This window comes from Diadema setosum, chromosome 4 (genome assembly GCF_964275005.1).
Source record: "Diadema setosum chromosome 4, eeDiaSeto1, whole genome shotgun sequence".
Lineage (NCBI taxonomy): Eukaryota > Metazoa > Echinodermata > Echinoidea > Diadematoida > Diadematidae > Diadema > Diadema setosum.
The window spans coordinates 34,988,175-35,110,070 of NC_092688.1; the positions used below are offsets into that span (position 1 = coordinate 34,988,175).

The 121,896-nt window shown below is 38.1% G+C and overlaps 5 protein-coding genes across 5 annotated transcripts in view; 2 read left to right on the plus strand and 3 right to left on the minus strand.

Moving 5' to 3' along the window:
* Positions 1–13,368, plus strand: part of LOC140227182 (developmentally-regulated GTP-binding protein 1) — a 14,225-nt gene extending 857 nt beyond the window's left edge. The window contains exons 2-11 of the mRNA XM_072307611.1: positions 204–327; positions 812–856; positions 2,167–2,297; positions 3,212–3,281; positions 4,197–4,296; positions 4,926–5,078; positions 5,591–5,693; positions 7,693–7,805; positions 9,081–9,203; positions 13,269–13,368. Coding sequence (XP_072163712.1) covers positions 204–327; positions 812–856; positions 2,167–2,297; positions 3,212–3,281; positions 4,197–4,296; positions 4,926–5,078; positions 5,591–5,693; positions 7,693–7,805; positions 9,081–9,203; positions 13,269–13,368 — 1,062 coding nt within the window. The remainder of the gene's footprint in view (positions 1–203; positions 328–811; positions 857–2,166; positions 2,298–3,211; positions 3,282–4,196; positions 4,297–4,925; positions 5,079–5,590; positions 5,694–7,692; positions 7,806–9,080; positions 9,204–13,268) is intronic.
* Positions 13,369–33,227: 19,859 nt separating this feature from the next.
* On the minus strand, positions 33,228–40,247 carry LOC140227815 (C-type lectin domain family 10 member A-like). Its single transcript, XM_072308210.1, has 4 exons — positions 40,220–40,247; positions 38,424–38,603; positions 34,206–34,412; positions 33,228–33,451 (listed from the first exon to the last, which is right to left on the minus strand). Exons 1-4 carry the CDS (start codon positions 40,245–40,247, stop codon positions 33,228–33,230), a joined length of 639 nt encoding a protein of 212 aa, XP_072164311.1.
* Positions 40,248–55,589: 15,342 nt separating this feature from the next.
* On the minus strand, positions 55,590–58,253 carry LOC140227816 (uncharacterized). The gene has a single exon (XM_072308211.1). The coding sequence runs from the start codon at positions 58,251–58,253 to the stop codon at positions 55,590–55,592; it is 2,664 nt and encodes an 887-aa protein (XP_072164312.1).
* Positions 58,254–62,715: 4,462 nt separating this feature from the next.
* On the minus strand, positions 62,716–104,060 carry LOC140228025 (AP-1 complex subunit beta-1-like). The gene is made up of 18 exons (XM_072308423.1): positions 103,931–104,060; positions 96,818–96,976; positions 95,360–95,495; positions 94,440–94,685; positions 93,518–93,642; positions 92,970–93,105; positions 92,199–92,353; positions 90,975–91,191; positions 89,866–90,044; positions 88,333–88,534; positions 86,980–87,236; positions 85,009–85,231; positions 83,124–83,249; positions 82,543–82,688; positions 67,293–67,507; positions 66,432–66,518; positions 65,784–65,938; positions 62,716–64,944 (listed from the first exon to the last, which is right to left on the minus strand). Exons 2-18 carry the CDS (start codon positions 96,958–96,960, stop codon positions 64,870–64,872), a joined length of 2,823 nt encoding a protein of 940 aa, XP_072164524.1. The 5' UTR covers positions 96,961–96,976; positions 103,931–104,060; the 3' UTR covers positions 62,716–64,869.
* Positions 104,061–107,471: 3,411 nt separating this feature from the next.
* Positions 107,472–112,283, plus strand: LOC140227184 (uncharacterized). The gene is made up of 3 exons (XM_072307613.1): positions 107,472–107,830; positions 109,495–110,608; positions 112,078–112,283. The coding sequence occupies exons 1-3, from the start codon at positions 107,567–107,569 to the stop codon at positions 112,281–112,283; spliced, it is 1,584 nt and encodes a 527-aa protein (XP_072163714.1). The 5' UTR covers positions 107,472–107,566.
* The last annotated feature ends 9,613 nt before the right edge of the window (positions 112,284–121,896 follow it).

Sequence of the window (121,896 nt, forward strand, 5' to 3'; positions counted from 1 at the left end):
TTTTTTGGGGGGGGGGGGGCAAGTAAAATTCCTGTTCGGCCAAGTGTTTTGAAACAATTTGAAAATCTGCTTGCCCCACTGGGCAAGTGATAAAAAAGGTTATGTACAGTGTAGCACCCTGCTAACATGTCCTTATGTTCTCTCTTTTTTTTCCTCTCTCTCTTCCTCCCTTCCTCTTCTTTCTCTGTCTGTCATATTCATAGATGGCCAGGACACAGAAGAACAAGGCTACCAGCGGCCATCTTGGCATGCTGAAAGCCAAGCTGGCTAAACTGCGTCGGGAACTTATTTCTCCAAAAGGAGGTGGTGGTGGAGGTACTGGAGAAGGTATGTACATAGTAAATTGAGGACATATCTCAGATATTTCTTCTCTATTTTGTTCATGATTATACATGTTGTTGATATTGATGTTATTATTGCAATTATTTTTTGAAGGTGTTTTTGTTGTGATTGTCGTTATCATCATTATATACCACACCATTCTTACGCTCATGAATGTAAGCCACATGACAGTTTGTATTATCATGGGTAGCAGAACTAGTTATCAAAGAGAAAAGTACTGGCAGAAGCAATAACAATCATAACATAAATTTGTATGACTATCATTGTGAGCTATGTATGTATTATACCTTGACTGAGACTTTGTGACAGATTGAATGGACTTAATTTATTGAAACCTCTTGCAAACAAGGCTAGAAAATAGGGATCGGGGAGAGAGAAAAAAAATGAATTGTACCCTTCTTCAAATGATGAAAAAAAAAAAAAAACAACTAATTGACTGTCTTAATGCATTTGTCTCGTACCATCACAGGATTCGATGTCGCAAAGACAGGTGATGCTAGAATTGGCTTTGTTGGTGAGTTCATGGCTGCAAAATTTAGTAGGACTATCTAAAACGGTGTACATTTTTATGTGCTGGCTAGCTGGCATATCTAGACAGATTTATCTTAGACTTAACATACGGGTAGCACTTGATGTCTAATGACTGAGTGGTGTGAGCAAGCATCTGGAGTTTCGTTTTTGTAGTATGGGCTAATATTGTTACTTTCATTTATTCAGTTAACTTTAAAGGAAACCAAAACCCAAAGAGAAATGTGGATTGAGTGAAAGCAGCAACATTAGTAGAACAAATCAGTGAAAGTGAGGAATATCGGACAATCAATGCAGAAGTTATCAATTTGTAAAGTTTTGGTGTTGGAACGGCTGGATGAGGAGACTACTAGAGGTTATGTGTGGACAAACATATAAAGAAAATTTAAAGAAAATTCAACATGCTTTCACTTTTCTAGCATAATGAAAGAGCACTTGACTAACCGCTTTCAGAAAGCAGGGTGAATAACTACTACCCTTTAGCATATATATCTCAGTATCAAGTTGATGGAATGTGTGATTTTCATGAAAAATGAATTTTTGTGGAATTCCCTTTATGCTTCCACTCAATCCACATTTCTCTTTGGGCTTTGGTTTCCTTTAATACATCCAGGCTCAGAGTGAATGATATGGATCTGTAGAATGCAATACAGTTGAACCTCTCGTATCCGGACAAGTCGGGACCGGGGCTCATCCGGATAAGGGATTTGGCCGGATACGGGAGACTCAATGCTTTATACATGTACATATACATACACATGTACTGATGTAGCCCATTGTAGTACCACATGTAGTAATGTGTATACTGCAACCTTTTCGTTGTTACATTTGGGGATGTTTCGGGATGTTGAAATGTCTGAAGGTAGGCAATTTGGAAGGAAATTTGATGCAATGTATGTTTCATATTGAAAGTAATATGTAATTCATGTGTGTTTGGGTAGGAGTTCTCAAGGAGTTGGGAATCCCCCTTTCTTCCCGTAATTATTTTTAAAAAAAATCACGGCGAGATTGCGTCCGGATAATAGAGAGATCCGGATAAAGGGAGGCCGGATAATAGAGGTTCAACTGTATATGATTTTCCATTCATACATTTGTTGTTGTTTCAAGTACAAGTGTGAAGCAAGTGAATTCCTTCATCAATTTCAGTCTTGTCCCAAATCCAATCTTTAACACAGTCAGCCTGTGTGCAAACCATTTATAATAGTATATTTATTCAAATACCATTAACATAAGTACAGTTGTAATATTTATTCAAATACCATTAATATATAGTAATAGTAATATTTTCCTCTCTAGGTTTCCCATCAGTCGGCAAGTCCACTCTTCTCAGCAATCTGGCGGGTGTGTACTCCGAGGTGGCAGCGTACGAGTTCACGACGCTGACCACAGTACCTGGAGTGATTCGGTACAAGGGGGCAAAGATCCAGGTATGTCCGGGATGGCACCGGAAGATGTGTCTATCAGAGAGCCAGAACAAGCAGGCAATCACAACAGTATGTGTGATTTTAGCCTGCAGGGGAAATAAGATCTTGTTGATTGTATGCATGTGCTATCTTTTCTTGAAAGAGACTATACTTGGTGCACGATTGAACCATGGCAATGGGACCCTTGACACTATAATTACCAGTGGCAGGTTATTTTCATTTATTTTGGTTCTGAGTGGTTTAAATAATAAGATTTTAGAGATATCGAACTAGGGTCATTGTCATTCTCCAAAGTTGTTGTGTATTTGTTACATAATCATTTGATAACATTTTACCATTTGTTGAGCTTGTTTTAGTTATGTTTTGTAATATTAGCATCCATGAAGGGAGTTACTGAAATTTACTGACTCTTTCATTGAAGCACGAAGTATGTGACAGTTTTCAGAATATAGCAAAAGTTTGGATCAAAGTATTTCAGTGGTGACTTCATCAGTGGTATATTACATAACTTACTTCTATTGCAAATTTGCTACCAGTCAGCTAAAAGCAGCCACAACAAGACTTAATGTGTACTATATATCTTCAACAATGTTCACTTATCTGTAGCAGTTAATGCAATACACACAACTGTTCTTCCATATTTTGTTCCCTGTCTGTTCTATTGTTCCTTTTATTGTTAGAATATGCTCATGAATTGGTATGAACATATCTTTCTCTCTCTTTCTTGTTTCCTATTTTTTCTGTGAGTCAATAGCTCATCAGCATCTCATTATGCATCTTATTAACATATATGTCTTTCTATCTCTCTCTCATTTTAATCGACCCTTTATCTATCTATCTATCTATTTATCTATCTATCTGTCTATCTATCTATTTGTCTATCTATTTTCCTACTCTCTTATTTTCCTTGGTTACAGCTGCTCGATCTGCCGGGTATCATCGAGGGGGCCAAAGATGGCAAGGGAAGAGGAAGACAAGTCATAGCAGGTGAGTAGTGGAGAAGGACAGGTGGTGTCTTGGGATGAAGGTGTTCCATCCTTCACATATTGATATCAAGTGTCCATTTCATGAAGGCATCTGCCATGATTGAATGTTGTTTTTATTGCATTCACCATGGTGATGACTCAAATATTCACTTCTGATTGGTTGCTGCATGGTTGCTTTCACAGAAACTGCAAATGTTGCAACATTACGCATTAGTTGGTAGCTTTTTGAAATGGTGCCCTGATTCTGATCTTTGAAAAGATAAAAACAAGCAAAACAAAAACAAAACAAATGTGGAGGGACGTCCTGTGTAGTTCATGAGGTTAATGCTTCATCATGATTTACAAGTCAGAAGGAAAATCAAGAAACCATTGTTGCTAAACTTTGTACATCCTGTGTGTTAATCAAATGAAAGAAGGCATAAATTAAAGTGCAGTGAGAGATAAGGGGCAAGTGTTAAAAACCATCTTTGTACATCCTTTGTTATCATGTGAAAGAAGGCATCATTTATTTAAAAACAGTGATAGGTTAGGAACAATGATGTTGTACAGACAACGATGTTTTGAGAACAAAGGTGTGACATTCAATAAATGATAGTTATCCCCCTTGCATAAGATACTTATTGAGGCTGTAAATCACATAGAAATGTCAAATTGTATTTAAACATACTTGGAAAGTGTACGAGTGTTGATTTAGATGTTGTCCATTCATCTGTTATAGATATGGTGAAATTCAATAAACTAAATGCAGATACAAACAAAGATAATTTAATATCCATCTAACAAAGAGATTTCATGTAGTTTAGAATATGACATTGTCTATGCACAATAACGTTTTATTGACCTGCCATAGCCTTGTAAACTTATATGACAGTATAATCATATCTCTGTGTTTTTACTTCTGCGCTTTTTCACGCAGTTGCAAGAACGTGCAGCTTGATCCTGATAGTTCTCGACGTCCTCAAACCACTGAAGCATAAAAAGTTAATAGAGCATGAATTGGAAGGATTCGGCATTAGGTAAGTATCGCGTGGTTACAGAAATCTGAGTTGTATATATGCAGTATAAGGAAAACACCTGCCAAAACTCTGATGGCATGAGACTTCAATGTGTGTTTGTTTGTATCCTACATTTGTAATAACTCTTACTTCCTAGGTCATGACAGCATCTAGTGATAATTCATTGCATACAAGTGGGTCACTACCTTTGAATGTTAACCCTTGGACTTCAACAGATTTTGTTTAGTGTCTTGGTCATTAACTACCATTCCTTTTCACTTCTTGTCAATATTCTTTTAGACATTGATTGTAAAGTGTACTTTTTGTTGAATCTTTTCATAATTTCATGAGTGTTTAAATCATTGAACGAGAGCCACAGCCACGTAATATAGTGCACATATCATCGGTTGAGGATGATAAGAGCGTAAAGTTGCCACTAAATCCATAGTGCACAAGACACCTTGACGCCCTTGTCATTCTCACCCGACAATACCACAAGCTCTTTACATTAGTAATAGGATAGATGTAAAAGTGCTTACCTTCAAGATTTGGAAGTTCCACTCTGACTACTACCCTATGCAGTATGCTACAATATTTTTTTAACCATGCTGTGCCCTCCCACTCACCCCCCCCCCCCCCCTTCCTCCAAGGTTGAACAAGAAGCCCCCAAATATCGGCTACAAGAAGAAAGACAAGGGCGGCATCAATCTGACATCCACCTGCCCCCAGTCCTCCCTGGACCTGGACACAGTGAAGACCATCCTGTCTGAGTATAAGATCCACAATGCCGACATCACACTGAGGTAGGGGCATCCTTGATAGTGCAGCATGTCATTAGGAGAATTATCCCAGTCCCCATTTCGTAAAAGATGTCCGGATAGCAACTCTTGCTAGAAAATTGAGTAGACTTCTAATATACATGTAGTCTCCATAAATACTGATTGGTGATTGGTCATAATGCCATGATGCAACTGATGTAGCAAGGTTGAAATGATTTTATCATGAGCAGTGATGTGACATCAGATAATGTAGTTCCAGGATTTGACTAGTTGCTGATGAAGCTAGAATGAAATGATATGCCATTGTGTAGACCATATATCACAAATGCTGCCTTGTCTACTGTAGTGATGTAACATTTAACAGTCCCTTGGGAGTTATGTATCCCCCCCCCCCCAAAAAAAAAAAAAAAAAAGATTGAATAGAGTCTCTTGGGGAAAATATTACTTCTATGGGATTAAACGTCTTTATATTACATCTGTAATAATGCAATATCTGTATAACGTCGCACATTAATTTGTTGTTGCCATTGTGGCAGGAGTGACGCCTCGGCAGACGACCTCATCGATGTGATCGAGGGCAACCGCATTTACATCCCATGCATCTACGTCCTGAACAAGATCGACCAGATTTCCATCGAGGTACGTGAAGTTCTTCAAATTCAAGAAATTCTTCCATCGAGATATTTTTCTTTGCAATTGATTGACAATTGCCCTATTTCGGACATAAATATGTACGTATGCCCATGATTTCTTTTATCATGGCTACGACTAAAACACTGATCAATTCAGTGCTTATTTACGTCGATGTAGGGCAATTCGTCGTTCAGTTGCTACGTGAAATGCATTGCAATCATCTTTCCTGAGGCAGAAAGTCATTTACTCTTGGCTACTGCTTGATAAGGATGGGTCTCCTGGACCTCCGTATGTACACTTTGTCAGCATTCTGATAAAGTGGTCAATTGAAATGATCCCGTTTTCACACAGGATTTCATTATGTCACTCATCACTTTAGGAGAGATTATTCTCTAATGTAGCCAGATTGTAAAACACAATACAGGGAAACTCTGTCATATCAAGTTCTCAGTGACTGCCGATTTTACCTCATTATAATTGGTACCTCATTATAAACATTCACCATAAGCAGGCTTATTATAACATGGTTTTCCCATATGTAATATTTTTTTTTTCTGCAAGAAGCTTTAGATATGTTTATTTCAGAGCAGCCCAGGCTGCCTCTTGATCATTTCCTGATGGGCATGTGGCGTGGTAGAGTGGGAGGTAATGCCATAGATTTGATGGCATCATGATTCTGATGATTGAGGTTTCACAACTTAAAGGACAAGTTCACCTTCATTAACATAAGGATTGAGAGAATGCAGCAATATTAGTAGAACACATCAGTGAAAGTTTGAGGAAAATTGGACAATCGATGCAAAAGTTATGAATTTTTAAAACTTTTGTGTTGGAACCGGTGGATGAGGAGACTACTAAGGCTCGTGATGTCATATGAGTACAACAGTATAAAAAAAATGTAAACAAAATTCAACATATTTTCACTTTTTTCGCATAATAAAAGAGCACTTGACTTGCCTCTTTCTAAAGGCAATGGGAATAATATTACCCATAACATATGTCAGTAACAAGTCAAGGGAATGTGTACTTTTTTCAAAAGATGAAATTTTGTGAAATTCTCTATATTTTCCTTATATTGTTGTATGCATGTGACATCATACACTGCAGTAGTCTTCTCATCCAGCGGTGACTGCACAAAAAAAAAAAAAAATCATAACTTTTGAACGGATTGTCTGATTTTCCTCAAACTTTCAATGATGTGTTCTACTAATATTGCTACATTCTCTCAATCCTTATGTTAATGAAGGTGAACTTGTCCTTTAAGATACTTTGTGCAAGATAACATCTGAGAACTGAGTTTAACAGATTTGCAGTCACCATGAAATAATTGAACACTGGAGTGTTATGATGTATGTAGCTCCTCTACAGTGTGCCCCCCCCCCCCCAAAAAAAAAAAAAAAATGGAGTTTTGCATTGATAACTTCCAATATGACTAAACTGTCTGAATGCCATTACAGGGTCTAAAAATCTTACCTATATTTTACAGAAAACCCCATTCAATGTGGTTAAGTGGTCACAGAGAGATGTGAATCTTTGTGAAGGATGTTATGGATGTGATTCTTCCAAGTTTTGCACTTGGATGCTCTTGGAGCTGCATATCAATGTGTGAACACAATAGACAGAACTTGGAGGGAAGGGATTCCTGAGATGTTCTACAAAAATCCTCATTTCTCTTTGACCACTGAAGCAGATCTGACGGGGTTTTCTGCAAGACCTCGGTAACAAGTTATAGATTCATAACTTGAAATTGTATTTGGATTGATTCACTGTTTTTAAATTTATCATTGCAGAGGGACCTGCTGTAATCTCTTTTCTTTTTTTTCTTTTTTTTCTTTTTTTGCGGGGGGGACATATGGTTTTGCTGTCAATTTCTAGTGGCGAAATTATGAACCAATCATCTTTACAAAAATTCACTTGTCTACTGAATACTCTTACCTGTGGGGTAAAAAAATCAAAAGGTAAACTGACTGTCCTCTCTGTTCTTTCTGTATTCCACTCTGTACAGGAGCTTGACATCATCTACAAGATCCCCCACTGCGTGCCCATCTCGGCCCACCATAAGTGGAACTTTGACGACCTGCTGGAGAAGATCTGGGCCTACCTTGACCTCATCAGGATGTGAGTCGAGTTCTTTCCCCCACGATTTTATGTCATATGAATATCTGTGAATGATACTCTAAAAGTGGACATTTCTGCAGTGTTTAAATTTTCGCGCATTTTGCGCAACTAGAAACTAGCACAAAAATAAAAGCATGCGAATATTCTTGCTTGCCATATGTTCCCGTTCTTAGTATCTTGATTCTGCGGAATTAAAAACACGCAAAACTCTTCTGACTGGGTCAAGCACGTAAAATTAGTCGCGCGAAAATATCTATAGCTCGTACTTTTGCAGTAATCTCTATCTTACATGATTATTTATCATCTCATCTTTTATGCATAAAGTATAATGTAGATGGAGCCACTCGAGTTTATGATAGCTATAATGATAGTCCATGACAGGGCAGTGTGGTAATAGATTCAGGTTGGCAGGAATTTATGATCCCTATTATTTTACAGGCTTGTATATCTGCCCATGTGGTCTAATGCAGACCCAGGAATATGTTATTAATGTATGCATTCTGACAAGATCTTCCCAGCCACCCACAGATGTAAACAGGGCCTACAAATATTGCCACTTGATACCTCACTTATTGCCAATAAGATCTGATATGATAATGATCAATCTTCGCTGACAATAAGTTGATGAGACCTATGTGCCAACAGGTGAAGAAAGCACACCTGTTTACTATATACACCATATAAGGTATATTTTGTGATTTTTTCATTTGCACAAATTGGTGGAGTTGGATGCTCTTCGCAAATTGTAGAACTTGAGAAAATATTATTAAACACTAATCCCAATGTGACAGCAACGTGCTCTCATATATGTACATTTCTTTGAGCAGTGCTGTACTCCACAAGTGTGAATTTAACCACTCGCCAAATTATTGCCACTTCATGCAAAATTAAACTTGCTAAATCCATGCAGTATACAGTGTATGTCGATCTGGAAGCAGAGCACAGAAAATGTTAAAGGTATAGTTTACTTTTGGGAGCACTGATTTAAAAAATATAGGGAGATATCACAATTTTTTCTCAATAAACCGTAATTGTAGACAGTTTAGTCTAGATTTTTTTTTTTTTTTTTTATTATAACTACATTGTACTTGTTAACATTTTGTATATGTAACAATACTTAACAATAATTATAGGTACTGATTCAAATTTTTACACTGGTTGTTTCTATCCCTAACTCATATTTTACAATTATTTTGAAGCACTAAAGCTGAGTGTTTGTTTCATCTGCAAATAGTAAACAATACCTTTAATTGCTTTTACCCCATCCATGCCCAGATACACCAAACCCAAGGGACAGCTGCCGGACTACGAGGCCCCCATCGTGCTTAAGAGTGATGCCTGCTCAGTAGAGGACTTTTGTAACAACCTGCACAAAGCCATCCTGAAGGAACTCAAATAGTGAGTGTGACACAAGAGAGAGAGAGAGAGAGACATTGAGATGTGATTGGGGGACATAGTGATAGAAAGCTAGGTAGATAGATAGATAGATAGATAGATAGAAATATCGATACATTTATATATGGGTAGGGAATAAAGTACAAGGACAAGTGATAAATAGATAAATAGATAGAGATAGATAGATAGATAGATAGATAGATAGATAGATAGATAGATAAATAGATAGATAGATAAATAGATAGATAGATATATAGATAGATGTAGATAGATAGATATGCATTGATAAAGGTAGGGGACAAAATGAAGGGACAAAGACAGATAGATAAAAATATAGATATGTGTAGATATGAATAGGCACCAAAGTGGAGGGACGAAGTGATAGACAGATGAATAGAGGGATACAAATGAATGTCCAGGAAGCAGATCACTCGTCTTGACAGCATAGCTTTGCTGCAGTGTTTGGCATAGATAGATAGATAGATGAGTGTTTGGCGTAAGCCTTGAAATCTCAGCTCTCCTCTAGAAGATAATCATTCTGATATACGCCTGTACTTGAAGCAACTATCAGTTGAAGTCCCTTAAAGGGTGTGTACAGTTCTGGTCGAGGTGAGGATTTAGCTTTTAACGTTTTGCGAGATATTCAGAAACCACTCTATGAGATGTCAAAGAGCATGCAGTTCTAAGAGGTATCAAAAGTTTATTCGATGAAAATCGGTTTTGAAATGGCTGAGATATCCAAAAACAAGGTGAAACAAAGAGATCCTAATAAAGTTGTGGCATGTCGCCTTTTATTATTAGCACCTTTTTGGATATCTCGACCATTTGAAAACCAATTTTCATCAAACAAACCTTGAATCCTTCTTAAAACAACGTGCTCTTTCATATTTCATAAGAGGCTTTTCATTATCTCACTTAGGAATGTTCAAAACATGAATCCCCACCTCAACCAGTACTGTGCAGTCCCTTTAAAGACCTGGTTGCGTTGGGACTCCATAGAGTAGGAAGACTGACCAGGTTCAGATATATTTGATAATCCCTGTCATGAAATATGTACAGTTTTATCACCGAGTACACACACAGCTGAACAATCTCAAGTGAAGGTGACCCTTACCAAGGAGCGTATGCTTTGATGCACACATTCGCTGACCACCGCAATTTGTGGATTTCGAATGTACCGTGGTTAGCGGCAAATTAATTCGGTCAACCGTGAATCCCCACGCAATTAAGTCTTTGAAATGTATTCAGAATTTATTTATTCAAATACATTATATCACTTTAGTCATACAGTCAAACCTGTCTATAGCATGCACTCCAGGGAGGTGAAAACAGTGGCCATTGTAGACAGGTGGCCGCTATAGACGGGGTCATTAACATGGCCTTTCTCCTGGGGGAAATTGTGTTTAGTGATCGCATACGGCAGATGGCCGCTGTAGACGGTGGTCACTATAGACAGGTTTGGCTGTATCTCTTACAACTGTGAGGTGGAGGTAGGCTCAGTGTGTCCTTTAAAGAGGAAATCCAGTCCAAAAATAAGTTAGTCTACTAAAAGAGTAAAATCTTACGAGTTCAACTGTAAAAGTTTGACTGAAATCGAATGAAAAATGAGGAAGTTAAGACATTTTTAAGTTTTGCTAATTTCTGCAAAACAGTACAGTGTACAGTGGATATGAATATGCAAATGAATGAGCTGACCATGTCATAACCTCAAAATTTCCATTGATCATGTACAAAAAAATGATAAAAATTCAATGTTTCTGTCATGAAAGTCTGAAACATTACGTTATGCCGGGTTGAATAACTTCAGAATAGTGATCAGTTAGATATATCAGGATTTAAGCCTTGGGCATAATTGCATTTGAATGAAAAACTGGAAATTTCACAATTGTATGTACAAACTACAATGTATATGGCAAGTTGTTAGGGAATGACATACTCACTTGGCCATTTGCATATTCATATTGACCATTCAAGAACTGTTTCCTCACAAATTAGCAAAACTTCAAAATGTCATAACCTGCTTATTTTTCATCCGATTTCAATTTTACCGTTGAACTCATAATATTTTACTCTTTCCTATTAGACTAACTTATATTTGGACTGGATTTCCCCTTTAATAGATTTCTTGTCAGCTGACTGAACAGGAAATATTGTGGGTAGGGATCTAATCTTTGGTAGTTGTTCTTACCGATGTTGAAAGATATTTGCGGTTGCAATGATAGTACAATATCCGAGAGGAAAAAACAGGAAATCTTTATCAGATTGGCATACTATGAGACACTTCCCCACTGCACACTTCCATAAAAACTCTGGTTTCATGCCAAAAATACAGTCCATGTCAAAACATGCGGTCAAACCAAATCATGTTGATCTGGATGTGGTTATTGAAATGCAGTGTTCTCTTCTGTTTGTTTGTTTTTTTTTTTTCCTCTGGTATTCATAATCCAGCGAGATACTTATGTGTTCTTTTCTCTAGATTTGTGGTTATTATGCAACAATGTAACATTGGGTACATGATATGTAAGGAAATGGCTATGATTTATCATCAACTTGTTTCTCACCCAAGAAGAAGTATCAGAACTATGTTGTACTTTGCAGAAATTGTGCAGACTTTCTTGTAAGGGCTATATTACTATGGTTTCTAAGAGCCAGCAATATGTGTGGAAGCATGCGTGTATGCCATTTGTTAGTTTCTTACATACATGTAGTATCTGCTGTGAAATATGCTGCTTTATTATCATTGAAGAGAAGATGAATTCTTAAGTGTCAAAATCGTAGAATGACCTTTCACTGAAGGAAATGGCAATTGAATATATTACAGTGCAACTTATTCACCTGGAAGCAAAGTTTTGGTGTTTTTTATGTGTTTGCCATGTTTCTTTATAATTTCATTTGCTTTTTTTTTTTTGGTCTCTTTTTGTTGTCCCCGCCGAACGAGTTCGAGCAGGGGACTATGAAACGGGCTCCTTACGTGTGTGTGTCCGTGTGTCCGTCCGTCCGTCCGTGTGTCCGTCCGTGTGTCCGTGTGTGCGTCCGTGTGTGATCAAAATCTTCAATTTGCTACTTCTCTGTCATTTATGAGCCAATTTTGATTCTGTTTGCTTTATATGATAGCACTACATGGGAGCTTTGAAACTTGTACACAGAATTTCAGTCGTGACCTTTGACCTTGACCTTTGACCTATATTGTACATTTTGCTACAAAATGCTACTCCTTCGCCATTTCTAACCCGATTTCGATTCCGTTTGCTTTATGTGATGGCACTAGGTGAGGGCTTCAAAACTTCTACACAGAATTTTGACCTTTGACTTCTTTGACCTTTGACCTTGATTTTTTTACCTATATTGTACATTTTGCTACAAAATGCTACTCCTTCGCCATTTCTAACCCGATTTCGATTCCGTTTGCTTTATGTGATAGCACTAGGTGAGGGCTTCAAAACTTCTACACAGAATTTTGACCTTTGACTTCTTTGACCTTTGACCTTGATTTTTGACCTATATTGTACATGTTGCTACGAAATGCTACTCCTTCGCCATTTTTAACCCGATTTCGATTCCGTTTGCTTTATATGATGGCACTAGTTGAGGGCTTCAAAACTTCTACACAGAATTTTGACCTTTGACTTCTTTGACCTTTGACCTTGATTTTTGACCTATATTGTGCATTTTGCTACAGAATGCTACTCCTTCGCCATTTCTAACCCGATTTCGATTCCATTTGCTTTATGTGATAGCACTAGGTGAGGGCTTCAAAACTTCTACACAGAATTTTGACCTTTGTCTTCTTTGACCTTTGACCTTGATTTTTGACCTATTTTGTACGTTGGCTACAAAATGCTACTCCTTCGCCATTTCTAACCCAATTTCGATTCCGTTTGCTTTATGTGATAGCACTAGGTGAGGGCTTCAAAACTTCTACACAGAATTTTGACCTTTGACTTCTTTGACCTTTGACCTTGATTTTTTACCTATATTGCACATTTTGTTACAAAATGCTACTTCCGGCGGGGACATATGTTACGCACCGCGTAATTTCTACTTTTCCTTGTCTTATTTCTGTCACAGTGCTCTTGTTTGGGGGTCATCTGTGAAACACAATCCCCAGAAAGTTGGCCGAGAACATTTACTGAGGGACGAAGATGTGATCCAGATTGTAAAAAAGTAAGTGTAGCACATGTTGGAATTGTATATCATCTCTGGGGTGACAAGACCTTGTATCTCGATTCCTGAATCGGCATTTATCGAAAAACCTCCTAACTCAATTTTGAATATATAAACGAGACTGATTTGAGTTTTGATATGGAACAGTCATTAGTGTAATCCAAAGAGAATGTTACTACATTATTTGATGTCAACATTGGTGTTGTTTTGCCAAAAAATGTGAAAATGAACAAGTTTTTTTTTTTTGCTCCTCTGAAAATTCATAATTTTGAGATATGTGCTGTCACAGCAGGGACGATAAAGAGTCAGAATGCTGAGAAATTTGAAACTGTGGTTTTGAATTAAGCATGATACTGTGTCGGCTTGAAATGACCCATTATGTTCAAATGCCAAATCTTCTGCACTCTCAACTGCATGGATATGCATACTTTGTCAATAGTATGTGATCCTAACCCAGTTTTATTCTTTAAAAATGTGTGTATTCTCTGTAAATGTGTGTATACATATCTTTATTATTCCTTACAATTATTCTTATGTGCCTCAAATGTTTGTGATTTGTCAAGTTTTAGTACCAAGAAAAATTATAGTCAGACTCAGAAAATGTATGTCATTTTTAAAGACATTAGAGGGAGGAGGGGGGATCTTACCTAAAAGGAGTTTTTAACCATTATACAGGGAAGATTCTGTACAGTATTCCATCTTCTAAACAGACACTGGATTGTAGAATTTTGCTATTGCCAGTATCACATGATAACATTCTTCTGATATGATTTATGGCTTCTTTTGACTTAGAAATGATTTATTTGCTGAGTTGAGGGAAAATTATGAGGTGTAGGACAGCAGGACGGTATCAGCTGACACCTTGTGTGTGAAGGTGCATGAACTTTGTGATGGTATAATCAGGTGACATAATATGACTACTCCCAGCCAGTTGGTACTGTGTTTCCACATTGTACAATGTTTCAGTGTGTTTGCATTTTCTACAGGTGTTGGTTTAAAGGGGTGGTAAAGTTTTGGTTGAAACCTGGCTTAAGGTTTCTAACCGTTTTTTGTTTTTTAAAAATGAGAAATTGAGAAACCTCTTATGAAATATGAAAGGGCATACAATTCTAAGGATCTCAAAGCTTTTTGATGAAAATTGGTTTTGAAGTGGCTGAGATATCCAAAACAAGGTGATCCTAATGAAATGTGGGACCCACCTTGAAAAGGATTGCTTTCTTTCACTTTGTTTTTGGATATCTCAGCCATTTTAAAACCGATTTTCATCAAAAAGGCTTTGAATTCCTCTTAGAGTTGTTTGCTCTTCATATTTCATATGAGGCTTCTCATTATCTCAAAAAAAAAAAAATGTTTGAAACCTGAAGTCCTATCCCAATCAAATCTATATCGTCCCTTTAATGCTGTTGGATTTTTTTTTTTTTATTATTATTTGCTTTATGTTTCCATTAAACTTGGTCTTCTTCTGATCAATATGTAGTTGTTGTTTTTTTTTTTCTCTCTCTTTTTAACCATACAGGATATGAGCACAAGTCATGAGCACTTACAGACAAGCTTCCTCAAAGAAACAAGGAATCAACACGATCGTGCTGCCCTATCAGCATTGGGGTCAACATCCAGACAATAGCAGTTCATAATTAGAATTTTATTGATATTGGCTTGTGTGGGATGGAACATACATTGTACATAGTTATCCATCCAAAGTGTTTGAAATGATGACAAGGAATTTGAGAACTCTCCAAAATGTTATTTCATACGCTCAGGATGAAACGTTATGTAGACTCGCCAAGAACAAAAGTCATTATCCGTCGTATTTATATGGGTTAGTCAAAGTACTGGGAGTAACAGGCCATATGTGCTACTCAAATTTTCTGTAGCAGACATTTGTTGCAGCATCCAGTGTGCACACATTTGGCTACCTACACACAACTTGTAGTGTGCACAGCATCATTGTCTTTGTGCCTTCTGTGCGCAGCGCGTACCCAAATTGCCAGCCATAGTCGCATTTTCTGCTGCTTACACCGTTTGTCATTTTGTTTACACAAAAATGTTCACCCAGGGGAAATCATGCCCAGGAATATTCTACCTATGGGGAAACATTACAAAATGTATGCTAACATGTGATGACAAACTGAATGTTTATCATATCACTGTGTGATATTTGACTAACCAGTGTAGTACAATAAAATGGCTCTACTGTTTCCGCCCCACACAAGTATGGTGACATATTCTGTAGTAAGACTTTGTGTGCGAGAAATTCAAATCGATGGCATGATAAGAGTATGAACAATATCCGTGGTCCTGCCATGTCTTCTGCTGCCTGAAAAAAACTGTCGGTTATGATCGCTTTGTTTATTCTTGTTGACACGGGGAATTGTCTGATAGCAATTCTATTGTGAATAAAATTACCTTCTAATCCTTACAATGGGTAATGGGTAGAGTTTTACAAGGGATTCTCTGTACAAACTCATAGCCATGGCAGGTTAAAGGCCATCTTTACTTTCTTTCATTGCATGAATTTCTTGACGAGGGAGTTTTTCTTTTGTTTGTTTTCAGGGTGTCTTTGTCAAATCGAACGGTATTAAATCATTTACGTTGTTCAAATTATTAGCTAAATGTGGAGGTACATGTTGTGCTGGTTTGAAATCATTTAGCATTATATCCTGTACTTCTGCGTGGACAAAGGGATTAGGTGCAAAGGTACACACTAGGTGCTGTGAACACATCCAAAGAAAGTTCAAAGAAATTGTACAAATTCAAAGAAATTCATCTGAATAGAATCAGAAATGAATGCTTTCTTTGATACAGAAACCATCAGTCTGTCAGATGGATATCTGTGAATTACATGGCAAAATGGTGACTTTGGCACTTCTTTCACACTGAATTATAACATGAAGAAGTATGTTGTTCAATGCAGATTTCCATGTGAAAAATCCAAAGCCTTCTCTTACAGAGAATCAGATATGTTGTCATTGAAGTGTAAAGTCATTGCTTATAACTTCTCAGGCAGTAAAACATAGGGAAACCTTGTATATAGAAGACCTGATACTGTAACAGTAACCTCATTGTTTCAGATTTCTCACTATATGAGGGTATGAAAACAAAGAAGTGTCCACCTGCTCACATCCTGAAGGCAATGATGTCACTGCTGCACCTTTCCTGCAGTGCCTCTGTGAATGGTTTCCTTCCCCATGTGAGCAAACCTTGCATGTTTGTGAAGTGTGTACGTGGTTTGGTGTGGATTGAACAGAATGCAACAAAGGAGTAATGTATACATAGTACATTGTAAGAATGCTTGAACATCTGGAGAAATCAGTTTGTTGTGTTCAGTAGGCAATATAAGCCATCATAACCATCATAGACACATTTTTGTATCCAATGGATATTTGTGCTGATGAAAAACATTAAAAAAAGAAGAATTTGGAGGTAAATTCATATCTATCTGTCACTGCAGTTAGTTGATAAAATGTGGCGAAGAAAGTCGGTTCTATCTCTAGTGTGTCATCATTGTGGAGTTAGAGAGAATTTCTTTCCCCCCCCCCCCCCCCCCAATTTGGCATTATTTTTGCTCATGTGATTCAGAATAGGAAAGAAACTTATTATTTGTTGCCATGGAAATGAATATGTCGTAATCCCCTGATCAAATCTGGCAATCTGTCACATGAAGTTTCTGTATTCAAAAGATTTCAGTGTGTCAATATCCCAACTTCTCTGCCTCTAGAAAGAAAGAAAACAAAACACATGTATTATGACAGTCTCTTTGAGATCAGATGTAAAACAAAATAAACACACTTAGTAAAAATTTTCTGAAACTTCTTTTTCTGATTTTTTTTTTTCCACAGAAATAAGTTAAAGGAGACCTCCGGATGATTTTCAGATTTTTACATTTGAACAAGTATAAATTAGTTATACTAAGGACAGAGTTTCAGAATTTGTGATAATTGGGAAGAAGAATAAGGATATTTTCAAAATTTAGCTCAAATTGCAATGAACAAGGATGATGACATAGCAGAGTCACCATAAGAATGCATGAGTTGGGGCTCAAGGAAGCAGAACAAAAGAAGAAGGCATGCATAGATTATACACAGGTGAACTCGCAAGCAAGCAGTATTGTAATGGAATTACACTGCTACATTTCTGAAATATGTGAACCTCCTATGTCATCATCCTTGTTCAGTGTGATTTGTTAAAGGTTTTTGAAAGTATTGTTTCTCTGCTCAAGAACCACAATAAATTCCACAAATCTATACATGGAGTTGTCGATTTATGTACTACATAATGTGAAATTATGAAAATCGTCTGGAATGTCCCTTTAAGTAAAGTCAGAGTATTGTGTTGCTTTGAAGAATTCAAGTGACAGTAAACATCACATGCTTGGTGGGAGGGGGGGGGGGACTCTTTGCTTTCAAGGGTTTTGCCCAGAGATTCTTCAGCTTGACAGAGGAAATTGAAACCCCACACCACAACGATCGACTACCCTGAACATTCCCATCCCTCCCCACCTCCCCCCCCCCCCCCACGCACACACATTTACAAAATGTTCTTTCAATTGGCACATGCATGTTGATGTGTTGAAAGTACATGTCAATGTGGTATATTCGATTGATCCTCAGAAATTTTCTTTCTCTTGCGTTATCTTATTTTTCATTTAGTAGTAAGAATGAGGGTAGAAAGTCAGATGTATTTTTCAGCACTACTTCATCTGTATGCCAAGCATAAGAAGAACAGTGTACACACCCTCATCATGAATTGCCTTCGTGATTGAGTATTGTCGTCATAAGATTGCATCAAGGTCATGAACAGAAAGTGGGAATCTTACCAAATAAAACAAATTCGCAGGTGATAATCTCGTCATGTCATGCGCCATTTGTGTGTGTGTGTGTGTGTGTGTGTGTGTGTGTTATGTCTGCATTAGCCTGAGCTGCTGAGCAACTACTAATTATATTGTACCTTCCAACCACTGAATGCTCTCACCTAGATCGAGGGGGCTTGTAGAGCCCACAAATGTCATAATTACCACAAATGTCATAACACGTCAACCACAAATGTCAAAATTACCACAAATGTCATACAGTTGTAACACGTCGATCGCAAATGTCAAAATCTGATTAACCACAAATGTCAAAATCTGATTAACCGCAAATGTCATCACACATCGACCACAAATGTCAAAATTTCCTTTTTAACTTTAAATGTCGTAACGCATCAACCACAAATGTCAAAATTACCACAAATGTCATAACACGTTGACCACGAATGTCAAAATCTGATTAACTGCAAATGTCATAACACGTCGACCACAAATGTCAAAATGTCCTTTTTTTTTACTGCAAATGTCATAACGCGTCAACCACAAATGTTAAAACTCATTGCTCGCATTATAATAATGAAAAATAGTGAAACCGAATATAATTTGATCAACGTTTGTCTGTCTGTCCGTCTGTCTGTTTATTGGGATCAAACTTGGTGGGTGGGTGGTTGAAGGTTGATCCCAGAATTGCCCGCAGCCAAATGTCATAACGCGCCAACCGCAAATGTCAAAACTCATTGATTGCATTATAATAGTGAAAAAAAAAAGTGAATCATACTATGATTTGATCAACGTTTGTCTGTCTGTCTGTCTGTCAAAGGCCAGGTAAAATGCAACAAATTTTACTATTCAATACTGAAATTACAATTTTTTCTCCATACCTTGGAAATTACCCAATCCATAAACTTATGAAAGGGTCAAAAGTCAAGTAAAAATCCTCAAATCCCCCCCCCCCAAATCATGAACCAGCACTCTCAGACAGTAATAGCAAACCTAGTTCAAGGAAAGTGAACATTCAACACATTTGTGACAAACCTGTCGATTTAATATTTTGCTAATTATGTGAAACTGTCATCACACACTGTCAAAGACATCATACTATAGACCTATTGGGAGAACCATGCATTATAGCGGAGGCATTGTCCAGTCGCCATAGCGACATTTCTAGTAATATATTACAATGCAAGTAACGAGTTTCACGTTTTTGGTTGATGCATTATGACATTTGCGGGTAATTCTGGGACCCACCTACATCCACCCACCAAGTTTCATCCCATTTAACAGACATACGGGCAGACAAACGTCGATCAAACAACTATAGTCTGATTCATCATTTTCATTATTATAATGCAGGCAGTGAGTTTTGGCATTTGTGGTTGCAGCGTTATGACATTAATTTGCAGTAAAAATGGAAATTTTGACATTTTCTTTCTTGCACTTCGTGCAAATTTGAATTATGTATCTATATTTTTACGTGCACTAAGTGCAATATATTTGAAAGGGATAACCTATATTAACAAAACAAACAGCAAAAAAACAAAAAACAAAACAAAACAAATACAAACGACAAATATGGGGGCGTTTCTACCATTGAGTGGTATCGTTATCAAATCATTCCGCTGCAAGTATTTTGGCTGCCAAATAGCGTTTCTGAGTGGTGGTTTTGCACTTTTTGGAAACCATATTTATATGGCAAAATTGAATGACCAATTTATATTCCTGCATGCACTAAGTGCGAAATTGGATGGGAAATCCTGTATCACATTGGTAATATATTAGAAATACCTTGTCAATATATAACTGATGATAATCATAATCGCATAATTCGCATTCAAGCATGAAAAGTAAAAAAAAAAAAAAAAAAAAAAGAAGAAGATAGAACGTCTCATTAAAAGGGTTCAAAAGAAAATGAATTTCGCATTTTACATTGACCTCGCTTTGGTGCTGGTGATATAACCTGTTATGTTTCTGTTATACATGTTCAATCTCTGTATAAGGAACAATGCAAATTTACGCCCCAGGCCCTGGATATAACTTTGTTACAACTTGATTTATTTATTATATATATTCCCCCCCCCCCCCGGGGGGGGGGGGGGGGGCCGAGTTGGGAAGGTGCATGTCAAGAGAGTTCGACACCCACAAGTCATACAATTCATGAGCTCGACACTACAATAGTTAGATAAGGGCCATGAGCCCGACATTAGGTACACAAGGCCCATGAGTCCGACATTAGGCAAACAAGGAACACGAGTTTGACACTAGGCAAAAAAGAAAGGGGTTAGACTAAAGAACCTTCGGAATAAAAAACACTAACCTGTACATTAAGCCCCACAAAACACTGAGAATTTAGGATTCTTGTTCAAACCCATGAATGAAGGCTTGTCCCATACATATTACTTCTCATTCGCCGACAGTCGCTCTGGTTTTTTTTTTTTCTATTTTAATACCCCAAAGTTATAGATTGCCTATTACTGTAATGCCTAATGTGTGTTAAGTGAGACCTACTATCAGTTCCATGTTGTAAAGTACATCCAAGTAGGAGCTGTGATGCAATGTATTGTCAACATAAATATGCTCAACATCTACGAAAGCCACTAGTAAGAAAGACACAGCCTTTGACCATGTACAGGATAAATGAAATACGAACGGTGTTGTGAAAGACATTGTCCTTTCGTAGATGTGTGTTCCAAGACTCAGTATGGTAGAATGAGGATACCAGTTTCAATCATATCAAACTCTGGTTGAAAAGAGAATTCGTGCTATCAGTGTTTTGTGTATTGATGATCGTAGGTCTACAAAGATTTGTTAAAGAGGACGTTATGAGATTCAGTCTTTCAATGAAGGAATAAAAGAAAACGCAATAATGAGAGTCATATTATATTTCTCATGATTTTATGTCTTCATTAGATGTTGATGCAGATATATTCCATAAAAATTGCTTAATGAGCTTTTGATGACAACGAAAATTCGAAGTAATAAAATGCTTACTATGATTTAAAAACGTGTTTTGTTATTTTACACTTTCCTCTCCATTTCTCACTTAAAGTGAGAAATGGAGAGGAAAGTGTAAAATCTTCTTTCCCTTGATAATGAGGTGGTTCACTGGGATATCATTCATTTGAAATATTCACAGATGCACTATTGAAAATCAGATTCGCTGATTTGATTCAAAACCATAACCATAGGTTTTAAGTGCATTTCGGTATAGGAGCTATCTTGGTTGAACACATCCTTTATTTCCGTGAGGGCCATGACAGTTATTCTGGAATCTCTTCCTACCATCCCCGAGTTATATCAAGAATATTCCCGAGAAAGGGACTACAGTACTGGTTGAGGAGAGGATTCAGGTTTATAACATTTTTGGTGATTTAATGAGAAACATCTAATGGAATATGAAAGAACATGTAATTTCAAGACGGATTCAACGTTTGAAAATTGGCCTTGAAATGGCTGAGACATCAAAAAAAGCGGTCCTAATAAAATTGACAGGCCACGACCTTTATTATATAGGATCTCCTTGTTTTACCTTTTTTTTAGTTATCTCAGTCATTTCAAAACCAATTTTAATCAAACAAACGCTTGATTCCCCTTAGAATTGTATGCTCTTTAACATTTCATTGAGCGGTTTCTAAATATCTCTCAAAACGTTACATGCCGAATCCTCACCTCAACCAGTACTGTACAGTCCAAGTCAATAATTTATTTTTTGACTTCATTCCCTTCACCCGTAACGAGACCACCGCTTGTAAGAAGTATGTAGATGCCCATTATTCTTCACAGCTTCCAAGTGCTACAACACCCCACCTCCTCCTACGCTAGAGTCTGAAGTGTCGCAGGCCTTGTCTTGATGAGAGAGAAAGGGTATGTCGGACGTTATCTTAAAACAAGTGGGAAATGTGAGTTCTGAAAAAAAAAAATCTATATATCAATTTGCTGTCCTTCACACATAACTTATCATACATGCGCCAATCATACATAGAACGCTGTTGAGTGAGAACATGTACGTATACCAGCCAAATGTTTGTTGTTGTTATCATTGTTGTTATTGTTGTTTTTGCGTGTTTTGTTTTGTTTGGGGTTTTTAAGTACGTTTGTGTGTGTGTGTGGGGGGGGGGGGGTCAAAGGGTGAATGGTACACCTGGGCCCCATAAATAAGAAAGATGCTAAAATGGCAATTAACTTTGTTACTCTTGCTGGAATGGCAGTTCGTCATGGTAACAACAAGGATCTATAGTTTCCTGATTGGCTGTTGCTACGGGTAGTTGTTACTGTAGTAAGAGTTACGTAACTCTTACTACAGTAACAACTACCCGTAGCAACAGCCAATCAGGAAACTATAGATCCTTGTTGTTACCATGACGAACTGCCATTCCAGCAAGAGTAACAAAGTTAATTGCCATTTTAGCATCTTTCTTATTTATGGGGCCCAGGTGTACCATTCACCCTTTGACCCCGCCCCCCCCCCCACAACAACAACAAAAAAAAGTTGAGAGGATATTATCCTCTCAACTTTTTTTTTATGAAATGGGACCCTTGTCATTTGATCGTCCTTGGTCATAGACGTATTAAGCTTTTGATGATGCTTTTGATGGTGATCTCCTTTGTAAAGGTCGCTTGAGGTCTGCACCAAAAGCGAGCCAACGCCCAGTATAAAAGGGGTAGAAGGTAGGCCTAAATGCTATGAGTGATTATTTTGTGTGTACTTTGGATGTCCTGGCTTGTTTTAAGATACAAAATCATATTTCGTCACTGTAATCAAACGTTATAAATAAATAACAAAACTCACCATATTGGTTTGGGAATGTATACGCCTATGTACTGCACGGTAGGCCTAATAGCATTTCTAGCTCACATTATTCTAACTGCTCATACTCTTTAGCAAAAACTTACACTAATCCAAAATTCCTTAGGAATTTGACAAACTTTAATAAAAAACTTTTGTATCTCTACTAGTTTACCTGTACTGTCTATCTTTAACGAGAGTCGACTTTATCACAGTGTCAAACCTAATTTGGTTTATAGGAAAGTGACATGCCTATCGCACAGAGCGGTCTCATTGCATGTACAGATACAATTTGTTCCAGTTTTTATCATGCGATGTATTATTCATAATCGCAAATGCACTCTCCCACCAACCTCATGAAATGAAATGAATATTAAAGGCTTCAACCAACTTCAAAACTATGCAATTAAAGGTATACGTACACACTGCATGCACACATTACTTCATGGCGGACTGCTGTCCTTGAGTCGGATCATAATACAATCGTCAGCATTACGGGTGCCTGGAAATGACTACAGGGCTTTTTACACTTGCAAATTTTGGCTTAGTCCCGTACCAACGGTGGGGCTAAGGGGGACCTTAGCCCCACCGTTGGTACCGCACTTTCCTTAGCCCACTTTCTGTTTACACTTGTTTTTGCCAAAGTGGGCTAGCCCCACCGATAGTCCGGTACTATCTGGCCCTGCAAAATAGTAGGGTTAGCACCGCAATTGCGGTGCTAACCCCGCAATTGCGGTGCCAAGCAAGCGAGTGTAAACAGAACGAAAAAAATAATCCGGGGCTAAGCGACGGAGACTAAGTCCGACCCCCACTGACCAATCAGAAACGAGGTAATCAAGTGCTGCCGGTGCGTGCGTGTACGTGTACAGTGCACAGCGTAATCATGAATATTCATGTGGTTTGGAAAGTACCGGACTAGAAATACGAGTCTAAAAAGGTCAGTTTTCTCCTCAGCCCCGGACAAGAGCTTAGTACGGGACTATTGGCGAGTGTAAAAAGCTGAAAAAATTGGTACGGGACTAACGATAGTCCTGGGTCAGAGAAAGTACGGGGTTAAGAAACACAAGTGTAAAAAGGGCTTACATGCCCTTTCGATGCATCTATCATTTAACAATCAGTTTGTATATTTTACAAGCTTCTCCTGGTTCAGCTCAAGCATTACAACTCATCAGTGAGAAGTTTATGCTTAGCATTAAAAATAAATCATACTGAAAACTGAAACCTTCAAAACTATATGCAACAGCAATCGGCAATATAGGTATACGTGCACACTTTTATACACGGCAAACTGCTGTCCTTGAATCGGATTATGATACAATAGTCGGCATTACGGGTGCCTGGAAATTGCTACCTACGTGCCCTTGTCAGCAGATGCATGTATCAACAATCACTTTGTATATTTTACAAGGTTCTAATGGTTCAGCTCAACCTTTACAACTCATCAGTGAGAAGTTTATGCTTATAGCATCAAAAATGAATCAAACTGAAAACTGAAAACTTTTTTTTTCTATCTTTGATGGCCTGATTAAATTAACTGTGGGTGTTTTTTTTTTTACTCCTTGGTGAGCATTTTGTTATGCACTTTTTCTATGGTTTTGCGATACAGATATGAAATACGAAAAGAGAAATTATAAACCGGCGTTTGCTGACGAGTTGTTCGTTGTTGTTGTTTTTGATGTTGGGTTTGTTTGTTTGTTTGTTTGTTTATTTGTTTTGTTTTGTTTTTTTAAATCAAGTGTGTGGGTATCGAATACTTCTGGCACCACAAGACAAGCACTCATTTATGATTTTCTTGAGAGCACTTTGGGGGTCCCCAAAGTGTGGTGGTATGTGAGAGATTGGCGTCCATGACGCTTAACGGCCCGTTAACGATCGCCCCGTCACTGTGCAGGCATGCTAACCTGGAAACATTAAACTGCACATTACTTGAATGTGAGACCATTCTGAAGCAAGTAATTTTCACACAATAGATATATAGTGTACTCTTAAATGGATCCCACGAGGATTGGAACAATCATCCCCCAGCATCCCCACTGTTTCCCATTGATCATAAAAGGCAGTTACTAGCCATCCCCTGTAGGGCAGTTTGAATGTTTCAAAAAAGTAAATGCTGCCGATTGAACAAGTTTTAATTTCACATTGTCTAAAATCTACATCTAACCCCAAAAAATGTCAATATTGTCACTTGATAAATGCCTGTCAGATCAATGTAAATCATTGGCATAATAGCTGAGTTTAAATTTCGTATAGCATCTAATATATTAGGACTTTAACCAATTGGCTTATTTATTTAGCAATACAGGGGTGGATAGCCCTTTCAGCAGAGCTGATTTTCAAAGGGGTTCACTTGACATACATATAAAGTTCATATGAAAAACAACAGCGATAAATACACATAAGAACTTGTACAACATGGGTATGAAATCATTGTAAAAAAAAAGTGACTCACAGTCGACAAATTAGTATAATTCATTAAAATTATTTCAGTAGCAATAGAAAAAATAGAATAATTCTGTATCAATGTAGTGTAGATTAAATGTGAAGACACATCACCTTTATACGTGTTTTAATCATCAGCAGGATCTAATTATCCGTTGTTGTTCTTGTTCTTGTTGAAATTTATTTATGTATTACTGCGGTTATGAGGAATAGTCTGATAGTCATGATAGCAAATACAGAACGGGGATATGCAGTGTAAACCAAGGTAGCCTAACCATTTTGGAATAATATCAAGATGTTACCTGTAGTGTGTAACTTCTGATGTCAGTAAGAATCTACACGCAGTTTGACAGGGAAGAAAACTTTCATCACAAACGGATTGATACAACTTTTCACTAACACTTTGCATCGATGTGTTATGTTCTACAACTTATTAACCCTCCTCCCTTCCGACTGCTCATGCGTCTACCTATAACGGCTCCCTTGTGTGTTTTCAGTTTTCAGTACGCAAAGCACACTGAGCCAATATGAGAACTATGTACACACACACACACACACACACACACACACACACACACACACACACACACACACACACACACACACACAACACAACACAACACAACACACACACACAGCACAACAAAAAAGCTAATGCGTTTCCACAAAAAAAAAATCCTTGCATATCACCTAAACGACAACATAAACATATACCATCACAAATAAGATATACTCTCTTCCTTCCACACAAACATACACACACACACACACACACACACACACACAAAAAAAACACACACATACACACAGCCCAACTCCATTGTGAAAGGACAACCTGTATCATTCACAAACACCATGTTTCCTTGTGCAATGTGCATGTCACGTGAATTTAGTTTGGCATCACTCTAGGAAAGCGGATAAAGAAAAATCCTTGCATATCACCTAAACGACAACATAAACATATACCATCACAAATACGATATACTCTCTTCCTTCCACACAAACATACATACACACACACACACACACACACACACAGACACACACAAACCACACATACACACAGCCCAACTCCATTGTGAAAGGACAACCTGTATCATTCACAAACACCATGTTTCCTTGTGCAATGTGCATGTCACGTGAAATTCAGTTTGGCATCACTCTAGGAAAGCGGATAAAGGGCAAAGTTTCGTAATCACATTGCACTGTACAACAATATTATCCTTTTGATTATACCATTGCCATTTCATCCCATTATGAAAATAATAAACAACAAAAGTAAAAGAAATCACACATCATTTTTTTTTCATAATTTCTTTTATTGATGAGACATTCCCATCATGGAGGAATGAATAACACGATATCCTCTTCGCGCAATCCACGACTGAATTAGGTGATTAGTTGATTTGAAAATTGATGGATAGTAATGAATTGAATTGAATTACTGAAACTGCACCGGTCTTACACTCGAGACACAGTGAACAGTGATGCGTAAGCTTATAGGATACAGCCTTTTTCTGCAATTGCTCCCCTTAGATTGTACCTTTAAATTATTTTTCTTTATCTTTAATGTACCGTGTAATTTGTATCTATTGTCAGTATTTTGTATTCATCAAATTAATCAATTCTTTTTTCAAAAATCCTATGGTTTGTACAAAAGAAAAATGTATTTGTTTGTATTACGCTTGTCATGAAATTGTAGTATCAAAAGTATCAAATATCAAATATCAAATAACATTTCCAGCACATTTATTTTCATATTTCACTTGCCATCTAGGTTAAACATATTTATACTAAGCACACAAAAGAAAAGAAAAAGAAAATACAAACAAGCAAGGTACAAAATAATTACTTAAGACATAATATATATATTTACGATATAAAGTGAATCATGTCTAGAAAATATGTCAGTGTATCTACATAAAAAATACAATTGAGGGGGTCTGTGCAATATAGTGCTAACCCACACTTTTGTCAAAATTGAGTTACATGCATTTTCATAATCCTTATCCTTCACTCTAACCTCCATGAAAATATCATATTTGAATTCAACCAATAAGATGGTAAAAAATGCATGCATTCATGTTTTATTAATGTACAATGTATGGACTTTCCAAACATTCAACAGCGATTTTCTCAAAATGACTATTGTGTGGGTTAGCACTATATTGCACCGACCCCCTCAATTCTCAATAACATGTGAAATATGAAGAGAATCACAAAAGCAAAGCTTGTATTCCGCAGGTTCCAGGGGAAAAAATAATACCAAAGTGAATACGTTTTTCAATGGAGAGAGGGCACAAAGTATATACTGATGACATACAGTAACCATTAAAGCTTAAAGGGATGGTACAGTATTGTTGGAGATGAGAATGGGGTTTTTTAACTTTTTGCGAGATACCAAGAAAACACTTATAGTACACAGCATACCATTTTAAGAGGAATTCAAAGTTTATTTGATGAAAATCGGGTTTGGAATGACTGACACATCCAAAAACAAAGTAAAACAAAGGGATCGTAATAAAGTGTGGGTCCCACACTTTATTAGAATCGCTCTTTTTTGGATATCTCAGCCATTTCAAAACCAATTTTCATCAAATAAATGCTGAATTCCTCATAGAATTACATGCTCTTTCATATTTCATAAAAGGTTTCTCATTATCTCACCAAAAAATGTTAGAAACCTGAAATTAGGTCTCAACCAAAACTATACGATCCCTTTAAGTAGGAAAGCACAAAGAGCAAAACAAGTAAAAGAAAAGAGAAAGAAAAGGGGGAAATAAAAGATTAAGAACTGAGTGAAAATAGCGTAGGAATAAGTACACAAGTAGGCCTATACGCGCATGTCTGTCTACCACAGTATTTCATATAACGATTTCAAAGTATGAGTACTAATGTAATGGTTATCATAGCTTATATGTATTCCCAAAACCATTAAAAATGTACAATTTAGGTTTTGAAATTTTGAAAAAATAAAGTTTTCTCAAAAACATTCCGACAACGAAAAATTACAAGAGGATACACTGAATTTCAACTTAAACAAAAATGAGCAACAAATGTTGCAAACTTTTTATGTTCTGAAATTTGAAGCTGAACATGAAAATTTCACCACTGTAACTTACGTTACTGCGCTTATTTTTCTTTGACCATATTCATTCTGTTTAGGGATGGACAATGCAACTATCCTTCTATTGGTGGATAGTTTCGAAGATATGACCATTCTTATTTCAATGTGCCTGCTATATTTTTCATTCATTTGATGAGTTACTGTAACCGTAAATTAAGATATTGATAGATATGATGGAGATTGTTAACTATGTAAAGTTATATTGTTTCCTATATTTTTTTTTTATTCGTACACATAGAACTTGCAGAAAACTGCCAAATGATTTTAGATGGATTTGTCCTACACATATTTTCAAACAATCCCAGTCACCATATGACAAATGAAAATGTGACTGTTTAAACCTTGGTAACGTTTGTTACGCATATGAGTCACGTTTGTTACGTAAATATATTAGACACTAAAAAAGAAGATAAATCTTAAGAGTTCTAACAAATATCAAGAGTACCAGCGTTGCAAGACCTTCAGTACTTCTGGAAACAGATTTATTAAATTGTCGTCTGATGTTATCGTCCTTATAGTATATACATTTGGCCTAAAATGAAAAATTGGAATAAAATATCTAAATTTCAACAGTTTATTTTGTCTAAATATTATGAGTTTCACTGCAAAATTATCTGTTGAAGTTCCCTGTTTAAATCAAAGGAATGCATTTATATAAGAGTCACAAAAGACATTGTCAAGAACCCCTAAATTGTATCAGTGTGTACTATAACCAATAATTGTAACGTATGTTTCAAATGTTTCCAGATTGAAATATTAATCACTCGAAAGTGGAGGTGCATTGGAAAGTGCATTAAAAAGGAACGATACATCGCTAAACAACATTGCACAGTGTGAGTGCACAAGCTGGTCAGTACTTAACTGTTTAGCATATTAAAGTTTACATCAATAAGGTATATCAGGCATAAGAGTGAAAAATGTGTAATAAATCACAGCGAGCCTGTGCAGTTTAAAATGCAAACACCAGCGCTGCTTTATGATTAATAATGCATGATTATCACGAGTTTCCTTAATGAACAAACCATGCATTATTGTTGCTTAAAACGTACAGATTTCTTGGCACATTATTCAATAATGTGCCAAAAAATCTCTAAGTTTTAAGCAACAATAATGCTAGATCGGGTAATAGTCACAAAAATACAGAATTATAAACAATTTAAGAGTGGTCACGTAATTAGACAGCTTTCTCACGGTTTTAGATTGAGAGTATAACTGACGTATGACACATGCACTAGTCTATAAAGACAAAACTGATAAACACAAAAAGGCGCACCTTTCATAATTTGGATACCCCCCCCCCCCCGGGGGGGGGGGGAGGGGAAAGAGGCAATGGAAAAGGCATAGAAATTTCAGAAGAACAAATTCCAATTCTTCTATTTCCATTACATAGAATAAAAGTTCAGTGACATATAAAATGTCTTCAATGTATATGAAATCATTGTAAAAGACAACTGTAAACTCACAATCTGGTCTTTTTCTGCAAAAGGCAACTTTAAATAAAAGGTATTCTGGGTAAGAACCAGTGTAGGAGAGAATAATGCAAAAGTGGCGAGTTGTATCATAGTGAAATGATATAAAAGTTGGTATAAGAGCGTTAGTATGACGCTTTCTTCTATTTTCTTGGTTAAACTTCATATTTTCATTAATATCTCGGAAGAGTTAGATTGGGTAGAATTTTTTATAGATGATTTTCGGTGCATAAACAAGAAAATTTACATATTCATCCTTTCAATTTGATATCTACAAGCCAACACTTTTATCCAGTACCTTTCATTGTAAAGCATGCATAAGTATACATCATTAGCATTTTTTTTTTTTTTTTTTGTAATTTGTGAATCAATTTCCTTGTCAATCCTTGTCAGTCAAGTCGACATTATCACCTTCATTCACCCTTTGCTGAGATCGGTTTAAGTCTTCTTTTATTTTCTTGCCGAAGGCTCTGTGTTTTTTAACTCTTTCATTTTTTTTCTGCGCTCTTGTTTTTCCCAACTCTTAAGATTTTCTGCAGGAACGTAATACCTTTTTACACGTTGTTTCTCGGATTTACTCTATAAAGAAATCGAGTGAAAGTATTCACTCTTAATGGGGTGAATAAAAAAAAAGAGTGAATCTAGAGTGAAATGTTCATTTTTACTCTTCAGAGTGACCACAAGGACCACTCCTAAATCTTCGAGTGGTCCCTGAGCTCACCCAAAAACTAGTGAAAATGAACTTTTTTCACTCAAAATTCATTCCAATTTTCTTCTAAATTCACTCTTTTTTATATTCACTCCATGAAGAGTGTACTATTTTCACTCATTTTTTTTTTTTAAGAGTAAGGAAGGCTTCTTCTCCAATCTTTTCCTTTTTCCTTCTTCAGTATATAATCGGCCTGAATCTTGGCTCTTGATTTTCCCATTTTGACCTCTTGGAACCCAAGGAGTAATATTAAGATTCCCTTACCAGAGAAATAAGAAAATCCATACTGCAAATCAGTACTAAGATATTCTTACATTTATACGTAACCTACGTTACCTCTAATTACAAGGAATGAAGTGTCACATAATGAATTTGGTAGGCTACAATCACTATAACTTTGAAGTAAATGATATGATAATTAAAATGAAAACCATTATTTTCATCATTCATATATATCATTACCGTACATATTGGAATGATTTAGAGTGATTGAAACCTACGTTACCAAGGTATTCAGGGCCTCATTGACAATGATTATCGCCAAAAAGAATGGTTAGTGCAAGCCTAAAATTGAAATATGTTTTTCATCTGTTTATTTATGGATATTAGTCTCTTTTAGGATAAAGCTTTGGTGAAAAGTACGACAGTGTACATGCAGATGTAAAATTGAAACCTACGTTACCTTAAGTGAAACCTACGTTACAATATTGACCCTATGTTTAGGTTTCTTAATGTTGTATAAATATCTGAGTGAGATGTAAACTTGTTATTCTCCTCGACAAAACAAACACCAAAGTACTTGCTTATAGTAAAAAAGCACCAATATTTGAATATAATTACGTTAAACATGACTTTGAGAATATATATTCCGTTCGCTCATATACTGAGAAAGATCTCGTGCAGTCCAGTCCCTGTGAGTCGTCAACGTGATGCGCTATTTTGTCGCAAGGACTGTTTCTAAGCAACTATGGAGTAAGATGGCTCTAGATACCACTTTTTTTTATCGATGAATGGCTGCAATGTTAGCGAATCTAATTAAGATTATTTTTTCGGGGGTAACGTATGTTTCGGTAACGTAAGTTACATCTGACCTTCGATATGACTTTTTCAAGCGATTAGTAATGGCTCATAATTGAAAACTCAGTGGAGAGATTGGGGTACCATGCCTATGTTTGGTATCTTCCTTGTAACATTTTCATTTGTAATTTTCCATAGCGGTGGTAACGTATGTTTCATTTCTTAACCATACGGTCTGAAACATGTTAGTGCTTGAAGCTTTTTCTCTGCAGCAGATAACCAGGTGGCACAACTATTGTTTACAGCATTGGACGAGACATTTTCTAAGTTTTTAGGACGGATAATTCACAATTTCAACCCCAGGGAATGTTTTAAAGGAAAACTTGAAATCATGGTAACGTATGTTTCACAGGCCTTTGCGACAAATTTGACTTGTAAAATAATTCAACTGAATAGTTTTCAATTATATTTCTTTTTATTCTAACGTGTAGTCAAATGGTCTAATTTGCCTTAGAACAAGTTTTAATGAAAAAAGATCATGCTTTCATTTGCATAATAGTAACATATCGGCAAAACGTTTAATTTGCGACATGCTGTTTTTGGCGGGTTTACTATCTTTATGAATGAATAACTTCCGAAAGAATCATAACTGGATGTTCAAATTCTCGGTAGTTCTAGTTAACAATGTACTAACGGTAACTATTACCCGAAACTTATGACAATCGGTCGTTGCTTTATTTTTTCTTTGGTAAAACTATTGCGACAAGTATTTCACTAAATTGTACATATTTAGTGGTTTGAACCTGTAGTGGGTTGTAGCTTGACTCTCTCAGGATCCTGTATAGTGCTACCGTTGTAACTTTTAGGAGGTGTAGGAGCTGTAATGTTGCACAAGTCAATCATAATGAATTAGGTCGACAATTTAAGAAATTTCAGATATCATCAACATTTTTTTTAATCAATCAGAAGTACTAGCAATGTGGACACTATTATATTTAATGCACAAGATATGGAAATTACATCACAATATATATAAGTGATATGATTGAAGTTGGCCCGTTAAATCGTTTGAAGAAACGAGAGATTAGAATGACTTCATGAGTTTTGTAAGAAATCATGTGTAATTTGATGTTTGTGGATGTATCATATAGTAAAAGGTTAAAGATTATTTTATTAAAGATATTACGTACAATTTTATATAAGTCTGTTTAAACAGTATATAAGTAGCGTTTATATTTGTTATTCATGTAGTATAATGTGTGATACTGTTATTTAACAGCATATACAATGTATCTTTTGTGTCTCATTTATAACATTTAAGCATGTAGCAATTTCTAATGTATTATTTGTTAGAATGTTACTTTTCTGTTTAGTTCTATATGTATTATCGAAATGTGTATGTATATGTATCTGTATTGTCAAACCATGTGAAAGCTGAATGTCCTTGTTGGACGGTAAATCAAATCAAATCTCCTATTTACTGTAAGCGAAAGACTGCCTATTGATAGCCCATCACAATTTCACCTTAGGATCCAGTAATTTCATCTCGCAGACGAAGTAGTAACTTAAGCTGCCACTCGCGTCATTAACTTTTGAGTTGCTTGTCACGTGAGCGTTATCCTCCTGCTGGGAAAGCCAATTGTTGGGTTCACCTACCGCCCAAAAAGCGCTGGGTGCAATGCGCAGGCTGGTTCCGTCTTCCCACTGCCAGTCACTGGTATTCACATGATTCAGTCCTGCGGCAAAGAGGTGGAGGAGGAGGAGCAGCGAAATCAAATATGGCTATGTGTAGTCTAACGAGTGCGTAGAGATATATGAATTCAAGACGGTCAAAAAGGGTTTTGCAGACAAGAGACAATAATGGAAGCAAATATCCTACCATTACACCTCCGAAATGCTTCTAACAAAATGGTAATTTAATGAAGAAAACAGATATTTGATTGCATTTAGCCTTTCTGTGTAGTACTTATCTAATCTAGAATGACTAAGCTCTTTATCATTTTCTCATCGGATTTAGCTCAGAATGCATGTGTCTAGTTCTGAAAGGATACAGGAAATTTTTAAATAGGCATGGGAAAGAATTCATAAAAGAAAGATATCATCCAAATTGACATGTCATTCCTGCATTCAGTTCTAGGTGTACGTGTACAGATTTTGCGTGATTTGCACCAGTGCACTTAAAAGCGTCAATATGATGCTTTTGATTCTTTTTTTTTTCTTCCTGCAAATACATAGGTAAGGTAAATTACATCTATATCTATGCACTTGATAATGTTGCAAAGAATAATCCTGCAAAATTGCCTAGAATGACAGAAAGTAAAGTACCAAAACTTTTGGAACGCATGTGACGTGGATCCCTATCTCATTGAGGAAAAAAAAAATAATTGATTTATTAGCCCTTATAGCCACGCACACAAAGCCCCCATACAGAGAAACACTAGCAAGCGCCCAGAAGGGGAAAAAAGTGAATAAACAAATAAAAATGAATACCTATCCAGAATTCCTTGTAGGAGGTTAGTTCGTTAGAAACGTACTGCCAGACGAACTCCAGCTCTTCCTTGGTGTTCAAACTGACAACCTGTGCGTTGTGTCGTTCACAAATGTTTTTTGCGGCACTGTAGGTTTCCTCTGACTTCACCAGCATGTAGCAAGATCCGCTGTCAGTATTATTCACCCAGCCGTCTGGGCAATCATTCACTGTAGCGTGACCATTGAAAACATTGAACAGTCAATTAGATGCAATGGTTGTTGAGCTCGAGTGATCATAATAACTAGAATAATGAGAGCACCCGTCAATATCATATCATGCTGTATAGTTCTTTTTTTCCTTTTTTTTTTTCTTTTTTCTTTCTTTAATTTTTTCCCTTCCCAATTATATTGATTTCATGTCAGTTGACATCGGTTCGTTTTATTTTGTTTTATATCGCTGTCTTGTGTATTTTCTGAGGGTTCCATATCGTACAATTTTTGCTTCTTAGTGGGACCCTTCATTTCCATCCCCATCCTTAGTTAACTTGTATTCTACACTTTATGTATATATTAACAAAGATATCATTGCGGGGGGGGGGGGGGGTTCATCTGCTACCCATTTTCATTATGTACTTTGTTAAATCACATTCTGCAATTATTACAAATATCCTGTACACATGCATTGTATATAATTTCTTTGTTTATTTGATGGAAGTGAAAATAAATTTGAATCTTGAATCATTATTGAGTACAAATGTAAGTTTGATAAAATAAGAAACTCACACAAACACACACTCACACACACACACACACACATACACACGCACACACAACCAGTAACAAAGAATATGAAAGACAGCACCTAATCTTGTGATAAGTTTTACATCAGACTCAGATCATTTCTTATATAAAGCCTCCTGACGCTTGTGAGTAAATTTTGGCTTACGTATACATACGTGTGTCTTAAATGGTAAGGAAGTCAGTTGACTGGGTGTTAGCAATGAGTCAATACGATTAATACATTAACAATAAGTATTTCAAGAGGTAAAGGAATATCAACAAAGTCGCGTCTATGAACATATGCCCTTTTTTTATCTGCAAATGTCTGCCTTCGATTTGATTTACACAAACATGACAGAAAAGCAATTAGATAACATAGATCACTGATGACATCTATTTAAACTAATTCCAAAAACTAAGATTGGTTCTATCAACAACAACAACAACAACAACAACAACAAGATTTTTAGATATGATATTATGCTCCTCCGACAATTGCTCCCAAAAATAATGTTAGACATTATTAATTTTTGTTTCATCGGTAACTGCTCCAGAGTTGTGTCAACTACACCGTTATATATGAATTATGTGATCACTTTTTGTTTGTTTTGCACCTGTTAATGTCTGCGGGCTAACTGCCTTTAGCAAAATTATGAAATGACTGGTCGCTAGGGAAATCATTTCACACTGATTGTATTAATCACGAGACATCTTCAGGGAAATCGATACCGGCAGAAAACATGACAAGGAAATGTTTACTTTAAAAGAATAGATTTAACATGTCTGGCATGCATGCACTCTCCTCAAAACTGTATAGAATTACACAACTCAATTAACCATATACCTATGATTGTAATTAAAGGGATGGGACAGTATTGGTGGAGATGAGAATTGGGCTTCCAACTTTTTGCGAGATACCAAGAAAACACGTATGAAATAGTACAGAGCATACCAATTTAAGAGGAATTCAAAGTTTATTTGATGAAAATCAGGTTTTGAATGACTGAAACATCCAAAAACAAAGTAAAACAAAGCGATTGTAATAAAGTGTGGGTCCCACATTTTATTAGAATCGCTTTTTTTTTTTTGATATCTCAGCCACTTCAAAACCAATTTTCATCAAATAAACGTTGAATTCCTCAGAACTACATGCTCTTTCATATTTCATAAAAGGTTTCTGATTATCTCACCAAAAAATGTTAGAAACCTAAAATTACGTGTAGGTCTCAACCAAAACTAAACAATCCCTTTAAACAGGTTTAATGGCTAAATGTCATGCCCATCGTACATCAAAAGGGGAAATGTAAAATGCCTCAGTAGACGGTATGTCACGAAAGTAGAATACTGCCATGAATGCTGGCATATTGCATTCCATCTCTGTTTGAAACAAAACTTAGGGAAGATTATGTGTTGCTTGAAGGTTTGGGAAGATTGGAAATTATGTGTTGCTTGAAAGTTAGGGAAGATTATTATTTTTCCCCTTCAGCCAGTGGTATGATGAAGCTTGGTAGATGAAGATGAAGATGATTACTTCAGATGAAAACAACATCGACAACCTGTCTCAAAATGGAAAGAAAGAGTTTCGCTTAGCCTTACCAAATTCACAGACGTCACCGGTAAACCCCTCAGTACAGTGGCACTTGAAATTAGTCTTGGTTTCCTCACATACGCCAATTTGGCACGGCTCTTTCCAACAATCTGTTTGATGAAATAGATTACCTTTTCAAGCATACACCCACGAAGGACCAACAACATACATAAGTGTATGTTACAGGAGTTGTTAAAATTGTGAACTTCAAGTAAATACAATACCGCGTTGTGTAAATGAATTTTTTGGGTTTTTTTTACACTCATGTAAATCAGAACTTCTATCAAATTTAGAAACATTAAGTCAAAAGCATTAAATGTCAACAATATATATCTTTAGCTGTCTTTTTCACTCGTTTGCCATTCAAATCGATAATCGCGTCATTCAAAGTCACAAATATATACATGTATGCATATATATATATATATATATATATACATACATATATACACTCAACCAAAAAAGTAAGTTCCTCCTTAGCATTTCTCAAAAAGTATTTTACCGATTTTCAAAATTCAAACGGGAATGGACAGGGAATTGTATTACTCATAATATGAATGGCATATCATTGCCACCAGATATCATTATTGGTGTGAAAAAAAAAAGCATTTTATGTCAAAATGCATGGAAAAAAGTTGCACTTTAGTGATTTGCATTGACTTTTATACAAATAATCAAACAATCACTCATGATTCTGAACTTTTAAGCATGGTTTATTGCATATTTCTCTATCTCTTTCTCTTCATGAGCATACAGTGAAGTATTGGTATGTCCACCATCCGCTTCAATGACCAGCCGGCATCTCTTCCCTCTTTCACAAATTTGCAGACGCTGCATGATGCAAAATGGCCATAAACAGATTAATGTGATCAACCCAAATTGGAATTAAAAAGCACATAGCTTTGACCAACATTTTCATATTGAAAAGGCCTATTGTTTAAAAAGTATGCATAACATCTGTTTAATAGGGAAGTACATTGTACCTGAAGAAATTCCTGAGAATTACATAACAATTTAAAAAGTTCATTTACTAACTTACATAGGAAATGTATACAATATGCTTCAAATAACCTTAAGTGCAACTTTTTTTCCCCATACATTTTGACATAAAAAATAATGCTTTTTTTCACACCAATAATGATATCTGGTGGCAATGATATGCCATTCATGTTATGAGTAAAATCAGTAAAATACTTTTTGAGATATATCCAGTCAAACTTACTTTTTGGTTGAGTGTTATATATAATATCGTCGTGAAGTTGGTCATTTAAATGTTGGGCCTATTAATGTTCGGTCATTCAATTTTGCATTTCTGTAAAAGATTGTAGCATTTACATTGTACAATGCAAACTGAAGTTCAAATCAGACCCAATGTGTGTTTTACTAACATTTAACTCTACGAATGACGGAAATAAGAATATTAAATGACATGCTTTTGTCGTGCAATTTTTGCGTTGCTAAAACTGCAAGGAAGAAATAAGAAGAAGAAGTATGTTTATTATTTTTTTCTGGTTTACAAATTTGAATGACACAATTTAAGGTCTGATTACTCGTGGGACCAATCCAATTAAAGTCCTTTGTATGAACAGTAGTTACCTGTATTGTTTGACAAAACAGGTAACTAGTGTATCCTTGACATAGGCTTTTTTTACGCAATATAGTTGACTTCCTATAGTTATTTTAAATGGCAGTGTTATCACTTCATCGCCATTTCCTATGTTGATGTTTACCGTCACTTTTCCTTGCATACTTTGCATCAATTTGTTACCGTACCTGGCAAAAGGAACTAAATATATAATTACATTGAGAAATAAAACCACACAAGAACAAATAGAATTAAATTAAATTAAACTAAACAACAATCAGCTCACCCGGAAGGCGACAAATCCAGTAGCCACCCTGAGCGCAACTCTTTGGAGAGGAAGCCCGCTTTATGAACTTTGGGATTAGTTGAACTGCTGTGTCGTTGACTGTCTTTATCTTGCACTGTTGGTGCATGTGTATGGGGAAAGTGTAGGTGGCATTGTACTTGTTCCTGCATACACCATGGGCTGCAAACGCAAGGACAGAGTTTTTTTATGGCATGGTATGACATGGTATTGAAGTTGAAAAGAGTTGGAAAATGACACACGTATAGCTGATAAGGATTTCCAGGCTTTCAGACACTATGAAGAAGTTTTGTAATCACACGTATTGCCATAACTTCTATTGCCACGTGATGATCTAAAATATCGGACATTGTCGGAAGAGTTCTTAGCATAATGAATCGCAAAATTTCTATACGCTAATAAAATTTCTATAAAATGTTCATGTCTTCATTTTCATACTTTTCAAATCACAACTGAACTCCACATTTCAAAGGAATATAATACCACAAACAAACAATGTATCTCATCCATATTTTACACATACATGAGAAGCGAAGTAGAGTGTGATGTATGTCCTCTAGGGATACCCGTTATGTATGAAATTATTGTTAAAAACTACGATATCAAAAATTATTATCAAAATATCCTTTTCACTGTTTGAATTCCTTTTTGGAGGTTGTGAAAGGAAACAAAGTAATCAAAGTGGCTACAGAGATTAGAGCAAATGGGTGTTGGAGAATAAAGGAGATACGTTAAAGAGAAGTATCTTGTATTTTATTTTAGATAAGGACCTCAAAAATAGGTTCACGGAAAATCACACTTCAAACGCAAGAAACTTATTAAGAAACGGAATACAGACGTTGAATCACACACATGCACAAAATGTACTAATTATGATTACAAATGATATGAACTTCTTCAAAAAGCTTAATCTGAGTTTATCTTTCATTATGATAGACCTTAAAATAATACAAACGAAAATGACAATTTACATTACTATATATGGCACTTAAAGAAATTCCCAAGCATAAAATGCACAAAAGATACTTAGAGACATACATTAAGCTAAACTCGACTTAAATCAATTTGATTATGCCTTACCCACCCCATATGTAAATAAGTTAGAATGCCCACACAACGCAGGGACGGATCCAAAAATTCCGCAAAGGGGGGGGGGGGGAATTGGGGGGCGCCTTTACAAAATTAAAAGGGGGGGGGGGGCTTGTACCCGATGCGCCCGCCCCCCCCCCCATCCGCCACTGCGACAACGCAATAACAAAACTACGATAAATTAGATCGAATATCAACAACGGAAAGAGGAGGAAAAATCAATTTGGAGAGTTAAACAAAAGAAAAATAATGAAAAGATGGTTCTCTGTAAATCTTTGTCTCTCGATCTCTCTATCTAACTGGAATTCTTTCACTGTTTAATCTTTTCACTACTGTTTCTCGTGCTGTCTCATACTCTGCATCTAAACTAGAATCTTTGTCGAGCAGATGATGCACAGTCATTAAATTTGCGCTTCCACTCCATGTCCATATCGCACTCAAAATCTTTATGTGCCACAGCGTAAATCCTATGTGCGTTAATAGTCTACATTACTATTAGACCGCAACGCGTTATGAGCGCTCCTAAATTAACACTCGTTTTTTTTTTTTGTTTTTTTTTTTTTTGAAACCAGGTAACTTCTTTACAGACGCATTCATACTAGATAATATGCACTGCAATTATGTTGTATAATAAGAAAGCGGCAAGTTTTTCTGTGTTGTATATTCTATGACAAAGGCTGCGGTCACACCCCCAAAATCAGCCAGCTCGGCGGTCATGGCGGTCGGGTAGCAAGATTTTAGCCACTTTTGCTTGGGAACCGACTGGCAGCAACGATGTTTTGTCTTGACTTTTGAATGGCATCGCTCGATCGCCACTGAAGTTTCATCGCGGAGTTAAAATTTCTGCTTCGCCTGCTCACTTTCCATCCGCCGCCATCGCCAAACTACGTTTGGTGCCAGGGCGGCAACATCAAACAGGACAAACAAAATAATATCTAAAATGAAAATGGCATAAAATGTACAGAGAGGCTGACGATCGAGGAACCAGGGGTGTCTGGAAAAGGTAGGGGGAGGGACAGAGGCAAGGCAACCCCAGCACGATATCTCCCCCTGAAAGATACAAGAGGCGGCTGCTTAGCTTCTACCTGACACTCTCAGGTGGCCCACGCAGCAGAGGACACGGCTAGCAACATGGGGAACAGGGAAGACAGGGGCAGATACTTTTGGGAGGATGAGACGAAAACTACAACTTTGGGTTGCTACGTTGACATGCAGTTTCTGGTTGCGTCATTTCTTCACTTTTATCTACAGCTGAATAATGACGAAATGAATGAAAAGAAAATTTACAATGACAATACTGAATAAAGAAATAGAAAAATAAAGTAAACGCAGTTAGGAAGCAAAGATATTCTGAAACATTACAATCTAAGAGTGACTAAGATTAGTGTTTTGATTATCATTATTGTTATTATTGTTGTTAATATTATTATTGTTATTATTATTATTACTATCATTATTATCATTATCATTAGCAGTTGTTTAGTAGTAGTAGTAGTAGTAGTAGTAGTAGAGTATTAGTAGTAGTAGTAGTAGTAGTAGTAGTAGTAGTAGTAGTAGTAGTAGTAGTAGTAGTAGTAGTAGTAGTAGTAGTAGAGTAGTAGTAGTAGTAGTAGTAGTAGTAGTAGTAGTAGTAGTAGTAATATTTTTATTTCATTATTCATTCATTCATTTTTCCATCTCCAACAAAACATGAAATTCTAAACATAAGATATATGTGCATATACATCAACTTAACAAATTATGATAAGCGAAATTTATGGATATACCATTGATAAGGTAAAAAGAAAAACCCTCAAAAAGCATTCTGAAGTGCCGTTGAAAAAGATGGAAATGGGGAGGAATCCTAATAAAAGCAATGCTTGTAGGGCGCATTCACACCCCAAAATAGTAAAATAGTTATACATATATCATAGGTCATTGATCTTCTATTTTTGTACATGAAAACAGGAATTACAAAATCAAATTACACGAACTAGGAATTTAAACTTAACTAGTCCTATGGACAAACCACCAGACAAATCCCAACCCAAGTCCCTGTCATGCAAAAAAAAAAAAAAAAAAATAGGAAAGAAGAAGAGAGATTGAGAAGAGAGAGAGAGAGAGAGAAGGAAGAAAGATAGAGAAGATGAGCTGGTATCATGGTTTGAAGATTTGCTTGTGAAAGTTCTCTTTTATATAATTCGGTCACAGCCCAGACTTCGCGCGGAGATCCCCCGATTTCGCCACCTAAAATCGACCGGCAATGAATGGGAAATTGAAAGGGCATCGCTCGGGCATCGCTGGAGCTTTTACAGCCCGCTCTACTACTCCAAAGTCGTTGGGCTATCTAAATTCCAGCGGATTCTAACTGTGACCGTACCCAAAGCTATATGAAGTACTAGTATACAGCTTCCAATGTACTGTGGCATAGAAATGTTCGTCGATCGGTTAGCATGGTTAGTGCGCGGATTAGTCTGGCTTACACACGAGATCACAAAATAATTAAAACCTCTTATAGTTCAGGCAATAAGAAATCATCCCTTCATCTCAGATTTTTTTCAGTGTTTAAGAACTGTTATTTCTAGCTCTTATTTGTATGTTATATGCCTCAAGTTTTATGACATTTTGTTGTTTACAATGGAACATTATGAATTTATCACTGGAACAGAAGAATAACTAAATCTAATCATTGAGAAATGTATTTGATATGTTAAATAGAACTTTGATTAATTCATGCATACGTATGAAGACTACGGAGAAGACATAACTCAAGGAGCTGCACAATTTTGTCTCATGTAAAGATATCACAATGCAAGAGAAAAGGACATAAGATCAAGGCCATAATTACCTATCATGGCGTTGGCAAAGAACAGACCAAATAAAAGGGTGGTTCGCTAGAAAATAAAAAGAAGACAAATGCGGCAGAAAAACTAAATGTCTGAAGCAACCAGTGACTGATAATTGTCCAGACTAACAATTAAGGTCGAAAGTCTTTTTTTAATCTATATGCTTTATCCAAGGCGCAAAGTTCTCATACATTTTTGACCGCATGTTACTTGTACACTTATAATTATATAATTATTCATATTTGCTGCAAATTAATGTCATTAAACCTGAACCTGAACCACTTGACCACTTGATTTTTTTTTTCATTAAATCACCCACACAAAGACATCGACACACACACACACACACACACACACACACACACACACATACATACATACAATAACATTTCTTCGAGTATTTAAGCTGAGAACGTGCTCTGCATTGCATGTTATAAGCCAGTTCGTAATTAGCTCATGTACACCTTGGTACAAACGACCTTTCTTTTTTCTCAGTTGGTTAGGCACTTCACTCGTTTTCAAAGCGGTATAATGCATAAGCTTGCACGACATAACAATTTGTGGAATTTATGTTCAAACAAAGAATGAGCTTGTGCTTAGACCAGGTGACCAGAATAGTCCGTCAGTTGACATTTTAGCAGGCATCTAATATATTGTTTCGTATGGAATGCAATATGCTTTTTCTTTTGATATTGCAAATGCCAGGCGTGCTATCAGGTGGATGTGCTGGCAAGCACTAATCAGATGTTAAGGATCACATGAATAATCATCACATAGATGCTCATTTCAGTGAATTGATAAACCAAAATGCCTGTTGGTACAAATGACCTTTTTCTGCTCATGCGCAAAGTGGAATTACGAACTGGTCTATTGACAAGTTGGTTTCATTCTCTCCACACGTGACGCACTTTACTAGAATGTACGAAGGGAGCATAAAATTTTTCATGATGGCATCTGGCACTAGAAATTGCCCACTTTGAGCAGCAGATGTGTGACAATTTGGCAATGATGATAAAGAAAGTTTAAATCCGATCTAGTATATGCAAACACATTAATATAAAATATTGATATTATGATATTACCAAGAGTTTTCATTTTTTTGTCCCATGTATACCCAGTTTGATCATTGATGTTTGTAACGGCCATTCCAGATTCAAAGTCCGGACAAAACTCCATAATTGTAAATATGCCAATTTTACGGAAATATACAATCATAATCAAGATGTCTGACTTTGATAACGCGTTGAAAGACGATGACATGAAAGAAATTACTCACCATTGCTGCCTTTGTAGAGAAAACGAATTAACAGAACTGTGCAAACGTTGTTTCATTTCTTAACAAATAATAAGATGAAGAAAAAACGACGCGACAAATGTCTCTGTCTCTCAATGATCCTTTTTTTTTTTTTTAATCACGTAGGCCTTGAAACATAAAACCTTGAAGACAAATTCCAGATTGCAGCTTGACCACAAAGCTAACTGGGGTAGCAGTGTGACGTGGCAGAAAGAGGTAGTACGCAGTTAAAAAAAAAACTAAAGGTTAAATGCGCAAGGAAAATCCAGGGTGTAGTTTGGAGTAATGTGGAGCGTACATGAGCGTGTCTCCAGGTATAGGGCGGCCTCCTGGAAAGCAACGATTGATGGTGTTGTGACTGTAGAGAGAGGCAGGTAGTTTTTTTTTTTTTTTTTTTTTTGTGAGGGGGTGGAACGAGTATTTGTATCCGTCGATGGTGATGAGTTGATCTGATGTCAGACACGGTTTTGCATTGCGGATGAGCTATTGCGGGGGCAGGTGTATTGTGAACATAGTACTTAAAAGACGATATGACATTCAGATCTACTGATTTTTTTTTTAGCAATTCAGGTAATGCACAATTCCTGTGTAATTTCGTCAGAAAGCCAGCTTCGTTGTAAAACCGGATGTAGGACTAAAAGGTGATATCCAGTCCGCATATAAGTTCGTCTGGTAAGAAAGAGCAAAGAAAACGAGTTCAACGGTATCATTTTGATCGAAATCGGATTAAACATAAGGAAGTTATGACATTTTGAATTTCGCTATTTTGGGGAGGAACAGTTCTCGAACAGCCAATATAAACATGCAAATGGCAAAGTCAGCATGTCATTCCCTCACAACCTACCATTATAGTTTGCACATAAAATTTTGAAATTTCCAGCTTTTCATTCAAACATATTTTCGTCATTTTATCCCCGTGTTTTGTTTTTGTTTTTGTTTTGTTTTTGTTTGTTTTTTTTGCACACGATCAATGGAAAATTGTGAGGGTATGACATGGTCAGCTCACTCATTTGCATATTCATATCCACTGTACAAGAACTGTTTTTTCAGAAATTAGCACACCTTCAAAATATCATAAATTCCTTATTTTTCATCTTTACATTTTTATTTTTTCCATTTTTATCGTTGATCTCGTAAGATATTACTCTTTTTATCAGACTAACTTATATTTGGACTGAATTTCCTCTTTAAGGCATAATTTACCTTTTGCAGATGAAACAAAATCCAGCATTAGTGCTTTAAAATAGTTCCAAAATGTGAGTTTGGGATAGGAACAACCACTGTAAAAATTTGAATCTGTATAATCAATGTTAAGTATTGTTAAACATACAAAATGTGAACAATAGTTATAGTAACATTGTTTCTAGACTAATCCGTCTACAGTTATGGTTTAATGAGAAAAGGAGTGATAGCTCCCTACATTTTAGGTTTTATTGCAAAATTTTTATATGATAGGATGTTTTGTGATACAACTGACCTACACATATGCATCAAATGTGATAACTCGAAATTTCTAAAATCACTGCTCCCAAAGGTAAACTGTACCTTTACTCGCATGAAACGAATCAAAAGTTCTACTGTTCACCTTTGTCACACATAATTCTTATTATTGCTTTCCCTTGCTTTTCTTACAACTCCAAGCCTCCCCACGCCCAGTCTATTGATGATTATAGGAAGTGATGCATGGATACCCACCAACGACTTTTGCTGTTGTAAGAATGAGGACTCGATCTCAAGGGGTACCTGCCAAATCTTTTTTTTTTTTGGGGGGGGGGGGGGGGAGGGGGGCGCCAAGACACTGAAATGACACCCGCTTTATGAACTTATTATTGTCATTGTTTCTATTCGCGTTATTATGATCATTATTCTATTTTTATATCGCGCCGGAGTAGTATCAAAAACTTCTATTAGCAATGTTTAGTTCACCCACAGCTAAGTTGTAATAGTTTGCTGTTATAGTTCTTGTCTGCTCTGACATGTCTGAGGAACGAATATACAATTATTAAATGCTAGCAATCTTTTGCATCTCATGATTATTTCACCGACACGTGACGCTGACTGCGAAAGTTTCGTCCTCGACTTGTTTGCACAGCAGAACTGCATGAATATAACATGGCGTCGATTAATAATTTCGTATAGTATATTCCACTTTCGACAGGTACATATGCGCTAAATCGGCCAATAGCGGATCGTCGTGTAGCATTCTTGGCCGCTGTTCCTTGGACCTCGATACACGTTGACTGGATCTACTAGTAAGTTGTTGTTGCTTTGCCCTCAGATTTGCCTGACATAGCATTTCATTATTTTGAGATGGTATAAAGGTGAGACGCAGCATTATTACCCTCTTCACTTTCTCAACATCTCGTAGTTCATGTCCTTTTGATTTTGCCGTGTCAGTGGGGATGAAACCCGCTTCTACGACGTGTACTCGCTTTACTTCTTAGTGAATCTTTACTCAATATTACCACTTTTACTGAAATACCTTTCTGAAATTGATCTTTAGATACATTAAATAACAATAGATTGAAAAAAGATCATTCTCTTCCCTTTCCTCATCCTTCTCTTTCACGAGCATCATGTTAGACTCCCTTGTTTTATTGATCAGTGGTATGTATCATTGGTTACCAAAGTGTAAAGCCTTCTAATAAATATTGGCAACGGCCGTTCTGTGTAGACATTTTTAACGTATGTATATGTCATGGATGTAATATACTATAACTGAAATGGAAATTGTTGAAATTGATAGGAAATATATATCTCTGTGTATAGTACTATCTAGGTGTGTATTATGTTTGACAATAACTTTGCTGAAAATGAGATGCTGTAACGTGGTGCCATACAGAGTAATCAAATCACATAAGTCAAGTGAAAGTGAAAACAGAACTATATATATATATATATATATATATATATATATATATATATATATATATATTTACTGTCAAAGCATTAGAAACTTGCATTAATAATCTCCATTTAACAATTTTCTCATATGCCGGTAACTGTACATCGAGATCTTTAAATATTGCACTAGAAAACCGAATTAGAAGAATGCATTATGTATATTATATATTATTTTTAGTTTGAAATTGATAACACAAGGATAACACTCTCGGCATTGAGATTGAGAGTAAAGTGCACAACAATCTCCACAAAACTGTCTTGCTATTGACAGGCGTGATAGACTAAGATTACCAAGCAAACCACAGGTAACTTGTCATACGTTATTTTTAAAGGGGGAAGTTGGAGTAAAGCGAACCTCCGAGGTAAAGAGACCCACCCCCATTTACCCCATGAATCGCCCGCACAATATAATATCAAACTCAGTGGCGGATCTAGGAGGAGCACGCACCGCCCCCCCCCCTTTTTTTTTAAACAAAAGAAATAAAAAGAAAAATTGGGGGAGGGGTGTGTGCGCCCCTCCTTTTAATTTTGGAAAGGCGCCCCCTCTTTATACGGAATTCCTGGATCCGCCCCTGAAACTATCCCCTCTGAATATAAAATCAGAAATGTCTAAAAATGCATTTCAACGTATCACTTGAATTAGGTTTCTTTCAAATAGTTCTGTGACTTCAAAGGGAAGTGTCTTTTTTTTTTCCAATTACAAGCAAAGCTGTCTTTTAGTATGATTTTGGACACACATCAAACGTTGTTTGTTTTCAAACTCCAATAACATCACCTGAGGTCTTGTAGATGAGAAGTAAAATTTGGGTGAAATGCTGATGGATTGAATTTGATTGAACAGCTAGGAGTGACAGATTTATAAAGAAAAAAAAAACCCATTAACATGATTAAGATTCAGAAATCGGGTCCGCGATTCGGTTGACATGTACCAAGTATGGAATATTGTTCAATGGGGGGGGGGGCAGTGGAGTGGGATGCAGCCTACTTTCTGTCACGGATAGGCCTACGTGTGCGTGTTTGACTCTAACGAAAATTTTTAATTTTTAAAAAAAGTTTAAAGGGATGGTGCAGTTTCGGTTGAGCTGGGGCTACATGGGTTATTGTTTCCAACGTTTTATGATGATGATTTTTTTTAAGATAATGAGAAAAATAAAATTAAAGTAAATACTAACACAAACTAAATAACTTTATAGTAGATGCTAGATGATTAACATACAAAGATGTGGGACAAGAAAGTTTATTCTTATGCTGCTTTTAATTGTTGTTGTTAGGTTTTCTTATGAAATATGAATGAGCATGATATAATTTTAAGTTTGGTGAAAATTTAAATTGGTGAAAATTGGTTTTGAAATGGCTGAGGTCTCCAAAACAAAGCAATCCCAATAACAGGTGGAACCCACCTTTTATTAGGATCGCTTTGTTTTACTTTATTTTTGGATATCTCAGCCATTTCAAAACTGATTTTCATGAAATAATGAACTTTGATTTCCTTTTAGAATTGTATGCTCTTTCATACCGTTTCATAAAGTCATTTGTAAGTATCTTGCAAAAGGTCAAAGGCTGAATCCTCACTTCAACCAATACTATAATATCCCTTCAAAACAGCTACGTCCCTCCCACCCCAAGAATGTAATCTGTCCTCCTATCCCTGTTCAAATCGGTAAAGTATAGTGACTTTAAAATCAAAGTAAATGTTAACACACACTGAATGATTTTATAGTATAGATGCAAGATGGTTACCCTTTAAAAGATGCGGGACGAGAAAGTTTATCCGATGCTGCTTTCAGTTGTTGTTGCTGTGGATTTTTCGGTTTGTTTGTTTGTTTGTTTGTTTGTTTTTGTTTTTGTTTTTTTTTGGGGGGGGCATATGTGGTTTTGATATGTACAGTAATGTTCATGTTGAAATCGATGTGATAATAATAATAATAATAATGATAATAATAATAATAATAATAATAATAATAATAATAATAATAATAATAGCCTCTTCAGTGTTGCCACTGCTCTATCAGAGGGCCCTGCCATTATTATTACCCCAGCGTTGCCAGGTACCCATTTATACACCTGGGTCGAGAGGGACATGGTGGGTAAAACATCTTGTCCAAGGACGTAAGCGCTGGGCGGGATTTGAACTCGGGTCCTCCGAGCGGGAGTCGGGAGTCTTATCCACTATGCCACAGCGCCCCCACATGTGATTTCGTGAAACAAAGTCAAGAGAGAAAGAACAGAGAGGGGTAGAGAAACCTGGTCATGAAGTAAGTGCAAGTAATACAATCGGTAGTATTTATGATAATTCCAGCACAAAAATTAATATGGGACTTGTTCATATTGCGATTTTTATAATCCATGATATCCATGACATCTTCTACTAGGTGCCCTACATTACATTACAGTTACATTATACAATGTGAGTGAATAAATTGTTTTCAATTAGCCTTCATTGGAGTTTTTTTGAATGATGATAATGTAGTAATCATGATGATGATGATAATAATAGTAGTAGTGGTAGTAGTAGTAGTAGTAGTAGTAGTAATAATAATAATAATGATAGTGTTATTGTCATTATCATTATTACTGTTATTATTACCATCACCATTATCATTATTATCATTACTGTGATAATAAACCATGCCTTTTTCCTCTTCTCTCTCCGCTCGTCCAAATTACTAATCAACACTATTGCTGCAGGTACACTATTCTCGAAGTCTCCTTTTAGCTGCATGTTATTCAGAGGAGAGAAGTTGTTCAACACAAAGCGATGAAAGAGCATCGCACCAAATAATATCAAAGCATAGAAAAAAAAACACTTTTATAACTCTTTCAGTTCATAACTTTGAATGTTTGCTTTAAAAAACAACATTTAATAGATTCCACTAATAAAGGTGTGGACTTTCACTGTAATATTCGTGTTAGGTTATGAATACGTAATGAGGTCTTTTGATTTTCACTATTAAGGAGTGATATTTCATGATTTACTGCCACTTGAAATCTGTATAATGTAGACACTAGTATCTCCTTGCTAGACTCACGCGCAACAAGGAAAAGTAGAAATTACGCGGTGCGTAATATATGTCCCCGCCGGAAGTAGCATTTTGTAGCAAAATGTGCAATATAGGTAAAAAATCAAGGTCAAAGGTCAAAGAAGTCAAAGGTCAAAATTCTGTGTAAAAGTTTTGAAGTCCTCACCTTGTGCCATCACATAAAGCAAACGGAATCGAAATCGGGTTAGAAATGGCGAAGGAGTAGCATTTTTGTAGCCAATGTACAATACAGGTCAAAAATCAAGGTCAAAGGTCAAAGAAGGCAAAGGCCAAATTCTGTGTAAAGTTTTGAAGCCCTCACCTAGTGCCATCACATAAAGCAAACGGAATCGAAATCGGATTAGAAATGGCGAAGGAGTAGCATTTTGTAGCCAATGTACAATACAGGTCAAAAATCTAAGGTCAAAGGTCAAAGAAGGCAAAGGTCAAGATTCTATGTAGAAGTTTTGAAGCCCTCACCTAGTGCCATCACATAAAGCAAACGGAATCGAAATCGGGTTAGAAATGGCGAAGGAGTAGCATTTTGTAGCAAAATGTACAATATAGGTCAAAAATCAAGGTCAAAGGTCAAAGAAGTCAAAGGTCAAAATTCTGTGCAGAAGTTTTGAAGCCCTCACCTAGTGCCATCACATAAAGCAAACGGAATCGAAATCGGGTTAGAAATGGCGAAGGAGTAGCATTTTGTAGCAAAATGTACAATATAGGTCAAAAATCAAGGTCAAAGGTCAAAATTCTGTGTAAAAGTTTTGAAGCCCTCACCTAGTGCCATCACTTAAAGCAAACGGAATCGAAATCGGGTTAGAAATGGCGAAAATATACAATATAGGTGAAAGGTCAAGGTCAAAGGTCACAACTGAAATTCTGTGTAGAAGTTTCAAAGCTCCCATGTAGTGCTATCATATAAAGCAAACAGAATCAAAATTGGCTCATAAATGAGAGAAAAGTAGCAAATTTAACATTTTGATCACACACGGACGCACACACGGACGGACGCACGGACGGACGCACGGACGCACGGACGGACGCACGGACACACACACGTACGGAGCCCGTTTCATAGTCCCCTGCTCGAACTCGTTCGGCGGGGACAATAAAAGGAGTATCACCTGGTAGCTCAATTACTGATTCCTGAGTGACGAACGAAACAGCGCCACGTACGGCACTGCGCATTGTTAGTAGAGTGTGACACGGAACCTGCAGGATGGTGAAAAGCGTCAATTTTTTGTAAACATTATTTGACAATCTTCCTTTTGGAACCCTCAAGGCGTTTCGTGGGCATGGGATTTTTTTTTTATAACTTTTCGTAAGAATCAGCAATAATGCAAATGGCGCGTGTGCATGTAGGCCTACTGTTTATATGGATAGAATTATATATCTGACTCATATCTTTGTGTTTTTATATATACATGTATCTGACTCTATCTTCTCTCTCCCTCCCATTCTTAATATAACATAGGCCTATATAATTATATATATATATATATATATATATATATATATATAAATACATTTATATATGCGTGTGCGTGTGCGTATGTGTATATGTGTATGTGTGTATGTGTGTGTGTGAGTGTCAGAGTGAGAACGACATAGACACGCAATGCATGACACGTATACTCTTTCGGGACCGTTATTGAATACAAGAACTATTTCTTATTGTATTTTGATTTCACTTATATAATCTATTGGAAACCCGTCATCTGCGCACACACATGCATACACACCCACCCACACACACACACACACACACACACACACACACACACATAGTGGGATCCCACTGGTACCTTTTTTCCGACATGTTTGTTAATTTACAGATCAGCAGTTGCGATCTTAACAAATTTGATTTGTAGAGGGAGACATATTGAAGAAACTCGCACCTGAACCTTCATCCCTCTGAACAGTATCTTTCTTTCAAGAAAAAAAAAAAAATTGTTGGTGTAGACACACCCGGACCTACCTCCAGAGATGCTTCAACTGCCAAGAAATAAACTGCTATTTCAACTGAAATGAGCTCTCCGTAGCATAAATTACTAAACTACTGGAAAGAACACAGTGTCCCACAGTGTATTCACAGTGTGTTTACAGTGGGTTCATATAGTCGACTATGTGAAAACGCTCGAATTTAACAGTGTTAAAATGAATTCACACTGTGGTGTGGCTTAGACAGAGTGTTCACATAGTAATGCTTAGTAGATTAAGTAAATTAAGTAAGTAATTAAGTAAATTGGTAAATTGACGACTCACATTGTCTTCACACTGTTAAAACGCTCGAGTTTAACAGTGCGAGGAGATTTTACACTGTGTTCACACTGTGGTTCTCACACTGTGGGACACTGTGTTTATACCTACCAGGCAGATTGCCTCGCACCCGGCTCGAATTTAACAGTGTTAAAGATGATTTCACACTGTGGTGTGGCTTACACAGAGTGTTCGCATAGTAATGCTTTGTTTCACACTGCAAATTGACGACTCACATTGTGTTCACACTGTTAAAACGCTCGAGTGTAACAGTGCGAGGAGATTTTACGTTGTGTTCACACTGTGGTTCTCACACTGTGGGACACTTTGTTCTTTCCAGCACGGTACCTACCAGGCAGATTGCCTAGCACCCGTTCCTCGATGAAAGAAAATACAAGAAACTTGTTGGTATACATGTAGCCTACTATTTTTCCCAACAAGACACATGGCCCACTATATTATGGTGCATATCATAGAAAGAAAACGTATCACAACATCATGTTCTGGTATTCAAATCAAAGGAAATTATTATTTGTTGTAACTGCAAGTGAAAATGGAAATGCTAGAATGTGATTTCATGAAGTCTGCACTATATACTGCACAAATAAATGCATGTAATCACATCTATAACGCGGGGAGGAGTGTTTAGAGCATGAAATATGCGTTGAAAGACACGGTGATTGTGAGAGAACTAGAATACCATCGTGCTCTTATTGATTGCTCGTAGTGCTAAATAAATCAAATGTGAATGTTTTAAAAACGGCACTGCGGAATCACAATCCCGCCTCTTCAGCGAGACTGAATGACTACTCTGCAAGGTTGGAGTATTTTCTACGAATTTGAATGACGACATTTTAGATTATATAGATTACCGTTAATGTAGATTCTACTCATACTGATCAGAAATGAATAATCAGATTTGAATAATAAAATGTCCGCGTATGGCCAAACCCTAGAAATTGAATCATTGAAATAACAAATTGACTAGCGAACTGAAGAAATAGACCGCAAAATGCTAAAATATAGTACACGTATTGACAAATGCATTCGTTAACCCGGTATGAGCAGCAGGACATCGATGTTTGTTTATTCATGTTTACGTGTGATGTTTGTCTGTTCATGCGTGCATGCGTGTGTGTGTGTGTGTGTGTATGTGTGTGTGTGTGCGTGTGGGGAGGGGGCGCTCTTCCACGTCGACATATCCGGTTTGAATGATGAAAGAACTTTCCGTGCATGGTATGACGCACGTACACCACTAATATTGCGCGCGTAAGATTGAGAAGCTATGGTGATAAACACGTACAAAAGGGAGGGGGGGGGTAACTCTGACAACCTCCCAATGAGTTTCTAAGGATGTGAGCTGGTGACGGGGATGCTAAAGTTTATTATTTAAAAAAAAAAAAAACACACACACACACACATAAGCCATGCATTCTCTGTTTATCTTCTCACTATCTGTATGCTTTATCAAGAACGTAAGTAAAGTTATCCTTCTTGATACAAATTGTTGTGAGCTGGAGTCAAAGAAAACGAGATATTCATCGCAATATAGATATTATTATACAATGCAGATTTGCTCCTGCTTTCGTGTTCGTCCAGGTCAATAGAGCGGTGATATGGCTCAGTTGGTACCGCGTCTGCCGCCAGAACCAAAGGACCCGGGTTCGATTTCCGAGTCACACTGAGCAATGGATGACCAGCTAGTGCAGCTGAAAGCCCAGTAGGTCCCTAATCTTCTCAGATGGAAAATATGAAACAAACAAACACCCCCCCCCCCCCAAAAAAAAAAAAAAAAAAAAATGAGAATCTCAGGCTAGCCCATCAAGTTCAGGGGTAATTTTGCTGTCGAAAATTTCATCTTCTCATCAAATTGGCAAACCTGAATGTAACTGCGTCTTCAATGCTGGAGAAAGGTGAGATGAATCTGCATGGTTACATTCATTAGATATACACTAAATCCAAAAACATACACAGATTTGCCAGTTTTGTGAGTAAAAAAAAAAATGTTATGCCAACATTTAAGATTCATTCATCGATCTAAGAAGTAGTATTGATTCTACCTTGTTTAAACACTATAAATGAGTATTATATTTCTAGGATTTGTGGGTTTAAAGTGTTCTACAGCTAAACCAAACTAGTCTAAAAAACTAGAATAAAGTTTTAGAGTGTGACTTAAGTCAGCTATCATGGTGGTGGTGATATGTTTTGTTGTCAGAATGTGTGGCATATTGTTGTGCCACCAATATTTCCTTCCCTTCCGTAACAGCTTGTTTTGATTTCAGGTGAAACACATATTGACAAACAGTTTCACTGCACAAATAAAACATTGATTGTATGATGATATACGTGTACATTCCATTTTCGATGAAAAACAAAGACTCTTGTCTGAGTGAATTTCAATTGCAGGAATGAAACAAAATAAGAGTATAACTGCAAAATTAACAATTTTATAAGGCAAGGCGTGTAAATGCAAGCTGTTTCAAAACGCATGAGTAGAATACAATACATCAGAACAAGAAAGATTATAATCTTGAGACACGAAATATCAGAAAATGGAGATGCATCGAATCTCCCCTTTTCATATCATAACGAATCCTTGCAGCTTCTTATATTTTAATGTTCCATGTGTGTGTGTGTTTATTATCATTCCGGTATGGGGTATACATGTGGTCATAATTTACCAAGAAACACAAAAGAAGGAGGGGCGATTCTTGTCTCATTTATAAGTCAAACAGCTTGTGATCTATATACTCCCCTTTAATCCGTATCATTTGAATTGCTTTCTTCATAATAATGTCATGAATGTAGGCCTGCATTTGGCTTCAGACCATTACACATTAATTGGATCACACTCTGGCTAAATAAATGCTGCAGCAATTGACAGTACATGTATCACAAATTAAGTGCAATTCGTCATGTATGACCTTTCAACACTAAAGACACGTAGGCCCTACATGACGTAAAGTTCTTTATGACAAACGAACACACCCACAAATCTGTTTTTTTTTTTTTTCTGTAAGGGAACTGATACGCCTGCTTAATTAAGGTACTGTTTACCATTGGGAGCAATGATTAAAAAAAAAAAAAAAATCTTCGTGTTATCACATTTGATGCATATTGTGTAGGTCATTTTGTATCACAAAACATCCTTCTGTATACCGAATAAAATTTTCGCAATAAAGCCTAAAATATAAGGAGATATCACTATTTTTCTCAATAAACCATAACTGTCGACGGTTTATTCTAAAAACAATCTTATCACAGGGATAACTGTCGGTCACATTTTGCATATTTAACAATACTTAACACTGATTATACTAATTGACATTTATTAGACGTTGATTGTCGAACTAACAAGAAGTCTTGCAATGAAGTCGTAACAACTATATGAGATCAAATTTTGAAATTCCTCGAGTTCCGCCTCATTTCCCCATACGTACGACATTGATCTCATCCCTCCACTCCAAATTCAGGTTGAAGAAAAAGGAGTAATGTAAAACAAATTGAACAATAGTGTTAAAATCAGAATCTGAGAGTACTGTCACACTGAATAGCTAATAATGGCAAGTATTCATTGATTTGTAAAGCATCAGAAACGTTTAAAATATCCACAAAACCTTCGTAATTTTGTCAAAAGTCAATGAATGCTTCACTGTTTAGTGTTTGACATGGATGCTTTCATCTAAGTTATCATGAAAACGGCGCAACATTTCTCTTAACTGCCAGATGTAAAGCCATTGTCTGAATAAGGAGGCTATGTCGGGATTCTGTTGTCACAAACTAAATTGGATTTCAAATTCTTCCAGAGTTCTTCCCAAAAGTATCTACGACCTCTTTCATCGTCCGTCCATTTCAAATGGGGCTTATTTTTGCTGAGGAAAGCTTTAACCAAAAAGGGAAGATCTTCGTTGGCGATTTCCTCTAGAAATACTATGATCACTTTCTCCACCTTAACATTATTCACGTGTTCGAGAGCCAGCCTAAACTTTGACGTGAACCAATCGTCGCGAATCGCTGCGTTGCTGAGAAGAAGTATCGTCTTGAAGCTATTGACGATCGCATGATCGATAGCGCTGAGATAATACATTCCGGGAATTAAGTCGTCGTCGCCAAATATGATGTCGATGTGCTCATCGTAGTCGGGAAGGTTTTCACGGAGGGCTGGTTTGAGCATGGCGTTCACCCACTCCCTGTCATCGTCTGTGAACATGATGTTGAGGTGATATTCGTAATCGGCTGCATCCCGCTCATCTTCCAGCGCAGCGAATCCGAAAACTTGGAGTCTCAGCAGAAATAGATGATATCGGATCCAGTATCGATTGTAGTAGGTCAGAGCCAGTGCGATTAAGAGGAGGACGGCGCAGGCCGGCACGCTGGCGTAGAGAGCGATGTTTGGGCCGCAGTAGTTTAATGGCGAGAAAAGGGCAACAGACTTGCCAATCAATGTCGGGAATGAAGTGGAAGAACAGAGGGTGTCGACCACACCCACGAGCGTGACGTTCGTTTCTTTCAGCCAATCATAAAATGGCATAAATGCGCAGGTACAGGACAGGGGGTTTCCCTCCAGGTTGAAAGTGTCCAAATCCGATAAGTTGTCTAAGGTATCACTATCGACCGACGTGATTGCATTAAAAGGCACGTTAATGTTTTCGAGCTGTGTCGCCTGCCTGAAAATTGGACTGCTGAAAATTGTGAGAGCATTCCCCGCAGCGGAAATTGACCGAAGACTTTCTAATGCAGAGAAAATGGTGGGGTGTAATTCAGAAATTCCGTTTTTATCAAAGGATATGATTGAAAGATTTGATAAGTCAGAAAATAAATTCGAATCCAGCTTTTTGATACCACAGTTGTTAAAAGATAAAATTGAAAGACTTCTCAGATTTTCAAACGTCCTTGCAGGTATGTCACCGAGCTTTGGATTGTCATCAAGCCAAATTTCTTTCAAATCCGTCTTTCTAGAAAATAATGATACTTCAAAATAGTGGTTCCACATGTCCATTGCTCTCAGGTCGTTTCCCGCCAAGTTGATCTTTTGAAGTCGATCGATTCCTTTCAAAAACTCCCGCGGGCTCGCTTGAACTAATTTGGCATGGCTGAAGTTCAAAGAGAGTAAATTGGGTACCGACTGGAAAGTCGACCATAAGACGTTGGTGATATCCGTGTATGACAGGTCCAAGGATGTCAGGCCGACCAAACCATTAAAGGCTTGAGCCTCCATGTAATTAATGGGATTCGACCGAAGGACCAGCGTCTCTAGTCCTTCTAAACCCAAGAACGCATTTCCCGGAAGTCTGTACAAACGGTTTCCCGCCAAATTCAACACGAGCAGACGTGACATGTTCCATCCCGTTTCCGCGCGTAGCGAGTCAAGACGCGCGATGACATTGTTCTCCAGATTCAGTTCTCGCAGTTCTTCCATTTGGCTGAAATTGGCTGGATCGATCTGCTCCAAAAGGTTGTCTGCAAGGGATATATTACGAAGCATCGTCAGTCGATTAATCGTATCCGATGGAATGTAATTCATGTCATTCATTGATACATCCAAGTAATCAAGTGTTTTGTTCGCGAGAAATACATAAAGTACACTAGGCACTGCGTTCATTCCTGTGTCTCTCAGATGAAGAGCACGCAGGTGCGTGTTGAACTTGGCTCCGTAGAATATGCTAGCAATACCAAGTTGATCATCAGAGAAGGGATTGCTGTTGAGCGTCAATGTGTGAAATCGGAGCGAGGCGACGACTCTATAATCAATGTACTTTATTTCATTTCCAGTGAGAATGAGGTGGTGCACCGTGCTGTTCTCAAGAAATCGAAAAGTTCGTCTCTGGATAAGCCAGATGCCGTTTCTACTAAGGCTGATGGCAGTGGCATTTGGCAGTGTCGGAAAGCGCTCACAGTATGGGTATCTGATGTGATTAAAATACAGGAGAAGTCGCTTCAGCCCGGTCAGAGGGAGAAGAGATTCGCAGGGTATCTCGTTGAAATAGTTGATGCCCAAATTCAGCTCCATCAATTTCGTACTGCCAATGAAAAGATCCGCGGGAAGTGAAGAAAGACTATTACCCGACAGATCGAGAATTTCAAGACTATGAAGACCTTCCAACGCGGAGCTCTCGATGGAGCTCAACATATTTGTGTCCACGTAGAGCTCTCGTAATTTGGGGAGCCCGGAGAATGTATCGTTTTCAAGGCGCACAAGAAGGTTGTAGCTGAGATATAAAATCTCCGTCTCAGGGGGTATGTCACGTGGGACAGAAGTCAGATTACATTTCGAGCAGTCGACGAGCATTTGGTAGAAGTCAATATCGCACGAGCGTACGGCTGATTCGTTCTGCGACGAGTTCGTTGGCAGCAGCTGAAAGTAGCTGGGATCGTTCTTGGGGTTGCTGAATCCACTTTGCCTCTGAGATGCCTCCATCGTGAGAGCAATGTTCACAAATAAAATGATACCGCTAAGTGCTTGGAGGAAGAATAAATTTCTGTCCGCCATAATGTCTTCGCTTGGTATTTTGTGAGAATTCAGGCAGAATCGACAATGAGGCGCAGATCTAAGCACAGAGCTTGGCTAGTATAATCTGTGCGTCCGTGCTCTTTGGTCTGTCACTTTTCTTCCGCCGCGGAAACCGAACTAGCGTTCACTTTACAGTCAATGCCAGTGCGTCGGAGAAGCAGGTTTCCGGCGAATACCACGAAGTCTGAGCTGAGCCGAGCCGCCGCGGTGCCAAAGGTCAGAATACGTCACCCCAACACAGTAAACGAGGAAGTCACCTCCTAGAGAGAAACCCAAGAAGGCTCGGCAGAAACTTGAGTAAGATGCGGAGGTGGTATACGGGAGCGCTTCTTGTATGCCGTGTAAAAACCTCAACCTTTTTTGAGACAATCATACTAAGGGTGACTTGTACTGTTGTCTTTTGTCATGCCATATACACGTTAACACGGGCCATATACTCGAAGATGTCTCGTGATATCAGAAGACTAAATACACGTGTACTAAAGCGTAACTGAACTATATACAAAACTGGGTGCAAATGAAGTCATGCTACTCTAAAAAGTGCTACCGCCCTCAGTGAATTCCTAAATCCCATATCTTACGGCCTGAATTGCTGCATCAGAGAGAAAGAGAAAACAACAACATCGAATGTCACATTACGGGTTAATTTCTTTTTACAACAAGAAAATATAACATTCTAACATGGCAAATACGAATAATTCGTTTATTACTTTTCCGGGCATACACATACATCGTTTTGCGACGTATCTGCAAAACCGTGATACTTTAGGGGCCGGGAAAAATCAACATATTTTTCTAAAGGACCACTTCGTATACTTTGCCAATTACTTAAAAGCCCAGAGCAGAGCAAATTGTCCGAAGTGACATGACATGTAAAACAGAAGCCGAGTCGGAGTACTGCAGTACCATGAACTGATAAGATTAATATCCGAGTCTGAGTGTGGTTATCGATTAAAGGAACCAAAACCCAAAGAGCAAGGTGGATTGAGTGAAGGCAGCAACATTATTGGAACACATCAGTCAAAGTTTGAAAAAAAAATCGGACAATCGATGCAAAAGTTATGAACTTTTAAAGTTTTGATGTAATGACTGGATTAAAAGGAGACTACTTCAGTGAATGATATCATGTGTGGACAACAATATAAAGAAAATATAAATAAAATTCAACATACTTTCACTTTTCTAGCTTTATGAAAGAGCACTTGACTAACGTCTTTCAGAAAGCATGGGAAATGATAATACCTTTAACATATGTCAGTAGCAATATAAGTTGATGGAATATGTAATTTTCATGGAAAATTGATTTTTGTGGAATTCTTCTTTTATTTTCTTTATATTGTGGTCTACAGAAGATGCCATAACCTCTAGTAGTCTCCTCATCCACAGGTTCCAACACAAAAACTTAACAAATTCATAACTTTTGGATGGATTGTCGGATTTTCTTCAAACTTTCACTGATGTGTTCTAAATACTAATGATGCTGCTTTCACTCAATCCACATTGCTCTTTGGGTTCCGGTTTCCTTTTAAGATTAACGACTTGTCTGAAGAGTAAAAGGCGTGCGTATAACAGTGTACGTGTCATGCAAACGGAGTAAATAGGAAATGACAAAATGAAGCGCCCAGTTTGAAAGGGATAGTAATTTAAATAAGTTGGTGTTTAATTCTCCTTCGTAAACGCATTTCAAAGGTAAATTAAACAAATGTAGATTAGAATTATCAGACAATTAGAAAATGTCAGTACAGTTTTCTTTTAACAGGGCCGGGGTGAGGGGGGGGGGGAAGAATCCGCCCCCCCCCCCCCCGATGTTTCACGCTATAATTCTATGACGCGAGAAGGCCTCGTCGCGAGGTTTCTTGACTTTCCTTGTTCAAGTCTCGCGCAACTTTTGAGATCAAATTTGGAACGTTCGCTCATACTTTTTCGAAGCCACGCCCATTTTTGTAACGGCATGTCGCCCCAAAATGGGCAAAATTTTGTGATTTTGTGTACATTTCCTATGGAAAACAGTGCTCTGTCATGGAAGTCATAAAAACCTGGTTATTTTTACAATTAATCACTTTCACTGATCAATTTCATGCTAATTATGGTAGAAAAGTGGCAAGTGACAATTTCCAATAAAACACCCGAAAAAAGTTGAAAAACAAAGAAATACACAAGAAATTCTGAAAACAATAAAATACATAAGAATTGAAATGACTTTTGGAAGTTTTTGTGATGTACAATTGTGGAATAATTATGCTAACACAGATTTACAGCCCAAAAAGTAGACTAAATACGATCTCGAGCTAAATTTGCATAAGTAATTCAAATTAGAAATTGTTTCCAAAAATCTTATGACACAATCTTGTAGATTATGACATGGATGTCACGCATGCCAAATTTCGTCGCAATCGCACTACTGATGGCCGAGATCTCGGGGGGGGGGGGGGGGGAGGGGGGCGGAATCCGACCCCCTCCGTTTTAGCCAAAAAATCCCGGCCTGGTTAGGGTTAAGGAGTCTGATGCATGCTGATGTAGCTTCCATTTCCAGTTTATTCCGTTTATTCCGTTTCCAGTTTATCCGAGCACTGTCTCGTTAATCACACAGGCCAGTAATAATTCAAGTGAAGGACTATAGGTGATTATAAGCACCTCCCGTCTTACCACAATAATATTACGAGGTAATTAGCAGATTTTTATCTGCGCTCGAAGGGCAGTAGGTAGCGAGAAAATCCCCCCGCTGCCACGTATACGCACGATCATTACGTTGCAGTATAATGGTTTCCGAGTGTGAGAGGCAGGCATTTTACAAAAATGAAGATATGCACATCGTTGCAAGAAGAATTTAATTGTTTCGTGAAATTACGTGTCTGGTGTTTTTACGCCTTGCATCAGATTATTGAAGTTCACAGGGATTACAACACGAATATGTTAGCAGATTGCGCGGACCATCAGTTTATGATGACTTTGAAGTACAATGCTATAAAGGAAATATCAAAAGAATTCCCCTTATTTTCATTTTCCTGACATGACGAACATGCATATGAAAACGCACCTCCTCTAGAGGGCAGGGGGATTGATACTTTTATACCTTTACCTTTTAATCCAAATTCGGATATCATTGCATCCACCATGCGTAAGATTCATGCACAAGGATGATATCCCTTTACATAATTATTGGCTTTTGTGTACCTGTTTTATGACCACTTCTTTTTTTTTTTCTTTTTTTTTTCTTTCACCTTTACATGGTCACTTGCTCGGGTCATTACATAGAAATACCAACAGACACACAACAGACTTTAACACACACACATAATGCATGCACATGCAAATATTATGAATAAATACAAAATAAAAATATCTCTAGGTGATAAGCATACATACACACACACAGCACACAAGAACACATCTAATACACTTAACACATTGTTAAACAACGTGTGTCCATCTGCATTCAAATTGACACTTATGAACCTATGCATCCACACATCCAAGTTAAAGCATATGCCCTGTATGAGTTGCTGTTAAGATAATATGACATAATTCCAAATGTTCATTCTTTCCTACCATCTTTCATCACCTGAAATGTTCATTGCCTTTGTAGGGTATGAGCCGCATGATATCGATGAGACATGTTCATGTACAAACCCATTCCTTAGCCCGTTCAATACGAGAACCCGGTGGCCTGTGTATTTAGTCTATGGGAATTTCAAATTCAGTATAGAATGGGTTAAGTGGGTACATGTATCTCGCTGCCTTGGAGACTGATAGGTTGCAACTGGGTGGAGACTCTTTATTAGCTAAAGTCTCACTAGTCGTGAGGTTGTAGCAGAGACGTCCCCGCGACATCTCCTGGAGACTCACCTGGTCTTCGGGGAGTAGCGATAAAATAAAACATGTTGATTTTTTTTCAGAGACCCTTGATTGATTAAGTCGCAAAGACAAATTTTGTCTCTGAGTTCTCTGATACGTCTCCACGACTGAAATATCTTGTAGACGTCGCAGCGACATCCCTACAACTTCCAGACAAATAAATTGTCATCTTGTTTCCAGATGTCTCAGATCTCTCCCTGGAGTCGCCTCCTTGGCGAGAGGGCAAGCCATTTCTTGGTCTTTTTAGAGTTACACGAGTCGTGGCAGCTGCATTGAAATCTCCCCCAGTGAGATGGAGCCTTATAAAGATTCTGAAATCCCAAAGACTTTAATAAAAATGTAGCACTCAATATGCTCGGTTAATGTAGATATGTTTTGTAAAGGGTAAAGTCTCCTGTGTAATCTTTTGCTCACACTCATTTACCATACACAGACCTGCACACTACATATCATGTAATATCACAACTGACTACATTCCCGGGAAGTATTAAACAATCGCAAACCAATAAAGACCTGCTTGGGAATTCACATTTATTCAATATATTACGCATCACAAATTCATGCGTTATTGACAATATCCACACAAATTTATGTTTTCAGATTCACAATCCTTCCAAAGAAAAATTCACAATATATATTTCTTTTCCTGATACGGACACATTTTTTGTGACACTTTAATCCCACTGTAGGCTAATGGTGCTGGACTTCGTACATATAAGTAAAACACATACTTTGGTAATCGGAGGTTTTCGCTGCTAAATGAAGGCATATCAATTCACTAACCCAATCAAAATAGTCCCCTCCCCTGATGACGATGGAAATCAAGAAATATATTCATAGCCACGATACACATATAACATAATATTTTTCACTAAATTCTAATAATGTGTGAAATACTACAGGAATAACCTAAAACTCTAGAATATAATATTCTAAGAATTCATAAAGGGATGCAGAGGAAATAAATCTCTATAGTGCTCACACATGGACAAGGACCTCGGTTGGGTCCGGTATAGGCACCAGTCAAGAAACAGTGCTTTCCATTCAGCACATGCTTGTGTGCTACAATGACTTCATTATGATTTGTATGAGTCAAGTGCTGATGTAGCTCAAAGAAGTGTGGGAAATCGCTGGATGAAGCGGGGAACAATTCACCTGGCTCATGGACAAGCCTTGAAACAAGACAGCACTGACACAAAAAAAACATGCAATCAAGCATTGTGCTGGAAAATTCCCTTTCCAGCAGTGGTGTAATTTGCATACTTCTCTAAATTTGGCAGGTAAATGCCACATAATTGTTAGGTGTACTGTACCTTTCATAGACTGATAGGGATTTTCCCACCTTTTTTTTTCTCCCCCTCATTTCTTTTGCTGTTCTGTCTTTTATTTGAGTGTATGCGTATGTGTGTGTGTATGTGTGTGTGTGTGGGGGGGGGGGGGGGTTGGGGCAATTGATTAGCACAGTCAAAATAAGTTTGCCTGCTTTAAGTGGTCCAACTGGCGTAAGGTTGTACCAGGCCATATATCACTGGATTACGCAACACACAATTTGTGGAAACGTGTATGACCCTGACCACAGAGATCAGCTTCATTAGACCTACCACAAATTCAGCCCTGTGGTCTATTACCACTTGTGGCTGTTCACATGGACTTGATGCACTAAGCTTCATTATGAAGGGACATCAATTTAATTAAGGTATGACAATCAACTTTTATAAAAAGATATCATTTAATGTTTGTACACTAGGAAGAAATTTCACCTGTTTTAAAGTCATGCATGCTCTCAGAGAATTACAGTTATACAGAGGTCTTTATGGAGTGCAGCAACACTTAATTATTCACCAATCTGAACATACTGAGAAAGTGTAACATGATATGGCTGTGGATTGAGAATTGGCGGCAGTGTTGATAAGTCTTCCATGGAGTCAAATTTCATGCATTGTAAACATCTATAAAAGAAAAAAAAAAAAGGAGGGGTAGGCGAGCCTTGTGTGAAGCTCACCACAACAACAACAACAACAACAACAACATTGTTTGACATTGTTGTCCTGACCCGAGTATTTTCACCGCAGCGCAGTGCTGGTACCTACGTATTGTAGGTCACACCGCCAGCAGAATGGGACCCACGGATCACAACACACTGCAGAGCAGATCTTTCTGCAGGCACACGCACTGCTTCGGAACGGATTCAGGTTTCTCCTCAACAGTTGGGTGATATAAGTCCTTAGCTGCCAAACACACGCTGAATTATCCAGACAAACAACACTTTAAAAAACAGGATCTTGGGGGGTCACTGCTTTGAGGAAGAGTTTGTGGTCTAAGTAGGCCTGACAATAAGTATATGAAAAACAAAATCTCTTTTACAAGATTCATACTAACATTACTTGTAGAAGGAGGCGAGGGTATAGGGGAATATCAATTACATGTACATATGTAAACCATATGATCCAGCAAAGATGAATAGCTACAAAGTCTAGCAAATGATAAAACATGGTGTGTTTTTTTCAACACCTGTACGTTGCCACCTTGGGGTACACCCACTGATGTCTTACGTGACGAGGGACCCAATGTGGAAAATATTTTGTCTTCATGATTCAGCCCCCCTCCCCCATAAAAAATGAAAGAAACAACACAACAGAGTAACCAATCACCACATCACATAAAGTCGCTAATTGCCCAGGATCCTTGTGTACGCTTCCTGGACGTCCGGCACCACGTCCAACGCTCTGGTCTTGATGGCAAGCTGGACAGATGGAACAGGAGAGCAAGAGCGAGAGAGAAAGAGAGAGAGAGAGAGAGAGGGGAAAGGTTTGTGCATGTGAGAACATGGATTATACTCAATGTGTACAATATCTGCAGCAAAATGTGACAGTCAATACCCATGGAAACAGTAATCAAATCCTACCAAACTGCAATGGCAACTTTTTATCTTAGTTGAACCTCCTAGACCACACCCTCCCTCCCCCTTTTCCCCCATAGTGATTACATGAGGGCTACAAAGACTGGTTCTGTCTCAATTTTCTTTTTGTTAAACAAAAAACAAAACAAAACAAAAAATAGGGAATTGTTCAAACTTTAAAGCTCACAGCAATAAATCATGGTTGCTCGCCATAGCAACCATCAACCTCACCCGACATGCATGAACATCACGTCTCCCACATTGCGCTTGAGGATCATACTGCAGGAAGGCTTTTGAGCTCTTTTGCTCAGAAAACTGAGAGATATCCTTACCGCTGGGGCAGGATTTCATACAGTACACTCCCGTTATAACAAACACAGTTATAATGAAATCCCGGATACAGGGAAGTAAAAAATTCAGGCCTCAACACTATCTGCTTTATGGGTTTTTTTTTTTTCTTTATTATTGTTTATGTATTTGCTTATAACAAAATTTTGATATAATGAAAGAAAACTGCTGGTCCTGAGGACTTCTGTTTTTTTAACCCGTTGAGGACAAGTCCCGAATATGCAAGGGCAGGTGTCTATGGAAAATGTGTGTTGTAGCAAAATCAGTCTGTCCTCAACAGGTTAACATGAGTTCAATTTTGTAGTGGACACAGCGGGACATAGTAGAAGGCTAACCTGCACAAGGGGATTGCCCGGCACCATCTTGAGTTCGGCCAGGACCCAGATGCCGTTGGTCAGCTTGATGGACTGGTACAGCATGTCCTGGCCGTCCACTGTCCGCTTGGCCACCGTGAAGATGTTGTTCTGCTGGAGTTTGGCCTGGGCGCCGTCTGCAGCACATACACAACCATCAAACAGGGGGAGTGCCCGTTAGCTTTACAAATGATATCGTGCCCTGCCTGCCTACTGATTAATAATACTTATACTGATAAAAAAAATAACCAATATTTAGATAGCACCTTTCCACATAGGTTCAATGCGCTCAAACAATTACAACAAAATACAAGACATTAGCAGTATATTTTTACTGAACTCAACAAAAGAGAGGAAACCAAACAAAACCTATGCCTTGATGACAATTATCTATTGAGATGGTCTTTGACCCTGTTTTGACACACAGATAGTCAGAAATAATGATGTTCAAAGATTGGAAAACATGTAACAAAGCTTTGATTTTTTTTTTCTGTAACTGCAGAATCACATGAATTGAGATATCACGATTTGCCTGTGAGTTATTCTCGGGAAAAAGGTGTGCCTCAGTAAAATAAAAGTAATTGCCATGCAATTGCCATATCTATTTTATACCACAATGTAACCACTCACCTGAGTTCATGTTGACGTTGGAAATCTGGTGCTGCACTTCATTGCTGGGAGGGATGTCTTTCCACGTTGCCAGGAACACTTTCCTCTCTGAATGGTAGACAAAGTAAAAAAACAAAAAAACAACACATTTACAGTCTTCCAGACGAACAGAAAGATATCGGGTGAAGAAGGAAAGTGACGATAACAGGTATACACAGTTTGATTGGGCATGATTGAGAAATACTTTCGCACTGATGCCAATAAAGTTACAATGTTTGTTTCTCTGAAAGAAGAATATAAATCAAGGCTAAATCATTTGGTATTACTGTTTGTTTAACCTTTCATGAACAAAAATAATGATGTCAATAAAACCTAACATCAAACTTTCTTTTGCCGGAACCTAAGCTTTCTGAAGTACAAATCATTGAGCTGTACTCTTCCAAGAGTATGTTCATATATTCAGTGCTACAGAAAGTTTGTACAATATATATTACATTGACTTTTGTGTAATTGTTTTTGAAAGAATTTGTGATGTTGGAAATGAAAATTTGTCTTGAGAACAGAACAGAGAGATTGGTGGTGATAGGAGTGATGGTAATTGTGTGGTGGTAGTGGAGGTGGTAGTGGTAGTGGTGGTGGTGGGGTGATTCTGGTGTGGTAAATGTGGTGGTGGAAGTTGTGGCAGTGGTAATGGTGACAGTGAAGATGGAGGGCTAGAGGTAGCAGTGGCAGCAGTCATAGTGATGGGATGGATGAAGTTGTGGTAATATTGGTGGTGCTAGTAATGGTAGCGGTGGTGGTAGCGGTTTTAGTCTTGGTGGTGAGTGGTGGTTGTGTTGGTGGTTTTGTTGGTGGGGGGGGGGGAGGGGCAGGTTGGCTTACCCATCTGACCATCTTCCACAAAGAGGATGTTGATGGGGACGATGCAGCTGAAGTAGAAGACATCAATGTTGTTCTTGACGGCCACCTGCAGGTTCATCAGGGGGCTCATCTTCTGCACTGCACCCATGGAGTTGAGCGGTAGGGTGGTGTCGATGGACTGGTTTGGATTCAGCGGGCTGGGAATCGTGAGGGCGGTGTTCGGTGTCAGCCCAAAACTGGAAAGGCAGAAAAATATGGAGAATAGAGAAAATCGTTACGAAGGGAGAAATAACAACCATTCACAAAATTATTCATTATCTATTCCAGAAAAATGGATGATGTGTTACTGTGCTTTGCTCGACAATAGGTACGCACGCTGGAATGCTTTCTTTGCCGAATAGCACACATCTGGAAACTCGTTGTCCATGACTAAAGATTTATCCCCCCTAATCCGTATTGCGTCACTATGGCCTTTCTGTTGATCTGGGGCACAGTGCTACACCAGAGTGAACTTATTAACTTCGAAGTTTAGGTGGATTTAAAATACTGAATGCTGATGAAAAAAGCTCAGCAAGTTAAGGAATTGGCACAAACTCGGTTACAAGGAAATAACCAAAAATGTGTTTGCAGATTTAGTGTGTGCAGAAATACTACAAGAAGACATCAGTGGAGTCTGAGGCAAAGAGGACAATACATTCTGTGTTTAAAAATGTTTAAAATAGTGGTTAAATCGATAAGCTCTCGTTGCTGGATTAGAAGACTACAACAATTTCCGATGTCACAGTAGTACAAGAATATACACATACAAAAATCATATTTAAAGGAGGATTTCACATAATGTATGTTCACTTTTCTAGTATAATGGAGGAGCACTTTACTAATCTCGACAGGGAGAATATACACCTGTTATCTTTTCATATGGTTAATATAATTCCATTTCTGTGACATCATGGATTGTTGTAGCTTTCATATCCAGCAATAATATCATATGGATTTTAAAAACCAAAAATCATTAACTTTCGAAAAGACTTTCCACTTCAAAATTCACTGATGCATTCTAATACTTCTGCTTCCACTGAATTCAAATAAATGTTTAGGGATTGATCCCGCCTTTAACCCTAACTAGGCCGGGGGGGGGGGGGGCCTCCGAGGCCCCCCCCTCGACGTTCCGCGCGATGTATCGCTAACGCGAAAAGCTATCGCCGCGACGTTTCATGACTTTTTTCTTTTGAGTCTCCCGCATCTTTTGACCCCAAATTTGCGATGCCCGGGCGCGCGGTTCCGAAGTTGTGCAGAAATATGTATGTGCATGTCAGACCAAAAATTGCTCAAAAACGTGAATTCGTGTACAATTTCAATGCAAACTGTGCTTACAGCAAATTTCATAAAAGCATGATTATTTTGGGGTTTTATTGATTTAACTCAATTATTGATGTATTATCTTGTTCGGAACAATATCGTGGACAAGTTTCATCGAAAAAACAATGAAAAACATAAAGTCGAAAAAACAAAGAAATACATAAGAAATTCAAAAAACAATAAAATACTTAAGAAATTTTTCCTGATGGCACAATTTTTTCTCTTATATTTGCTCAGGACATTAAAGGGGAGGTCCTGTTCTGGTTGATGATGGCACGTCGGGATGAAATTTTTTGGCAAGATAATGAGAAACTACTTATGAAATATGAAAGAGCATTGAAATTTATGGGGAATTCAAAGTTTGTTTGACAAAAATTGGTCTAGAAATGGCTGAGAAATGCAAAAATACGTCGTCCGATTAAAAGTGTGGGTCCCACACTTTCCCTGTGATACGACCTTACCTCCCTCTACCGTTTGAATTTGACTACATTGGGCTTGGGCTTTTTCAACCGTTATCTTCCGCACACGAGAGCGATGTGTACCGCACGGCTTGGTCTGGGAGGTTGACCTTTTCACCTCCGTGAATTTGGGAGAGAGACGGCGCGGCGTGGGAATATTGCGTAATCATGGGGGTTCATGGCACATTTTGCAGAACTGTATGCACGTCGCGTGTGTGTGGAGTTCTGTGATCGCACTGCGCTATACATGTATATCAGCCGTCGCGTCGTTCCGTTTGTTTACTTGAGGGCACATAGTCTCCTTTCCTCGGTGTGATGCTGCGCATAGAGCTCTACGGATTCCGACGCGACTCGAGAGCAACTAAAACAATTAGGTTTTGCAAGACGAGGTATACATACGTCTCCGACCCAGAAATCTCGCAAAAGAATATAGAACCTTTCGAAATGAGGCGTAAGGGACAACGAAGGGATCGCGATTATTGAAACTGGACAAGATGCATGCCTTCATCCCGTAGAAATGAACCGACGCGACACCTGGATCTACCGACCCCAGCTCGCGATGTCCTGAGTGAAAAAGTGAGTATACAGGCATTGAGTGTAGAAGTTAGTCAGTCCGACCCATCTTTATCCGTATAAGTGCATGATGTGAGAGCTTGAAGTTTATCTCGTGAAGAATATCCTGTGCCTGCTAGAAAAGATGTATGTAGGATGACCCACAAAAGATTTGATTAGTTTATTTTTTCACCTTGATTTTCAAGGTTTTTTGCGTGTAATAAGTTCAGAAAAATAGATTTCTAAATAATGAATTTCGCAAGGAGTAATCGGCCAAACGAGAATGAAGTAGGGTCCCTTATGCCGAGGGTTCGTTGATCTGAAAATGAAATAAATTTCCTTATTCTGAAGCGTCCATAGTATTCTCAAGATTATGTGTATCGATCCGAAAACGAAATAAAGCTCGTTATTCCAAAAAGGAGATTCGTTAGTCAAAAATGAAGGAATGTTCGTTATTAATTCTAAAAGTGAATAATATGTGCCCAAAGAGAATGGGAAGGGGTGATTATAATTTCTGTCGAGTATAGTTTACATGAGATTTGGAAGGGGATGATCTACACTGTACTACTAGGTAGTATCAGAAACAGGGGAACACAATGGCGCGGCAGCATTACACCCTCGTCGTGTCATTTTCTTTTCCCTACCTTTGAGTAGCCCCTATTTATAATAACCGTTTCTACATCATATTACATAGCTCAGCCTTATGATGTAATTAATCTGTCATATCATAATCATAAAAATGAAGTATACAATACCTGCAACATAACGACTAACATGGCCGTTTGGCGGAGGTTCAGTGGTCCGATGCATCATGATTATGTGCGTGTGTTTGCGTATCATTTTCATTCAATTTTCTCTGCGTAGTATCCTATATACTTTTTTTATATGTACAGTGTATTTTGATTTGTCTGCTTTTGTTTCCAAAGCTCTTCTATTACTGTTTGTTATTATTAAATTGACTGAGACGCTATATGCCGTAGAAGACTGTAGGTTGTTCATTCACTGTGTCAGTTTTGTCCATCTATGTAGATCGTATACATATTGTACATAGATCCATCATGATGAATTGCTGTTTGCTTTGATGTGCCCTTTTCTTTGAAGTGTGCTGAATAATTATGAAAGTTATTATAGATGGAAATATGATTTTTTTTTAATTTGACAAGCTATAAGATGATTTGCAGGTTGCATAATTCCATTTCCATTTCATAATTTGTTATCACAGTCAGTGGGAGCAGCTTGATGTCAGGTTCTAAAACTTTTTAGGATGTTATGATTATGTTCCCCGGATGAATCCCTTCTGAGAAGAAAAAAAAAATCTTCAGATGTATTTTTTTTTTCTCAAAAGGGATTCATCCTGGGAACAATGTGTGTATAATTTTTCATAGATTGTCGGTTATGAATGCAACCAATGTCTTTTCCTTTTACACTTTCATCATAACAAGAAGTAGGATATGGATACTCTACATCTCAAATGGCACTTTAGTGGTTTCTCGGGACCTCTGAAAATGAAATCAGACCACCAAACTTCTAAACAGTTTATATAATTATTTTGACGGTTCCATCGGAGAACTGTGTCGAAAAAAAAAAAATGCTTCCTTTCATTGGTAGGCCACGATACATTTCTTTTTTTCGGGCCATCAAAATTCGAATTGAACGTTTTTGTAAGCGATACGAACAGGACACCAAAAATAAATAAATAAATAAATAAAACTCAAGTTTGTCTCGGAATTAAGCTGTGAAAACTCAATTGATTCCATTAACAGGGAACGCGGGATATTGCGATGAATCATGGTAGTCAATGAGATACGTTGTATTATACCCGACGTTACTCTTTCAATATACGTTCACGCGTGAAAAAAAAAAAATGAATCTTTATTCCACTGTATCAATTTTTTTATAGATCTCAGGAGCAAATCGAGAAAAGACAGGAATGCGCATTGGAAGCCAGTCACCAAAGGTAATGTTATTCTAGTAAATATATAAACAAACATGACCTGTTCTTTTTCGCATTGTGTGTGTGTGTGTGTGCATGTGTATTTGTGTTTTTGTTTTATTTTGTTTTGTTTTTGTTTTTTGTCTGTAGATTGTGAAAACACGTAAGGCCTATATCGGCCTATATGACGCTTATTTTTATTCCGCGAATTTCTTATTAGTCAGAATGGAAGGCATTGTGTGAATATCATTTTACTCTGGTACATAAACTAGGGGATGTGCGATTGAATCGTATATTAGTTGAAGAAAATGTCTATTCATGGAACCATGGTAATAAAATTATATATGAAAATGTTTCTGTTTTGTTCTTTATTACACAGGCAGATGTGTTCAACCAAAACAAAAAAAAAAAACAAAAAAAAAAAACACCAAAAGAATTGGAGAGGTTCGGACATGCCGACTTTCTATGCCCGGCCACGAAGTATCGCCAGAGACAGTCGCTTTATCCATCTGTCTTGCTCCTGAAAAGTTTCTTCCTCCACCTCTCCGAAGTTCGGCCGAGCCCCTTCACAGCCTGAACGTTCCTGGCGAAAACCATGCCCAGCCCGAGGCCTGTCATTCCATCTGGCCCGCTGCTACCCACAGCCCACCTGTCTGAAGAGTTGAACATTGGGGAACGACGTTGATGGCATCACAGCGAGTATCCACGGTGGTTGTTCAAACCAAGGAGCTACTACAGACAAAGTAGCTCCTTGTTCAAACTGTGTGAACAGCTTCTTTGGTAATCTACTCTGCTGTGGAATCGGCAGTAGACTAGATCATGGTGTACTATTAGGTCGTATTTTTTTTTTAATACAGTGTACTGTACATTGTTCTAAGTTTTGCACACAACTATATCCCCACAAACACAAGAGCCACTATTAGGGTTCGCGCGTATGCCAAAAAGCTGGATACAAATCTCGAGATTTACATGGCCATCGTAATTTCGAGATTTTTGCACATGTGCACACAAAATCCCACTAATTTGCGCGATCAGCATCGCGACGGTACCAAAAAAAGAAAAAAAAAATCTTGCACTTGATTTCTGAAATAGTGCGCTGATTTGCTCCCGGTGACCGCGTAAACGGTTGACCGAAAATACTTTACTAATCTCCAGATTTTATACTCCATCATTCAAGCGAGCATCACAATAACGGGTAAATGACAACATCACACTACTGTGTGACAGCTGCGTAAATATTGTCGGTATATGCAAACGCGTGAAGAGGGGGAAACATCTCGAGATTTGGAGTTCAATCGTCATCCTGGGTCGTCATCCCGCCATGTTGTTATACGTGTGGATCCGGCTAATGGCGCGTAGATATTCTACAGAATGGAAAGATAAACTTTTTAGGATGTTATGGTTATGTTCCCCGGATGAATCCCTTCTGAGAAAAAAAAAATAATCTTCAGAGGTATTTTTTTTTCTCAAAGGGATTCATCCTGGGAACAATGTGTGTATAATTTTTCATAGATTGTCGGTTATGAATGCAACCAATGTCTTTTCCTTTTACACTTTCATCATAACAAGAAGTAGGATATGGATACTCTACATCTCAAATGGCACTTTAGTGGTTTCTCGGGACCTCTGAAAATGAAATCAGACCACCAAACTTTTAAACAGTTTATAATAATTATTTTGACGGTTCCATCGGAGAACTGTGTCAAAAAAAAAAATGCTTCCTGTCATCATCCCGCTATGAAATGAATGATGGGTAGTAGATCCGGCTAATGGCGCGTAGGTATTCTACAGAATGGAAAAATAGTAAACACAATATCAATACATGCATGATATTAATGAATGCGAACGATCCGGGTGAACAAGCGCATGTTGTATCATTGTACTGATAGGGTATTATGAAGGAAATTGTACGTATAAGGCCTACGAGTGTTACTTAGTAGCCGCGTTTGTACGTACCATAATATAGCGGGTTACCAAGCTCCCCGAAACTCGAGTTTTTATTTTGTTTTGTTTTGTTTTCTTTGTTTTTTATTGAAACCGTTAATTGACACGCTCCAAATTAATTGGTTAGTAGAGTATACTATGCGCTCGGAAACTAGAGTTTGTTGGGTTTTTTGTCTGTTTCTTTATTTGTCTGTTTTTATTTTTGCAGTCTTTCTCCCTCACAGAAATACTAGTAACCCGCTAATTGCCTATCGATAAATTGATAAAACTACAAGCATTGTTCTTGAACCTCACATACATTGTCGAGTGCAAACTGTTGTGGCGTGCGCTATGAATGATGGGATATGAAAGATTCGAGTTTTTGTGGTTGACCGTTCACACGTATCTGCGGGCCAAATATTAGCGCGCTAATAATAACAGCAAGATTTCTTGGGTTTAGCATTGCGCTGCTGACCGCGCTTATTTGTTGGGTTTTTGTCCACTCGTGCAAAGAACTCAGTTTACTAGCGGGTTACAAATTTCTCGTTTTTTTACCCAGTAACTTGTATACGTGTGAATCCCCCTATAGGCGTGTATAGATGGGTAATGAATGCCAGCGCGTTTTCACTTATTTTTCATGTTTATTTTATTTAGGCTGTATGTTTGTTTATTATTGCCCTTGTCATATTCAACAAAACAACAAATTACGATGCAAAATAATAATATTATACTCAGTATACACTACGCAACAGTCACTCCAAAGATATTACCCTGAATGCCCATCCCCCGTCACACGGACGTAGGGCCTAATTTACATTGTACTGTGATGTTCAAACAGTAAAAACATTGACTCGACGATCAATCATTAGTTCACACATTACATGTTTACATGTATGCTGGTTAATAATTTCTTTGGTAGTGCAAAACGCTGTACAGGCCTGCTGGTAAATTCCCACAAGATGTTCGTAATCTGTCCTTTTTAGTACCTCGGATAAGCTTGATTTTCAGACATTTCCTTTTTTATATCGAAGGTATATTTTCTCTCTTCCTTTTCTCATACAATGTATTATCCCTGTGAATTATCCCTGTATGAATTTTCTTTGCAAATATGTGGATCGACCGTAAGTTTCTTATAAATAATCTATTACATCGGTAAGTATGTAAATTTTGATATTAACAAACAGGCAATGTTCGCACGTCTTTGAAATAATGGCAGAGAGAAGTTTAAATCTGCGCTTTCAAGCACAGCGATATGCTTGACGTGGAATTATTATAGGTGATACACGTGTATTGAATAGACTGGGAAGAACACTGTCGAACCGAAGATAATGATAATTCACATGTTACTGCTCAGTATTCTCAGTGTAATTCATTTTTGTATAATATTCACATTATTAGTATTATGTCTCGCCATCGTTGTTGTTCCTGTTACTGGTCATTGGTGTTTTTTTTTTTGTTTTTTTTGTATGTGTGCTATATATGCCTATATCTCGCGAATCGTGAAGAGGCTAATAACGTGGTCGATAGCATTAGCACTAACTGGAACGGATTCCACGTACTCTGACGTTATGAGCATCGTCAAAATAATCTTGACAAAACATATTTTCTCCTCAATCAAAACAGAGGTTCTCAGGAGGTTTGTGATGACAACTTATACAGAGAATGAAGTTATTTGTGATGATGATAATAGTACAGTATTCATGATAATCATTACAATGGTATAAAAAACGGTAACAACAAAGGCAACAATTTCAAGCGGCAATACCAATTCCAGGAGTTAGTCTCGATTTTTTTTTAATACCACGAACTGCGTGTTTGTGACTGATGAAACAAAAAAGTTAAGTGCATTAATTACTTCACGCAACCACGTTGGCCTCATTAGCTGTTATACGAGTTGATAAGAATAATCACAGAAATATTCATTTTGAAAAGTGATTGACACTTCGTTTTGTAATTGTACTTACATTTCCCTTGAAATGTTGGTATGTACGGTCTGATATCACCATCTCCGGTTCTGTCCGAGGTCATAATGTGCAATAATCGTTGATACTGGTTAGCTCGGTTAGCTTCAAGAGGGATAATTATAAAGCGAGATGCCGATCCAGAGCACTTGCAAGATAAACTTTATACGCTGATGAGAAACTAACTAACTGCAAACAATCGAGGGAACTTGATTAACCACAATTGAAATGCTCTTCCAGGGAATATAAAGCATATGAAAATATGTATATAGGGTTCACCTTCAAGATCAACTCTTCTTGTTTTGTTCTTATTTATTTATTTTTTAATTCAATTATTTTTAGTGTCTTTTTATTGCACTTCATTGTACTGGAATGATGGTGAATAAAACTAGACTGAACTAAACTAGAACCGAGTTTATAATCCTTGACAAGATCAACCTTGTTTTGTTATGTTCGTCAAGTTCACAGCTTTGTCGACCTCATGTTTCAGCAAGGAACTGTGAATGGAAAGATATCCCCTCCCTCTCTCTCTCTCTCTCTCTCTCTCTCTTTCTGACCTTAGTTTCAGGCTTACCGTGGTGTTTTGTTTCAGTTTTTACATCAGAATTGTCGGAAAAGATTTGAATGTAATCCATGGTCGGGGAGGTGTACTGCCGCACATTTTCAGCCCTCGTCTTACTGCATCCGATTGAGAAATTGCCTTTTATACATCGACGTTTATAAGCATTAGAAATCTGATCAGTGTTTTTGAAGTATCTTTGACAAAATAAATCACGGATGTACATAATCGAGAAGAATTCAAACCTACGACCTCCTGATCTCCGGACAGGCGTATTTTCAGGAATATATTGACATCTTATTCCTACACAAAATTTTGGTACACTGTCTTTTACATCTATGTATCTGTGTATGCCCAAAATGAGGTGGATGTGATGTATACAAAATCTATAAAATGATACATGTATCTATAGTTCACACCAATGTCTCATCTGTATTATGGTTTGCGAATTGTCTCCATGTTGATACTTTATAGTTTTCCCCTCCAAAATAGCCCAAAAGAGTCTTGCTATTATTTAAAGAGAATTGCTGCAGTCTGTAGGCCTATCGTTATATTTTTATACTACATATATGTGAAAATTATTTACCATAATACACGCATTTTTTTTTATATTACAATGTTTTTGTATATAAGATCAACAGATTTATCATTATTTATTATAAGGTTTGTTTCTTAACTACTTACCTTTCCATATCAAACAAGATACATTGTTTAGCACTCTCAGAATTGTGATTGAAAAAAAAAATTATGTGGTGTGGTTTACGTAGGTACATGTACAAGTATTTATTATATATACAGATATATATATATATATATATATATATATATATATATATATGTAAAACTGTCTCGAAATTACTCAAATTTCCAGTTCTATTCTGAAGAATGGGAAAAGACACGCGAATATACAAGCGGTGTTCAAAATTTACAACACTGAAATACACATGTACAAACATCTCTGTATGAACACTGTCAAACACTGTACAGTGTGATAATGTATGATGGTCACTGCATGTTATAGATTTTGCTTGTGGAGATAAATTGACAAGAGTTTTCGCTTGACGGCATCGTCTTCCATACGGTTACAGCACGTTATTCCGAAGGTTCGTTATTCCGAAGGCTCTTCAGTCCGAAGTTTCGTTATTCCGAAGGTTCGTTATTCCGAATTTCATTTTCGGATTAACAAAATCTTCGGAATAGCGAACCTTCCGAATATCGCTAGGAAAATGTTCGGATTAACGAACCCTTTTTCATTTTCAGATTAACCAACCTCTATGTATAGGGAATTTGTGTGTTTCGGATTAAGGAACCTTCGGAATAACGAACCTTCGGAATAAAGAACCCTCGGAATAACGAACAGCACTCTTCCATATACAGCCAAGATTTCAACCTGCAGATGAGCCAAGACACCTTGTTTCATACGTGAGTATATAGGTATCATAAAAAGCTATCATTGATTTGAAATTGTAACACGACATTTCCACACGACATTTCCATATTATTATAGAATAATGTAAACCTAAATACAGAATCATATAAAATGTCTTTCAGGGTGTCTTACTAAAAATTGTTTGAGTAAAACATTGTTGATTTCTCCGTACCGAAACTTTTATGGATCATCACATCGCCTCCAAAGTATACGTTGTTTATAACAATATAATATACTTGTAACGCTCAGTAAGATTTGTGTAATATGAACCATGACTCCATTCTGTCAATATATTTCGAGTTTTGCAGTCGAATTTCACTGTGGGGTGTTTGAGAGATGTACATCATGATAACTGCTAGGGAGTTGAATGTTCCAGCATGATCCTGTCGAATTTACTTGTATATAGGTATACATCGGAGCTCTATTGTAGCTCGATCCACTAAACATGGGCAAGTCAGTTTGCATGCTATGCACAGTGAAATCAGTGAAATTTCGGCCACTATAATTATTCTGAACAAAACATACGATCCCATCGGTGACAAAAACCTGACAATTGATATTATATATAGCATCCTAACCAGAAGTTTCCATGAAGTATAATACAACATAAATATGTAACCAAGTCACTGAGGGGGTTGTACCAAAAGTAATTCTGTTTAAAATATTTTTGATTCAAATGATTCATCACATCGCGTTCGGTACGTGTTTACTTATTTTGTTCACACGCGCTAAGCAGAATAAAGCAGAATGAACTATTTGTCAAGCAGGTAAGTCATATTATTATGACGTGATTGACAATACAGACTTTGCCACAATAGTTCCGTAACAGTAAATTAACACAAAATCTATAACCATCGTTTGATGATAAGAAAACAAGTGTTGTCTTTATTATATTCCATGAATACTTCACGTACAAACCGTTTCGTATGATACCTGGTCGTAATATGGATCATTCACGTAAACAAATCCCCGCTCTTATTTTTTTTTTTCGGCAGTTGTAACGGGGAAGTGACTGTATGTGTATCAGACACAGCTATAAGAAAAAGTGATTTCATTCATACAAACGTGTATTGTTACTATTTTGTCGCATGATTTCGGACATGAATTTCATACAGTTCAGAAGCAGCAGTGAGATTGAAATATCAACATACCTATAGAGATGACCCTTAGTTGCTAAACATACCGATTTGGCAGTCCAAATCAAGGAACCAGCCAATAAATGGTGTATATTTTCCTTCTCTAATTCAATTCAATATAATAATAATTATTTCCTTTTTTTCCATCTTTAAGAAGACATGATTAAGAAAAAACTTTGAATTTCAGAAACTCAAGTACTGCCTGCAGGCCTACCGGTAATTGCAGTGTCGTTGATTTTCAAATGACAATTATGTCGCATAACTCACATTATTATCAAACATAGGCTCTCTAAAAAAAAAAAAAAAAAAAAAAAAAAAAAAAAAAAAAAAGATCGAGTGAAAATATTCACTCTCGAAGGGGTGATGGACTTTGCCAAAATAGTTCCGTAACATTAAATTAACACTAAATCTATAATCATCGTTTGATGATAAGAAACCAAGTGTTGTCTTTATTATATTCTATAAATACTTCACGTATACGTTGTGATACCAAGGAGGTACTACGTACGATACCTGCCCGTAATATGGGTCATTCACGTAAACAAAAATCTCGGCCTCGAATTATACGATTGGTAACAAAAGCTATCATTGATTTGAAATGGTAACACGACATTTCCATAGAGAATAATTAATGAACCTAAATATAGAATCAAATAAAATGTCTTTCAGGGGGTCTTACTAAAAATTATTTGATTAAAACATTGTTGATTCCTCCGTACCGAAACTTGTATATGGTTCTATCACATCGCCTCCAACGTATACATTGTTTATAACAATATAACGCTCAGTAAGATTTGTGTAATGTGAACCATAACTCCATTCTGTCAATATCGGCGATGGAGCTCTCGTAGCTCGATCCATGGCATGGGCAAGTCAGTTCGTATGCTATGCACAGTGAAATCAGTGAAATCTCGGCCACTATAATTATAACAAAACTGAACAAAACATACGATCCCATCGGCGACAAAAACCTGACAATTGATATTATATATAGCATTCTAACTAGAAGTTTCCATGAAGTATAATACAACATAAATATGTAACCAAGTCACTGAGGGGGTTGTACCAAAAATAATTCTGATTAAAATATTTTTGATTCAAATGATTCATCACATCGCGTTCGGTACGTGTTTACTTATTTTGTTTACACGCGCTAAGCAGAATAAAGCAGAATGAACCATTTGTCAAGCAGGTAAGTCATATTATTCATGACGTGATTGACAATACAGACTTTGCCACAATAGTTCCGTAACAGTAAATTAACACTAAATCTATAATAATCGTTTGATGATAAGAAACCAAGTGTTGTCTTTATTATATTCTATAAATACTTCACGTACAAAACGTTGTGATACCAGGGAGGTGAGCACCTCCCTGGTGATACCAAGGAGGTACTCCGTGATACCTGCCCGTAATATGCATGGGTCATTCACGTAAACAAATATCCGCTCGTTAGCTTTTTTTTTTCGGCAGTTGTAACGGGAGGTGAGTGTATGCGGTAAATTTTGATTTAAAAAATGATAATAAATGAGCGGACGACAGATTGCCTGAATTTCACCCCAGCATATATATATATATTTTTTTTTTGGGGGGGGGGGGGCTGTAACTTCACAATTAATTTCTATAAAGATGTAGTGTCTATACTAATGTATTTTGCCTCATTTGGAGGTTGAAATCTTGATGCAAACTATATCGTTTCATGTTGTGTGTGAAGCTGCAGCCTGCAATATAGGTGTAGCGTTTCAAATATCATTGGCGTCGTCTATCTGTTTGGATACTTTCTGAAATGTCTTCACAAAAAAAAAATCGGAAGTTACCGAGTTTTTTCCTACTTTTGGGAATTGTGTCCGAAAGAATTATAGGGTGACTATGGTCGCGATTATTCAATAGTGCCTCACATGCGCTGATCAAGCCTGTGTCAAGACAGTCATGTAAATACATGTATAAACGTATCTCTGCGCTGGCGATTTGAACATCAAAAATTCAATCGAAATCCATCTAGGATCTTTTTTTTCTCTATGTGTGTAGTAGCTAGTACACGTGTATCTAGTCTTCAAACTTTCATGTTCGAATAGATGATAAAATCGTTGATGCCGGTGGTTCTCAAGTACAGACATACGTGAAATATCTACAGTCGGTGCCATAATCATTCAATTACTTTCTTCGGACTCACAAAGTTTAGTACCCAATGGCACAACTGTGAATACATAGTATTCAATGGATGGAGCTGTACATGACTAGACATTTGGATCATTTCCATAACCAGGTAGGTAGGGGTACTGGTATCGGCGACCCAACACGTTCAATGGGGTTACGATACCGGTGTGTGTTCCACCGTACACTTTGAATGAAGCAAGTGGCTGGGCATTGGGTATTGTGTGTGTCTCTCTGGTGTGTGTAGGCCTGAACGGCGAGAGTTGGGAGAAGGGGAGAGAGATTCTGCCGAGAGTCCTTGGGGAGCTCGCAGAGTGTAACCTTACGAAGGCCTAAAAATAGATGTGTTTCGGTCAAGGGGTCAGGAGGGCCTGTCGCTTCGTGGAATGGAAGGAGTGGTGGCTGGAGTTTGGCTCGCAAAACGCAAAGACAGTATCGTATTGCAATGGAAACGGCAGGTGGCGCTCTGTAGGTAACGGTCATCCTGATAGATGTTGGAAAGATTTTGCCTTCTTGCAGCAAATTACTATGTACTAAATTCGTAATTTTCTCATCTATTTTACACTGTAATGTGAAACGAACCATCATGGATGTTGATACTATCCTTCCTCAACACAATTTCATCAAGTATTCTGCAAATACTAGCAAATAACATTCTGATACGCCACATAAACAGGAACAGGACCATTGCTTTAAAAAGAATATTTACACAAAAAATGTGCCTGTTTTGAACTTTATTTAATGATTTATACCAAATTGTCTGATTTCATGCATCATCATGCATAAATTAGCATAATTTAGCATAAATGATAATCTTTTTAAAAATTTAACTTCATGGTACTTTAGATTACATCACAGGCAATGTGTGTGCCAATTTTCGTCGCGATCGCGCTGTCGACGGCCGAGATCTGGAGGGGGAGCCTGGGAGGCCCCCCCCCCCCCCCCGGCTCTATGATCTACCTAAATAGCCCGGCCTAGTTAGGGTTAAATGCCTCATAGTAACAGAATAAAATACAATCACGCTTTAACTTCACAATGATAGACTTGCACTTGTTGGTAAAATAGACAGCAATGCTTTAATCAGCCCTGGCCACTGACCCATGCTTCTCACATGATTATGTATGCACGCTCCTACGAACACAATCATACGCATATCAATACAACATGAGCATGATTCACTAGGCGTTTTCACATCAGCCCGATGTTTCGAGATAGTGCGCCATCTTCTGACTTGGGAAATTTTCCCAATAGCGAGATAGCGCGCTATTTGATAATGTGAACACAAATTTGCGCGCTAATTGTATCGCTCTGATCGAGAAAGTTTCTCGACTCCAACTCGGGAAATTTCTGAAATAGCAGGATAGTAGCGCGCTATTGGATAATGTGAAAACGACTCGAGAAATTTGCACGATGAATTCCATCATTCCTAGCATGTGTGACCCGATCGACCGAGGCAAACTGCACACAAAGCATGAGGAATTTTTGAGAGGGCACACACATTACTGATGCTGTTTGCACATACTCAGCTGTCGAATTAGCTATTTTGAAATTTTTAACTATTCGGACTACCCCCTCTTCGGGCTGATGTGAATAAGAAATGAAATAGCGCTCTAATTCGCAATCGCGGAAAATTTTTCGAGCTTGGATGTTTATCGGGCTGATGTGAAAACGCCTACTGTAACGCTTCTGCTGAGCCAAGATGAGAACAATATAGACTGAGCAAATGACCTAATCCTGGGAACAAATCATACAAATTTGTACATACGAAACATCTTGTGATAACTGAGTGCGCTAAAAATTGCCTCACCTGTTTTTGTTGAACTGAATGGCAAAGCCAGCCATTTGCTGCATGGCTCGGTTCTGGAATGTCATGTCCATGAATGGCTGGCCCTGTCTCCGGCTGAATGTGCCCGTGATTTCCATACCTTTCCCTTTACTCGCTTGCAGCCATTCCTGTCAATCGTAGAAGATGAAGATGAAGATGATGATGATGATGAAGATGAGGAATTATACGACATACCATTAATTCAGCAATTATATCAAAGCTTCCAACAAAAACAGTAAAAGCTAATATTGATACGAATAATTTCCAAATAATTTCATTGATACAAGTAAAATTGATAATGATTATAATGACAACAATAACAATAATTATAATGATAATGATGATGATGATGATGATGATGATAATAATAATAATAATAATAATAATAATAATAATAATAATATTAATAATAATAATAAAATGATTACTCATTATCATTATCATCATCATCAAAATAATAAAATAATCACAAAAGTAACAACAACAATTAGAACAATAATAATAGTATCGTCAATGATGCCCAGTTTTCAAGAGCTGCAAAATGGAATCAAACTCATACTTACTTGCTTGGTAAGAGTTATTCCGCTACTTGTGCTTCCTGCGAGACCAAAGATGTCACCCAAGGCAGCCATGCTGGCGCCCCCTGGAGGCGGACCCGCGGCAGCCGTAGGAGTGCTGGTGCCTATAATCTTTGGGAGCAAATAGAAGAAGGTGATGAAGACAAGGTACATGACAAGATGTCTGCAGAAACAAGTATATGATGAATACAGAAGTTTAGAGTGTAGCTGAATAATACCACTTAACAAATATTAATGGTCAGGTGAAAAGAGATACACTTGTAGTGAAACAGACACATGAAATACATGGATGTGATATGAATGCAGGAAACAAAAGAATGAATTCCTAGCTCTTTTGAGTAGCACTTGAACTTGTTTCAAGTCCTGGGGCAATTTTTTCCAGCAGAAATTTCGACTTTGTCCTAATTACTTGGCAAACCTGAACTAAACAGCATATCCCATACTGGAGAAATAAAGATTGACTTGGTTCTGTACAAATTCAGGGAAGGAATACACAAATTTGTTGATTTTAGCAAGGAACGAAACTGATATCTTTTAAAAGGAGGTGCCAATTTAAGGAAAAGTTATGAATTTAGCGATCTAGAGGGTTTTTAGTCTGCAATCAAAATTGATCATGGTATATATGAATAAATCTAGTACTCAAATAAAAGAAAAGTTTCTTTTGCACCTTATAAAATACTTGCAATAAAATAAGAATTAACAATCATTAATCAAATACAGAAACATTAAAACAAAAGTGATTTGATGGGTCAACAAACAGTTCAAGTTACATTAGTGTCTATCTTACTGATAAGTGTCTTATGCATTAAAGGGGAAATCCTGTCCAAATATAAGCTAGTCTGAGTAAAATATTACCATTTCAATGGTATGAATTTGACCGAAATCGGATGAAAAATAAGGAAGTTATGACATTTTGAAGTTTTACTATTTTTTCAGAAAACAGTTCTTGAACAGTCAATACGAATATGCAAATGGAAAGTGAGCATGTCATACCCTCACAACTTACCATATAGTTTGTACATAAAATTTTGAAATTTCTAGTTTTCCACTGAAACGCAATTATGCCCGAGGCTCAAATCCTCATATCTACCTGATCACTATTCTGAAGTTATTCAACCAGGGATAACATCATGTTTCAGACTTCAATGACAGAAACATTGAATTTTCATCATTTTTTTTTTTTTTTGTACAATTGTACAATTTTGAACAATGGTAAATTGTGAGGGTATGACATGGTTAGCTCACTCATTTGCATATTCATATCCACTGTACAAGAACTGTTTTGCAGAAATTAGCAAAACTTCGAAATGTCATAACTTCCTTATTTTTCATCCGATTTCAGTCAAATTTTTACCGTTGAACTCGTAAAAGTTTACTCTTTTTTATCAGACTAACTTACATTTGAAATGGATTCCCCCTTTAAGTTACAGGCATGACTGTGTTAGATTCTGTATGAAAGTAGCTAGCATATTTGTTGGTGTAGTTTGTTTTAAGATTCCCAGTCCAAGTAAGAATAAATAGAAGGAATTTGTTGTGCCATCAATCATTCTAATGGGAGTGCAATCTCACAAGCAGGTATTACAAAGCTACACCACAGAGATGTATGATATCAAAAAGCCAGTGAGTGCGTGAACTATGCACTTCCACTAATCCTTATTGCATTAGCTTAAAACACTTAGCCAAATGTACACCTATTAAAGTGGGTTGTTGAATTTTTCAGTAAAGTCTCCGAAAGTTGGGGGGGGGGGAATTTACGAATGCCATAGGGTACCGAAGTAATTATATAACAGTCTTCTGTTATAGCATGGATTGGAACCAGGTGTGAGCATGGTTTGGGGGCAACTACATTGGAGGCCGTGCAGCCACTTACTAAGCTTTCCATGCCGTCGCCGAGCAAGTCTAGTGCCCCCTGGCTTTCCTGCTGGGCAGGGACATTAGCAGATGACATCATGCCTGTGTCGCCGAGGTCGATGCTGAGGAGGTCGCCGATGAGGTCGCCGCCGCCTCCTGGCTGTTGCATCGTGGGAATGACAGTGGTCTGTGGGATGGGTGTTGGCTGCTGCTCGTTCTCGGGCGACGTTGAACCAGAGCTTCTGTAGGGTGAGCACGCCACATTCATCATGAAATATTTTCCACTAACCTCTTCTCTTTCATCACTCCAGACACAATTTAAATCATAATGCTTGGATGTAATGATAACCCATGGCATAAATATCAAATAATGTACACAAAACTGAATAATATTCATAGGCATGCATGCAACAACTTGTACTTTTTTAAGTCTCTGATTATACCTGATTACATGAAACAGGGACAACTTGGAAAACTTTACTTATGTAACAGACTACTACAATAGTCACTTCTTACAAAAGAAACCAAAGGATCAACCAAAGGGAGGCAGCTAATGAAAATTTCTATCAGCTGCTAAGCATAAGTGGTGCGTCATCACGATACCTGTAAAAAGTCTGAGATCACAGAATGGAAGAAAAACGGGCACAAAGCCGACTTTGGAAAAGTAAACTTTACAATTCTCTCATGTTTAATTTTGTTGTTTTAAAGATAATAAAAAGTTTTGGTACCCCAAAACTTCCCTGAATTTCTTTGTCTTGGTTTGTGTTTCAGGTTAAAGTATGTTGTCTGTGAGAATTACTCGCCCCAAAGTGCTCTCATGTCTTAGTAATCATGCAATAATGGTTTCGTACCAGAGCCGACGCTGTACAGCGTCGATAAATGTACGAAACCACTGACTGCGACCAGCAGCGTGCAGCCCATTGTACGCATAGCTAACTGCGACCAGCAGCCCCATACGCATAGCGTAATGGGGCTTTGCATTGTAGCATTCAGGATCTTGACAGAATTAGTATCGCGGGTAAATGTCAACTTAAAATCCAAAAATTTCTTCAATTTGAAGACTTACCAATTAAGTTGAAGTATTGAAAACAGGCTTCGAACAACGTTTGGTTCTGCCAATAGTCCCTTTCTGTTCGAATTGATGACTGAATGTGACTCGGTCGAGAGGACCTTGGGAGAGCTACATACAATGGATACCATGGCCAGCGCATGCGCACACAAACATCTTATCCGTTCATGGATTTGAAATTTGTGTGCATGTGATGTGTTCGCGTGCACTGGCTGTAGTATTCAGTGTACTGTATGTAGCTCTCCTAAGGTCCTGTCGACCGAATCACATTCAGTCATCAATTCGAACAGAAAGGGACTATAGGCAGAACCAGACGTTGCCCAAAGCCTGTTTTCAATACTTCAACTTAATTGGTAAGTCTTCAAATTGAAGAATTTATGGGATTTTCAGTTGACATTTACCCTGCGATACTAAATCTGTCATGATCCTGAATGCTACAATGCGAAGCCCGATTACGCTATGCGTATGGGACTGCTGGTCGCTATGCGTATGGGGCTGCTGGTCGCAGTTAATTGCATGATTACTAAGACATGAGAGCACTTTGGGGCGAGTAAGTGTCACAGTGTTAGTTATATGAAAGGTACTTTAACCTGAAACACAAACTAAGACAAGAAAATTCAAGGACACTTTTGAGGTACCAAAACTTTTTATTATCTTTAATATTTTCCTTGCAGTGAAGTAGGCCAATCATATATCGATTTAAAGCTAAGAATCTGGCGAATTCATATCTGCAAAAAAAAAAAAAAACCCAAAAACAAAACAAAACATTTTTCTAACATTGTATGGCTTTCATGAAGAGGCATAACATATAATCAACTGTCAGGTAATGATAGCAGCACATCAGCAACTTCAAATCTTGGGGAGGGATAAGCGGCAGGAGAAGGCTTCAACCTCAACGAAGAGCAGCAGAAACTAACTCACCCCGGAGCACGAGTGGGTAGGAATCGCCGGGCGGCGGTGCGGCCCTCCACGAAGGCGCTGGGCGGCTTGTGGTAGACGGACGCCAAGCTGCCGATGTAGCAGATCAGCTCGTCCAGCAGCGTGGGCTCGATGAGGTCCGTCTCCTCGGAGATGAGCGGCTTCTCGGCCAGCACCACGTCCTTGGCCGCCGCGGGGTCCGTGGACAGCAGCCGCCAGTAGATGTAGCCGCGGTCTCGCAGGTCGGGGTTGTCGCACTCCTGTGATGGATTGGTGGCAGCAAACAAATACTGAAAGAATGCATTACAACTACGATTCTAGGGCAATTACCCCCTGGACAATCATCTTCACCTTTCCCCTGACCCAAACCCTTCTCTTCACTCTAACCCTTTGATGAACCAACATATAGGAAGGGGATAATTATCTTGAACAGGAAATGCTCAAAATTGCACACAGATATTGCATTATGAATGAATATATTTATACAGCCCAAATTTATAATATTCATCTTGTTTCTATGCTCTGGAACAATGTCTCATTCCAGGCACTTTGTGTTGTTCACAATCATTTCATTGATCTCTCAAAACTTGTGTTAGAGTCCTTCAATGCATCCTGCTGTAACCTCAGTATTGAAGACTCAATTCATCATAAAAAGCATTAAGATTTTCATGTGCAATAACATGAAAACTATAATACACTGTTTAACACTGATTAAATGCACATCTCATGCAAACACACAGGCACTTCCTTTGCTTACACAGAATGACTCAGTTGTTTACATGATTGTGCAAATATCACTGGAATATACCAAAACAAAAGGAAGAAAGAACAAATATTTCAACATGGAACACTCTATCACTTTGAGGAATTCTGAGCCAAATGTTCTCAGGTTGCTTGAGAGTTGAGGAAAATCTATGTACAGAAAAACACCCAAAACAGCTCAAAGAGTGCCCTCCCCATTCAGAAGTAGGCAGGTAGAATGTTATGTGAAGATCGCTTATGCCCTGGCAATTGTTTTTTCCAATAAGCTGCATGTGATTCACTCTGATTGGCGGATACTGCTGTGGCCCAGCTTGTTGATTATCGATAATTGATAAGGAATAATTACGAAGCAATCACAGTCAGGTAAGCTCTGAGATAGGTGAACCTTTTTGGCTACCATTTCACATTTTCATCTTTACCCAACAAAAACCATGTTGCAACAGCACTGTTTCACATATTTCTCATGCATATGTATATGTGTACATTTTGGAGCAAAAATTGACAGTTCTGCAGGCACATGAAAAATTCTATTCTTACAGTCTAAGGTCTGGACCAACGCCCTGCTAAAGACCAAAATAAAGACCAGGATCCTACCTGCGTGGCCAGGCTGAGGACGGTTTGGACCAGCTCCTGGGTGTCCTGGGGCCGCTTGAGGAACAGCTTGACGATGGAGGTTAAGAGCTGCAGCTGCACCTGGGTGTTCTCGTCATGGAAACCCTCCACAAAGCTCTCCAGGAGCTCCTCAGCGTTGTCAATGCGCTCAGCGTACTCCCCAAGGATCCAGATCATGGACGCCCTATCCATGCAGTGAAGATAACATTTGGTTACATAATACAACAGCAATAGCCCTTACCATCCACCACCATCACAAGAAAAACACATGACAATCCTATTCCCTCCCCCCAAATGTTAACACAAGTTTGCTTATAAAATTGATTTTGTATTACAATTTCTTGTAACAATATGGCCAAAAAAAAGAATGTGATACTAGAAATAAAACATGATTTGTATTGAATTGAAGAAAGAAAGAGAAAAAAACTCAAAAAAAATAAATCTACATATTTGGTGCATCACATGAAGGTTACTGCATCAATCATTTGATGTACAAGATGTATGAAAGGTTTGAGTTTCTTCAGTTTGTCTCCCTCTACAAATGAAAATTTGTTAAGATCGCAACTGCTGATCTATAAATTAACAAACATGTCGGAAAAAAGGAACCAGTGGGACTCGAACCTGTCATCTACTGCTTTCTGGGCAGCGACACTACCACCAGGATGTCCCTGGTTGCCGGCAGTGACACGATGAACATGGAACAAATACCCAAGCTCCGAGATTCCGACATTGTTATGTTAAGTAGTCCAAGGCGGACAAGGCATATATGAAAGAAAGATATTATTCAGAGGGGTGAAGGCTCAGGTTCGAGTCCCACTGGTTCCTTTTTTCCGACATGTTTGTTAATTTATAGATCAGCAGTTGCGATCTTAACAAATTTTCATTTGTAGAGGGAGACAAACTGAAGAAACTCAAACCTGAGCCTTCACCCCTCTGAATAATATCTTTCTTTCAAGATGTATGAAATATTTCCAATGCAAATATTGAGAAAGACACAACACACATGTTTTGCATGTAGTCAATCACATGTTCTGAACATGCATGTTTGAGTGTGTGAAGGAGCACATACTGCCGACTCATTCATTGATATAAAATTCATACACACATTGCAAGTTTCATGGCTTCAGTGTCGACTCATTCATTCTCACTAAATTCATACACGCACTGCAAGTTTCACAGCTACCGATGACATTAATGAGCATCACAATTCCAACATCACATCATCACAGGCAGTGCAGAAAATCACGAATTGCAGTAAAAACAGAAATTTTTGCGTGCATGAAACTTTCTTGAATTTCCCACGGAGCAAAGATTTGTGACAGTAAAATGCACCCCAAATTTTTTGTGCATGAAATGCAGTGGAAACCAGTACCAAATCGTGAAAGTTTTATAACGCAAAAAAAAAAAAAGAGGACGTAAGCTCCAATTCACAAAATTTCATTGCCGTGAATGTTTCTGGTTTCACAGCATTTCGAAAAGCGTTGGCTTGTAACTGAACATGAGAGGGCGACAAACCTGGCTTCGGGCTCGTCCAGGGAGTCCAGGTTCTCGCACAGCGTGGCGATGATGCTCTCGTACTTGTTGGGGTACTTGCGGAAGATGTCCTTGATGACCACGATGGCCTCCTGCACCACGTAGTTGACCTTGGTCTGGATGAGGTCCAGCAGGGTGCTGACGCAGCGCTCAGCAGATTGCTGGGGGAGGTCAGAAAGGGGACACGCGTGAGAAGTGAGCATTCTTGGGAGAGAAATTCAGGGAAACCCTGCGGTAACAAGGTTACCAGGACTTCCAATTTTACCTTGTTATAACCAGTACCTCGTTGGCAGCATGCTAAATAAAAAGAGAGAGAGACCAGCTAAGCACAACAATGGTAAATCTTGACAGCTGAATCTACCTTGTCAAAAGTGGTACATCGTTATTCGCAAGCTCTTCATAACAGGGTTTCCCTGTACAGCATTTATTCGGCAGCATCGAACGTGGTCATAGTCGACATATGATATCCAGTCTCTTGAAGTACAACTTTCTGAAGAATCTGTTCTACAAGGAACTCTTCATTCTCTGCTTCCACAGAAAATTTCTTTTCAGTGAATATAAATTCGGAACCCTTTCAAGAACGACACAAGTGAAGAGTCTGATGCAAGCAACGTTACAGTCACTTCACCTACTTACAACGTTCTGCCACTGTCCCAATATGACTCTGTCAGAGCAAACTTCTTTTTCCAAGCACTTTCTCCTTTGAAATCAAATCTACATGTAATCCTAAGAAAAACTACTTCCTCCTTCCTTGGACCCATACTTAAAATTGTGGTATGCCACTGGTTTCCCTGTTAAGTTATATTTGATGTTTTCAAAATCCACTTCATATTGTTATCAAGATTTACAGAAAAAAATTCTGCATCTGTTATTTCATTTTGTGTATTAGTGGCTGCTTGTAAGAGTCTCCAAAATTTAAATTTTCATTTGCAAGTTAGAATACTGACAACAAATGCAGCATACCATATTCTATCGTTGAACCTAACTTTTAAGATCGACTTAATTCTTTGTGAAACATCCCCCACCTGGTTTACGACACAGATCAGAATCTAAAGTGATAGACGCACTCATCAGAAGTCAAGAGTTTTTACCTCAACCTTGATGGCGCAACGTCCGATGGCCCTGACGGACTTGCGCACGAAGTCCACATCGACCTCGGTAGCGTACTCCTTGAGCTCGGCCAGGACCTGGGCGATGTTGCCCTGTGAGGCAAGCCGGATCATGATGTCCAGCTTCTCCAGTTTGACATAGATGGGGTCGTTGTACTTGACGAAGAAGACCTTCATCTCGTGCTTGAGGATGTCTGGCCTGGAGGTCCACGGGGAGAAAAAAAAAAACAGTTTTATGGTTAGCATTCAAAAACAGCAGAACCTGTGTACAACTGCTCAAGGGAAACATGCAATATGGTCATTATAGACGGTTCATCTTTGCAGACAGGTTCAATGCAGCATCCTTTTGCAATTAATCTTTTCTAAGTCCCATACGTAACATGTACACAACGATACTTCCATAATCCTATACTACTATGGACTACTTCATTTATTTGTGTTAGCTATTCTCACTGCCCCTTCAAACGATCACCTTAAACTTTTGCCATGAACAGTTTGCTGTAATGGCCAACAAGGCACACGAAGGCTTGGTCAATTGGCGCAGTGCGCAGCCGGGTGGTCATTGTGCACAGTTGTCAGTTGTCTAGCGAAAACTAAATCTGTCCTCACTGGTTGCATTAGGCAGGTGCTCACTAAACACAGGTTCTAAACTACAAGTTTTCTATGCAAGGAATTTCCATGTGATCGCTAAGGGCAGGTGGTCATTATACACAGGTTGTCGCTAGAGCAGTCTTGACTGTATGTGCTACAGAATCATTCTTGATGCTGCGGAGTGTTTAAAATAATTACACTGTTCCAACTACGTATGCAACAACCTTATAACACAAAGTGACTGCTTATTCAAAGTCACGAAATTCTTCCGTCAATGGAAGAATTTCACGAATTTGAAGAATTATGCAGTACCCGCTGTAAACTACAAGGATTAGAACCAGCACTAGCTGTCGGGTGGAAGCTTGGTGGTCTGGTAGATAAGACACCTGTCTGGAGATCAGGTCGTAGTTTCGAATCCTGCCCACGTATGTATGCCCATGATTTCTTCTGTCGTGGCTATTACTGATCAATTCAGTGCTTATTTAAGTTGATGTAGGGCATTTGTTAATAATAAAATGCAAAGTGGCTGCTGAAATCTGATTTCAATGGAATCAATCACAATCATAATACACCACGTGTGACAGCCCTCCCTTCCCCCACCCCTTCTATCCTCACCTCTTCTGCACGATGAGGTTGATGTTGCGGAGGGCCACATACTGCACCTCTGGTTCCGCCGAGAGGAGGGTGACGAGGGGCGGGGCCAACTTCTTGGTCAGGGTGGAGATGTAGTCTCCCGCAGGCTCCATTATTTCCATGAACTTCATGAGGACCTGCATGGCAGAGGCGGGAAAAAAATTGGGAAAGACACGCTTCAGTTAATGGGACAATGGCAGTGGATGTACGTGCACTGCAGAGTATGGCTGGCATGAAAGTGGACATTCACACTTAGGGACAGAGTAATTGTGACATTTCTGGGCAAGAGAGTAACTACAGAAATAAGTCTCATTGCTTGATAAGTCTCTGGTGGGCATATGTGGATATGGGTGTGTGTCAGTGTGCGTGCGCTTACAGAAAATTAATATTATGAACTGTATACACCATACATTTCGATTTTTTTTATTTTTTTTTTTATCACGTCATGAATGCGACGGTGCAAGCGTGCATTTCTTTATTCATTACTGTACTCCATAATCACGAATTTAACCATTCACAAATTTGTCAGGCAGTCACGATGCGAATTTTACAACACACCAGATTATCAACTGTGATCCCAACATGAATGCTGCTTGCATGCATTCCCATCACTCACTGCCCTCCAAGATTCTGACTTCAACCACTCAGAAATTTTCAGGAAGTCCCAATTCACACAAAAATCTACTAGACTAGTTGAATATATGGTGTGTATGGTATGAAGCTATTACGACCAATTTTCCACAGGATTCCTACCTTGACGGCAGACAGAACAACAGCAGCATTGGCGTGGGCAAGGCGGGGGGTGACACGCTCACAGATGCTCTGCGCGTCACGCTCATCTTTGGGGGTGTAGTTGGCGAGAGAGTCCAGGATAAAGATTTGTCCCCATCTGGAAGAGAAGGAGAATCATGTATACAGACATCTCAATATTGATTATTGTACATTTATCGATATCTCTAGTTTGGGCTCAATTTTGGGCTTATTTAGGGTGACCCATAAGTGGTTACAAGCTTATATTTAAACAAACACAAAACTAACACTGTAAATCCTCTCCAAAGCACTGGGAAGTGATAATGTTACGTCTTGACAATTTTTCATTTACAACCATCTCCCATGTACTAAAGTCATTATTGCCACATTATTGCAAAACAGTAAATATGAATTTGCAAAGGGAACAATTTTTTTTTCTTTTCTTTTTTTGCATCAGACAAGGAAAATTAGGGAAGATTTGAGAGTAGATCTGCGGGAGATTTGCAAAGTCATGACATAATCGGCTAATGAATGAAACCAGTTGTTCTCACTCAGTGCACTCGTTGAGAGCTGTCAGGAGCTTGTTGATGGTCTGGGTGTTGAGGTCAAAGAGAGTACTTCCTGTTGGAGAGGCATCATTGATCTCAGACAGAGCAGCCACAGCATTGGCAACAACCTGATTTCAGGAGACGGGTGAGAGAAGGAAGATGCAAAATTTCAGTTACATCGGCACAGAAATCGTTCGTTACATAGTTTAACTAAACCACAGTTTGGGGATTTTCTTAGCTATTGTTGCAGTGGATTGAATTCTAAAGTTGTAAAGTTGGTTTTCTTGATTTTGTTTGAAAAACAATATGAAAAATTTCATGGCAATCAAGACTTTGGTCATTCAAAAGTGAAAAATGAGTTGGATCATCATTAAATCATTTTACTCTCTGAATCAAAGGTGGCATAGAGCCTAACCTTGCACAATCATCATCAGCTCAATCATATGTAAAGACAATGTTTTAACAGGGAGATGGAAATAGCTATGCATTAGAAGTGAGTAAATTTGTGGTATAATAACTGGATTGTCACAAAACATAATATCATGGGCTTACACTGTACATCACAAATGCAACATGGTGACATTAACAAAGAAGTAAACATGCAACATTCTACTCAAAATCCATGGCAATTATGCAATATGAATCATTTCATTCTTATGCAAGAATATCTGTTTTTGTTTCTCCTTCATTGTAACTGATCATCAGTTGTCAAGCACAGGAAATTAACACAAAACAAAATTTCTTCATTTAATTTCTCTAGCATAGGAAAATGAAACAAACCAAATTCCGTTTGAATAAGAGAGCATTACATTCCCATGGCATGGGAAAATGACAACCTATCTACAACATATAGACACACAAACAAAACAAATGAAACAAAATAGCAAGCCCTTAAACAATCGCTCCCTGCGACCCATCTACTGACCATGGGGTTGGAGGCGGTCAGCAGGTCCCGCAGCTGGTCAATAAAGCCCTGGTCCTCCACCAGCTGCGGGTTGATGTCGTAGAGCTTGGCCACGCAGACGGCTGCCGTCTTCTGCACATAGGGGTCCTCGTCCTTCAGACACTTGCGGAGCGGCTCGCAGAGGTACTCGGTGATCTTGTCCACCCGGATGCAGCCCATGGTGCGGACGGCCAGGGCCCTGATCAGAGGGTTGGTGTCTTCGCAGTCCTGTGAAAATGGGATTTTGTATAATGAAAAGTGATCTTTATACATTTGGTATTGTGGACCAGGAGGGCAGAATTAATGGTAAGTGCAAAAAGTCTGTATAATCACACTTTTGAATATTGACATAACATTGTTAAATAGGCTAATGGAATCAAGCAAATGAAATAAGTAAACATTCTAAGGGACATCTGATAGGTAATACATTCTGCCTTTCAAGCTATGTCATGCTGAAAGGTATTTTGATTCAAATCACTGTCATTCCTTGCTCATATATGACAGATAATGATAGATCTGATGACACAGAAATCACTCAAGCATTTGAGAACTGAATCCAACAAAATTAAGTGCTTTTCCAGTCTCTTTAGAGCACTGCAAAAAACTGTCATATGTTTTCTGCCATAATGGTAACTGCAAACAATTTGTCAAGCTTTGACATGCCAAAAGTTGATGCTTTGTAATCCATGCTCTAGTTGACAACCCATCAAATGTCATCTAATTGTTGACAACAATATCATTACAACACATCACTCTGTCCTTTGATCAATTGCAAATACCCACTTTCACAAGAATAAAGAAATACTCACCCGTCATGACATGATAAAAATTACACAGGATGGCATTGATATTTCCCTTGATTTTCCTTTGTCGATTTTAACAAGTGACAGCTGACCACTCACCTTCACAAATGTATTGACAGCCATGATGGCCATATCCGGCTGGCTCTTTGCGTAGTTCATCAGGTAGAGGTAAACCAACTTCTTGAGCTCCAGGTTGTCTGTCTGCATGCAGTTGACCACATCGGGGAACAGTGAGCTGTCATGAAAGGCGAATCATACAAGTCAAAGCGATCCTCATCATTCATTCTTTTAAAATGCCATGCATACTGTTGCCAGCGACAATAAAGAAGTTAATAGTGACTGATCGTATGAACCACATCCAAGACTTCTTTCCATACTCTCTGATTCAGAGAGAGAGAGAGAGGGAAAAACAGAGCTCCAGAGCTATGTAAAAGTGCATGGTGAAAGCAATCTTGTCACAGCTCAGTTGACCATTCATTGTAATCATGGTATAACCAACTCGAGGGGCGGATCCAGGAATTCTGTAAAAGGGGGGTGGGGGGCAACTAATATTTCTGGTGCCACTTCCAGGTTTCATTTCTTTTTTTTTTTCTTTTTTTTTAAACAAAAAATAAAGGGGGGCGTGCGCCGGTTGCGCCCCCCTCTGGATCCGCCACTGCAGCATGCTGTGCATTGCATCAGCACACAAAAGTCATACACGCTTGATTGATACTACTACCCATAACTGCATGTACATGAGAATATAAAAATGTGCAAGTCTGAAGTAATTCTGTGATACAATGAGCATATTGTCAGAATACAGATTAGTCATACTTGGATATGTATACAAATGCAGGCACAATTGCTTTGCAAGAAATGAACTGAAAAGATACACATGTACTCGCACCATATCATGCAGGTCTACTCTAATTTGGGGCTAGCATATTAGTGAGAAAAAAAAATGTAATGGTAATAGAGTTTATGTACGATAATATGCCATACATTTAGCAAGTCTCATTTTTTGTGTATTGGGAATTCCAAACAATTTTGCAAAGTGGTTTAATTCAAAATCATGGTGTGCAGTTCTGAATGAGATATGTATGTGTACACGTCACATTCACGCTGGGATCAGAGTTAAGACTTTCGCATGTTTTTAAATTTGGGAATAGCGCCTGACTCGCGAAATTCGCAAAAATAAAAACCTCGCAAAATACATGGCATATAAAGTATCCCAAGCAGTCTGGAAACATCAATTTTCTAGACATATCACTGTTGGGATTTAAAGAAAGCACTTACAAATTTACTGAACTTCTTCCATTTTCACACAAAAACTTGTTGATGGATCATAGAGTAAAAGTATTAATAATAATAATAAATAACACTTATATAGCGCTTAATACTGATGTTTCTACAATGTAAGTGCATCAATACAGAAAAAATATGAAATTGAAATACAGCATTATGTACAATTTGTACATATACAGTAACAACAACAAAAATTATTACAATTTTTTTCAAAAACAACTTTTAAAATCTCTGAAAATCATAGATGATTCTTCCAAATGTTGTGGTCCTCACCTGACATCCTTGCCAACAGTCATGCTGGCGATGACTTTCTTCACCGCCTCCTTCTTCTTCTCCTTCTTGTCGCTGTTGAGGTCGGCCTTCAACTCGTATATCTCACCCTTCTTGGTGGTGGTGAAGTACTTGGAATCAGACATGGTGGCTTTTCATTCACTTTAAAAAAAAAATAACAATGAGAAAATATACATAAACATGATGTCATATGTTTATATGTACACACACACACACACACAGACACACACAGCTTTGTTATGACAATAACAAGATGCTGTTAAGACAAACAGATTCTTTGTGCATTATGTGTACACAATTGTATGCAAACATCTACCCATTTGGTCAATGTAGGAATTGAATGCTCTTCAGGGGGATGTGATGAAGCAGAACAGCAAATGATAGAACAAGGCCAAAATAAGCAATTAGTTTTTGCACAGGACACTTAGCTGCTATATCGCATTGAGCCAACAAGCTTCGTCAAATGATCATGATGATGGTGATTCTACTGCCTGAAAAGTGGATATGATACTGATGAATATCTATTTTGAGGCGCTAGGCCTATGTATAACCTATTGACAGTTGGCTATATTATTGGTAGTGGTTCTTTGACGTGGGATTGCTCCTGCGACAAGTGCTGCCATGAAATACGATACTGCATGCTACGCCAAAAATAAATTCTACCCACAATTTCACAAACATGGCCCTAACCCTAGAACGTGGTTCTATACCTAATCGCCTAACTTAATCGTGAAAAATTACCCTACTTATTTATTCACTTAGCTCAGTATCTGTTTAACAGTTAATGCGCATGTCACACACACCACCTCCATTTACTTTACACTACAGACACATATTTTTAAAGTGCATGCACACACTCGACACTGAATGGGCCTAACGTTACCTAACGTTAAGTCATGTAAGTAAGTAACTGTTAGTAGGGTGTCTGATCGCGCACTGCTAACCCTCGACCAAAACGCGCCCCTATCTAATAACACGCAAGTCCCATAGAACGCAATGGAGCCGCGCGCCTACGCTGTTTTGACCAAGCATTTTTGTGCCAAATTTCGCCTTTATTGCCAAATCCCCAGACCATGCCATTAACGAATCCTGACAAATTTGGTATCATATGAAAGAGGAAGTTTTGCTCCATACTCTATCAGAGGGGCGGTTCATGAATCCGACGATAAATTGATGTAAACATCGATAGAAGCACATCTATCCCCATATCTCAGCGTCTGCTTCGGTATTTGCATCGCCCCAAGACATGCTAGTAGTTGAGGATATGCTGAATCCGATGGTGTGGCTAGTTTTTCGCTAGCTCCACGCCTAGGAGTGGGGATATCGCCTTGAAGATACCCCTTGCAATAATTTTTTGGTCACAGCGAACGTTTTAGGAGGGGCTTCGTATGCAAGAATCCATAGCAACTTCGCGCGAAGGGGCTAATGCATATGTAAATTTGATTACGCATCGCGCGCCGTCTACCACCGGCCACATGGCCTCATCTGCGGTGTGTGGGGATCGCGTGTGCATGCGGCGCACGCCAGAATACTGATGCTGCATGCCATAGCAAAGAGCTACCTCTGTGTGTGTGTGTCACTACGTGTGTGTGTGTATGTGTTGTGTATGATGTGCATCTCACGAGGCAGGAAACTGGGCTGTCGCTTGCGATAGCTCCTATAACGTAACACGCATCACACATCATATAGCATGCACTCTGTAGGGTTGGACCTACTACTAATCGACCGCCTAATGTTTATTTGCTTGATAAGAATATTTAACACTGAAATTCACGTAAAAAACTTGACCTACGTGATTGAGAAAATCCAGCTCTATCAAATGCCGTTGTTCCCTTTTCGATTCGAAGTTTCAGTGCAAAAATATCGCCGACGAACTTACGTGGCCTCGTTTCAGCTCCCCGCGGTAAATCGCGTTTTAAGGATCGACCGCTGATTTTGCATTGACAATGCACGTAAACCGAGTTGTATTGAACACCGTGTTGTACGAAGCTTTTTAGAAGCCTTTTAGAAACTTCCATAGACATTACATTGTGCTGTCATTACGATTCGGTGAAAATATTCATTCGAAATTTTGTCCTTGATTAAAACCATTAATGAACAGTGAATTATCGCGTTTTCCCACACCATCCTAATCTACATTCAAAGCCAATCCATTTTTACGTGCTTTGCGCGCAGAGAAGTGCGTACTAAATGTTCAGTGCGCGAATTATACGCGGTCGGTTTCAATAAGGGTGGTCGATATGTAGTAGGGCTACTATATACAGTACTGTACATATCGGATACAGTCACGCTCACAAATCACGTAACACGGTACGTCTTGCAAAACAACCAGACTCTACTAAATTTCTGTCTACTATTATTAGTTTACTTGTGGATTGGTTATGATCTTATCGTTGTTCATTTATATTTCGAAAGTGCACTCGCGATGCTCGAGTCACTGGCACTAAGCAGAGAAGTCGGTTGTGAATACAATCAATCATGTCCGCTTAACCAAAGAAAGTGCGAACGAAGTAGGCCTTAGGCTTAACTAACGTTACTGTGGTGGTAGCGGCAGCGGTGTATCACAATACGAACACCCGATCGACAAAAAGGCTGTGCAAAAGATTTCGGAAGACTCTTATTTGGCCATTTTTGCATGTACGAATAGTGGTAATGTGGCATCATTTCCAAGCCTGTGGCTGTAGAGGTTGTAGCTTGTACATTTCACGCGAGCTGCGTGCACCTGCTCTCGACAATTGACTGCATATTTCTTCGAACAATGCTCGCCATGCCGGCTGCCCTGGCTTACAATCGCGATGCTCTCCGCTCGGCGGCTTCCCGAATTTTACCGGCGGCGCGGCGGGGCTAGCTGCCTAGCCGCTGCTAGCTAGCTGCGCCTGCATACATACGCGGGGTTCGTTCGTGTTGTAGGGCGCTCAATACGGTACATGTGAATCGAATGTAAACTGAATACCGAGCACGTACGTACGCACGCAGCGCACACAGGGTATGACAACACATAGGGGGAGTGGCTTCTTCGCTTGTTACGCGTATTTTCTAACCGCTGTACGCTCATTATCTGATCGCTGGAGATCCACACGCGAATGCAGCTTTTCGGCGTTGTTTGCAAACATGATTTGGGTCACATTTTGATGCGTGCTCGTAAAAAAAGGGGGTGATATTGCTGTGATTTCAAAGTTAAATTTCTCAAGATAGAAACATCATTTCGCCATGAAATTTGAAATATGTCTTAATGATGTAATTCTCTTTCATATGAAATGATTCACAATTCGTTTCTCACAGAATTTCAAAAGTTACAAAAATACTCCAGACACCCTACTGTTAGGATAATTTTTCACGAGAATGCCCCCTTTTATGCAGCTGTCATTTGTATGACGCACCTCTTGACCCCCGGGATAGGTGCGTCAAAGTACCAATGTGCGTCATACCTTTTGGGTACCATAACGTACCCTCCGTCACAAAAAGTGACCCACCTCTATGAGACATTGACGCATTAACCAGTCAAAATGGTGACGCACCTCTTCGTGAAAATGACTGACCCTTGACGCACATGTTATTCGCAGTACGTGCCAGACTGGCAGGAATGCTGCAGAGCTCTGTGTGCGCTCACGCAATTCGCTGCCTGCGAACTGTGTACACCGAACGGAACTTCGCCCGCGTGAATCCCTGTCGCCTACGGACCCTGGATGTTTACTTCGATCGCCGTGGTACTGTATCCCCATGTTGTGGGCGGCTGGGGAGCGTTAGTATAGTAGCTTAGCTGCACACTGTAGCCAGCTGCCACTACACTCCAGTACCCTGTTTCGATTCGAATCGGGGTAGAAGCGTTCCGTTGTGCAATGTCTGCTTCTTTTTCTCTTCTTCTTCATCCGCTTGTCCCTTGCCTCCCAAGTATGAAATGATTTTTAGAGTGTTGTGTGTGTTTTTTGTAACGTTATTGCATCATTTTTCTGCAAGGAAGAGGTGAGTTTCTGTTCGTGTATTGATGTGCACTGCAGTATGTGCAGGTGAAAAGCGTTCGAACTGTCTTTCCCGAGTATCGTGGAAGCTCGATGTATTTCTCGGCCTATCAAAGGAGATCTCATACAACAGAATACTTATAACAAACTATTTTCCGGTCAAAATGAATTGATTTCCTTTGTTTTGTATCGTTTATTGACTTGATCCTAAGGATCTTGTCGCAATACCGAGTTTCCAATTTTCACCTTATTTTCGCGTAGCTTTCGGTGCTGTAAACTGTTGCTAGGGCCTAAGCCTACTACTAAACTTACCGTTCTCCACTGTCGTTTCTCACACATCGTTTGGTACGATTTCTTCCATTTTATATCACTTTATCCGTTCCCTTTATACTTTGAAGTATTTGACGTAATTCTTTCAAGTGTCTCGCACTGCTATTTTCGTAACGGCGATTTCTCCGCTTTGCTGCAATACTTTTTCGAATCGAAGCGACGAAGTTTGATACCAGCCGCTGTAGTGTGCCGTGTGTTGTCTTTTCTAAATATTTGTGTTGTTGGGAGGTGTTGATACTTTGTATTTGTTATTTATTTTTCTTAATGTTGATAGGAAAAGGCTAAAATGGTCTGAGTGATGTCTGATGGTGATGATGATAACTGCTGGTGTAAAAAGACGGCTTACTGTGAATGCTGAGCGTACGTGCCGTTCGTTCCATTTTACTTTCCCTCTTATTCTTCTTTCCCCCTTACTCTTCTTTTCCTTTCCAAGAATGATAAAAAAAAAAGAAATTACATACACCTCACAACAAAATAGAACCACGTGCTACCAACCTTCGTAAAGTTAAATCTAAATGTTCAATATCAGCAAAAAATAAGGGGAAAGCACGAATGACAAATTAGAGCGAAGAGATTGTTTTACATGCAGTCTCTTCGGCTCGAAGAAACTTGACACCCCACCCCTCTCCCCTTGTGGAAATTTCCACAAAAGCATGTGCCACACCCAGGTGCGTGCCAGACGGAAGAATGCGCGCACTGGAATAAACAGCGTGTAAATATCATGGAAATATCGAAGAACCAGCTCATTAGTTGAATTAAAGGAATCATTGCAAAGATATCGTGATTCTATAGCCTTTCTTTTGGCTCATAGTAGGAAACATCAAACAGTCGAATATAATGTACTTGATCGAATATCTTATGTTCCCTGAACAATAAAAAAAAGATCGATTAATCAGTCAATTAAAAATGCAACTGAGCCAGAAATACTTAAAAGGTCTCGTATGCCCAGAGAAATTCACTACGAGTAGGTTCAATGAGATGCAGTCATCACCTGGTTAGACAACAAAATCATGACAATTAATTTCAGTTCACGCTCATGATAACTGCTTATTACTTATCAAAGTTTTGGCTATCAACATTCGTTCGTAGGTGTTTTTTGTTTGTTTTGTATGTTTTTCCTCGTGAAAGACGTAATGATTTCTTCGTATCGAACGCAGACTGCATGTTTACCGTTTATCCAAACAGTAGGCGCCTAGGCGTACTTTCTGAATATATTCAGAAATTTCTATCAACATTTTAAATATATTACAAGACTCCCAAATACCAGTTGAAAAAAAATTAAGAAATCGAATTTTTTAGATATGAACAACAACAACAACAACAAAAAAAAAAATGCGTAGGAAAAAACCACTTCAACCTCGAATGACTTTGAATTTCTCTAAACCGTTCCCTAGTTCATGGACATCCCATAGAAACGCGTGTTCTGATATACACGTTGCTATGGCAAACTATCTAGTTTCGCGAAACTACGGCCTGGCCACAGTAATTTTTTCCGTAACCTCCCGCCTCCCCTTCCCCGATTCGAAAACAGCTTGATTGAAGCCCCTGCCTATTTAAACACGAACCTTATTAAACCCAAGTTAGGTACATGGTTTATATGGCTAGTGTTTAAATAGAATTTACTATTTTAAGTTAATGCAGGTTTTAATAGACTCTCAGTAATGTTAGTTCCATAATCGTTTGTATGTGTTTTGGGGCCTGGCCTCTGCCATGCCTCGCCTTCTGTATACGTATGTACGCGTGTACTGTATGTATACATGTACCACATGGTCGACATCACGCACGTGGTTTTGCTGCAGGTTCCACGGTCGACGGTCGATGCTACACTACAGTGAATGCGATTGAAGGATAGCGAGCTTCGCGATGCCGCGGGCTGTATGTGATGATTTTAATCACAAATCGTGTTTGGTAGTGTAGTTTTGGAGCAAATTTGTACTCAAACTTTCTGAAAAGACCTTTAGTCTGACATCAGATAGAAAAAGAAGACATACGAGAATGAAGTGAGTATCAGTATGTTATAATAAAACTGATTGAAAATTGTGTCATTTTCGCGTTTCCAGGAGCCGGTGAATTCGGCCGACTCGCGATCGCGAGTTTGTTTTATTCTCTAAACGGAGGGATACCATGCCCCATGCAAGAAGCCTCGCAAAATTACATGACGGTCCCATTAACGAACCTTTTGACACACTCTGGTTAAATGACCGACTATGACGCACATAATGGGTCAGTATTGTGACAGACATTTTGCTCCCGTGACGGCACCACCCGTCATCAAATTGGTGGTACTTGACGCGACCATGACGCACATTTCCCGGGGGTCAAGAGGTGCGTCATACAAATGACAGCTGCATTATCCTCACATCAAACTAAATTACCCCTGGCAATTCGCTGTCTGGAGTTAATGGAGTTTAATAATGATGATACGGTGCACCTAATATCGGTTGATAGACCCGTCTATGCCGTTGGATTGCTATTTTGTGCATTATCGTGTACACAACTGTATGCAACCGAATCAACTGCACTGTAGGGCCTAACTGTACTAGACTTCTACTATACGTTACACTGTACCCGGTACCTCCGTGGCGTTTATACGTGTATGAGATACAGTAGACAGCACTGGCTTTGCACATGTACACTGTACGTATGTGTACGGACTTTGCGGTTGCAGTGGCCAGTTATGAAGATCGAGTCTCAAGAATTTTCGGTGGCCTATCTCTGGACAATAATAAGTTTACAATTAAATTTACCCTAACACTAACTATAGGAAATGGGCAAATGTATTAAAAGTGACATAAACGTACAATACCTGGAATGCAAGGAAAAAAGCAAATTACGCCCTCGAGAAATAGCACAGCGATGACTGGCGCTGAGTGCTCCTCCCTCCTGGCCTTTCACCTTTTGGACGTTGATGGCAGCACATAATACGGCACCGGCAGGCCCGGGCGGCGTGTTTTTTTTAGACGGCACAGATTGGGGACCCTATCCCTAAACCTAACCCTAATCCTAATCCTAACCCTAACCATCAAACCCTAACCCTAACCCTAACCCTAACCCTAACCCTGACCCCAACCCTAACCCTAACCCTAACCATAAACCCTAATCCAACGTTTTTCCCATAGGTTTAACACGCGCCATGCCCCAATCTGTGCCGTCTTTAAAAAAAACGCGCCCGGGCGGAGCCCTTCTCTCTGGGCACTCGTTTTCTGCTTTCTTTGTATAACTGGACCATGGAGCTACCAAAAATAGCTCCATGACTGGACAAAAGAATATACAGAAAATTAGGTCGGAAATAATGAATAGGTCTTGTATATCAGAAATATATTTTGTATTTTTCTATCATTTTATAGACATATTTTTTTGCATATAATTCGGTTGTTGTTTTTCAGTAAATGCAAGCTGCAGGAGCTATTATACAGGTATAACAAGAATAAACAAATACTAAGAATAATTTTAACGAAAATAGCTATCATTCATACAACATCGAGTAGGTTCTAATCTAAAATAATGAGTCTAAAATAATGCTAAGCAGATTTCGATACATGTATTACGTTTCTCAACAACCACGCATTTCAATTTTGCAGCCGCGATGTAGCATTTACCTGATTGTTATTCATGTACATCAACCCAGTACATGAAACAGAATAGAGGATGAGAAAAATAAAATATGTCTATGGATTGGGTTGTTCATGTGACACATATTTAAGTTTTTCTGTCAATTTCCAGTGATCGGAATTGATATGCAACGTCATGCCTTTGAAAACATTATAGTACTTAAATATTATGTTCAGTATGTTCTGTATTTTTTTTTTTTTTTTTGCTGCAAATCCAAATACAACATGGTTGCATATATTTTGTATTCTCAGTTGTTGTATCCAAACTGTCAATGATATGGAGAAATGGAAATACCAAAATGAATTGGACTGAAATTGATCTGAACTGAAAATACAATATACCACATCCTGATAAGCTCCTTTGAAAGTCAGAATAGTTTTCCGTGACTGCAGGAAAGCATTCATTGACAAGGGCTGCGTCTCTCAAAACAAAAGCAACCGCAACAACAGCATCAGCAGCAAGAACAACATCATCAATATCATCATCATCAACAACAACAACAGCATAAAAAATACTTAGTAGGCGTGTATAGTTACCACGTGACAGAGCATACATCCTGGGTATGATGATGATGATGATGATGTGTGTGTGTGCGGGGGGGGGGGGGGGAGAAATTTACGCATTGGATATAATGGCCCAATAATGGAAAGTGATTTTTTTTTTTTTTTTTTTTTTTGCTTCCTCACATAGAAACCAACCACTGTTGTCTGGTGGGCATATGAAATCAAAATGCGGACTGGTTATAGCTAAAATATCAAAGCACGTCTGTGCACGTCTACAAATTATGAAAATTAAGTTTATTTATAATTATGTGCTACTGAATACTTATCGATTCAATCAAACTGTCTGAAACCTTAATGATGAAAATTATAATTTCCTCTTTTTTAAAAAAAGAAAAGAAAAAAGGTTGGATTATAACTAAACAAGACTGGACTTATTTCGTCCTGATGCGTGTTATTTTTAACTGTTTTAAGGATGTGGAATCTATTTGAAGTTACAAAAATGTAACTAATATTTAGCAGGTTCCCTAGTTCTCTTACAGTGATTTTGACGTCAAATTGGCATAGAGAGTGTTTGAAAACGCATACAAAATTCAAATCAGTTTTGAATGAGGTGATATCATTTTCATCCATCCCAAAGGTGAAAGAAGCTGTATATTCTTGTGTTCAACATCAATGAGTGAATGATAATATTCTTGTGTTAATCATTATATTTCCCATTAGTGTGGACACATTCAATCGTGTGTACAATTTTACTTTCAATGTATAGGCCTATGGAACAAGAACGAAAATACGGCAAATATAATGTAAGTGATTTATGTAGCATAATTTTTCGTAAGTCTGTAAGTGACCCTCTTCCGAAGGTTTAGAGCTAAAATATAAAACCGACTTTTATCAATGAAGCGAAGTGTATAGTAAAATGAATATAAGGCCCTTGTAAAATGACTATAAACTGAGAAAATGTTTTTAGTAAAAGGGAAAGTAAGCAGAGAGTCAATCAGTAATCTCTGCTTGAGAAACCATAAGGTGTTTGAAATAATCATTATTATATCGTTTTAAAGGGGATGGCTAGTAACTGATCAGTGGGAATCAGTGCAGTGGGAATGCTGGGGGATGATTGTTCCAATCCTTGTGGGATTCATTTAAGAGTATATTTATATCTTTTTTTGTTTGTGAAAATTATTTGCTTCAGAACGGTCTCATATTCAAGTAATGTGCTGTTTAATGCCCCGTCACTGTACAGGCATGCTAACATGGAAACATTAAACTGCATATTATACTTGAATATGAGACCATTCTGAAGCAAATAACCAATATAACAGCTCAAAAGAATAACAAACTGAATGCTCTTTGAAGGAAATGAATCAGAGAGTGAAGCGATTTGCACTAGGTTTTTTATTTTCATTATACTTTTTATAGGGATAAAGACAGTCGGTGGTGGTGGTGGTGGTGGTGGTGGTGGTGTGTATGTGTGTAGATGTGTAAGGAAGGACTTATCTAATCATTTTGTTATTATCATGTTATATGTTTTTGTTGTTCGTATCCTAGATTGTTGTTAATACCGTTTCAGTCATTGTTTATATTTGCAAGTAACAGAAAAAACAAACATTTTCCATACAAACAATGAAGAAAGACAGAGGCGTTGATTTGACAAAATCCCCCCCCCCTCCCATCAAAAAAAAAAAAAAAAAAAAAATGGGGGGATGAATGATTTGATAGTTTCACGGACACGGATCCACACCATAATGGACAAATGCATTAATATAGGTGAATCAATAGTCGATCGAAGGAATAGATGGACACTAATCTTATCAATATTGTGATTTTTTTTTTTTTAAGAATTGTTCCCGTATCATTTTCCCTTCTTTCCTTTTCTTAATTTTCATTTTTCAACGAAATGTGTACTGCCCATAATCATATAGATCTGTGATTTTCTAACTGCGTTTCATTCATCTACCTGTTTGGGTTTTAGTTATGTTGTTGGTTTGCTTTTTCATGCACGCATCCCATCTGTGTCAGCAGGCCTATGATAGCACAGGTGCGTCAATTAAGGGACATCCGGGTTTCTCCTGTTGCACGGGTACGACAGCTATCATTATAGCTCCATTATGGCGCGGCGTGAACGTACACATATGCGTGCACGCGTACGCTACCTGTCGTTATCACAGGATCTTTGGTATGTGATGTACCTATGAGGCTAGTTTGTATGTACAGTGTACACGGACGCGACGAGAACCGAAAAGCACCACACAGAACACAGACCAACGAGATGTGGGACCGGTGAGGTACTGAGGTAAACTACAACTTTTGTAGTCTACCATCATAGTGTCATGAAGAGACGCGGTGACCATAACATGTTTCCTCGTAAATTTTTTAGAATGGCTTATCGCAAGAGCTTCGATCCAGGTGGTCATTGTTGTGGTATTGCCGGTGTGTCAGTGACAAAAACAATGACACTATTGCTCTTGTGTGCAGCTATGAACACTTGGTACGTTAGCGGAGAAGTCGATACGAACATCCGGGTGGGCGCCCGCAGTGGTATGGGACGTGTGGTCGTCCGTCAGGAGTTCCCGTCGGTATCGCGGAAAATATCGGTAAGTGAAAGTTCCACGTTGGCCACTGTCCTGATGCGGATGACGATCGTCGTTCACACTGTCAGTGTCAGAGGTCTACACTCCAACTTAGACAGTCTACCGTTGTACTGGTCTTCATCTTCTCTGGAGAGAGGACACATTGACTTTCAGTTTATATGTTATGACTTTTCCTCCTGCGACAATTGCTCCCATGACATTATTACTGCGACCAGCCCCATAATACGAGATGGGGCTGGCTGCTGGTCGCAGTTTATACCCATGACATATCCGTCGTCCCGCGATCCCGAGAGAGAGTAGAACATCTATCCTCCCACAGGGCCACACATCAAACTAGAATCTGCAACATACAGATCTAGGCTACAGTAGTAGTAACATCTACAACCTAACAACAGTGGTATCGAGAACAGCTAAAACTTCAACTAAAAAGTAAAGGCTGCCAAGGCTGTCAAGTGTAAGTTTTGTCGTACTTGGTAAAGTGGTGATGATGTTGGCAGCGCTGTAGTCCTAATTAAACAACCACCTTTTTAAAAAGGCAGTAATATATTTATATACCATCTATGCATCTACACAGTGTAGCCACACGCGTGTGGTTGTAGCCATGGCCCGAGTCGCTGGATACAGCCACACTGGACTCGTGTGTATTACTATTAATGTACATATCCACACACACGGAGAAGCTGGATATTGCGTAGGTCTTTATGGGAACTGCCGGGAACACGCTGTGCGATTGAAATATTAAAAACCTAGATTAACCTCATTTAATATTATCTCATTGTCTGGACAACTTTACTTTTTAATTTTTAAACTCTATTTTAATTTTCTTTGATACAATGAATTTATTTTATAAATCAATAGCAAAGTTACAATTGATAATGCTATGGGATTTTGATTTACCATCATTGGGCTGTATTGAAACTTTGCCTTTGTTTGGCATAATACGGAGCGGGTAACTCGCAATCGCGCAGCTAGCAATGCTGCGAGCCTTGTGCTCAGAGCACATCAACATCTTTATTACAACACATGCATTTTCTCTGCTGCGTACACAGGCAGCTGGCGCGCGGGTACGTGCTGGGGCGGGCGGCACAACTGCGCTGGCCTACAATTGTATCAATGGTTGGCTAGCCGACTGCAGCTGCGCTGCTGGCCATTGATTGTGGAGTTGGAATGGAAGTAAGATCTATGAGAAAAAAACTTATTAAACAGATTAACGTTTGTGACACGACCAAAAAAAAGGACAAGAAAAGATGAAAATAAAAGACACACGCGTGTGGTTGTATACACTGCCTTTTAAAAACAACACTAGGCTCTACTACAAGAGTGAGTCTAGCAGTTCCAGTTGTCGATACTGCATAAACAGGAATCGAAAATTGCAGAGCTCTCTTTTTAATCCCCTATTTCAGGATACAGACATATAGATCCATTTACAAGGTGAAGACTGGATGCATGCATTGCAAAATTTACCTTGTTTAACAATAGATGCACTACGACAACTATCTCTGTAAAATACTAATAGAACTCTACTCTGGAATAAAAAGGGAAAAATACAGTGCAAGTGGCATTCAGGATACAATGTTGCATGTACTGTAGCAGTTGTGTAGTCAGAATACTTGCTTCCTTGTGATTGTACAGTACTGGTCAAAACATGTATTGTTTGTCCTTTGCAGCTGGAGCACAGACCCAATCCGCATGCGGACCATGCTGTCACATGGATGTCGGGAGTACCTGTAGGTCATCGTGATGAAAGAGTGCCCAGTGTTTCCCGTGATGCAGCTACTACATCAAGTCTTTCAGCAGCTGATACAGGATTTCAGACTTTGAACCAATCTCATCAGAGGACTCACATCGGTAAAGGATCACCAGTGTATGTAAATCAGCGAAAAAACATCAGAGGAAAACCTGTACAGAAATTGCCAAAGAGTGATATGAGCAACAATGCAATTCATGTAAATAAAGAAAAGATTGATATATCCCATGACTCAGATTTGCAAAGCAATCTTATCAGTATTCGAGGTGAAGATCATTCCATTCTTCGCAAGGTGCCGGACATCTCACAAGTCAGAGATAATGCCCAGCAGAGTGATAGTTTCAGTGAAACACCATCATTATCCGGCCATGATTTTAAAAAGCACACATTGTTGCGAAGAGAAGCAGGAAAGTCTCCAGACGCAGCGACCACCGGCACTCCCCCAACTAAAACTGCCATGCAGAAGCCTGCGGACTCCAATAGTGATTCTTCTCTGAGTGACGTTCAGAGAACGGCTCCTGCTAATCCCAACAAACCGCACGACACTACTCTAGTGCCTGTCAACTCCAACCAGGATGGGAAAGTTTCCGCAACCAAGCCACCCACTGGCAAACCAACCACTGCAGGAATTAAAGGCGAGAATGAGGCAAATGGAGAATCAGTATCGACTTCGAAGGCTTCCTTGGGAGCTAATCCTGTGTCTAAGACTCGTTCCCCCACCACGACTGCCAAGAAGGCGGGTCAGATTGTCACCTCGGCAGCGGAAGAGAGAGTCACCCACGCATCTGCCTTGCAGGGCACCGCCAGTGGGAGCGACATCGACGCCGCCTGTGACCAGGCCCAGTGCTTTGCGTCCCGACTGCCGTACCACTGGACGACAGACGCCAGCTGGGCCCTGGCCAGCATCACGTTCCTGCTGTGTGTGCTGACGTTCTTTGTGCTGTACACGGGGCTGTGGAAGAAGCGAAACATGATGGGTTACCCGCTGGAGAACATCAGCCAGCCCAACCCTCATAGGAGGATTAATGTTGCTGGTAAGATCGGCTGTTACCCTCCTGTATGTGGAATTTAGAGGGAAATTCCATCATGATATCCTGCTGCTTTGTATAGTACTGTATACGCTGTTATTTTCGCGTACAGATACTTTTGCGAATGACGAGATCATAAACATTTTTGCGAGATGTTGTTTTCGCGTATCAATGCCAACGCTTAACGTTAATGCTCTAATAACAAAGCGCACGGAGACATTTTCGCGTGTTGTTAAATTTGTGATATACACTGTAACTGTGATTCGCTAAATTCGCGAAAATTAAACCCTCGCGAAAATAACAGCTTATACAGTACAGAAAAATCAGAGAAGTAGATAATGAAAATTTGGGAAAAATCAGACACACAAAGAAAGGTATGAATTGTGAAAGATGAGAGAGAAGAAGACAAATCAGCAACTCTGGTTTGTTCACAGAAATTCAGCAATATTCATATTCATCTCTAGAATTTTTTTTTTATTCAAACCGGTTCTTGGTATGTTATAAGAGTAATACATTTTTGCACATTCTCATCAGCGGATAAGTTCTGTATGTCCCCAAATGTTTGAGAAAAATGAAAATTGGTGAATTTCTGTGTGCAAACCGAATGGAGGGCTGTTCAACAACTACATGTGTACATGTCACACAAAGTTGCCAATTTGTCGTACATGTACTCAGTAAAAACTCTAACAGTAAATAACTCTCTTTGTGTGTCTGATTGTTTTCTAAAAATTTTCACTCGTATCTACTTCTCTGACTTTTCTGTTTTCATAAGATGCAACTTAATATCAGGATAAACTTTCCCTTTAAACAGACTTTGATGATGCTTCAAATGTAACTCGTTTCCAGCTGAAACTGGAAATGGATTACTGTTATATTCATACATACTGTTTGTGCATAACACTTACACTGTACATCAAAGATATTGCTGCTCAAAGGCAAAACTTTTTAATGCATATTTATCGAAGAGAATATGATTTAAGCTTCTTTTAGATTTTAAATCTTGTTAAAGCAGCCTGGTCAACCTGGAGACTTATGCATAGAAATCAAGGTAGAGAACATTTTCACAGCTCAAAGTAGTCTCTCTGTGGGTTTCCAAGTCCAGAGTAGTTTAAACATGCCCCGTATCTTATTAATCAGTTGGATGAATATAGATTTACATTAACATAACTTTTCTCTTTCACGGAAGGATTCCTTTGGCCCTATAGTAGGGTCCTACATTTATGTAGGAATGTTGATGCCTGTTTCTACATGCAGTTGATCTGGAAATGATGAAGTTGTCACAAAAATGGCAAAAATGGCAAAATTGAAGAAACAATGTGGATCAACTCTTTGCTTTCATAGTGTACAGGTTACATTGGTACGGATAAATGGATGCTGATGATGAAGCTTGCTAAGTTATAGCTACTAATAGTAACTGGGAACATAAAATGTTGATCAATTCTCATTTCAAAAAAAACAAAAAAAAAACCCAACAGAGCTCCTGAGGTCAAAACTAGCCAAGATACCGCGCCGCCTGCGGAACACGCGGCCGAATCATCGCAAGAAAATGAACGGGAGGAGATACGAAGAGCTCCCTCTACGGCTGCCGAACGGGTCATGCTATGATGATGACGAGGTAGAGATGGACATCTTTGAGGATGAGGAAGACGACTTGTATTTCAGGGATGAACACACAGTATGATTTCAGTAAGTGAACTCAGTGAATTTAATATAGGCTTTACATTAAAGGGTTGGTATAGTTTTGGTTGAGATGGGGCTTCAGGTTTCCAATGTTTCTGATGATTATTTTTTTTTTGGGGGGGGGGGAGAAAATGAGAAACCCCTTGTGAAATATGAAAAAGCATTAAATTCCATGAAGAATTCAACTTTTATTTGATGAAAATTGGTTTTGAAATGGCTGAGATACCCATAACAAGTGGTTCTTATAAAAGATGGGACTCACCTTTTATTAGGTATCTCTTTGTGTTACTTCAAAACTTCCTTCAAAACTAATTTTCATCAAATAAACTTTGAATTCCTCTAATGATGTTACACTCTGTAACATTTCATAACTGGTTTCCTAGTGTTTTGCCAAAAGTTCCAAGCTCCATCCTCATTTCCACCAATGCTATACTATCCCTTTAAAATTCAATGTAAAGAAAGAAAAACAAAATCCAAAATTATGTGCAGTTGCTGTCATTGTCATGCATTGCAAAAGTGTTCAATTAGAATTGGTCCTCTGTAGTGTACTCACTACAGTGTACTTTTGCAGCACATATATACAGGTATCTGAAATACTTGTATTGAAATGAAATTTAAGAATTCTGTTTGTTTTCACACTTTCGTTGAGTCGATATTTGACACTTGCCAGACTTATACTAAGTGCCATCTACAGATGAAATCGACACCCTCATTATTTCCATGCAACTTTATCCACAGGGGTCAGTTGATCTTGAGTCAAACTTCTCATCCTTCATACAAATAATGCACATGGAATAGCAATGTGGAGGGCTTTTTGTGCCATTTGTGACTGTACGCATGGTTTGGTGTGTACAACTGTAACGAGCGCAAGAATTAACATCTGCTGCGGAATGTAAAATGTGCATAGCTCCACTTGGGATTGCAAACATTATCATTGTGCCGGAATTGGCATTCACAAGACTTTAAATCTTTTTCTTCTTCTACTGGTAGTCCTGTGTCCTTCAAGCTTGAAGATTATTACAGGCATGATCTGTGCTGTGTGTGCTGTGCTTGTGTGAATGTGCAATTGTATGATTGCACTTTTTGTTACAGCTCCAAAGTTGTTATAAAATACAGTGTACTGTTACTTTGCATTTTTAACAGGCTTGGACTGTTCACAGGAACAAATTTATGTTTATTGACAGTCAGCATAGCTTTTTCAAAATTGTTAGTTCTTTATAACATCTCCATTAAAGCTACTCAAATGGAAATATGTGGGTTTTTTTTAGTTTGTTTGTTTTTCTTATTTCTTTTTATACCACAGCAATTAAGGCCATTTATTAGTCTTACAAACACAAGGGATACCAAATTTCCATGAAACTTGCCAATGTGTGAATTTGAATGCACACAAGACAGTGAAAATGATAAAGTTTAGGCCCTTGTGCCAGGAGTTTTACACAAACAGTAAAATGGGTGAAAAGTACTTTGATCCCTGGTAACATTATTAGAATAAACGTGTCCTTGCCAATGCTTACTGTCACTAGAGTGACAAGACTGTATCTCAAATTTTGGTGAAAATTGCTTTTTTTTATTATTGTCTTATAATCAGTTAAGTGATATCCGCTAGTGTAGATGTCTCACCCCAAAAATGAAGCCACCATGGCATGTCAAAGGAAAGGCCATTGCATTTGTTATAGTGCTTGGCTGTCATTTTTTTGCTTTTCTGAACATTTTGAAATTTTTTAGATACAAGGTTTTGTCGCCCCAGCAGCATTACGTTCGGTTACCACAGGTTGCTAGTTGATGTGAAAAATTAGAATTAAAATGTGCACTATTCAGAGTGATCGCTTTATAAAATCACTTTAAATGATCAGTGCCTTGGGGAAGATTCTATTCTTGATTGCATTCATTTAAATCAAATACAAGCTTGTATTGTCTTTCAATTATTTAGTCACCATTTATTTGAACAGTGTCTTCCAAGTATGGCAATAATTTGATTAAAGATAGTAATCACCAACATCCCATGTAGGCAGTGAAACTCTCCATGCTGATATTGACAACTGGAGAAGCACTCTGAGAGTGCAAACCTCCGCCAAGCAGCTACAGCTGTACTTTTCACCAGTGATATTGTTCTTCCATAGAGATCAGTACATGATTTCCACCCGTACATATGCATGCTATAAATCGCCTGATTTCACAATATAGAAGCCTTTCGCACTTACGTGTGCGTATGAAAACCTCAAAAATGCGCAGCTTGACCTCCCAAGTTCATTGACCATACCTGCCAAAATATCAAAAATCCTTCATAAAATCCATAAAAATTTCCAGATCACTGACTACCAAAATTTAATCATCTGTTCCTTGTGTCATTTTCAACCTTTCCTGCACATTTCATCCAAATCCGTGTACAACTTTTGGAGTCATTTTACACACGGACAAACAAACAAACAAACCAACAGTAATGAAAACATACAGTAACCTCCTCCCTTGGCGGAGGTACAGTGACGTAATAATAAACTCAATTGGTTATCATACAGTACTTGTATGTAATTGTTTTTGACATTTTTTTGTGTGTAATCCATGATCATTTCTGATGCAAACCATGTACATTGTAAACATGTTTCGTCATTTGTTGTTTATGTTCTGTGCCAACAGGAAGTGGCTCAATGTCACACTGGTGGAAGTATGATTGTGAGTTGGAGCATGCACTACAGGGAGTCTTGGGGCATCACCATGTTTGTACCAGCAGTAATGATGCTACCCCCCCCCCCCCCCACAATGTGATGAAGAGGATCAACGAAAACAGATCTACAGTCTTCAGGAATGTAGGGTACAAACTTGATGCATTGATAAACTGTTGTTTGCAATTGCATTTTGAGTGCAGTTTGAGTGGAGTTTGAGCTTCACTATCATTGAGAATAGAACAATGAAGACTGAATAGCAATAAAGCTGCATGACTTGGCGATCATGAGTGCAATAGTACCATTGAAGTGTCAAGATGTATACAGATCATTGTCTTAGACTATAAAGGATACCTGAAGATAGACATGGCATGAAATATACTGCAGTAGGGTTCATATTATTTCGTATTTTTGAACATACATGTGTGGGGAAAGAATGAAATGCACAGAATGCTTATTCCAAAGAGTCACTGTGAGAAAATGTGTAAAAAGCTCTGTGCATTCACACAGCGATGATTCACTGCCACTTTGTGTGATTGGAAAGAGCAGAGACCAAGATCAGGGCCCGTGTCAACTACGTTTGTGAACAAGTATCTGGGATTTTTGTTCAATGTACTGGTATCGTGATGCTAACAAAGATATTCTACCAGAGAAAAGTGTCCATTCGTTGTCACAGTACAGGCGACACCTGTCAAAACGAAATCCTCGGGATCTGCACTTTTCTTTTGTTGTATCAAAATTTCATTATAGCCGAACAGTAAAGTGTATAAAGATGTGCACCAGGGGGGTGTTTCATAAAGCTGTTCTTAAAGTTACGAATGACTTAAGAATGACTGGTGATCAGTTTTTGTGCTGAATTATTGAAATTCTGATAAGTATACACATCAGAACGTGTTCTAGTCATTCGTAAGTCGTTTGTAACTTTAAGAACAGCTTTATGGAACATTCCCGAGGTAGATGATGATTTTTGGCGCTGAACTTTTACTTCATTGCAACGAGAACTTTGTTGTATGACCATGTTCCTTTAAACGGGAGTGCACTGTACTTGTACAAGGAGTGGTCAACATGGCAGATATGACAGAGCATATTTCTCCAGACAGTCTGTGAAGATAAAGATTATATTCTTGAATACAGAAAATGTGTATATTGTCGGTCTTTCTACTGGACACAAACAAATGCTGTACAGCTGCCACTTTGTGATATTTGAGTCCATTTTTTACATGGTAGAGGGTTTGATTATTGATGCTCCAAATCAGTGTGATTTTATTTTTGAAAATTGAAGAGAACTGAAATATAAGGTGAGGTCATACGTGTCTGCACTTTTCACTGGAGCTTATAAGTATAAAATGTCACTCTTGTGCCCCATTTCATTAAAAAGTTGCTATGATAGCGACTCTTCCCGGAACGACAATTGCCATGGTAATGACAAAAATCCAGTATCATGATTGGCTGTTGCTACGGAAAGTTGCTATTCCACCAAGAGTTGCCATCCTAACATCTTTTATGAAACGGGGCCCAGGTATAGCTGGAGTGAAAACGAACAGCTCCCCTGTGTATGTATTCATGTACAGTACACGTGCGGAACTTGAGCATGCCTAGACAGAAAGATCCATCTGTCTGGAGGAGTCTTTTATTTTTTTGACGTTATCGCTCTCCTCAGGAGGGGATTCAGTGAAGCCAGATACAGTCTCCGCGGAACATATCCCCGATGACCAGATACAGACCGATCTTTCGGTCAAGAGCATGCCATGAAGCAGCGCAGCATGCATTGCATGCAAGCATATCATGTACAGTATGAATCTACATGGTGACACAAACGACACGGTACGGCATCGACGTTTTAAATCCTCGATCTACCATTCCTTTCCCTAATTTGTCTAGAACATTTCTTGTGGCTATCAGAAATGTTGAAATGAACCGTATCTGACATTTTCATGGAGTTTCAAAGCCATTTATGGAAGAAAAATATATAATTTTGTCTAAAAAACATGGCAATTTTGGGTTGGTTTACAGTCCAGCCTCTGCCAAATACCTGGATGTCCAACTACAGTATGGCCGTAATTCGGCAGAACTACGAATCTCAGTTTTTTGACATTTTTTATTTTTTGGCTTATTGAGTCTTTCATGACATCATGCTTAATGTGTTCAAATAAGATGTTATAACTCTTTGTCATTTTTTAAATAAAATTCTCAAATATCAAGGTTTTGCGTGGATGGGCTTCTACACTCTTTGGGCAAAACTATGTAACTGCTGTATTTGTAGTTACATAGTTTTGCCTGATTGTACTCCTTCATAGAGGCAGCTTGAGCGGCTGGCAGAACAACGTATCTCAAGTTCCGATCTGTATGCGCGTGTCGTATTTGTACACAATCTGTGGGATTCTCATGATCAGGCAGAACTACGTATCTTTAAAAAAAAAACTCTAAAATTTCTCTAAACATGTGGCAATGAGCATGTATTTTGAGTTTGATAAAACATTAAAGTTTCCTTTTTGTTATAGAACACAATTCCAAGTTATGTAAATCACTCTGTAAAATGGCAGGCGTTTAAACTTAAGACGTGAATATCCCGAAATCGCTTCAAACGAGATAAGTAGTTTTGCTAGATCACGGCCGAGTATTAGAATACATAGATAGACATAGATACACCACTTTTGATTGACAGAAGCATCAATATAGTTATACACATGAGCAGAAATATACAGTGAAGAATTAAGATACTGTCTGAGGCATTTATTTTCATTTTATTCTGGAACTGAAAGGCCACTGGGAAGAACCACTGTACACAGATTGTTTGCGCTTGTATTTAATCACTAGTGTTCCTCTTCAAGATGTATGAGGAATTATTGATACAATTTACTTTCTTTTTGCATGAAAAAGTTCCTCCATGTGTAACAGAAGACAGAGGTATGAAGATATGACAGCTATTAAAATAACTGAGAAGGAAGTTATGTTGATACTGAGCAAAGGCAAGTTGATATGACTGGCATCATCAAAGGAGATAAACTTACAGAAGGCAGCTTGAAGTAAAAATTGCCAACTATCTTCGAGCAAAGACACTGTTGTGAATGACTCTATTTCACGAAAAGAATTACAGCAAGTGTGATACAAGTGAATGATTACAGCCAATATCACTCTTTTATGTAGACATAAGTAAAATATTTTAGCTCAGCTTACTGTTTGTGTTCAAAATAGTGAAATATCGACCAATACCCCGGTTGTCTTAGTCTTTTATTTTATGAATATGGAGTGGATGGCTTTTCATATCAAGTATGTTAGGTTTAATCTGCCTGAATATCTGAAACCATGACTCATTAAAATCGACAGCAAATTCTTCCATTGTCTTGACCGTGCATAAGATCCGATTCCCTCTTGGCTTTGACTATAAGTATGATATTTCTCGATGGGTTTATGAAAAGTATTTTCCATTAACTCATATAACATTTGAAGCAAACTACTGTGAAAACATCACCACTTTCATTGTTAGTGTCATATTACCCTCTTCTTTATCGCTTTATCGCAAGTACATCACACGTATGCTGGCACACACATGTTCTCATGGTCTTACTTCTTTGTGCGTCACCTTCCCTCCAATTTTTCATTCTCTCATGAAGAAATCAATACGTCATAGCCAGAGATCCTGCGAGTGTTACCATAAAAGTACTTTATCCGTATATGTACTATTATACTCTTTGTTTATACACTGCCCATGTACTTAATCATGTGTAGTAAAAATAATGCGTGATATAGTATAAAACATATTAATTATTTGACCCATCCATAACACTACAGATGTGATTATTTGACTATATATATGCATGGCGTGTATTTGAGTTCGTTATTTTGTATCGTTATCACACCTCTTAACAAGTTTGTTTCAATGAGATGCAATAAAATTGTCAATCTTTGCAAATCTACCAAAAATATTGCAGTTTAATCTTTCTTTCCCGAATGGGTACATAATAAATACAATTCATACTTCTTCTATCGGTGTTAAAACATAATGTCATAAAGTGAGATGTATGTCATGGTAGGGCTACATGATTATGTTTTTTGTTTGTTTGTTTGTTTTTTTGCGACTGCCTTATTATTCCAGCCACATACAATGATAAGTCTTTTCAGACTTAAAAGACTTATCATTGTACTAGTATACACTTCACTGACGAAGGCCCGAGGCGGGTTGAAAATGTTGTGAATAAATACCTTCTTGTTGGAACTACAGATGGCATATTTGAGATTCCTTATGATAATAACGTTCGAAGCCCAACACGTGGAAAATCAAACAATATATATATATATATATATATATATATATATATATATATATATATATATATATATATATATATGTATATATATATATATATATATATATATATCCACGTGTTGGTACCAGTGTAGAAAAGATGAAAAAGTAGAGTGGTAATGCATTTTAGAGTGGTAATGAATAAATAGCACTGTTGGACTGTCAAAACGCATTACCACTCTACTTTTTCATCATATATATATATATATATATATATATATATGTATATACCTTGTATATAAATATCCGTGTACCGTGATGATACGACTACCGTGATGTCTTCATAAATCCAATCACAATCGAATTTCTGCATTGATAACTTTAAGAATGATTTTCAGGGAAATACACTATATGTATAACTTCTTACCTACATTTTACAGAAAAAACTCATTCATTTTCGTTTAGTGGTAACAGAGAAATGTGGATCGTTGTAAAGCATGTCATAGGTCCATATCGTCCAAATTCAGCAATATGTCGTGGATACTCTTGGAACTGTGGACACGATGGACAGAATTTGGAGGGAAGGGATTCCTGACATGCTCTACATAATTATAGATCCTCATTTCTCTTTGACCACTGAAGCAACTCGGATGGGGTTTTCTGTAAGATGTAAGTAATAAGTCATAGTTTAATACCTTGGAATTGAATTTGGATTGATAAACCATTTTTAAAGTTATCGTTGCGGAAAGTCCGATTGCATTTTTTTTTTTTGGGGGGGGGGGGGGAAGGGGACATATACGGTATACGTATACTCAGAAAGCTGAGTGTATCACAGCAAGGCGTCACAAAGAAATTCATTCACACACCGCGCTAGATTGATTACGGATTCACAAGTTTAATTTACAACTGGGTTGAAAAGTTACACAAACTTCGTGCATCCTAGTATAATATGATACAAATTACACGACATGAACAGGATTCTTAACCCTATCATAATCCGTCATGACTCTCAGTTGACTTGAATTTTCGTAATATTTTTTTTTTGTCTTTAGTCAAGAGTAAAAATACAATTGTACCTCATTTACAATGGGAAAAATATTTCTATAGATCCACTGATCACCAAACTCTGCAGAAAAACAAACAAACAACAACATTATCATCTTATCAGACGTAATCGTACAAGAATTAATATTCAAATGTAAAAAAGCTAGGGCCAAATGTGCTTTGAGCAAAATATTTTTTTTTTTTCAAAATAACCTCTTCAGAATAACATGCAAACACAACATCTGAGACACTTTATACATCTTTTCGTCTGTTAGCATACCGAATGTGCTGACCACCCTTATATAACGAGACATCTCAAAGGCAAAATCGAGAGCAAAAAATATACAAATGATGTACAACAGTATTCAAATACAATCAATGTCGGGGGAAAAATGCATGCCCGGGTTGATCTGTCCATATAAACAAGATCTCGCACTGTATTTCGAATACAAACTCTAAAACATTGTGCGGTGTTCATCCCTCATTTCAAGTTTGCCATGTGTCATTTATAATCACAAGCACACAATTTTCTGGCTGATAAATCTGTAAAATTGTCAATGTTTCAATGTGTACACTGGTTCTCTAAAATCAATTCTTTCTTCATTATATTTCATTAAAAAAATACCAAAACACTTTCATATAATCATATGTCAAAGGCAAGGCAATTGAACAAAAAAAGTAGTATCACACATCAGGATATCTAAGATGTAAATTCTACTACAAATAGTACATTATATATTTACATTCGCAAACACAGAAATTTATAACTGTATATAATTATGCCACCACTATAACAGGATGTATGATGATTATTTATGATAACACAATTACATTGTGAGTGTGACACTAGGTGTCACTGATTTTCATCTTCAATGTTAAGAATGGACTTGTAAGTCTAAAATGTGATTCCAGAAGCAAGTTTGCATCAGTAACAGCAACAAAATTATGAAACAAAAGTCAATAAGACTATACTCAGGGATACGTATCAAACAAAACAAAACAAAAATCGAAAATCAAAATCAAAATGCCGCACAGGCATCATATCGGAAAAACGTATTTTGACTTTGATAAATTTGGTCATAATGAATGGAAGTTACCATGGTAACAAATATCATTTAGTTTCATGCTTTAAGACATTGACATGGTTGAGAGGGTATATCTATATAAAATACAAGAAAACGCCGTAAACTTTGAACTTACTCTGGAAATTTGTGAACAAAGGTACAGCTGACTCTTTAAAAAAATCAGAATTCAAGTGTTATGAGTTGTATATGATTTAAAAAAAAAATCAAAACAGTACATTAGAAGTTAAACACAGGATGAATATCTTGTGATAGAATCACGAAAGCAGTGGCAGGTATGCAGAGATTGTAGAAGATGTATAGATTAAGGCAGAAGTGTAAGTGAAAAAACAAAACAAAAAAACCAGGAGTATATATTATAGCAGTCTACTTATAGCAGCTGTACCAGCAGCAGCTGGAAACAATGAATAAGAAGCGAGGATAACAGCGGCTTTGTTGGAAATATAACGGCATTATCGATAGTATGTAGAATTAAGAACGTTATTGTATTACCACTAATAGCCTTACATGTTGTCAAGCGATAGTAGCAGTAGTAGTAGAGTATAGTTCATAGTAGAAGTATTGGTAGTAGTAGTAGTAGTA

Coding starts and splice junctions, on each gene's coding strand:
- LOC140227815 (XM_072308210.1), bottom strand. CDS start 40,247: ATGACCGCCGAGCTGGCTGATTTTGGGG. Junction 38,604..40,219: donor CGAGCTGGCTGATTTTGGGG/GTGTGACCGCAG, acceptor TTGCGTTTGCAG/CCCATGGTGTATGCAGGAAC. Junction 34,413..38,423: donor CTGGATTTGTCGCCTTCCGG/GTGAGCTGATTG, acceptor GTCACGCTACAG/TGAATGATTGCCCAGACGGC.
- LOC140227816 (XM_072308211.1), bottom strand. CDS start 58,253: ATGGAGGCATCTCAGAGGCAAAGTGGATTCAGCAACCCCAAGAACGAT.
- LOC140228025 (XM_072308423.1), bottom strand. CDS start 96,960: ATGTCTGATTCCAAGTACTTCACCACCACCAAGAAGGGTGAGATATAC. Junction 93,643..94,439: donor TGACCGCCTCCAACCCCATG/GTCAGTAGATGG, acceptor TCCTGAAATCAG/GTTGTTGCCAATGCTGTGGC. Junction 85,232..86,979: donor CTACCCACTCGTGCTCCGGG/GTGAGTTAGTTT, acceptor CTCACCCTACAG/AAGCTCTGGTTCAACGTCGC.
- LOC140227184 (XM_072307613.1), top strand. CDS start 107,567: ATGAAGAGACGCGGTGACCATAACATGTTTCCTCGTAAATTTTTTAGA. Junction 107,831..109,494: donor CGGTATCGCGGAAAATATCG/GTAAGTGAAAGT, acceptor TGTCCTTTGCAG/CTGGAGCACAGACCCAATCC. Junction 110,609..112,077: donor TAGGAGGATTAATGTTGCTG/GTAAGATCGGCT, acceptor AAAACCCAACAG/AGCTCCTGAGGTCAAAACTA.